Source organism: Raphanus sativus, chromosome 8 (genome assembly GCF_000801105.2).
Source record: "Raphanus sativus cultivar WK10039 chromosome 8, ASM80110v3, whole genome shotgun sequence".
NCBI lineage: Eukaryota > Viridiplantae > Streptophyta > Magnoliopsida > Brassicales > Brassicaceae > Raphanus > Raphanus sativus.
The window spans coordinates 2,007,030-2,139,724 of record NC_079518.1 but is presented as its reverse complement, the minus strand read 5'-3'; the positions used below and the strand labels follow the sequence as shown (position 1 = coordinate 2,139,724).

At 34.6% G+C, this 132,695-nt stretch overlaps 26 protein-coding genes, 1 long non-coding RNA gene and 1 other non-coding gene across 41 annotated transcripts; 13 read left to right on the top strand and 15 right to left on the bottom strand.

Annotated features, from left to right (window-relative positions):
* Positions 1-13,411: 13,411 nt before the first annotated feature.
* On the bottom strand, positions 13,412-14,175 carry LOC108821207 (14 kDa proline-rich protein DC2.15). Its single transcript, XM_018594253.2, has one exon. The coding sequence runs from the start codon at positions 14,015-14,017 to the stop codon at positions 13,619-13,621; it is 399 nt and encodes a 132-aa protein (XP_018449755.1). The 5' UTR covers positions 14,018-14,175; the 3' UTR covers positions 13,412-13,618.
* Positions 14,176-23,698: 9,523 nt separating this feature from the next.
* On the top strand, positions 23,699-24,462 carry LOC108818769 (14 kDa proline-rich protein DC2.15). The gene has a single exon (XM_018591704.2). The coding sequence runs from the start codon at positions 23,766-23,768 to the stop codon at positions 24,177-24,179; it is 414 nt and encodes a 137-aa protein (XP_018447206.1). The 5' UTR covers positions 23,699-23,765; the 3' UTR covers positions 24,180-24,462.
* An 8,923-nt stretch (positions 24,463-33,385) lies between these two features.
* On the bottom strand, positions 33,386-34,314 carry LOC108819026 (uncharacterized). Its single transcript, XM_018592010.2, has 2 exons — positions 34,157-34,314; positions 33,386-33,934 (listed from the first exon to the last, which is right to left on the bottom strand). The coding sequence occupies exons 1-2, from the start codon at positions 34,169-34,171 to the stop codon at positions 33,542-33,544; spliced, it is 408 nt and encodes a 135-aa protein (XP_018447512.1). The 5' UTR covers positions 34,172-34,314; the 3' UTR covers positions 33,386-33,541.
* Positions 34,315-34,420: 106 nt separating this feature from the next.
* Positions 34,421-38,592, top strand: LOC108821498 (rho GDP-dissociation inhibitor 1). Its single transcript, XM_018594522.2, has 3 exons — positions 34,421-37,683; positions 37,788-37,912; positions 38,285-38,592. Exons 1-3 carry the CDS (start codon positions 37,521-37,523, stop codon positions 38,354-38,356), a joined length of 360 nt encoding a protein of 119 aa, XP_018450024.1. The 5' UTR covers positions 34,421-37,520; the 3' UTR covers positions 38,357-38,592.
* A 2,908-nt stretch (positions 38,593-41,500) lies between these two features.
* On the bottom strand, positions 41,501-42,554 carry LOC108819416 (BAG family molecular chaperone regulator 5, mitochondrial). Its single transcript, XM_018592462.2, has one exon. It carries the CDS (start codon positions 42,398-42,400, stop codon positions 41,759-41,761), a length of 642 nt encoding a protein of 213 aa, XP_018447964.2. The 5' UTR covers positions 42,401-42,554; the 3' UTR covers positions 41,501-41,758.
* A 582-nt stretch (positions 42,555-43,136) lies between these two features.
* Positions 43,137-45,689, bottom strand: LOC108822895 (leucine-rich repeat extensin-like protein 1). Its single transcript, XM_018596096.2, has one exon. It carries the CDS (start codon positions 45,591-45,593, stop codon positions 43,260-43,262), a length of 2,334 nt encoding a protein of 777 aa, XP_018451598.2. The 5' UTR covers positions 45,594-45,689; the 3' UTR covers positions 43,137-43,259.
* A 2,732-nt stretch (positions 45,690-48,421) lies between these two features.
* LOC108822898 (uncharacterized) lies at positions 48,422-50,549 on the top strand. Its single transcript, XM_056992299.1, is given in 3 exon segments — positions 48,422-48,877; positions 48,880-48,988; positions 49,833-50,549. Coding segments are annotated over 3 exon segments (891 nt in total). The 5' UTR covers positions 48,422-48,601; the 3' UTR covers positions 50,339-50,549.
* Positions 50,550-50,877: 328 nt separating this feature from the next.
* Positions 50,878-51,920, top strand: LOC108820944 (uncharacterized). The gene has a single exon (XM_018593980.2). The coding sequence runs from the start codon at positions 51,039-51,041 to the stop codon at positions 51,708-51,710; it is 672 nt and encodes a 223-aa protein (XP_018449482.1). The 5' UTR covers positions 50,878-51,038; the 3' UTR covers positions 51,711-51,920.
* A 2,085-nt stretch (positions 51,921-54,005) lies between these two features.
* Positions 54,006-54,138, bottom strand: LOC130499300 (small nucleolar RNA snoR111). The gene has a single exon (XR_008938179.1). It is a non-coding gene; the product is annotated as a small nucleolar RNA snoR111 (small nucleolar RNA).
* Positions 54,139-56,983: 2,845 nt separating this feature from the next.
* Positions 56,984-61,062, top strand: LOC108821948 (lysine-specific demethylase JMJ26). Of its 4 annotated transcripts, XM_018594947.2 has the most exons (12): positions 56,984-57,049; positions 57,269-57,312; positions 57,556-58,037; positions 58,113-58,328; positions 58,422-58,554; positions 58,635-58,698; positions 58,769-59,795; positions 59,863-60,147; positions 60,296-60,368; positions 60,452-60,537; positions 60,622-60,741; positions 60,818-61,062. In XM_018594947.2, exons 3-12 carry the CDS (start codon positions 57,570-57,572, stop codon positions 60,890-60,892), a joined length of 2,547 nt encoding a protein of 848 aa, XP_018450449.1. In that variant the 5' UTR covers positions 56,984-57,049; positions 57,269-57,312; positions 57,556-57,569; the 3' UTR covers positions 60,893-61,062. The 4 variants fall into 4 exon arrangements, with proteins under 4 accessions (XP_018450449.1, XP_018450450.1, XP_018450448.1 ...); XM_018594948.2 differs by lacking the exon at positions 56,984-57,049 and having other exon boundaries at positions 57,141-57,312; positions 57,560-58,037; XM_018594946.2 differs by lacking the exon at positions 56,984-57,049 and having other exon boundaries at positions 57,141-57,312.
* Positions 61,063-64,548: 3,486 nt separating this feature from the next.
* Positions 64,549-67,281, top strand: LOC108819217 (glycosyltransferase BC10-like). The gene is made up of 10 exons (XM_056993313.1): positions 64,549-64,976; positions 65,078-65,194; positions 65,311-65,411; positions 65,720-65,791; positions 65,942-66,023; positions 66,159-66,239; positions 66,379-66,420; positions 66,540-66,596; positions 66,694-66,840; positions 66,937-67,281. The coding sequence occupies exons 1-10, from the start codon at positions 64,698-64,700 to the stop codon at positions 67,099-67,101; spliced, it is 1,143 nt and encodes a 380-aa protein (XP_056849293.1). The 5' UTR covers positions 64,549-64,697; the 3' UTR covers positions 67,102-67,281.
* On the bottom strand, positions 67,225-68,924 carry LOC108819219 (uncharacterized). The gene is made up of 7 exons (XM_018592217.2): positions 68,591-68,924; positions 68,435-68,501; positions 68,314-68,360; positions 67,978-68,065; positions 67,741-67,874; positions 67,556-67,654; positions 67,225-67,468 (listed from the first exon to the last, which is right to left on the bottom strand). The coding sequence occupies exons 1-7, from the start codon at positions 68,879-68,881 to the stop codon at positions 67,394-67,396; spliced, it is 801 nt and encodes a 266-aa protein (XP_018447719.1). The 5' UTR covers positions 68,882-68,924; the 3' UTR covers positions 67,225-67,393.
* A 247-nt stretch (positions 68,925-69,171) lies between these two features.
* LOC108821122 (wall-associated receptor kinase-like 15) lies at positions 69,172-70,791 on the bottom strand. Its single transcript, XM_056993314.1, has 3 exons — positions 69,877-70,791; positions 69,635-69,676; positions 69,172-69,550 (listed from the first exon to the last, which is right to left on the bottom strand). The coding sequence occupies exons 1-3, from the start codon at positions 70,694-70,696 to the stop codon at positions 69,420-69,422; spliced, it is 993 nt and encodes a 330-aa protein (XP_056849294.1). The 5' UTR covers positions 70,697-70,791; the 3' UTR covers positions 69,172-69,419.
* Positions 70,792-71,873: 1,082 nt separating this feature from the next.
* On the top strand, positions 71,874-75,967 carry LOC108822743 (aspartic proteinase A1-like). Its single transcript, XM_018595900.2, has 14 exons — positions 71,874-72,028; positions 72,816-73,171; positions 73,256-73,316; positions 73,572-73,666; positions 73,751-73,863; positions 73,946-74,114; positions 74,198-74,237; positions 74,363-74,427; positions 74,514-74,627; positions 74,741-74,805; positions 74,951-75,107; positions 75,224-75,343; positions 75,433-75,521; positions 75,618-75,967. The coding sequence occupies exons 2-14, from the start codon at positions 72,821-72,823 to the stop codon at positions 75,700-75,702; spliced, it is 1,524 nt and encodes a 507-aa protein (XP_018451402.2). The 5' UTR covers positions 71,874-72,028; positions 72,816-72,820; the 3' UTR covers positions 75,703-75,967.
* Positions 75,968-77,848: 1,881 nt separating this feature from the next.
* Positions 77,849-79,562, bottom strand: LOC108820634 (25.3 kDa vesicle transport protein SEC22-1-like). The gene is made up of 6 exons (XM_056992464.1): positions 79,404-79,562; positions 78,972-79,210; positions 78,696-78,856; positions 78,466-78,612; positions 78,256-78,332; positions 77,849-78,110 (listed from the first exon to the last, which is right to left on the bottom strand). The coding sequence occupies exons 2-6, from the start codon at positions 79,157-79,159 to the stop codon at positions 78,027-78,029; spliced, it is 657 nt and encodes a 218-aa protein (XP_056848444.1). The 5' UTR covers positions 79,160-79,210; positions 79,404-79,562; the 3' UTR covers positions 77,849-78,026.
* Positions 79,563-79,828: 266 nt separating this feature from the next.
* On the top strand, positions 79,829-83,837 carry LOC108820623 (uncharacterized). Of its 3 annotated transcripts, XM_018593603.2 has the most exons (9): positions 79,831-80,377; positions 80,449-80,554; positions 80,623-80,715; positions 80,823-81,018; positions 81,125-81,303; positions 81,401-81,633; positions 81,718-81,887; positions 82,016-82,056; positions 82,585-83,837. In XM_018593603.2, coding segments are annotated over exons 1-9 (1,383 nt in total). In that variant the 5' UTR covers positions 79,831-80,013; the 3' UTR covers positions 82,586-83,837. The 3 variants fall into 3 exon arrangements, with proteins under 3 accessions (XP_018449106.1, XP_018449105.1, XP_018449104.1); XM_018593602.2 differs by having other exon boundaries at positions 79,832-80,377; positions 82,016-83,837; XM_018593604.2 differs by lacking the exons at positions 82,016-82,056; positions 82,585-83,837 and having other exon boundaries at positions 79,829-80,377; positions 81,714-81,861.
* LOC108820625 (aminomethyltransferase, mitochondrial) lies at positions 83,736-85,844 on the bottom strand. Of its 3 annotated transcripts, none has more exons than XM_018593609.2 (4): positions 85,592-85,844; positions 84,731-85,315; positions 84,530-84,648; positions 83,736-84,436 (listed from the first exon to the last, which is right to left on the bottom strand). In XM_018593609.2, exons 2-4 carry the CDS (start codon positions 85,292-85,294, stop codon positions 83,890-83,892), a joined length of 1,230 nt encoding a protein of 409 aa, XP_018449111.1. In that variant the 5' UTR covers positions 85,295-85,315; positions 85,592-85,844; the 3' UTR covers positions 83,736-83,889. The 3 variants fall into 3 exon arrangements, with proteins under 3 accessions (XP_018449111.1, XP_056849199.1, XP_018449110.1); XM_056993219.1 differs by having other exon boundaries at positions 84,731-85,309; positions 85,681-85,844; XM_018593608.2 differs by having other exon boundaries at positions 85,681-85,841.
* Positions 85,845-86,164: 320 nt separating this feature from the next.
* On the bottom strand, positions 86,165-88,243 carry LOC108820629 (putative lactoylglutathione lyase). The gene is made up of 9 exons (XM_056993220.1): positions 88,192-88,243; positions 87,856-87,959; positions 87,634-87,758; positions 87,486-87,550; positions 87,173-87,385; positions 87,029-87,076; positions 86,829-86,936; positions 86,596-86,748; positions 86,165-86,456 (listed from the first exon to the last, which is right to left on the bottom strand). The coding sequence occupies exons 2-9, from the start codon at positions 87,951-87,953 to the stop codon at positions 86,415-86,417; spliced, it is 852 nt and encodes a 283-aa protein (XP_056849200.1). The 5' UTR covers positions 87,954-87,959; positions 88,192-88,243; the 3' UTR covers positions 86,165-86,414.
* A 1,517-nt stretch (positions 88,244-89,760) lies between these two features.
* On the top strand, positions 89,761-92,030 carry LOC108820621 (glucan endo-1,3-beta-glucosidase 1). Of its 2 annotated transcripts, none has more exons than XM_056992312.1 (4): positions 89,761-90,084; positions 90,178-91,482; positions 91,580-91,608; positions 91,700-92,030. In XM_056992312.1, exons 1-4 carry the CDS (start codon positions 90,000-90,002, stop codon positions 91,835-91,837), a joined length of 1,557 nt encoding a protein of 518 aa, XP_056848292.1. In that variant the 5' UTR covers positions 89,761-89,999; the 3' UTR covers positions 91,838-92,030. The 2 variants fall into 2 exon arrangements, with proteins under 2 accessions (XP_056848292.1, XP_018449102.2); XM_018593600.2 differs by having other exon boundaries at positions 89,762-90,084; positions 91,580-91,607; positions 91,696-92,030.
* A 335-nt stretch (positions 92,031-92,365) lies between these two features.
* On the bottom strand, positions 92,366-95,847 carry LOC108820626 (arogenate dehydratase/prephenate dehydratase 1, chloroplastic). The gene is made up of 10 exons (XM_018593610.2): positions 95,236-95,847; positions 94,110-94,177; positions 93,928-94,020; positions 93,659-93,859; positions 93,487-93,567; positions 93,309-93,404; positions 93,147-93,224; positions 92,913-93,070; positions 92,737-92,818; positions 92,366-92,648 (listed from the first exon to the last, which is right to left on the bottom strand). The coding sequence occupies exons 1-10, from the start codon at positions 95,477-95,479 to the stop codon at positions 92,592-92,594; spliced, it is 1,158 nt and encodes a 385-aa protein (XP_018449112.1). The 5' UTR covers positions 95,480-95,847; the 3' UTR covers positions 92,366-92,591.
* Positions 95,848-96,867: 1,020 nt separating this feature from the next.
* Positions 96,868-98,039, top strand: LOC108820635 (mediator of RNA polymerase II transcription subunit 32). Of its 2 annotated transcripts, none has more exons than XM_018593623.2 (2): positions 96,868-96,978; positions 97,334-98,039. In XM_018593623.2, exon 2 carries the CDS (start codon positions 97,363-97,365, stop codon positions 97,834-97,836), a length of 474 nt encoding a protein of 157 aa, XP_018449125.1. In that variant the 5' UTR covers positions 96,868-96,978; positions 97,334-97,362; the 3' UTR covers positions 97,837-98,039. The 2 variants fall into 2 exon arrangements, with proteins under 2 accessions (XP_018449125.1, XP_018449126.1); XM_018593624.2 differs by having other exon boundaries at positions 96,940-97,025.
* Positions 98,040-98,168: 129 nt separating this feature from the next.
* On the top strand, positions 98,169-100,255 carry LOC108820633 (uncharacterized). 3 transcript variants are annotated; one of them, XM_018593618.2, is made up of 8 exons: positions 98,169-98,321; positions 98,608-98,659; positions 98,857-99,127; positions 99,207-99,268; positions 99,355-99,562; positions 99,649-99,745; positions 99,861-99,943; positions 100,045-100,255. In XM_018593618.2, the coding sequence occupies exons 2-8, from the start codon at positions 98,612-98,614 to the stop codon at positions 100,050-100,052; spliced, it is 777 nt and encodes a 258-aa protein (XP_018449120.1). In that variant the 5' UTR covers positions 98,169-98,321; positions 98,608-98,611; the 3' UTR covers positions 100,053-100,255. The 3 variants fall into 3 exon arrangements, with proteins under 3 accessions (XP_018449120.1, XP_018449121.1, XP_056848494.1); XM_018593619.2 differs by having other exon boundaries at positions 98,309-98,448; XM_056992514.1 differs by lacking the exon at positions 98,169-98,321 and adding an exon at positions 98,389-98,487.
* On the bottom strand, positions 100,245-102,264 carry LOC108820630 (ATP-dependent Clp protease proteolytic subunit 6, chloroplastic). Its single transcript, XM_018593616.2, has 9 exons — positions 102,064-102,264; positions 101,876-101,937; positions 101,674-101,725; positions 101,258-101,459; positions 101,110-101,175; positions 100,881-101,021; positions 100,733-100,786; positions 100,546-100,638; positions 100,245-100,450 (listed from the first exon to the last, which is right to left on the bottom strand). The coding sequence occupies exons 1-9, from the start codon at positions 102,156-102,158 to the stop codon at positions 100,403-100,405; spliced, it is 813 nt and encodes a 270-aa protein (XP_018449118.1). The 5' UTR covers positions 102,159-102,264; the 3' UTR covers positions 100,245-100,402.
* Positions 102,265-104,719: 2,455 nt separating this feature from the next.
* On the top strand, positions 104,720-106,899 carry LOC108821575 (uncharacterized). Its single transcript, XM_018594577.2, has 2 exons — positions 104,720-106,022; positions 106,431-106,899. Exons 1-2 carry the CDS (start codon positions 104,772-104,774, stop codon positions 106,731-106,733), a joined length of 1,554 nt encoding a protein of 517 aa, XP_018450079.1. The 5' UTR covers positions 104,720-104,771; the 3' UTR covers positions 106,734-106,899.
* A 1,169-nt stretch (positions 106,900-108,068) lies between these two features.
* Positions 108,069-108,854, top strand: LOC108821202 (uncharacterized). Of its 3 annotated transcripts, none has more exons than XR_001944510.2 (2): positions 108,069-108,236; positions 108,340-108,854. It is a non-coding gene; the product is annotated as an uncharacterized LOC108821202 (long non-coding RNA). The 3 variants fall into 3 exon arrangements; XR_001944509.2 differs by having other exon boundaries at positions 108,332-108,854; XR_008937223.1 differs by having other exon boundaries at positions 108,069-108,241.
* A 708-nt stretch (positions 108,855-109,562) lies between these two features.
* LOC108822675 (starch synthase 3, chloroplastic/amyloplastic) lies at positions 109,563-114,806 on the bottom strand. The gene is made up of 16 exons (XM_018595815.2): positions 114,548-114,806; positions 113,960-114,023; positions 112,745-113,866; positions 112,445-112,659; positions 112,097-112,370; positions 111,851-112,026; positions 111,669-111,776; positions 111,465-111,574; positions 111,277-111,382; positions 111,037-111,207; positions 110,837-110,965; positions 110,561-110,743; positions 110,354-110,485; positions 110,171-110,282; positions 109,975-110,098; positions 109,563-109,875 (listed from the first exon to the last, which is right to left on the bottom strand). The coding sequence occupies exons 1-16, from the start codon at positions 114,659-114,661 to the stop codon at positions 109,746-109,748; spliced, it is 3,270 nt and encodes a 1,089-aa protein (XP_018451317.2). The 5' UTR covers positions 114,662-114,806; the 3' UTR covers positions 109,563-109,745.
* Positions 114,807-118,806: 4,000 nt separating this feature from the next.
* On the bottom strand, positions 118,807-119,538 carry LOC108819668 (uncharacterized). The gene has a single exon (XM_018592721.1). It carries the CDS (start codon positions 119,536-119,538, stop codon positions 118,807-118,809), a length of 732 nt encoding a protein of 243 aa, XP_018448223.1.
* A 940-nt stretch (positions 119,539-120,478) lies between these two features.
* Positions 120,479-122,899, bottom strand: LOC108818949 (sterol 14-demethylase-like). The gene is made up of 3 exons (XM_018591913.2): positions 122,740-122,899; positions 122,100-122,579; positions 120,479-121,660 (listed from the first exon to the last, which is right to left on the bottom strand). The coding sequence occupies exons 2-3, from the start codon at positions 122,577-122,579 to the stop codon at positions 120,668-120,670; spliced, it is 1,473 nt and encodes a 490-aa protein (XP_018447415.2). The 5' UTR covers positions 122,740-122,899; the 3' UTR covers positions 120,479-120,667.
* Positions 122,900-132,695: the final 9,796 nt, after the last annotated feature.

Below are 132,695 nucleotides of genomic sequence, written 5' to 3'. Positions count from 1 at the left end.
AAACTAACTTTTGCTTAACTTCTACTTAAATAAATTTATTTTGTTTTGTCAAAAGAAATTATTTTGTTACAGTTGATGATACAAAGTTATCTATGCAATGCAAAAAAATTTATATAATTAAAACTGAAGATTTGCAATTTAGAACAGTTGCATAATTGAGTCAGAATTCAGAAATAGGTGGAATGGTTGTTTTTTCAAAAAAAAAAGCATGAAAATGAACAACATCTGTCATCTATTAAAGCATAAATCATTATTCTTCATATATAAGACTCAAGTCTGGGAGAAAAAAACTCACCTTCCTGCCAAAAGAATCGTTATCAACAAAATGACTTCTTCAGCTGAATACATGATCTAATGTGATCAACATAATATTTACCAACACTTTTGTATGATTCTTACCCGCAAACTCAAGGCAAAGTCATAATATTTTCCAACACTTCAAAAAAAAAACGTCGAAGCAAAGTTAACCATGGTACTTACTTTGATTTAATTGTATTAAGTTTTTGTAAACTTAGTTTATTAAGTTGATAGATGATATTAAATAAAGATGTAGGGTCTAATGTATAACATTGACAAACCTAAGGATCTAATAATAACTATATGATATTTATATTCCAGCAGGTGACGGATGAAGAAAAAATACATATTCAATTTTTAAAGCGGATTGATTGAATCATGAAGAAGAAAAAGAGTATCAAATTAAATAATTGGGTATGAATCCTTCGGAGGATCCCAAAGGCCATGGTTGACCAAACAAAGGATTGACAACTTGTTCAATACTGTAAAAGAATGCTAAACAATATTCAATATTGTATATATATGTCTTCTGAAATTGCCTTCTTCCTATTATAAAGAGGATTATGTTAGAATTATCGGTTCGGGCGTTTTGATTTCATCATTATGAAATTAATTAACAACGTATTTAGGAGAAATACATGGCTAAGTTGGATGGTAATGAAGACATCCACTTGTCATAAAATGGTGAAACACTTACAATATTTTTCTGTGACGTAGTTTGGTTTAGTTAAATCATAAATTTTGTTTTTTCAATTACTCCAACACTAGAACGCGAGAATACGAATTAATCAAGCATTGGATAATGTGGTCACGGGTAGTAAATTTTTTAACATTATATATATATATATATATATATATATATATATATATATATATATATAAATGTATGATTTTGAAATTGAAACCAAATTAAACCTCCCTATTAATATATGCACTTGCATATACAAACACATTTCACAATAATTCGAGTGGCACTTTTTGAAAGTGATTCTAACCAGTATTTGCATAAGGTCTATAAGAGATTCTGCCACTACAAAAAAAGGTTAGTTTAAATCATTTATTTTATATATTTGTATTACTTATAAATGATGCAAAAACATTTTACATCACTTAAATAAATGACTTATCTTTTGGTGATGCAAATAATTTCTATCATTTTGTTGAAAACTGATGTAAAAGTAGCAAATATTTTCATCAATTATTTTAAGTGATGTAAATATGTATCAGTTATTGTAAATGATGTAAATGATGTATCAATTGTAAGAAAATGATATTAATATTTACATCATTTTTCTAAATGATGTTGGTTTGGTATCGTTTAAAATAACTGATTCCAATTATTAATATCATTAATTTTACTGATACAAATTTAATTTCAAATTAACTCATAATTATCTACTCAAATGATTATTTTAATTTTAATTACTTTTTGCGTTATATTAAATTTATGTCCTTTGATAAATGTATTAAAATACTTTTCAATAAAATATTCTTATTTTCGTTTCATTAACAATACAATCTGAATAAGAAAAAAAAATACAGGCATCGATGAAAAAGTTAGAAGAAGAAATATACAAATCCAGAAAATGGAAAGTAAAAAAATTAAAACGAATTCCTCTTCTTCTTCCTATTTCATCTTGATCTTCATTGTAAAAGAGGAACGTCGAATCAGTAGACTATCCATCAACCACTTTCTACAACCAATTTGCAAGAGATTCTTAGTATTTGCCACTGAAATAGAAAGAAAAAAATTACAATTTCCTATAAAGAGTGAACCTAGAAGATGATGAGCAAAAGGAAAATATATTACGTTTGCATCAGATTAGAAGACTTTAGATTCCTTTCAAATCATGCATAAAACTAATACAATCATGACTCATAAGAAAGATGATTGCTTTTTGTTGCGTTGCTTTTTTCTTTATACATCAAATTGCCCAGAATTTACTGTTTAAACTGATAAAAAGTTTTTTAAAAAAGAGTTGAAGAGGGATGAAAGAAAGAATGAGGATCGAAACTAATATGTTTTTAAAGATAAAATAGTTACAGAAGATCATGGGAACAATTAAATTTAAACCACAATAAAATAATCAAAGCCATGAAAATAGTAACTACATCCGTAACCGGTAGGTTGTTCCAAAAGAAAAAAAAAATAATAACTTTTTAAATGATGCAAGTTAAAATAGTATACCATCGCTTTTATTAAATAAGTGCTTAAAGAATATATAGTTACCTCATTTTTGTTAGTATCAGTTTATTAGTGATGTAAAATTTGAATCATTTTAATAAATGATGCTAATCAAAACTTAAATGTATCAATTCTTTTAATCGATATAAGTTTATACAATAACATCAATTATGTTAAAATGATACAAATTAATAGAAATTATATCACTTTACTTAACTGATGTTAAAATAAAATTACTATTAACATCAATTGTTACAAACGATTTGATTTTTTAAATATTTGTATCATTTATAAATAAGTAATTTAAAATAGTATCATTTATTTTTTTGATTCCATTTAAGTGATACAATTCAATCTTTTTTTTGTAGTGTGCGTTTCAAATATCTCTGCAAAATATAGCATGTTATAAGTTAAAAAAAAAAACTATTTACAAGCTATTAAACGAAAATTTCGGTCGGCCCTTGCAAACCACAAGTAAATTGACATCCGTTTGATGTAATTATTGGTTACCACTTTGAATTAGGATATTGGTGACCTATAATTATATTTTTATTTATAATTAGATTTATATTTGTATTTTTAAATGCAAACTTCAAAGCTTTGGCCCCTATAAAGTCGAGATAATTTTTCGATCAAGAAGAATTGACTTCTGTATAAAATATTAGAGCCATGATTCATAATCGAACTTAAATCTCTCAATAGTCAATATAACAATACATATCTTACTATAGTGTGATTAATCACATCTGAATTATCCAAATAACTCAACTGTGATTTTCAGATAACGAAAATAGGACCAGTTTCAAACTCATATTTAACATTAATAAAATGTTAAATGATACTCACCGTTAAGTTAACCGAAGTTGAGTTATTCAACAATTTAGGTATCCCTAGTCGAACTCAGTGTTTAAAACAACGAAAAAAAAAACAACGATAAATAAACAACTTTTTGTCGTAAAGAAACTATTAACTAGACAAATGAGATGACCGACGGGCGGCACAACCTCTCTCATATTTTTATCATATTTTTATTTATAAAAGTCAAAACTAAATAACGAAAATAAACATTGTTTTTGACTTGGGGGGGGGGGGCGGGGGCGAAACCATATTATTACGAGGACGTATATTTTTTGTTTACAGCATCTCCAATATAATACTCCATTTTTTCCTTCAAATTGGAGTAAAAATAAAAATGGAGTAAAAATACTCCAACCCTACTCCATTTTTCACTCCATTATGGAGTGATGAACAAACAAAAATTAAATTACTCTATTTATGGAGTAAACACTATTATAGAGTGAAATATAGAATTGGATTAGAGCAATTTCTATTTTATTTTCACTTTTACTCCATTTTAAAGGAAAAAATGGAGTGGATTGGAGATGCCCTTACTACATACATGTAGGCCTACATACATCCCATACAGCATATATCTATGAGAACTAGATACATTGATGAAAATATAAATACGAAAATAAGGTTATACCAACAAATCCGCTCCACATCGACGGTTGGACATAGAAGAAATGAATAGCACATCCATTCAAAATAAAAACCTGGATTTTATGAAGATAATTGGGTGATTTAATGAAATTTCATGCTTGGTAAATGTGTAACCATTGCTTAAGGTGTAAGAAGTGACGTAGGAATAAATTGTTTCTGAACCTTAGATAGACGATATATATGTTTGTTGTATTTCTTTCTACTACATATAATTTAATGAATCATATGGTATCCGCTTTCATGTTTTACATTCTAATACTGCAATGTTTGTTGAAACAGAGTTACAAAAAAAATGTTTGTTGAAACATAGTGAACACACATTTTTAGATGAAAACGATCATTTAAAACCGGCTCACTGCCGTCAAAAAAAAAACCGGCTCACTAAAATTATGTATATATATACATTTACGTAGTAATTTAAAAATGAATGAAGCATTATAAGATGAAGATATATTACGAATAGATAGTGCGAAGAGGGGAATCGAAAGTGAAAGATACCTTCAATCATTGCAAATGAAAAATGAAATTGTTAAGAATGAAATCATGTGGAATTAGTAATTTACGAGCATTCCAGACAAAGGTTACCAGTTAACTGGGAAATTTTTTTTTGGTTCCAACCATTCATGTGGGCTGAATGGAAAAAGTTGTGAATCACGTTAAAAACCATTCATAGTAAAGGAACGAAAAGGGATGCATATAATGAGGCCCTTTCTCAAAAAAAGGAATGCACATAATGAGATAATTTAAATATAATAAAAAAATACTCATAACATTCCTTTAATTCTTCAAATTGTCTCTACTCCATTTCATTCATTCCAATTCCATTTGTTCTATTCATTCCTCAAATGAATTACTCCCTCTGTTTCATAATAAGTGTCATTCTGAACTTATTTTCTTGTTACATAAAGAGTGTCACTTTACAATTTCAATGTAAATTATACTAACTTTCAGCTGAAAATTAATTGCAAACTGCATTGATTTTATAAATAATTTTCTTTATCTAAAATACTATTGGTCAAAAAGATATAATTAATTACAACTTACATATATTTCAACAACTTTCTTAATCTGTGTGAAAAATGTCACAACGACACTCTTTAAGAAACGGAGGGAGTACCAGTTACAACTTAAGTACGTTGTACTTTTTGGAAAGGAACCAAACATTTTAATAGCATGGTCTTTTTGATGTTTTCAAAAGACATATACTGATACTACTATTTAACTATATCTGATTTTAATTAGACAAAAGACAACTTCGCTAGGGTCGTTTATTTAATGGGAAAATTTTTTTTAACCAAAAAAAAATAATAACTATATCCTTTTAGTCTAATCTCTCTTATTTTATGTCATATTAGGCTAATTATTTTTTAAATGGCAATATTACCTTTAAATTTTAATTAAAAATGCGAAATCACAATTAAAAACTAATTTTGAATATTAAAATATTTTTTTACTAAATAGTTAAAAAATAAAAACTAAAAGTCTCAATTAATTTTTAACCCAGAAAAACAAATTTCTTTTTTTAGATTTTGTTATTTTTCAAAAATATATTTTTAAAAAATATTTTTTTACTAAAAGATTTTTTTTTACTAAAATATTTTTAAAAATTAAAAATCTCAATTATTTTTTTTAACCCAAAAACGAATTTCCTTTTTCTTAACATTTTCTTTTCTTATAGATTTTTTTGCCAAAAGATTTTTTTTTTGTAAAAAAAAGTTTTTAAAAAAAAAAAAAAAAATCTCAATTATTTTTAGGCAAAAAACAAATTTCGTTTTTTTAAATATTTTCTTTTTTTTTAAAGATTTTTTCTACTAAAAGATTTTTTCTTTCTTTAAATTTTTTTTAAATCGATTTTTATTAATAAATAAGAAAACATAATATTCCAAATATTCTCTTCTAATATTATCTTATCCGTAAAACATGCATTCTAAAATAGGTAGAATAGAGTAAACATGTTAGAAATCTATTTCTACTAGTTTTAGATTTATAGTAATATGTAGATCTGATTTCTACATGTTTTAGATTTATAGAAATGTGTAGATTTTGATTTCTACATATTTTAGAACTATAGGTTTAGCGTAAAATATGTTTTCCAAATATTTTTAGATTACTATTATTTACGTAGAACACGTATTCTAAACATAGTAGATTCAATGAAAAAAGTAGATTACATTTTCTACTAAATAAAATGTCAATTCTACATTTTTTAGAACAAAATATGAAATTATGATTTAAATATTTTTTGAACTGAAAAAATATATCAATAAGTTGATATAGTTATTTCATCAGTATTTACTATTTTTTTATTTTTTGTTTTTAAAATTATTTATTTAATTTATTTTAGAAAACAGTAAAGGGTATTAGAGAAAAAATGGTACAAAAGACAAATTAAACTAATAAGACATAATTGTTATTTTTTGGTCTAAAAAAATAATTTCCCCTTGTTTAAAAACGTTTCCAATGTCCTAAAATGAGAAAAACAAGTTCGTCATTTGTTTTTAGAAATTAAATATCTACCAATAATAGACATGCATACGTAATTAAAATATTAAATATATCAAATTAGGTAATATTTTGATATATTTAATATTAAATATATCAAAAAAAAAATTAGGAAGAAAGAAACAAAAACGATTCTAAATTCTACAAACATTCGTTGCATTTTTCAGTTATAAAAAATGTAATGGTATGCCCCATTTTCCTATTAGTGACTTACAGAATATAAACATATTTTCTATAATATCGTCGTTCGTAATCATGTGATAGTAGTAGAGGAAGTGTATTATATTTCATAATTGTCAATGATATTATCTGATTTATGGACGGACAAAATGCTAAATTTATGGGTTGCTTATATAAAAGGGTAAGAGGTAAAAGATTCTCTATATGTGTCCAGATATCACCAGGCAGGAAACACCTTAATATGTGCCCAACACATTCTGCCAAAAGAGATCCTTTAAACACTATTTAATTCTGAAAATTTGGATCTTACAGATTCTTACTCTCTTCAAACTTATCGCTATCTAGATTGTGAACTTGTGATATGCATTATTTTTTTTCAATATACGTTTATCCTGATAACATAAGCTTATAATTAGGCATAAAAGAGAAACGACAAACAAGGAAACAAGAAGCTGGAGAGACGACGTCCATCAGACCTTTTGGGAAAAGCCTGCTTGTGGTTGATGACCTCTTCTAAATGCAATTTTCTGAGTTTCAAAAATAAAAAGAGATTATTAGGCAAACTATTCGGTCCTCCTTAACTTACAGAACATTCCAAAAGAACACACTAGCATTAAGAATTACATACTGAAAAGCAGATGATATCTAAAAGGGAAATTTACAAGATTAAGAACAGACTATTTAGTTCTTTGTCAAATTATATAAATTGAATTTTATAATGTTCATAAGTTAGATGGAAGGTTAATTATGCTTTAAAGCATGCCGTTTATCTATATCAATCGACTATTGTACCACGTTATTATAACCTTGTAACTGCACGAATCACCCAACCAAAGTGTGTCCACATAAACCAACTAATATTATTTAATTAGTGGTTGAGAAGCTACTATTTTGATCAAAGGTCACGATATTTAGCTACTGTTATTTTTATATGTTGGTTGTTACAGATATTTAGTTTTACGGTTTGCCCAATTTATACTTATTAAATTGACACGATTTTCAGCAAATTTTGTAAGTAGTTTCAATTTCGACCTAACTTGTTTTTCTTATCATAAAATTAGCTGTGTGAACTGTTATATCTTAAAATATTGAGATTGATAGTGTGTTGATCAAAATATGTATGTTAGATGTAGCCTAGAGCCAACATAAACAAAGGAGATATAAATGATAACCTATATAGCTGGATTTCATGTGGACTAGCTAAAGCTTGCAATGAAGCTTCCACGTCTTATATACTAATCAAAATTTATGAATTGTTTTTATTCTAAATGTTGCTAAAATATAACTCTTTCCCTTTTATCTTAAGTGTTGTTTTGCACACAGAATAATAAATTATTTAATTTTGCATATTTTTATATAAAACATTGTTATCCATATATTTATTCATATTTCAACCAATATAAAAATAAAATAGAAAATTAAATTAATAAATTCTATATTGACATGCTAAAACGACACTTATTTTGCAACGGAAATATTTTTATACAACAACATTTAATATGAAATAGAAGGAGTACATGATTTGATCGGTCATACATATTGTATCTCGTCTTGGTTATCCCCTCGACTATATTTGAGAAGTGATTTTGCCACATGTCTTCTCTACAATTATTCTCACAAAAAAAATATGACATGGCTACTAAAATTGATGACATGTCTTATAGATTAATATGACATGGACAATTATATTTGATGTTAATTTATATTTTTGGTAAACTTTTAAAAATATGGTAATAACTCATATATTACATTTATTTCCGATTTATATTTTTGGACTTTTTTAAAAATATGGTAATAACTCATAAATCATCATTAAAATAAATATATTGAATTATGGCATTTCAAATTTCGAAATATCATTTAAATTAAAAATATTCCAAATATATACATATTTTTAGAAAATTATAAAAATTAAATCATAAAATCAAATTAAATCGTGGGGGTGGGGCAACCTAAGCCTGATAAAATCATTAGTTTCTTATATATATCTACAGATTTTATAAATATTTTTTTAATTTTAAATTTTAACAATTATGAAATTTTACATCCCCTAGATTATATTTGAGAAATGATTTTGCCACATGTCTTCTCTACAATCATTTTCACAAAAATAATATGAAATGGCTACTAAAATTGATGACATGTCTTATAGATTAATATGACATGGAAAATTATATTTAATGTTAATTTATATTTTTGGTAATTTTTTTAAAAATATGGTAAAACTCATATATTACATTTTTATTGTCGATTTATACTTTTGGACTTTTTTACAATATGGTAATAACTCATAAATCATCATTAAAATAAATATATTCAATTATGGCATTTCAAATTTCGAAATATCATTAAATTAAAAATATTTCAAAAATATATACATATTTTTAGAAAATTATAAAAATTAAATCATAAAATAAAATAAAATCGTAAAATCATTAGTTTCTTATATATATCTAAGATTTTATAAATATTGTTTAATTTTAATTTTTGACAATTATGCAATTTTACATATTTATTTAATATATTTAATTAAAATAAATAGATAGAAAAATATACCTAAGATTATAATTTTAAATATATACATGCACATTTTTAAATATAATTTAAAATAAAAAAATTGTTTTTATCTTAATTTTAGTGTTCAGTTAAATCAAATTTATATTAAAGTATTGATAAGAAAAAGAAAATTTATAATTTTAATAAAAATTTAAATATAATTTATATTTATCTGTTAAAACATATTTTAAAATTTTTTTACTGCACTTGGTGCAGGAAAACAAGTAGTTGTATATATATATACACACAATTAAACATTCACATGCTTATATAAATGAAAGCTATAAAATAAAATAAAAATCCACCAATGACAAATCACTCACGTCTATTCTTGCAAATGGAAATTGGAAGATACCCGTTTGTGAGAAAATCAATAGAAACTAAAAAGTATGAAAATATGAACTAACCAATAAAAGTAGAGCAGATTTGTTCAATCCGAAAACATAGGAAGTTTTAGTTAAAAAAAAGAAAACCAAGAAAGACACCTAAATAACAAATCTTTTCATGGAATCAAATTGTCCGTCCAAATATAAATATATGTATAGTTAGCTCAATATCAAAATTGTGGGTGGTAATTGCAGAAATGTGCAAATTTTTTAATAATTGGCGAACCATGTCATTTAATGCACATCTTCTCGATTATGTCCTTGACAACACACGTGACTGAAAATTATATGTAACCTCCAACCGGAATTTTTGACGTTGTATCAAGTTTTTTTTGGCTATTGAGAAGGTAAACATGCTTTCAAAACCGGTTATTTTCGAGATGTCAAATGAAGAGAAGAAAAGAAGATAAAATATTTTAGAAGAGAAGAAGATATTTTGAGTGGGATAAGATATTTTTAAAAAAAGAGTTGAGAAGATTTGTTGCAATGGTGGTGAAAAAAAAGGATGGAGGAGATGGTGAGGAGCCACGGCGAGCTTGCAAAGGATTGGCGGAACTTGGCGCCGGAGCATCGTCGGTATCTGATCGAAATCCAAAACGACGGCGGAGGAGGAGGGATGGAGGAGATGGCGGTGGTGATGGTGGTGAAAAAAAGGGATGAAAGAAATGGTGGTGAAAAAAAAGGGATGGAGGAGATGATGAGGAGTCACGGTGAGCTTGCGAAGGATTCGCGGAGTTTAGTGCTGGAGCGTCGTCGGTATCTGACTCGATTCGTTACTCAACCACCGTATCGTCTTTCTCCATCTCCATGATTATAAGCTAAAGCTTTCGAATCAAGATCTGTGTGGGAGGTGCAAAAAAAGAAATTGTTTTGTATGAGATTCAAAATAACCGGTTTTGTAGGGTATTACTGCCAGTTTTTGTGGTCAACCGACAGTTGTAAGAGAAAACAGATTTTGCAGAAACGTATAAGAACGAAACTGGAGAAAACAGATTTTGTAGAAATTAATAAGACCTGAGATTTTGGTTTGAAAAACATATACATTAGAAATCCAAAGTTAAAAGGAAAAATCTTGGGGTTTTTGCGCTTTTAAACAAAAGAGATATATTCAACCGTTTGTGTTTTTACATAATAATTAAACTCTGCGTGTGCAACCGTCTCGACCTGTTGTGAAGTCACCTACTTGACACATCCTATGCTACAATTTTTTAACCAAAACAGAGACAGTTTTGGTATTATCACAAAAGATACAATCTTTTTAACACTTACCTAATATAATGTAGAAACTTTGCTATCTAGTGCAAATTCTCTACATAGTAACCAGGACTGAAATCTAATTGATAAACTTTATATTTTTGTTTTCCTTTTCTTTTTTTTTCATTTTCCTCTTACGTGCTTTTCTAAAAAAAAAAAGCAATTCCTCTTACGTGCAGAAACATTCATCTAGTAGCGTTGAAATAGTTCAAATTATGAGTAAAATTTTCATATAAATCCAAGTTTCCGCGTCGCGCATGGCGCATCCCCATTTGCGCTTCGAGGAGTTATCCAAGAGACATTAGCTAGAAACTCACATTACATAGACATTTCAACGTTATAGCATTATAAAAGTTTATACAATTACATAAACATTTCAATGCCGTTGAAACATCAGAATTTCCATTTCACAATGACGCTCAAGAAAATAAATGTCGTCAATGGAACATGAACTTGATATATTACATTAATACATATACGGATATGTAAATTAACGTTGGAGTTAATTAATATGTAAGATATTCTATTGCAGTTTTGTTATCTTTTAATGTTACAACTTACAACGTATATTCTTGATCGAGTTTTCGCATCTCAGATTTCATTTGCGGTCTTTAAATTGTAATTTGATAAAATTGACCGAACGGCGAACGCTCTTATTCATGGGCCATACAAATAAGTTGTTAATGGGCCAAATATTTTTCAATTGGCCGAATCTGTCTTAGCATTTTGTATCAAATTGAAATTTAATTATTTTAAATTTAATTACATCAAATTTATACTCGAAACCTAAAGTAGATTCTGAAGTCTGACGAAGAGTTTAATATCTTATATATTAAAACAAAAGTTACAACTTTAATTTATGTGTGAACTTAAAAAAAAATGAACTCTCATTAAAAGTCAGTTATCATATATGTATTATTAATAATATACCTTAATAATATATCATTCATAATATAACCATTGATTCCTACAAAATAGGACTGGTTAAAAAATCGATATTTAATTCTTTTTTAAATGTAATCTTATTATTCTAATTCTGAACATTTGATTTTTTTTTAGCTTACCATCAATCCAAATATTCAAAGCCTACATCAAGTTTCTATAATTTTTTACCAATTGTGATTTAATTTTATTTTTAAAGCTACAACAATAAAATTTAAAGGAATATTTTTTCCATGTATTTTAGATAAAAAAACCTAAAACTTTTTTTATAGGCTGTAAAAACTATAAAATAAAAAACTATCTATAATATCAAATAAATTAGAAAATAATAATTAAAAACATTTATAAATATTTAATTTAATTTTGGTTGTTTTAAGATTATTAAAATATTTTAAATAACATAATTATTATTTACATATGACATTTTAAATAACAGTAAACTTTCATAATTTATAAAAATATTAATATAATTTATTTAATTGATAAAAATTAATTATCTTATATATATACATTACATATTTTATTTTATTTTAAAATATCTATAACCTATAACTTACAGCTACAACAAATTTAAGTACAACAAAAATTTCTACAAAAAAATCTACACTAACAATTTTATAGTTACAAACAATTTACCTACAGTTAAACTTTTACAGCTAAAATTTTTAGAGTCACAGTTTAACCGATCATCTCCAACGTCATCATCCGTACGTGTAGTATTATACATTTATATACATGTATGATAGAGATTTTGAAAGTGAAAAAGGTTAGATTTATACGAATTTCGAATATGATTTAAAAAATAATAATGTGCAGATGTCAAAAAAAAAAGTGCAACTTTTATCATCGTTATTTTAGGTTATCAGAATTTCACTTATTACGCCATGCATGTACGTACCATTTACTTCATTATCATTTACTTATTTAGGTGGTGACAAACGCAGATGGGTCATATCACGGGTTCCCATTTCCTATTTTTAAACCGAGTTGCAAAAAATTTAAAATCTCCACTATACATATAGTTTGATTGTTGATGTAAGAAAGCATATATGGTCCATTCTGCTTTGGTAAAATAGATATAATTATACGCTGAAAGCCTGAAACTTAAGCTAATTCTAAAGCCTGCAAATACTTTTTTTTTGGCAAAACCTGCAAATACTATATATATAATTGCCGGATCAAGACTAATGAAAGTAATCGGTTCAGGTTCTTGACTAACATTAATGTTCATAGTTAAGCTAGTTTGTTCTGTACCAACTGGTGAAGAAGATTCTGAACCAATTGAAACATCTACGGTGGACGATTGAAATCGAAAATTTCGAATGTAATACAATCTGCAGTGGGTTCACATATTGTCACAATCTGAAACTAAAAGATATCGATTGGATTTGTGATGACATTACATTCAAAATTTTCGACTATTGGATTTGTGATGACATTACAGATAGCTAGAACTTCCGACATCTACGGTGGACGATTGAAATCGAAAATTTTGAATGGAATGCAATCTGTATCACATATTGTCACAATCTGATCTGAAACTAAAAACCCTATGCCATTGGTGACAATACGTGAACCGACTATACCAATAGTAGGAAATTCTAGCTATCTGTAAACCTACTTGCACGCACTTAACACATGTGAACTGATAGCATGAAACAGATCAAATATTACATCAACCAAAGTACGAAACTCTTAGAGATGACCAAAAGAAAAAGAAATTGCGGACTGAACTAGACGAGGACCGACCAAACAAACAGAAGCAAAAGAGTACAAACAAATCAAACTACTCGATCTGTCCGCTTTACACTCATCAGGCGCAAATAAAATCAGAGGGAAGCTCTTTGCCGCAAGTATTGATGAGTAAGCTCAAGGAGATGGGAATATCAATGTTAATCCCCAGAACGTTAGCTTTAATGGCGGTGCAAAGACAAACGGCAGCTTCAAAATCGACGAGGCCTTGAAGGAATGAGCAGCAAGGTGTGTCTGGTGGGTTTCCGATGACTGTTCCGACCGCACCGTCCAGTATTTTGGCGCAAACTCCGAGTTTTAGGGCGTCTCTTGGGCAGCTATGTTTTGTAGGATTGCTGATAGGGTTAGGGTTAGGGATTGGCTTAGGCGGCAAGCAAGTGTTGCAGCCACTTACATACGCAAAAAACATGAGATTAAGAGATAGGAAGAGGGCTGCGGAAAAAGATCTGTTGGATTCCATTGATCTCAAAGTTGATAAACCCCAATTGGCGTTGAATTAATTTGTGATTATATAGCTAATGATGTGATTATCTATGGGACTAAGTGTGACCGAGAGTTGTACTTATATAGGACAAGTGTAAGGACTCGGAAGTGAGCCACGAGACTCGCATATGTGAAGAAAATTGGTATATATGGAGGTGCTATTATTAATTTACCAAGTTGATACTTTTTGTAAGACCGTTTATAGATGCGCTTTTCGAGTAAGTAGGAGATGCTAATAGGCTTAATCTTATTAATTAATCTACATGTCTTAACTTATGTAAGAGCATTTCCAATGGTTGGCTTCATTTTTATCTTCAAATATGCACTTTCTTCAAAATGATGAAAAAAATGAAGCAACATTCACTCCAATAGTTTACTTCATTTCTTTCTTCTAAAAGGAATATTCCAAATATATTCTTTCTCCACTTTATCATTAATTATTAATAACATCTTCTAGTTTTTTACATTTACTAATTTTGCCCAACTATTTTATTTCAACATAATTCAACATGTTTAACATATCTTATAATAAAATTATTACACCAAACATAAATAAATAAACAAAAACATTAGATTTTATATGTTTAGTGTTAATAAACAAATGATTTACCAGATTATTAAGTTTTAGTTTATGTTGTATTGATAAGTTTAATATGTTTAGTTTTGTGTTATTAATTATGTATTTGACTTTTTATCTTAATTAAGTAAGTTTATTTTATTTATTAGTAAAAAAATTAAGTATATTTAATATTTTAAATTGATAAAATGAAAATAACAACTGAAATTAGAAATTAATTGGATTATATTAAAGCATATTGTTTATTTTGGCAAAAGATACAAATAAATAAAAGTTAAGGATCAGTTTGCAATGAAAAAGTTCATCTTAAAAAAAATGAAAATATGTACAGTAGATCTTCAAATTTGAAGTAACACTGTTCACGGCTTCATTTTGAAGCAAAATATGAAGTAGAGTTGGAGCAAAACTTTCTTCAAAATGAAGCAAAAAGTGAAAAATGAAGTGGGGTTGGAGATGGTCTAAGTTACGTCCCGTTATTTCTTATTAGTTACTAATAACGCATATATATACTTGAAACATGTTTGTCTTTAATTTGCGCATCTTAAACACATACAATGGAACAGACAATTGAAAAGTTCAAGCATTGTCAATGTAACTAGGCTTAGACAAGTAATGGGTTTAAATCATATTTTTGGTTTCAACAAGGAGGTTTGGTCAAAAATAAAATGAAAAGAGGCAGTTCACATAGCTGCAACCGATAGCTTCGTTGATGTGCTGATCAGATTCCGCTCGGTGATCTGTCTCTCACTTTCAGGAGTTACAAATACAATGGTCCCTTGGGTTTGCTGGTCTCTATGAAAAGACAGAAATCTTCTTATCTTTGAAGGAAAGTCTCTCCGATCCGAGGAAGTAGCAACAAGAAGCATTAATTTAGCAAAGGAATAGGGAAATACTCAAATCAAAGTACCAATTAATCAAATTTCTCACTGAAACTCGGAAGATGTGATTGTGAGGAGGTCAGAGCGAGGAAGCCCTCAAGTAACCACCATCAAATCGGACGCGGCCTGGAACGCAAATCGAAGCAGGACGGGTCTAGCGTGGATCGTATGAGATGGAAACGGCAGGAAGATACAGGAAGGGTCTGCGATACATGATCATGTCGCCTCTCCGTTGATAGCAGAAGCGCTTGCGGTGAGAGAGAGTCTTCGCATGGCAGTGAACCTAGAGATCGACAATCTCAGGTTATACTCTGATAACTTAACGTTCATTAGAGCAATCAATGACAAGAAGCAGAAGAAAGAACTACTGGGAATTGTCAAGGATATCCATCTTCTATCATCTGCATTTGTCTCAATTTCTTTTTCGCATATCAGTAGGAAGAACAATGAAGAAGCCGACGAGTCGGTAAAGGCTATTCTTAGTCTCTCTTTGATGTAATGGACCTATTTGGCTGGATTCTGTTTGGACCTCTTTTAATTATTAACTAGATTTTGACCCGCGCTTTTGAAGCGCGGGATATTTTACGATGAAAAATTTCACCAATAATTTAACAAATATTTTGGTTATTTTTAAAGAGTGTGTATTTAAAATATTTTTGCATTTAAATCAGTATTTTTAAATTCAACCCGATTGTGATTATACCGGTTAATCCGGAGATCTGACAATCCAATTTATGTTTTTAAAATATTCATATTAAAAATCACTAAAACCCGAGACTAACCGATTGAACTGATGGATGACCGATATGTAATCTAATTGGATTTAAATTGTAATAGTTTCATAATTTGTAATCTTATAATCGAAATTTTAAAGTTCACTATTTTGCAATTTATGAAATTATGACGTTTCTACAAAATTTTAAAGAGAAAATGATAGATCTAAAAAAACTAAGATTAATTATTGTATTATTTGGAAACATTGATAGTAGTATAAAAAATATATTGTTTAGAAACATTGATAGTAGTATAAAGAAATAAGTATATTGTTTGGAAACATGGATAGTAGTATAAAGAAAGGAACATTAGTGACTTAATGTATGTTTAACTATAAAGTATAAAGGTGTATTTAATTTAAAAACTTACAAAATAAATGTTAGGTCCAACATAATGTTTCTGTTTTAATAAGATAGATGAAGTATTTCAGTGACAAAAAAAAAAGGTTTCAACAAGACCTTGCAATACTATTTGTATATGAAAACTGTTTAACGCCTCAATTAGCAAATTTTGACCCAGTTTTCGTTGCTTGGGCATATATATCTTTGCATGATCATGTCTAATATTTAATCATATGTGTTCCTTATATTTTTTCTTTTCATAAAAAATAATAGTACTTAGTTCTTATCGAATACAATTGTAGATTATCAGATTCATTACTTTAAATTTAGTTCTTTTTCAGCTGCTACATATTCTTTCAGTTCTTAGTAGATCACACATCTGAAAATTGTTTCACAAAGCATGTCCTGTTATCTTCTTTTTCTGTCATATAGGACTGGTTCAAACGTTTTGGTGAGTTAAAAAGTTGAATTGTTGTACCTTTTTTTCAAAAATACTGGATCTATTATATTGCAAAAGTTTATAACTGCCGACAAGAAAATTTATTTAATAACCTATATTTTTCCTTATATAAAAACCAAAACAACAACTTTACAGATCTATTACCAGAATAAACATACTTTTATATCAATATTTTGTTGTTGTATGAATCACAGGACGAACTAATGGGAGATTCATAATTCTTATGCAATCCCGTGAAGTGCACAATAATAAGATCAGATTTAAATAGTAATACTTTGTTTTCTTATATATGTACAATAATTAAAATCATGTGCGTGGGCAGAAGATCAAGTTGCAATGTTTTAAAGTACAGTTTCCATTGATTTTTAATTTTGTCCGGCCAATAGATATATTGTAACTCATATGAAAAACCATTGGCCATGATAAAACTATGGTATTATATTCGCCTCCTCAAAACTAGTTTTAATTTTCGCCTCCTCAAAACTAGTTTTAAAACTTTAGCAAAAAAAAAACTAGTTGTAATTATGTTTCCTTATTAACAGTGAGAGTGTTTCATGCGGAAGATCGTGCGGTTCACAATTTTTTGGGGTTATAAGTTAGCGTCCAATAGATCTGGTCATTCTGGTGGCTACATAGCCCAAGAACAAAACTAAATTATAAAGCGAAGGCAGTCTTGATAAAATGGCTACTTTTAACTGAATTCCAATATATTTTTAGTTATTACAGTCATAGGCACTTAGAAAACCGTTCGTCTATTGAAAGCTACAGAAGGATATTTTTATACCTAGAATAATGTTGTTGTTTTTTTTGCTTAAAACCTAGAATTATGTTTCAGATTAATTTTAGCTCGGTACAAAAACTTCTGTATTTAAAACATTACTTTTGATTCTCCTTCAGATTTTATTTTCCAAATCATCTCTGCATAAGTTTAGTGAATCTTTGCTGATGACGAAGACCCCTCATGCTGGAGAAGATTATTCATCACCTCAATCATATAACCGTGATGTGTATGTATGTATTTACCCAACTTAGTGGACCTATGCTTGATTTAAGATTCTTTAGGGTTGCAGTTCTATCGTAGAATGTTTCACTAAAGTTTGGCCGCCTAATTTTATAAGTATTTTAAGCTATAAAAATGTCGGATAACATGCATATCAACTCTAAAATAGTAAAACTTATTAGCCTAGCCAAATGAACTTATGAGTATTTATAATGAACCTAATGCTATTGATCAGTAATCACTTGGATTACCAAATGAGTGCTTAGTAACTATGGTAAAGGCGGTTAGAATAAGTAACAATAAGACGTTGCAAGAAGCTTTGTCTCATCATTTGTGTTCATACTTTAGGAAAACATTTGCTAACATTATTGCATTGATCTGATTGTTACTCATGATCTATCGTTGATTGGTTTCCTATTTTATAAAACTGTACTTCTCATTAGTTCCGAAGTACTTGATTAACTTGTTTAATTTCTTCTTGGTTTAATATTCTGTTTATGATTTGTTAAAATAAATTCCAAATGGACAATCTAGTCTCAACTTAGGTCGATACTCTCGCATCGCTAACGCGTAAAGTCTGTTAATTTGGAATAAGATACCTAAATGCCTCCACCAGCACTTCACCGTGCACTTAAGAAAATAATGATATATCTTTTTTACATTTTTTCGAAACACCTCTTTTGATACTTCTAATATATATCTTATTTGTTTTTTTTGGGGACTAAGATATATATCTTATTGTTAGCATGCCCTTCTCTGATTGATTGTCTCTTAATTAAAGTCCTATTTTGTAAAAGCAAAACAATCCTACTACTCTACACAGTTAAATTTATGTTTTTAACCTTGGCCAAAAAACCCCAAAAACAAAGATGATTGATTTTCATATCAAGTAATCTGTATATACAACATATTAGTATAAAAATGGGAATCATTTAGCGACAGCTAGGTGATTGTAGATGATGTCTTTGGTATATGTATATCCAGTAAGGCGCCTCGTTGTATACTCATGATCAAGTATTATCTTGTTTTACTTGTTTGTGAAGGGCACGAGAACCAGCATTGTCACTATCACATGGTTTCTATGGCAACCATTCATACTTGGAATTTGAAGGGTAAAGGAATTTCAAATTAATGGGAACTTAGGGAAAATTTTTGCGATCAATTAGCATGGAAATTTTCTTAAGCAAAACATTAAGAACTTATGAAGCGATTATTGTAGCTCCTTCTTCTCTTCACTATCACAGAATAATATCACTATCAACTATTTCATGTATTTCAGAAAATTATGAAACTATTTTTTTAAATCTTAGCTTAAGTTTATTAGGAAAAGGTCCTTAAATATACTTATTTCAAAAAACATCCACAAAAGACAATTTTTGCAACTAGATGAAAAAGTATACTTCATGAATGTATCTAAAAACTTAGAATAAATTAATTACACTGGCCGCAACTTGCGGCAGAAGTAAGTATATCCAGCTAATTTTTAACATTAAAATCTCTCAATTAATTTTGTTTCCATAAAATCCATAAACTAAGTATTTAACAATAAAACTTCAAACTAATTTTATTTAATAAATTAAACTCTGTGTTTACAGTACTAGACAAAATATTCGGTATGATCGATAAATCTTTAATTTAGGAATTTTTACACTAATTAAACATAGTTAAGGGATTTTAAAAATAAAATATAATAAAATTATCTAAAAAGTAACTTAATATTTTCAAAATTAGCATTTTACTCTTTTGTAAATAGATGACTTTGATTTTTTTTTAAAAAATCAACATTATATATGTATAATCTAAATTTTTAAATAATCAGAAACTAAAATTTTAAATAACCAGAAAATATAATAAAAATATCGAAACAGAAAATTATAGCCAAAACAAATTTTAAAACAAACCAAACTCATTTTTTGTCATCAATGAACTCATCTATTTGCATAAGTTTTTTAAATGCTAATTTTGAAAATTTAAGTTACTAGATAATGTTACTATATTTTATATTTCCACATTTTTTATTTTTTTATTTTATTTTTTATGATAAAACCTATCAACTATGTTTTGTTAATGTAAAGCCCCTAAACTAACGATTTATAAGTAGTAGTAGTACTAGTACTGTACACAGAAGGTTTAATTCATTAAGCAGAGTTATTTTAGAAGTTTTTTTCTTAAATACTTAGTTTAGAGCATTTTACCCGAAATAAATTTAATTAAGAGGTTTTCACGTTTAAAATCCATATCCAGCTAAACGAAAGAACAAATAAATTATTACATCCAAAACATTCCAGATTCTTGACGCAAAATACTAATCAAAATCACAAGTGGTACTTATAATCTTCTATACATTATTTGAAAAGTGATTGGTCACATTTCATCACCACAACAATGTGAAAGAAAAATGATGGCAGATCATACTAGCAATGATGACATGGTTAAATTTAACTATTACATATATATTTACATTTGATGTTGATTTGTATTTTTGATAATTTTTTAAAAATATGGTAATAACTCATAAATCATCATTAATATAATAATCAATGATATAATAGTAGAAACATAAATATAATATTATTTTAAAATTTTCAAATCTTATTTAATTTTACTTTATAATTATATAATTCTTATTACTAAAACAATTATTAAAAAATTTATGCAGTTTTTTTTAAAAAATGTAATTTTCTAATCCTAATATCATTACTTTATTTTTAATATTTACAAAATTTATTTATTTTTAACCTTTTGATAGTTATATGCCTAAAAAAAATTTCTCCTAATTTTATAATTTTATTTAAAATAATTAACCAAAGAAATAGATAAAAGAATTTCAAAAATAGTAATTTATATTTAAATTAAATTAAAATTATTTATTTTATCTTAATTTTTACATATATTTAAATTAAAAATTAAACTAAATATTGTAATCAAATAATAAAATCTAAAAATGAACAAAATTTTATTTCTAAATATAATTTCAATTGTAAGTTTTTATTTCTGCAACACATGGTGCAGAAAACACCTAGTAAATCTCATCTTCTTATATAATAAAGTTGGCTTTTTTCTCCTTGGGGGTTTAAATGCCATGTGGCACACTCTTTTTAATTTTTTTTTTTAATTTATATTTAATAGGTTTTAATGTTAATTATGAAAGACACATTGGATTTTTAAAATTTTCCTCATAAAAACCCAAGCATTTATAACAGTGTTTTGAACCCGAACCAGAGCTACTGTTGAATCGGTAAACTATCCGACCCAATATAAATCGGATTTGAGTTTTGTGAAAAAGCCAAAATTTAAAACCCAAATTAAAACCTCCAAAAACTCACAGAAACCCAAAAACCGATACCAGTTGCACCACTGGTTGAACCAATATATAATTTTATTTTTTTAGTTTTAGTTATATTTTAAATTCTGTTTTATATTCTAAATTTCCAATTATCTTATATAATAAAGTTGAGTTTTTTTCCTCCCTAGGAGAAAACCCAATGTCATTTGAAACACTTTTTTAATAATTAAAATATTTTCTTAAATTATATTTAATAGGTTTTAATGTTAATTATGAGAGAAATTGTGTGTTTTAAACTTTTCCTCATAAAAGCCCAAACGTTTATAACAGTGTTTTTAATCCAAACCGGAACCACTGTTAAACCGGTAAACTCCGCGACCCAATATAAATCTTGTTTGAGTTTTGTGAAAAAACCCAAAATTTAAAATCCCAATTTAAAACCTCAAAAAACTCACTAAACCCAAAATTCAATACCGGTTACACCACTGGTTGAATCAATAGATAATTTTTATTTTTTAATTTTTAGTTATGTTTTAAATTATGTTTTATATTATAAATTTCCAATTAAAAAGTTAGATTTTTTTTTCAGTTTTATTACCGTCTTCCTATTCTTCTACATTACAATTTACATTTACAAGGAAGGTGAGTAAGCGTGATCGTGCTCGACCTGCAACATCCGTAAAACAAACTCAAAGACGATCAAGCTTATTATTACTCTACATTACAATTTACGTTTGCAAGAAAAATGAATAAGTTATTTTTTATTTAACTTAGTTTATAACAAGTCATTACATTTTTAATTTACAGATCAAAAAGAATAAGATCATATGATCATGTGGATTACAAAACATGTTTTGAATTGTTGAAGAACAAGAACATGGCGAGCTGTTGGTAAGTTTTAAAATTTAGAGAAAATAAAAATTAGTTGATGTGATTTGGTGTTAATTTATTTTTGTTATTGACAATTTACTAATATGATGTTTTAATTTTGGTTTATTTTGCATTGGAAGTTTAATTTATTATTCACATTCGACATAAATATTTGTGAATTGTATGTCTTGATTTTTTTTAGATGTCATAACTCTTATATTACAAACTTTTTAAATAGTCTAAACTATTTCTTAATATTTTGTATGTCAAATGAAGTTAAAAATATAGAAACCAAGGTTAAGTATTTTCTAAATGTTTTAAGCATAAAATAGATAAATATCCAAACTATTATTTTATGTTTAGAAAACATTTCAAAATATTAACTATTATATAAAATTTTCATAGCTAATATATTATTATATAATAAAATTAATTCATTTATTAGCATGCGGTTCATCAACGGTTGGTCCAATAACTCATTGATCCGGTCAATTCAGCGGCCTGGTCAATCGTCAGATTCAGTGTCTAGGTTGGGTTTCAAAATCACAGTTTATAGGTTTTCTTTATATTTGATTTGACTATGGAGAATAGAGCCTCTATGATTCTCTATAGTCGACGATCTGTATCACTTTCATAAATTCGACCCACATGATCCGTATGACCAAAAATCTTAAACCCGCATCCACCCTGCCAAAACCTGTGGATAAACCGTCTTACTCGCGGATAATAATAATTATATTAAAAACTAATTATTTTAATTATATATTAATATTTTAATTATATATAAATATTTTAATTATATATTAATTATTTTAATTATATATTAATTATTAAAATAATATTAAAATAATACATTATAACTAAAATTATATAAATATTTTATATGTTTATATATTTTTACGAAAAATAAAATAAATTTTTTTTTTTAATTTACCGGTCGGCGGGTACCCGCGACTCATATATGGCTGACCCGCACCCGTCCCGCTTAAACTAATCTTAACCCACACCTGCACTCGCAGTTCGAAAATTTTAAACCGATCGACCCACAACCGCTCCACGGCGGGTCAGACGGGGCGGAGCCCCCGGAATTTGAATTAAATTCTCAGCTCCACTAAACACTATCAAAAAGATCAGAAAATATCATTTTTATACATATTTTCATTTCATATTTTTAGAATATTTTATTTACTAAAATTATATAATGAATTATAAATTCATGTAAAAATACAACATATGAACCCGGCGCGTAGCGCCGGAATACGAATAATATATTCATACTTCAGAAGTTGAAAATGGAACTACGTTCAACTTCCTTTTACGTTTAACTCATTCAAATTTTATTTAATTGTAATTTCCTTTAATTTTTAAACATTTTAATAATCAATCATTCACTTTCTACTTTAAAAATATTCCCATAATATATGTTATGGTCGCTCTTGTGCTTCCTTGAAACCATTATAAAACCTCAATATATCCCTTGGTTTTCTCCACACTCAATTCACCCACAACATAGCTAGTGGAACAGTGTATTCTAAAAAAATGGCTTCAAGCTCCATAGCCCTTTTCTTGGCTCTCAACCTCATGTTCTTCACAACAATCTCCGCATGCGGTAGCTGCACTCCTTGCGGAGGAGGTTGCCCCTCTCCCAAGCCCAAGCCAACTCCTAAACCAACCCCAAGCCCTAGCTCTGGCAAGGGAAAGTGCCCTAAAGATACCCTCAAGCTTGGTGTCTGCGCCAATGTACTCAATGGCCTCCTCGACTTGACCCTCGGCAAGCCACCGGTCAAGCCATGCTGTAGCCTCATCCAAGGACTCGCTGATGTTGAAGCAGCCGTTTGCCTCTGCACCGCTCTTAAGGCTAACGTTCTTGGAATCAACTTGAACCTCCCAATCTCTCTAAGTCTTCTCCTCAATGTTTGCAGCAAACAAGTTCCTCCTGGCTTCCAGTGCTAAGCAATCGTACCATATGTAATTTCAGTACACGAATGTGTATATTTATCTTCTTGTTTTGGACAGACAAGGTGATTCTGTTTACTCTTATTATTGTGTCCCTCTATATTTGTGTTCTTATTACAATCTTCTTGTTGTGGGGTTCATTGGAGCCAAATTGTGTCTCTATCCGGATGATCCTTACGATTCTTGAAGTTAACAGTTCCATTATTTCCCGTTACTCTTTATATTGGGGTAATTGTTGTACTATGATCCTATGAAAATAAATCAATTATATTTTATGCTATACGTTTTCTACGATTTCAAATTTGTATACAAGTACTACAAAAATATTCTTTTGGTTTGTCTTCTACCGATTGATCCTCAAAAGGATCTGATCTTCTCAAAACTGTTTGTTGTTTCCAGTCGTGGCATAAAAGGGGGAAAATTGTAAGTTCTTACCATCATTAATTCAATTTAACTTTTGAAAGGAAGTTCAATATAATTTTTCATAGAAGTCGCAAATTTCAATGAGTTTCTTATGGTCTATATGTACACTTTATCATTACATGCACTTGATCCTTTTATTAACTGTTACAACAAATTAATGTCATATGACTGGTATTTTAAACTAGATGTAATTTAATACGAGGAAAGATATAGTAGATTAATATCTGAATTTGTGGCAATTACGCATAAGTAATCCAAGAATATATATACCCATTCTATGTAAAACAGAAAGCTGATTACTAAACCATGATAATGCCAACAAGTTATGGGTGGTTACTTACTGCAAGAAATGGTACATCATGAAAATCTTAATTTTGAAACCTGGCCAATGAATAATACACACTAAAGACGATAAAAATTTATGCACATAATCAGTTGTCGGATATATCTTGTCGGATCCTAATTTGATATAAGCCTCAATAAAATAAGGTTTATTCTTAGTGCATGGATCTTTCAGAAGAAGAAAAACAGTCACGGTACATCATGGAGATAACATACCTAAAGATACAGGAGTCATCTCAGAAAACAATCAATTACTAAATACAAAACTTACAGAACTGAAGATTAGATACTTCTTTTTAAGTATCAATGACATAAATCATAAAGGAACAGAAAATTAGGATATCACTCTGGGAGAATCAAATCCTATAAAACTTTGCAGTTTTGAAACAGCGAAAAAGCATTTCAATTTATTAAATTTACCCTTTTCGACAGAAAATACTTTGTTTATAGTTAAAGGCCAGTTTATTTTGCGCCACGAGTACAAGAAAAAATCTTAGAACTAGAAGACACACTGTCTCAAACTGTGGTCGCGCGGGCCTGATGATGTTTCGATCAGTCTTTAAAATGTTGCGTCCTTATTATCATTGTCTTCATGCTAAGGCATTCAGAGCCTAAATTACAAAAAAAAAAAAAAATGCTAAGGCATTCAGTGCACCTTTTTGGGCAAAGGTATTAAGTGCATTGAATACCTTATTTACAAAATTACAGATGAAATACATTTAGTAATATTCTGCAGATACCAATACATGTAATATACTATCTCCATTTTAGAAAGATAATTTCATATTTTCACACATTTGTTAAATTTGTATCATAAAAGTATTATAATTAATGTTCACTTTAGTAATTTAATAAACTTAAATAATTTATTGAAATCTATTATTTATTATTATTAAAAATAAAAAGTTTATAGAAAACACAAGTTTTATCTTTGTAAAAAAAATTGCTCAAAACATCTATTTTTGTGGAATAGAGGGAGTAAATAAAAACATCGTCGCATCAGTATAACAGCAAATGTATTAAGACGTCCTGCTATGTACGTATGGCTAAAACTCATAACTCATCCGACTATTTATTCGTGAAATCCTGGAAGCTCTTTGGAAAACAAACTGAAAATATTTAATGTTTATATATATATATATATATATATATATATATATATATATATATTAAACAACAGTTTGATTACAAAGTATACATAAAACTAATTTATATAACTGGAAACTGTAATTTTGCAAATGGAAATATGACATCAAGTTCTCCGGGACTTTAATCTACTAAAATTGAAAATAATGAAAAAAGAGAATGAGGTAAGTTTTCATTTGAAAAAAAATTTAGACACATGTGTTTACTATCAAATGTTTATGAGAATGTTCCTGCAAATTATGACCTTTGCCATCTTAGTAATTAACTCTGCTTTCTTTCTGGACTCTATTTTCTTTTTATTTTAAAAATTAAATAACCAAACTAAAATACATAAACAATATTAATATATATATATGGATGAGATAATTAGAAGAATGTTTTACAAATGAACACATGGTTTGATATGTAGTCTTATGAAAATTGGAAATAAAGCTACCAACTGTGAAAAAATGACAAGCTCTCTAATGTAGTTACGCCAAGGAGTACATATATGATATGGCGTTTAATCATGTACAGTATTTTGAAGCGAAAAGGTGATTCCTGCAATAATGAACACATGCATAATATTCCATATGACGATCAAATGTAAGATCTGAGCGATCGACAGTACAAATACTATTCTTTCCAATGAATGAAGAATCTAGTGAAGGAGAGAAATTTTCTTTTTGGGTCAGTGTGAAGGAGAGAATTAAGAGCAAGTTATAAGATATCTTTCGGTCGTCACATGGGACTAGGAGGGAAGGGAGTGGACACAAAAAGGTGGTATTTTGTTTTGTTTGGTTTTTCGGGAGAGTAGTCACACATTCAATAAAGTTGAAAGATTCCAAACCACGTATGGTCTCAAACCACATGCATTCGAAAGAGAAAATCATAATTTATCATTATAATTATTATTATAATATATATATATATAGATGTGTGTGTGTGTGTGTGTGTGTGATTGGTTACAAAGTGATTAGTATATATTATATAACACTAAAAATAAAAGCCCTTTCTCAAAAAAAAACACTTAAAAATAAAGTTGGATTGAGATACGCGCGAGTCTTGCTCATGTGTATAAATCAATACGTAGATAATTTGTAGATTCATATACTTTAACCAACTGTGAATATATATACATATTTGGTTTATTGTAAAAATAATGTTAAGAATGTTTGAGGTTCCAGTTTCAGCATTCGGTTGGCCTTCATTACAATTTGTCATCATAGATTTCAGTCACGGTGCATAGCGTGTCAATTCAGAGTTGGGTGGTCCTTTAGGAGCAATTATAAATTATATGGATGCATTATGCATATTGCATATATTGATCCCGTGAACACTCTTTGTTTTCTTTCGTTCAATAAAAATCTTATATATATATATATATATATATATATATATATATATATTACATATAGACTAGTGTCATAGTGTGTGTATCTATTAAATAAGAAAGAGTGTAAACAAACTCCATCTGTTACAATCCAACAGTTGGAGTGAGTCTAATCAATTTTACTTTGTAGATAGATGAGTAACTTTTACTTTTTTCATTATGTAATGTTTTACGAATTTTTAGATTTTTTTGCATTTTAGCCTTTTTTACATTAAAAATTCAACACTTACTACATATGAGAATCAACAATAATAATACAATTTTAGGATTTAGTGTTTATTATATTAAAACCTCAGGCTCCATTCACAGATTTCTCGACCTGCTATGGTAATTCGAGACCTTTTTCTTCTTCTGCGCGCAAAGCTTTATGCTCTAGACAAGGAAAACAATCATTCACCGGCCTTGACATCTGCAAATCAAACGTCTAGACCATTATACCTCTCAATTTGGTTTGACAAAGTCCAGGGATAAATCATTCAAGAATGGCTCGACACTATTTGCTTCACATGAGTTTCATATTTATTTCCATCTACCATTGTAATTTTCATATGCCGATCTTGTAAAGCATTCAAATTTTAATTTAGAAAAGGTATCTTTAAGTTAAAAAAATTTGTATTTGCTACAAGTATATGATACCGCTATAGTGTAATTAGGGCTGGCTTTGGCCCGTAAAGCAAAGACTGCGCCAGAATTGTGATATATTTTTGAAATGCCAAAATATATTATGTAGTTCACTTTAGCTTAGTGGTTTGTTCGCATTTCCTCTAATTCAACAGATAATGTGTTCGATTCTTCTTCCCTTTTTCTACTTTTTTCTTTTTGTTTTTGTTGTAAAATAATTGTAATTGAAAACTTTCACTCTTTAAAGATATAAATGATTTTACTTACATTTTCTAAGGCCATCTCCATTAGGGGTTCAAAGCCCAAACTCTTAGCTTTTCACACAAAAAAAAATATTAAAATAATTATGAGTTCTACTTAAAATTAAAACCAGTCTCGCGAAACCTCTTCTGTATGAACCTGTCTCTTAACTCTTTGGCGGGCCCCACGTGATGTGGCCGCCCGCAATTAATCGATTATTTTTTTTCTTTTTTTAAACCAAAAACCGAAAAAAATATTTAAAATTTTTTTTTTTGTCTTGGAATTCGAACCACCTAAATCTTACTGATGGAGATGCTCTAACAAATTTGGTCTTTTTATCATAAATATTATTAAATAATATACAAAATAAACCATTTACTTAAGGATGCATTAGTTATTTTTTTAAGTTACGTTCTTCTTACCACATTTATTTTCTGTTTTCTTTTATAAAAAATATTAAATAGATGTGCAAACAAGAGATACTATAACAATGACTTAAATTATCAATTGCTCATATTTTATCTTTCATTTTTATCCGATCTTCACCGAAATTAATACGATTTTCAATATCCCTTGTTTTATTCAGTTTTCTGTAAGTTTTTTTTCATTTTTTAGAAATTTTTGAAATCTGAAAAAACAAATTATCATAAATTATGCTGTGACACATTTAAAAAAAAGGATCATGATGTTGATGTTAACATAGATGTATCATATACAATTTATGTTCTTTTATAAAATGCTACATAATATAGGATTAGTAATCAATCAAATGGACTGTCAATGATATTTGAACCAAGCTGGCTTGCAAAATTTAGATATTGGAAGTTAATAAGTTTTTTCTTGTAACACTGGAAGTTAATAAGTAAAAACAATATTTTTCAAAAATAATATGATTTTTTATCTTTATAATTTATTTTAAAATATATCGCATTATTTATTTTCATAAATAAAATACAGTAAAATTTTTAATTATAACTAAAGAAGGGCATTAATTTTTTTGTGCAATTTAGGCGCCGCATAAATGTGGACCGGGACTGAATATAATCATGGCGACCAGAAATTTAAAGCAATCTTTTGTTTAAAATAATTCGAAACAGTCTCCTAGAGTTTTGAACTAATTCGAAATCATTTTAAATTTAGAGAAATTGCACTGCATATACAAAGATAATCTCATAATTTGCAAGGATGGAATTTGGTCTTTCTCGCTGATGTGTATTTTTTTAATGTCAATATTGTCCATATTCACCACACGATAGAACCTAAAAGCCTAATTGTTACACAAACCCTTATATATATATATATATATATATATATATATATATATATATATATAAGAGTTATTTCTCTTTTCACTACAAATGATACACTTTTCAAAATCGACCATTTCATCTCTCATTTTCCCTCACTCTCATTGTTAACTCCGCTGGAGCCAATTCTTCAAAATAAGCGAAGTTTCGCCGTCACGCTATTTCGTTGTCACATCGTCACGCCATCATACCATTATATCTGCTCAAGCTCGTCATCACAGTTACCTCACCTCTGTTCAAGCCCATCGTCACGCCGTCGCTTCACGTTGCTACAGCTTGTCGTCCCCTCACCTTTGCTATAACTTGCCTTCATTTCAGTCAATGAAAAGGAAGAAGAAGAAGAAGAAGAAGAAGAAGAAGAAGAAAGAAGAAGAAGAAGAAGAAGAAGAAGATGACAGAAGAATGGTCCGTCTGTTTACTGAAGAAGAAGAAAAAGAGGTTTCCGGAGACGACGAAGATGACAGAAGAATGGTCCGTCTGTTTACTGATGGCATCATGCATTACTATGTGCATGAGCTAGTCTCAACCGCCACAGGATCATAGTTGGTGAGTCTCAATATGTTATATGTGTCTGACTGATACATCAACTCCACCTAACACATATGTATACTATTAAAGATTCCATCATGTTAGCCTTTCATTTTTTTGCTATTGGTGATGAATCCGTGTACTAGATTTTACATGACCCTTTTGTTACAGTTAGCCGGTTACAAAGCCGAACACATACAATACAATTCAAGTTACAATATTTGTAAAAGGATAAATAACTTGTTATGAATTGTTCCAAACCAACTAACAATAGAAATAACCATCATTCGATCCAATAGCCTGTAATTTTAAATATCAGTTAACATGGAAAGTATCCGGATAATTCAAAATATGCATAGTCAGATAACTATCGTGTTCACCGACTATTTATTAACCGGATAACTATAATCGAGTAAACATGCGTAGTCTGACAACTATAGTGTTAACCGGCCATTCATTAAAAATTCTAACTAAGAATAATGATATCTAGGTAATTAGTATATACTACTGGATAATTATAATCGAGAAAACATGCGCAGTTAGATAACTATAGTGTTAACCAACCATTTATTGAAAATACTAACTAATAATAACAATATCTAGATAATTAGTATAATAAACCGGCTAACCAGTAAATATTGTCTCATATGTTATAGTCTATCAGAATATATGGTATTTCAAATCTAGATATCAGCTAACATACAAAATATCCATATTAATCATAATATACCCAGCTAATTTACTAATTGACCTAGACCCTGTTATATGCAAATGTCGAGATAATTAATATATATTACCGGCTATTTCACAAATTTCATCATTAATTAGTATATATTACCGGCTAACTATAATGTCGAGATAATTAGTCTACTTACCAGCTAACTATAAAAAAAAAGTCAAGTAAAATCTTAACCGGCTAAACAACTATTTAATCATATGTATTCTGATTTGTTAATGAATTAGTTTTATGTTTAGCCGAACATGTAAATCTAATAATATGTTTTGTGATTTATTAGAGTGTTAATTTTTTTATTATCCGATTCGATACAAATTAACAACCATCAACTGATCAAATAGCCGGTAAATATACAATAAATACCAGCTAAAATTGTAAAATATCTAGCATTATTCAAAATAAAATCAAGAAAAATAAATACAAAACATATATCATTTTAGCCAGATAAACATACATATATCTCTATTTTTCTAAACAAGAATCATCAAATGGAATGAACTATAAGACATGGATTTCTTTCGTTCTTTTTACGAGCACACAAGCTCAACTTGCTTCACTCTTTCGTTGAGTAGTGTCTTTCTGGTTCGAAAAAAAATTCTTCACTCCAATCACACACACAACACCGTATCAGAAGACCTAGTTTCAAAATCCATAAAAGAAAATGAAGATGAGAACCTTGCAGACTTCACTCGCTCCAATCTAGCTCGTCTTAATCTATTCTTTGGTCACCGTTCGCCGCCGTCCCAGTAACTCAATTACTCCACGCGAATATCACGGCCGCTAACTCTGGTTTTTTAAACCTTGCAAAGTTGACCACCAGCAGCATAATGTCCGTAATCCACTGGTGGTGTTGTAAGGAAGAATTCATTTTTTTTATTACTTTCCTCGCGCCGCCGCTGCGCCAAAACTCTATCTTCTATTCATCACCCCTACCATGAATGATAGCTTGTATCTCTCGGCTCGAATCGGAACTCCAAACGAATCCTTTAACTAGATATCTATTAATCAAAGTTTTCTCTTTTATCTCTCCATCATTTTCATCTCTCTCAACACATATAAAATTCAAGGTAAAGAGTAAGATAGGAGAAGAAAAGCATCGACCATTATTTCTTATCTCTCTCTCTTTTAAAGACTTATAGGGCTATTGATGTCTTTTTGATCTATTTCTCTCTCCACTTTTTGCTGTTTTCCATATTTGCAAATTACCAACTTATTTAGTAATTTCTGTGCAAATGCCTCTTAAATTTATACAGAAATAAATGTGTAATATTAATGGCATATGTATAGTTGATTTCATTTTCTCCATCCAAAATTTTACGGCATTCCATGAGAATTGCAATGTGGGCTTTTGGTGACATTGTTTAGCCTAGTGTAAAATCTACTGGTCTCTCACAAACTGACTAAATTAGGCCCAAAAGCCCACACCCTAGCTAAAAAAAAAGAGTTTCGCCTACGTGAATTTTATGGACTAGGCCGAACATGACTATAACACTATTCAGCCTATGTGGCATCAAGTATTGGCAAAAACACTCGGTTACATTGAATAGTGTCAGCTCCAGGAATGGAGCTGAGTTCATATGAAGCAGTGGAATGTCACGTAGCTGATTTGGTATATGATATACTGGAGAGAGATATGTTACGCAGGCGGTTTGATGTGTCATATACCGGTTTAATTCAAGTTGGATAAGAATGACGTGTTGTTGAGAGAAGCTTGGGAAATAAGCTTCACGAAGATTTGATAACAACAAGATCGTAATTTGAAGATAAGTCCTGAAAGATCTTCTGGTATAAGATATGAGGGAGATGAGATTGCATCTCAGATATATAAGGCAGTGAGAGGCAGACGGCCTCCTTACGAGTTTTAGAGATTAGAAAGCAAGTGTTTGAGAGTGTTCAGCATTGTGCATAGGATCATTGTGACAGGGGGAGAGTAGCTCGACCTGTCCTTTGGTAAATTAAGAATTAGTTCGTGTCAAGTCCAGTTGGATGTTGTGTAATTCGAATTAGCCAAGTCAAGTGTGATTGTCTAAGAAATTCTTAATAAAACAAGCTGTGTTTTGAGTATTGATCGAGTTTTTTAAGATATACGTGTCCTCGTGTTTTTACAAATAGATACTTAGGTGACATTGTGTTGCGTTTGCGGTGAATTATTATTGGCAAATTATCTCGGTTATTGTAAAAGTAAACGGCTAACGCTCTGCCACTACGTAAAGATATTGGTATGAAAAACTTATAATGTTGCTTAAATGAAATTAAATAACATAGTTTTCTTTTTATTTTTTTTGGTCAAAAAAAATAACATAGTTTTCTTTTTAATATAGCAAACGCAAACTGAAAAACGATTTTAGTAATCCATGTTTTTTTTTTTTTTTTGCTAAAATTTGTATAATCCATGTTAGTAATCCATGTTCTTAGTTTGTACTCTTCTTGGGGTTAAATTTTGGTTTGTACTTTGTAGCTAAAACCAAGCATGTAAACAATGTAGCAATTAACAACCATCAGAACTCCCAAATATATCATTTCATCATAACCAAATATCATTTCATCATAACACACGATAGACAATACTTATGAAATTTTGCGAAGTAATCTTTTTAAAACAACGAAATGAGACCAAAGAAGGTCACATATTGTTTCTTCATCTTTACTCCTCGGCCTTCTCGGCGGCGACTTCCCCAGCAGCGACAACTTCCTCTGACTCAGTCTTCTCCTCCTCCACAACAGCCGGAGTTTCAGTCACCTCCTCCTTCTTTTCTATCTTCGCCTCCTCCTCAGCCACCGGAGCTTCCGTCTTCTCTTCTTCCTGTGGCTCTTTTATTTCTTCATCTTTTTTATCTGCCTCTTCAACAACCACTTCTTTGCTCGTTTCTACGACTGGTGATTCAGATTCTTGTTCAGTTACGGCGGCTGGAGCAGCAGCAGATTCTGTCGTGGCGGCCACGACTTCTTCCGGCTGTTTGGTCTCCACATCTGGATCCACCACTGCCTTTGCTGCCACCTCAACGTTCTCTGCTGCTGGAGCAATCACTTGTTCAACCTGGAAGCAAAGGTACACACTTAGTAAAGAAAAACTGTCTCCCGTTTTTATCCTATTAAACAGCAAGTAGGCGGTTGCATTTGGCCTGCAGCAGGTGCAGCCGGTTGATGCTTTTATTGCTGATCGTTTGTATATTCAGTAAGCAGGCTAGTGGTTTGTAATAAATAGTTATCTAACTAACATCAACATAGAAAAATTAATTATATAAACTTAATATCAGACCTCAACGGTGGCCATTTCCAAACGACAAGCTAAAGATGATAGATATAAAGAGAAATAGAAGAGAAGTAAAATGTATTTGATGCTTTGGTGAGTGAAGAGCTTTGATCAAGAGAAGATCTATTTATAGTAGAAGCAAATGCTTTATGATAATATTTTTAAAACAAAATATATGTGAAGATACATTTTTAGTTGTCAACATTGTCATTAAAGAAACACGATGATGAATATTGCACATGAAAGCTTCTTTCTCCTATATAAAATAACTTATGTCTATTTTACACCTCATGCCACATAGATATACATATATAGAACTTCATCACTTAACCATTACTCGTGTTCCAAAAAAAAGCATTACTCCTCAAGTTGTATTTTTTTCTAAAACAAAAAAAATTCTTATATATCTATTTCTCAACTAATATTGGATTTATTTATATTAATTATATGTAATATAATATTTTGAAAAGTGTTTGCTTTCTTCTTATGTGACTTTAGTGAACGTTACAAACAAACCTTCCATATTATCAATGCTAATCTTATTAAACTGAACGTTACAAGGTTAATGTTAAACAAACTCTTTTAGGTAGCAGTCAAACTTGCATTGATTAACGCCTGCGAAAGCATCTTTATTCTATTGATTGGCCAAACGATCACTGCTGTATTCACTAGGTGTGACGTTTGAACTCAATAATATACGAACCTTTGTTGTAAACTATAGACTCTCTAACCTCTTGTATGTCTAATTTTTGTCGAGTCGCTGTGGTGTAGATTATATTGTTCTTTGAAATTTATTTGTGCTCATTTTAAACGAAGCATTGATATTTAAGATACAATAGTTTATAAGTTATGTTTGGATGGTTACTAATCCTTTAATCTTTCTACCAACAGAATGTCAGAATATCTAACTTTGTAGATTAAAGCTTATAGAATTCACAAAAAAAGAGGGAGTTATTAATTTATAGATTATGTTTAGGTTTTAGAATGTACAATATATATTTAGGTTGTAGTTTTGCATATATATCGAGCAAATTGCGATTAAGATCATAGTTTTTTTCATTTCCCCCACTAAAAGAAAAGAAAAAATATACAAGAATCAGGCCACATACTCGCATGATCTGTAAAGATGGCCAGCAGAAAAGCTGGTAAAAAAAGGGTTGGACGGCTACGATGACCCATTAGTGGGTCCCATTTATTGTATAATTTTGTTTGATAATGAACATAACTAGTAACGCACCCACCAATAATGCAGAAGGGATGATGTTACGAGATCGGAAATTTTAGGTAGCGAGGAAAAACAGTACAAGATTAACACAATAATAATGCATTCATAACTATATTTCGAAGTTCCAGAAATGTAAATTTCATCACATATGATAAACAAATAGCAATCCATCACGTCGTCTGTCCATATCTTTATCTAAATATAATTGCGTCATTGCTAGTAACTTTTTTTTTTGACATATAATTTTTTTAACCTGGTTGAATCTAAGGGAGTCGCAAGCTCGCGATTGATTCATTCTCCGGGACATTCAAATGGGTCTTAAAACACGGATTCATATCCACGTTAGGTGAACAGAACAATGTGACTTAGTTTCGCATAGAAGGAGGATCGAACCTGAAATGTGTTAGCGTCCTAAGCATGTCCACTACCATTTAATCATAATTGCGTCATTGCTAGTAACTTAAATGCATACATCTACTTCATAATAATCTATAGAGATATGGTATACTTTGTAGTTTTAAATTTTTGATCTATAACCTTTTTCTGGTATTGGAACCAACCTGCATTGATAATACCACATTTAGAAAAGATGATAAAGCATTTTTCGGAGAGAGAGAATATGAAAACTCTAGCATCTATAGTGTGGATTCAAATTCAGATCTCTTAAAAATCTACATAACGTTTTAACCATCCGACCATAGACGTGTGGTTTAATCTATACTATTAAAGTACAAGCACATTTGGATTTTTACTCTGTTTACCCCTATTAAAGAGGTTTTCTTTTGTATTCATTAATGACATTTTGGACATTTTGTATTGGTTTCTTTTTTAATTGTTTTTGGTTTGTCATTAACCACCGGTTTCCTAATTCAATTTTGGTATGTGATTATTCCGTGTTTGATACTGCATCATTTTAATATTTTTCCAACCGGACATGTTTGAAACTGCATCGTTTTTTCTCAAACTATTTAATGGTTTGGTTTTAAACCGCTTTTTCCTAAATATAATCCCAACTATCTAACAAAAATTATATAAAAAATAAAAATTGTTTATTGGTTCAACCAGTGGTTCAACCGGTAACTGGATTTCGATTTTAGTAGTTTTTATTGGATTTTTAATTTTTTTTTTTCAAACCCGAACTGAATTTATCTTTGATCAACCGGTAATCCGTTCAACCGCAGGTCTCAATCGAATTTCAAAACACCGATCAAAACTATAAAACTGTTATATTGATTTACATTTAAAATATCTAATTCAAAATTAAAAACCTAAAAATACATGTATAATATAGTTTTACCGAACATAAATCTAAATATAAAATACATATATGAGACGGATTATATAAATATATATACAAGACGGATTATATAAATGTGATTATATAAAATTTTCACCAAACATAAACCCGCGCTTTGAAAGCGCGGATCAAAATCTAGTACCACATTTATTTAATATGTAGGTGACCATCTTCAAGTAAAATTGAAAAACTGACCTTCCATGAGAACTTTCAAATATCACTAGATCATCATCACAATATCATGTCTTTAAAAGCTAGAGATGTATTGAAAAATAAAGGGGAACTTTTTGACGTGATTGATAAATATTTGTAATGTAAATCTAAAAACGTTGTAAATAAGAATTCACTTTTGGTGTCGCAATTATGATAAAAGTCCCATGTCTTGAACATGTGTAATGCTTCTTTTTTTTTATCAAAGAACATGTGTAATGCTAAAGTCGAACAAACTGAAGCAAAAATGTCTCCAGAAATATATATACAGTGAAATCTCTATAAATTAATAATGTTGGGACTACACTAAAACTATATTTTATTATTAATTTATAGAAATTATTAATTTATCGAGGTACTAATTGAACCAAAAACTCAATTTAGAATTATAAAATTATATTAGTTTATAGAGATATTAATCTATCGATTATTAATTTAAAGAGGTTCTACTGTATATATGTTTAATTCTAGGCCGTTGATTTAGGAGTAGACTATAATCTGACGGTAGAGGACTCATATTATAGGGTTGGTTTCGAAAGAAGAAAATCTCTTAATAAAATTTTAAAAGGGAAGGAAATCTTTTTTATTGCCAATTTCTTTTGCTTGGCACTTGGAGCTTGACGGCAGTGCCAGCTAACATGGTACTGACGATACCTGAAAACGGAAGACCGACATCGAAAGGACCATGGTTTACTCTTAAAGAAGGCTCTAAGTACACTCTGGTGTTTCCTTTCCGTGTGGCCAATAACATTGTGTCCGGTCTCCGGTACAGCAATACGATTTGGAAAACCGGAATCAAGGGTATTTTCATATTTCCACTCACTCATGTATATTACAATATTAGTTACAATAAAATTTTGAAGCCTTTTCTCTGATTTTTGTTTTTACTCTTTTACTGAGAACAGTGTATAGTAGAAAGCAGATGTTAGGAACGTTTAGTCCACAGGCTGAACCGTATAACCATGTCATGTTTGAAGAATCAATACCGTCTGGTATGCTTGTGAGGGACTCCTACTCCGTTAAATCTAAGGTACCAAAAATCAAATAGTTTAGCCCTTTTTAGTATGCATAAATATTTTTTCAAAACTTTGAAATGACGTATATATATTGATGCCACAGAAAGAGCCTTCTCATCATAGTCTTAGTCAAGTATACATAAATACCACTTACCTGAAAAATTAGAATTCTCTCTTTAATACTCCCAATTGCATGCTTTGATTGGCAAATAAAACATTATAAAGTACATTGGATAATTACCGCGTTTTTTATTCTTGATAGTTTTTTTGTTTGCTAAAAGGTTACTGGTAACATCTCAATATTACATTGGAAAACGATTGCATTTTTATAGTTTTTTCTCTCTCTTGATAGTTACAACTCTTTTTGTCTTGTCAATGTATTGCAGTTCGTAGATGACGATAATAACTGCTACTTGGAGAACAACTATACCTTTGACATTCGCAAGAATTGGCTGTGATCTATCACATAATTTACCCGAAGAAGAGAAACATATTATATTATTCATTAAAATGTTTCTATTTGCTCTTAAATCTAAACTTGTTCTTAAATAATGTATGTTCATATATATGGTTCAAAGATTAAATTAAAAAAAAAAGCTCAAGAAAATTCATTATTTTACTAAACATTTCTATGAGGTCCTTAAAGAAAACCTTGTATTCTGCGGAATGTTTATTAAAAATAAACTAAATTCCTTTTGACACATACAATTTTACCCAAACTCAGTCGTCCTCAGCGGAATATTTATCTACAATTTGTATATGTTACCGGGTAATACTCTTTATGTTTTTCTTCTTTTTTTTTGAAACTTTACTATGAGGTTGATTGGTTGTTGCTGTAGTTTTAAATTTTTTGCTTTAGAAAATAGACTGTAAGATTTTTGCTTTGATTTTAATTTTTTTGGCTTTGAATATTTTTCAAAGCACTTGTTAAAAACTGTAAAAAATTTAATTTCTAAAACCAATATATTTCATTTTAAAAATTTTGGACTGTACCTTTAAATTTTATTAATAAAGCTTGATTGCTTTAGTTTTATTGCTTTAGAAAGATTTATGACTGTCTGGAACACTCACAGCCATCACCAATCATCCCCTATATGTTTTCCTTGTCAACCTGAAACTTTTAGCTATGTAGACTGATGTAATAAAAAGACAGAAGAAAGAGCTTGTTGAATAAAAAGGATAGAAGAGAGCATTTAAGGAAATTGTACACTTCAAGAATAATGAATGCTTTAAATGCATATTGGAGCACTGGACTATCAATTCAACTTACTCTTGTGAAAGTCACTAGATAGATACCAACCTAGTCAACAGAAATATTTTCTATATCATGACAAAACCTCTATAACATTCTCAAAGATATCAAACTAATTCCAACTTTCTCCCAAACCAAAACAAAACTGAATTTCAACATGAAGAAGACCTAGGCCCTGTTCGTTTCGTGAACTGGATGAAAATCCCAGATGCGGCATCTTCACGCAGTAATTGGATGCAGCAATCAGATGTCGTTCGTTCGCAATTCTGAAAATTTTGGATTATGCGTTTGGAAACTGTATCTAGATGCAGTTATGTTCGTTTTGTATTTTGTAATTTTGTATCTCGATGAGTTTTATGTCAAATGACCAAAAACTCCTTATCTTTTCTTTTAATCTAAACATATATATAACTATATCTAAAAGTGAAACTAACTTGTAAAAAAAATGTTTAACTACAAATAAAATAGAGATAAATAAAAATGAACATTAAATTCAATTTTTCATTTTTTATAAAAAATGAAATTAAATTTTCATGTTTTAACTTTTCATAGAGATAAATATGTTTTCATGAAATTAAATGAATATGGATAAAGGTATACCCATGGGTACCTAAATTACTATTTTATTTGTTCTAAAAAGATCATGTAAAATATTAATATCATTACTTGTTTTAGCAGAAAAACCTATTTGCGGTCGGAAAATTTTGTTTTTAATTTTGGCGGAAAACTAGGTTTCCGATTTTGACTAGGAAAATTTGATTTTCGGGTTTTGGCCGGAAAAACTCGATTTTCGAGTTTTGGCCGGAAAACTCAGTTTTCTAGTTTTGGCCGGAAAACTCGGTTTTCTAGTTTTGGCCGGAAAAACTCAGTTTTCGGATTTTGGCGGAAAAACTCGGTTTTCAGGTTGGAAAACCCGATTTTTCGGTTTTGGTGGGAAAATTCGGGTTTCCGGTTTTGGCGGAAAAAACTCGTTTTTTTTTGTTTTGGCGGGAAAACTCGGTTTTCGGATTTTGGCGGGAAAACTTGGTTTTTGGGTTTTGGCGGGAAAATTCGGTTTTCGGATTTTGGCCGGAAAATTCGATTTTTGGGTTTTGGTCGGAAAACTCGGTTTCGGGTTTTGGCGGAAAAATTCGATTTTTGGATTTTGGAGGGAAAATTTGATTTTCCGGTTTGGGCGAGAAAACTCAGTTTTCCGGTTTTAGCCGAAAAACTTTATTTTCCGGTTTTGGCGGGAAAACTCGGTTTTCATATTTTGGCCGGAAAACTCAGTTTTTGTGTTTTAGCGGAAAAACTCGGTTTTCGAGTTTTGGTGGGAAAACTCGGTTTTCCGGTTTTGGGGGGAAATTTTGATTTTCCGGTTTTGGGGAGAAAATTTGGTTTCCAGTTTTGGGGGAAAAATTTGGTTTCATGTAAAACTCTGTAATTCTTAGGATAAATTAAGGGTATTATCGACTTTTAACAGTTTTGGATGAGTTTACTGTTTCTAGAAACACTTAAAAATCTCATCGAGAAATCCTGAAAAATCTGGATGAGTTATGAAAAATATCTGGATATTGCATCCAACTTAACCTCTTATTTTGCATCAAACGAACATCGGTCCGCGTCTGCGTCTGGATGCTGCGTCCAGATCACGTCTTCCTCATATTCCTCTTAACACTATTGTTGATTTCAAGAACCAACGCCGTCAGCTCCGCTGGTGGCTGCCGGCATCCGCCATCACAAAACAGCTGCAAGACATGCGTGGTGGAGCAGATGAACTTCAACTGTCCTAAGTGCGTGCCGGTGCTCGGATGCATGGCTCGTTGCCTCTGGGGCGGTGTGTCTCAGAGGAAATGCACCACCACATGCGGCGTCAACACCGTAGCCAGGCCGTCCCTGATGGAGTGCAAACGCTGTGTTTCTAGGTGTAAGTGTAGCTGTGCGACTTAGGAACTAATCGACTTAGTACTCTCTCTTTGATGTTGAATAACGTCTTAAATGTTGGATCTTTGTCTTTTATGCTATATAAGCTGAATGTTACCTATATAGTTCATATATAATCACATATCTAAGAGAGTAAGAGGCATACTCAGTGTTAGTAACTCAGCTATCTTTCTTTTTTGTCAGCGTGTTAGTGTGTCTGTACTAGAAACATTAATGCAACTTAACACTGAAAAACTGTCTTGTAAGAAACTCCATTGCAACTTTTTTTCTGAAAAAAACAAGAAACCATCATCAATATTTTGTGTAAATATGTATATAGATTTGGATAAATTACTATTTTTTTATTTGACAGCAATCACTATTCAAAACCAACGATAACATATTTGTTACATTAATATAGATCCATATTTTGCGTCCGAACTTTGGAGATTGTTAATCAGGACCGTATTTTATTCATTGTCAAGGTTCATCAGTCCCTTGGTATACAAAACACTACGTGACGTTTTCATACGGGCATGACGACACGTAGTCTGTTTACATACTCACAAAACGACGTTAGTAAATTTAACAGAACATAGACTACTTTAAAGTAGGAAAAAAAAACAAAGAAAAAGAGATAAATATGTCGTACGAAGTTGTCGGAAAAAGACATAAAATCTACCGTACGCCGGATAATTTACCGCCGTCATTCTCTGAGAAATCTCTGGAAACATCTGAAACCCAAATACTGAGCACAGAATCTCTCCATCTCATCGCCGCCTCTCTCTCTACACATCTCTTCCTCCACCGCTTCTTCCCAGTACATAGGCCACGCGCCGCCGCCTTGTACGTCGTCATCGTAGTTAGACCACAACCACTGACTCTCGTCTTTAGCCTCCGATATCGCGTCGAGTACCTCCTGCATCCCCACGATCTGACGGCTCACCTTCCTCCGAGCTTCTCTGATCGTCGGATCCAAACCAGGAACAGAGTCGAGTCTCAGAAGCAGAGACATCAGAGTCTCGTTCATCCTCAGCCGTTCCTTCTCGTCGCTTCTGATGGCGTCCACCGTCTCCTGACGCTGGATCACGCTCTGTGCGCGGTTGGCTTCTCGATGGACGGATGAGATCGTTCTATAGAGGCCTCGGATCTTGTGAGAGCGGTAGCCAGACTGGATTCGTGCTGCGGCTGTGTCGGCGGAGGCGGTGGTCACGACGGTGGATTTCGCAGGAGGAGGTGGGGTTTCGATCGGGATCTCTCTGGTTGCTGGAGGGGCAGTATGGTCATTATAGAAAGTGTGGATAACGGTGGTTGTTGCCGACGATGAGAACTTCCTTGAACGTTTCATTTTTTTCTTTGTGAATGTTTTTTTTTCTGACGGTGGTGTTAATGACTCATATATAGTAATTAGTAACTTGTAATAATTTTTTTCACACGCGGTTAATTTGTAAAAGACCAGTGATTGAAAAGTTTTTGTCTAAGCGACCGACCGTTGCTGCTGGACCCATTCACACTCGATGATAAGCTTTTATATAGAAAGCGTTATCTTCTTTATCAAAGATTCAATATATAGTATGATCTTTCTTTACACAATTTTTTCCCTGCAAATAAGTGAAAAATAAATTAATAATTGATGGAAGTGGATTTCTAAATGTACATTCAAAGATTACCGGCGAAACATCAAAAGCAGTGAAGGTATAATTTTTGGAGTTTCCCAAGCTGAGAGGTGCAGTTATTTCGGCGATACAGAGATTTAACGACGATGTATGTATGGATCATTCTTTTTATGCCGCCGTTTTCCGGATGATGACTGAGAGGCTGACGTCATTATTCCCATTTACGAAATTACAGTTTCAATTTTGAACAATTTAATTTTGTTAAAGATGTGTATATTTTATTGTTATTATTTATACATATGATTTTAATAACATATGAACTGAAACAATAAATGTCTATATTTTATTGTTAAATATGTGTATATTTTATTGTTATATATATACTCCATTGCTGCTAATGCAGCTCGCTCTGTGTTAGGGAAAAAAAAAACAAGATATCCAAAAGAAAAATATGGAAATACAAAATAACTGGAATGTTTTTTATATATAAATAAACCAAACACACAAATTAAAGTCTCGCAGCCAAAAGAATAAAATTGTGAGTAGTCGTTATATAATCATAAGGCAATGCATTTTTTTGATTATTTGAAACTAGTAGTAAGACGGAGGAGGAGGAGGAGACGAATCATACGAGACACTTGGGATCGGTGGAAGAGACGTGTCGGAGTAGGAAGGAAGCGGTGGTGGCGACGATGTGTATGAATATTCAGGTGTTGGTTCGTAAGTCGGAGGTGCTTGTGGTTGTGGAGGATGGCTTTCCGTACATCCCTTTGCTGGTGGTGGAGACTGGCTTGGTGAATAGTAATATTCAGTTGGTGGTGGAGGACTTGGTGTTTCCCATGGATAGTAAACCGGTGCTGGTGGTGGAGGACTTTGTGTTTCGGATGGATAGTAAACTGGTGATGGTGGTGGAGGACTTGGTGTTTCTGATGGATAGTAAACCGGTGATGGTGGTGGAGGACTTGGTGTTTCCGATGGATAGTAAACCGGTGATGGTGGTGGTGGACTTTGTGTTTCAGATGGATAGTATACCGGTGACGGTGGTGGTGGACTTGGTGTTACCGGTGGATAGTATACTGGTGTTGGCGGTGGAGGGCTTTGTATTTCCGGTGCATAGTATACTGGTGTTGGCGGTGGTGGGCTTTGTGTTTCCGGTGCATAGTATACCGGTGATGGTGGTGGCGGGCTTTGTGTAACCGGTGCATAGTATACAACGGGCGGTGGTGGAGATGATTCAGGACATGGCGGTGGTGGACTTGGTGGAGGCGGAGGTGGAGATGAGTACACGTAAGGCGGTGGTGGACTTGGAGGAGGCGGAGGTGGAGATGAATATACATAAGGTGGTGGTGGACTTGGAGGAGGCGGAGGTGGGGATGAGTATACGTACGGTGGAGGTGGAGGAGATGAGTATATATATGGCGGAGGTGGAGGAGATGAGTACACGTAAGGTGGTGGAGGAGGAGATGAGTATACGTAGGGTGGTGGAGGAGGAGATGAGTATATGTAAGGCGGTGGTGGAGGAGATGAGTATACATAAGGCGGTGGAGGAGATGGTGATGGTGGTAGTGGTGGAGGATAAGCTCGAACAGTAGGCGACATCTTGGACTCTGGTGGTGGAGGTGGAGAGTATGCTCTCACGGTAGGCGACATCTTAGACTCTGGTGGTGGCGGCGGAGAGTAAGCTCTGACGGTGGGAGACATCTTAGACGACGGTGGTGGAGGCGAACGGTAAACATAAACCGGCGGAGGGAGTGTCCTGAAAACAGGTGACATCTTGAACGCCGGTGGCGGTGGAGAGAAAATATTATGACATCCAAACTTACTACAATCAACAGGACGAGCCAACAGAGACAAACACTCCTTAACCGATCTCTGACGAGCCATACCGGTTAAACAGTTCATGGAGCCGTTCACCATAGCGTCGGCCACCGAATCAGCTGCGCATATAGGAGCACGACCGGTGAAGAAGTTGGAAGAGTAAGTGAAGTTCTCAAGGTTAGGAAGCTGGCAGATACTCGGAGGAATGATTCCTGTGAAGCCGTTGTTAGCCACGTGAAGCTCTTCTAAGCTCTTCATGTTACCGACGCTAGCCGGTAACGGACCACGTAGACGGTTTGAACTGATGTCGAAAACCGTCACTTTCTTGAGGTTACCTATCTGAGGAGGTAAACAACCGGTTAAGTTATCGTTAGAGAGGATGATCTCGTTGAGTGTCTTCCCCATTTGACCGATACTTCCCGGTATGCATCCACCAAGATCGTTGTCCGCAAGAACCAGAGCAGAGACCGGAGAGTTCCCCATGTTGTCGGGGATCCCAAACCGGAACCTGTTATGGTTCAAGAATATAGCGTCGAGATTTTTATCGAAGAGCTTCCACGGGATCTTGCCTTCGAACTCGTTGTAGCGAAGATCCAAGAACTTGAGGGAAGGCAAAGAGAGGACAACCTTAGGGAACTTACCGACGAATCGGTTGTTGCTAAGATCAAGCTCGTAGAGGAGCTTCATGCGGTTAAAGGTAAGAGGGACTTCACCGCAGAAACGGTTTGAGTTAAGGTGGAAGAGAGCGAGGTCACAAAGGAGACCAAGCTCGGCTGGTAAGTAACCAGCCATGTCAGCGTGGTTAAGGTCAATGCCTGCAACGACTCTTGTTTTGTTGTATGAGCCAGGAAGAGGAGCACAGTAGATTCCACTGTAGGAGCAAACATCTGAGCCGTTCCAGTTGGCTGTGAAGTTGAAAGGGTCAGAGAAGATTGCTAGTTTCCATGATTGGAGAGCAATGTAGGCTTGACGTAGATTCGGGTTCTCGAACTTGAGTTTCGGGTCTACTTTGATATGACCACCCAAGCCACTTTCAGCAGCTTTGATCTGTAGTAAACAAAGGGAAGAAACAAAAAGGAAAAGGAAGATGCGAAGAGGATGTAACATTATTTCTTATGGGTCGAGAAACCCACTTTTTTACATATTATGAGCATCTATTATCTCTATGTGCTCCATCTTTATAAAACAGTTTAGAAACTCTAGAGTCGTAACCTTTTCTATCTCTCTAGTTGTCCTTATTTTTTACTGAATTTGTCAAATTAGTGACATGGTTACACGTCGAGGAAAACGTAGAGGAGACTAAAAAGAGCTGACCTTTGCGCAGAGATGAAACCATCGTCACTCACAAACTTGTATGCACGTTCTGATGCTTGAAGAGTAAAATAATTAGCCGTCAACGATTAAGCATATAAAATAAGATTAAAACTCAAAATGACACTAGTGCACGATCTATGAAAGTAGAAACGGTCAAGGAAAGACAAACATGCTCGCACGACCAAATGGGAACAGAATGTAGACGCATGTCTGTCACAAAACGTGTATATCTATCATCATTTCCCTAGATCATTCTACATACATATATACCAAGTTTATTCCTATGTTTCTGAGTTGTTCAGTTGATAAGTTCTCCAAATGTGAGCAACAAGCATACATTCAATTCTATATCTTCTTCCAGTTTGTTGAATAATCCGAAAAACGTGATCCTAACCTCTATGTTTTCGTTATTTATAGTGTTTGCAAAGCGACATAGATCTTTAACATAAGAACAAAAAATCTCACAGAGAAAGTCGGAAAAAGTGACTGCCTCGTACAAGCTGCTGGTAAAAAAGTTCAGCTAGCTGACACAACATCAAGCATGGAATATAAAATCATAGAATAAGTTGTGCGTTCGTCTGATCAAACCAATTATACAGTGCACAAAGTGAGTTCTTCCCAGGAATAGCGCGATAGGGCATCAGAAAATCAAAAGTTGATTTATCTTCACATAAAATGAGGTATCACATTAAAGCAGTGCCGTCTCCATGTATGTACAAGGTGAACATTTACACGGTCCAGAAAAAAATGTAAATTTTCTTATAGCAATCAGAGAAAAATTTCAAAAATTTAGGATCTATTAGCAAAACTGCTTTATTTGTTCTCATAAACTAAAATTTACACAAGATCCATATATGAGATTGACGGTTAGAACGTTTCATAGCTAGAAACCTTAAGGGCAGTCCTAGGGGCTAGGCACAACGCAATGAAACATTTTTTTTTCTTCAAATTTTAAATAGCTATTATGCATACTGCATAGTCTTATGTCTCCAAACTGCATAAATCTTCCTTTTTATTAAAATTCATCTTAAAATGCTAATGGTTTTATAAAAACTTTGAGCTGACTATGGTTATTGGTCACCTTACTTCCAAATAATGTAGCAGGGATAGTTAAGCAAAGCGAAGTACATGTTTTTACGTCTTTTGCCTGTTCCGGAGATTGATCCAAGGTCCAAAAAATAGAGCGAACAGTGTCCAACATCGATCAAGTAAAGACGAAACCAGAGAAAATGATAATACGGACAGCAACCATGGGACCATAGTTTACGGTACAAGATTATCATGGTCTTTTGTCATTGACCTTAGTCAAAGAAGGCTAGGCCAGAGCCTTAAGCCAATTGAGCAATATAGGTTTTAGAATTTGCAAAGGGAGATAATTGATTTGTGGCTTTGAAGCTCAGCCCAAATTGTACTAACCGATCGATGTAGGCCCACAAAAAAACGTGTTTCTACAATCTCGAAACGTGATGAAACTATCTTTTGATGATTGGTACTAATAATTTGAGATTATTGTAAGAATAAATCAGAACCAAAGACTAGTGCCATCACGTGTAATGGATAAGCCTATAATCCGCATCAAGCATTGCCGTTGATAATTTAATATATTCACGTACTAATTGCATGACCAGCTTGAAAATAGAAAAAAGAAACAAATGAACAGTGATAACCTTGGATACGTTGAACCTAGTCAACTTCTCAGATTCATTGAATGTAGACGTATTTGTGGTTTACTCTACTTCTAGTTTCCGCGTCAGAAGAAGATAATCCAGGGAACAAATCTACTGAAGTGATTAGGTGATATAAGTGGAAGATGAAATATCTAACCACAGTTTAACTTGCTTCAGGTACACATGTGGTAGATAAAACTTTGTGTTTTAACATATTAAAACATCATTATTATCATTAGTCAAAAAAAGCATTGTTACTTTTATTGCTTAAAACCATCATTATTGTTAAGAACTCTTTCAGTACCTAATTTATACTTCCTCCGTTTCATATTAAGTGTCATTTTAGAGAATTTTTTTCGTTGCAAAATAAGTGTCATTTTAGAGTTTCAATGCAAAATTTATTAACTTTATTCTCCATTCTATTTTTCTATTGTTTGAATTGTATCGGTAATGATGTTTTTATATTGAAAATATGCAAAATTAAATACTTTCTTAATCCGTGTGCACAAGACTAAAATGACACTTATAATGAAACAGAGGGAGTATAAGATTAATATAAAGTGGATGCAGGAAATATTTTTTTAAAAATGGAAAGTTTTTCAAAAAGAATAATTTCTCATGATTTTTCTTTTTCTTTCTCATTATTATTATTTTGATGATGAGTGATTTGCAAAGTTTAAGAAATGTTTTAACTTTGAGACCTGAATCTGAAAATGTATGAAGACTTAAATTAAGAGACTTCATAACCGTGCCTTTTTTTAAAACTGGAACAGTTCATTATGATATTTATCGATTAGTTTATGTTTCATTATTCTGATTTGATAAAAGTTATTCGCTTTGAAGTGAATGTATTTGGACGCTATGGCTGTAACAATTAAGGTTCTAAAAATTAACTGTATCAACTCAAAAGGCCATCTATGGTTTCTCCTTTACACAAAACGCAGTTAATCCTTATTCACCATAATTTCACCACCATGTTGTCATTTTAACCATTTTGTCGTCTACTCCGTCAAAAAGGTCAAAAGGCTTTGTCAACACAATGAAAACATCACTAAATTAAAATAGTAAATATAATACTCGTGTGTATATATATAACAATTCGCCGAAGAGGAGAAACCAGGAAAAGGGCATAAAATGGTAGAGATTCCGAGAAGAGTCAACAAATTAGCTGCGGCTTTTTACTTCGAGGCGGCGCGTGCACGTCCGCCATGCGATAGCAGTAGCGGGAGCGATCACTTTCCTGATGAGACAGCCGATCTTTGGGATCTGGTCGAATCTTATATGGACGGTGAAGTGAAAGCTTTACCCGAGGATGTTCTTGGGGAAGAAAACGATGATAAATCTGACGTTGATGATGATGATGACTATGAAGATGTGAAGGAGAGGTTACGGAGATTCGTAAGAATCTCGGTGGCGGCAGAGAGCGGCGGAGAATAATTGAGGAGGTAGTCAATGCAAGTGAGTTCGTTGGAGAGAAACGACTCTTGATGGCTTATCTACGTAACAAAGGTTTCGATGCAGGTACTAACACGTGCTCTCTTTACTAGGAAATTTACATTTTGTATGTGTTTTGGGTTTGAGGGGAATTGGTTAAGTTTTAAACCTCAAAGCTACTCGTTCACAAACTTATTATTTGTTAATGGTTGATCCATATTGATTAAGCCTTGCGAAGGAATGGTTGGTTTAGAGGCATGATTACAAAAAAAATGATCCGAGAATTAAGTTGGTCTTGTGATTGGAAAATTATTTTGTCAAGAAGATAACACATTTGAGCTTCAAGATTGATTAGTCATTTTATTACTATAGAGATTTCTTGGCATACATCACACGTATAAGTAGCTTCACATTAAGATAGAGGTATGATGTTGTATAACATATCTCTCAACCTTAGTAGTATTTGAAACTGAGTCATATTGTTGGACTTTTTTTTTTGCTAAAACATATTGTTGGATTTTGTAGCATATCTTTAATTATTAATAAGTTTGCTTTAGGAAAATTTAATAGGCCGGTGGATCTCGTTTGCAATATATAAAAGATGTGTATGTCTATATGTGTTAATACCACAGTGGATTTTGGTATTTAAATGTACTGTACAAACACTGAAATGAGAAGATGATCCATATGTACTAGGTAAACCTACACGAAAGTAGTAAGTAGGGTTACAAACAAAGTAGGTTGGATCCTTAAAACCATATAAAAGTGAGTCAAGTGACTACGTTAGATGATCGTATTTTCTTTTATTTTTTGAAAGTTTTTGTACTTGTATGTATAAATGTATGATACCATACCAGTGATTACTTTTTGTGACTTGTGATTCACATGAGAATATACTAAGATGAAAGATGAATATATATATGTCACACAGGTCTTTGCAAGTCGAAGTGGGAGAGATTTGGTAAGAACACGGCCGGAAAGTACGAGTACGTTGACGTTAATAGAGGAGATCATAAGAGCCGCTTCATCGTCGAGACAAATCTTGCCGGAGAATTTGAGATTGCTAAGCCTACAACAAGATACCTTTCTCTCTTAGCTGAACTGCCAAGTGTCTTTGTGGGAACACCTGAAGAGCTGAAAAAGTTAGTGAGAATCATGTGCTTTGAGATAAGACGGTCGATGAAAGGAGCGGAGATTCACGTGCCGCCGTGGAGGAGGAACGCTTACATGCAAGCCAAGTGGTTTGGTCACTATAAACGAACCTCAAATGAAGTGGTTACTAGGGTTAAGAGCTGTGGCTGTGGACCACGTGTTGGGTTTGAGGAATTGGTTAAACCGGCGACGTTTAATGGTTATAAGGACGTGGAGAGGAAGAGGCAGGGTTTAAAAGTTGGCCAGCTCACGGTGGCTTTCAACGGCAGTGCGGTGAGGCTGTAATAGTCAAAGAACAAAGCATAGGGCTCTGAGAGTTTATAATTGTGAGTTTTGAATATTTTTGTAGATATAGGGTGTCAAAGAAGCAACACATCTATAAAGTTGTAGATTGGCTCTCTAGCAGTGTCTGCTAAATTTGTTTAGTGCAATAGTTTTTAGTTGGGCCTTTTAAGTTTCGGCCCGTTTTTTATTGGCCCGGTTCAGTGAATTATTCAATATACAAGTGTTAGATATAAACAAATGATACCACTTTAATTACAACTTTACAAGTGTTGGACGATAATGATATCATGAAACTTTGAATTATAGTAGTCAACAACTTTCAAGAAACTTTCGAAAACAAAAGAATACATCCAAATCCCAAGGAGGACCTTTGTGACACATTGAAAAGCAATAAACTCATACAAAACTAAATACTATTTAATTAAAAATTTGTAAACATTAAATTGTTTATTAGGCTTTAGTAAACAAAATTGATGTATTTATTAAGCACATTAAACTTTATAACTCAGACCATACAATGATGCTGTCGAGTATTATTTGCATGTAGCCTAATTTCATAGTAGTATAGTACTAAACTAAAATAACAAAACAATAAAAAAGGAATGAAAACAAACAGAAACCTAATAACTTTCGGTATTTAAAAGTCTCAGTAACATCTTCTTTAATAATGTCTGGTCTCTGTTTCTCTCTCTCTTAAGCAATGAAGAAGCTCTACCGCAAAGGAACCGTACACCCTTCGCCGCAGATAAAATCCGACGACCACCTTCTCTCTCTTCTTCCCGTTGCTATCTTCTCACTAGCGGCGGTTCTTTCACCGAAAGACCGCGAAGTCTTGGCTTACCTCTTATCAACCGCCTCTTACTCCGGCGACCGAAACTATGCATCTCGCCTGAATAAGACCAAACTCCACGAGAAGTCCCGTTCAGACAATCACTCCCCTCTTTTTCATTGTGACTGTTTCAGCTGCTACACGTGTTACTGGGTCAGATGGGACTCTTCACCAAGCCGCAAGCTGATTCACGAAATCATCGACGCTTACGAAGAAAGCTTGGAGAATAAGAAACAAACCAAGAAGAAGAAAGATCGGAGAAAGCGTTCAGGGAAAGCTCCAGCTCTCGCTAGTCCTAGCTTTGGTACGGCTGATTCAGAGAGTCCAAGTCAACTTACTGATTCGATTTCGAGTTCTCGTGCATGTTCTAGTTCGAATCATGAATTGGTTGGTAGTACTGGTGGTTGCAACGGCGGTTTGAAATCCACGGAGGAGTTCCTTGCCGGAGACGTTGGCGAAGAGACGGCTGAGGAGCAGGAGAAGGGATCCGTTAGAAGATTTGTGAGTTTCATTGGTGAGAAAGTTTTTGGTGTTTGGGGATAAGAAAATTTACAAGAAATAATAAGGTAGAAATGTTTCTTTTTTTTTTGGTAAAAAGCTAAAAAATGTTTTTTCAAAGGTTTAATTACTTTGGATCTTTGTAGGCCAAAATGTTTGATTACCAAATGTTTTCATGTATAAGGATTTAACTGTATTGCGGCCAAAAACATCATTGTATTATAACATCTTGATCATATCAGAAAGTTGGTACTATTGCATGTATTTAATACGTTTATATGTTCAACAACATAACATGCTCAAGGTTGCATAAACTATTTTTTCTTACCGCCAGAATTGAATTATGGAGTATATTATTCAGCAGAATACAAAGTAAAATCGTTACGTCCAGCTTGAACATATTTAATTGACTATCTGTAGTGATATAGACTTTTACTGTAAAAATGTATTTTAATAAAAAGGTATTGACTATAATACTATTTGAGGTCCAACAATATCTTTTGTGCTGCCCACCGCCACAGCCAATTCTAATGCTTCCCATGAACTGTTGTTTTCATATTATTTGTCTGTACATTATTGCCCTTTGCGAGTCACCCAATCTGATCCCTTTCATCAAAGCGTAAAGTCTAGAGAATAAACTCCAAAGTTCGATTCGTAGCTGATAGTGGAGTATAAAATGAGTAATCATTTCAGAACCTTTTTTGGCATAGACATGTCAGTTGAGTACAATTTCCTCGCTTCTCCATTATCAAATCTTATTAAAAACATGCAGTGAATATGTTTGTTCTGTAGCTATGATATAACCTTTCGCAGAAACAAAAATATAATGCAGTAAGTTTTTTTTTTTTTTTTTTTTTTTGCTAAAATTTGGTATAATGCAGTAAGTTTGGTATAATGCAGTAAGTTTAAAGCTCGAAACTACCTAAAGTAATCAGAATTGTTCGAATCATCCATCATTCTCTGTCTCTTGGGTATGGTTTAAAACCACGATAGATTGAATAAATCAATCTTTCTTGTACAGACAAAACGAGGGAACTAAATCCTAGAGATGCGGGATATTCGTACATAGGGCTTCACAAGTAAATAGAAAAAGTGGAGACACGATGGCTCTGGTCTCGGTGTGACACTTTTTACCCAACACACTTCCCCGCACAAGAAAAAAATATTTTTGTTTGAACTGAAATGTCAGATGAAAGATTGATATTAGTCATATTGATGTAGCTTTGGTACTTTTTTATTAAAATAAAATGTCAGAGGAAAAGATGTCATCAGTCGTCACGACTGAGAAGGTCTGTTTGAAATGTAGAATCTCAGTCATCAATAGTTGCACTAAAAAGTCAAGGCAACGTCTTTTACTCGTTTTGTGTGTCTAAACTGTGCGCAGAGTTAAAACCTAAAACCAGTTAAGCGAGTATCCTTTTACTACTACTCTTTCTTCGTTCACACTTTTTGTTTTCACTTTCATCAAACCAACCTGATCAGACCTTTCGTATTTTACAACAACAACCAAACTGAATTGGGTATTAATTACTATTGATACGAACCTGAGGTCCACTGACATGGTTTGTGTTATGTTTTTCTTTTCTTACTGAAATGGGTATAATTACTATTGATACGAACCTGAGGTCCACTGAAATGGTTTGTGTTGTGTTTTTCTTTTCTTACTTTCAGTTTCAAAGACGATGACTCCTTATTGGGCCATAATGGATTGTGAAGACAATTACACATAATCCTGACATCAACCCAGCAAAGTGAACAGTTAGACATCTGCTATGTGAAACCAGCATCACACAAAACTGAACTCTGCCTAATGGGATCGGTTCAAAGTTCTACCACTTACTTGTCCCCACTCGTCGACTCGGTTCAATGATTTCACTGGACATCTATTAACACCAAATGTTTCAATTTTATGTAGTTATCAATTTTATGTAATATGTAATAATTGCAGATTAGTCTCAACTTGATCAATACCTAAGTACTGTGAAAATTTCTGAAAAATTGATCAAATATTTTTGGAATTGCAGATTAGTCTCAACATACATCAGTTATAACCAGTTTACTTTTCTTTTCACTGTGCTGATATTAATTTGTTGATTAGTTTAGCAAATTTTAGTTTCTAAAACCTCTTAATCAAAGTACCACACATTGTTAAGTTGTAATAAAACCTTTTAAAGCTTTTAAGAAAAGTGAATGCGTCAGTAATCAGAATATTGTCCACAAGGATAACTAATTATCCAGTCGGATCAAAGTGAAGAAATAATTAAATTATACTCATCATTCGCATTTTCCATTTCTATGAACTTTAAAGAGACAAAAACATTTTAGGAAAGAGAAAAAAAAGTGTGGACGAGCAACAATCAGATCGCCAACCAGAAAAAGGACGACTGAAACGATATATCACGGCCAAATCTATTTCCCCTCGCCAGATTCATTCAAGGACTCAGAGACACCGGACTCTCTCTTGCCCGATTCGAAGAACCACGAGGGTTTGTTATAATAACAAAACTAAATCGTAACCAAAACAAAAATATCTATATTTCAGAAACCAAAAACAGTACTAAAACCTATAACGAAAGTGAAAAAAAAAAAACGAGACCCCAAATACTCAAATAGTATTGTCGCCGATGCCGAATGGTATAGCACTCTCGTTTCGATGGGTATTTATATTACGATGCAGAGTGACGCCCTAGAAACGCCCCAATAGAAGAAAAAAAAAACATTATTGGGTTTTGAAATTATAAAAGCCCAACTAGTTATTAACCCTCGAGCTGATCACAATCGTTTGACGCAACTATTTTTATCAACCACTAAACCTCAAAGGTCTAAATGATTCGGCCATTAAAAATCGGGCCTTTTAATTTTATTTATACACATGATAAACTTCAAATAGAACTACCGTTTGCCTTTGGATAGGTCTAAACTAATAATCCTTTTGGTCAGACTAGTCTCGATTAATCAGTCTCCTTTCATTCTCTCGGCTGTTTGCTTTCCTTGGAATTTCACATTTGATCTTTCTTTCTTATCTTGGAAAACCTTCAAACTCTACATCTTACGGTCAGTGCCGTGCGAAGGTCTACAGGGGCTTGAGGCAAGTATAAAAATGGGGTTTTTAACCAAAATTTTTTTTGACTAAAATATAACTATAGTTAAAATAGCATAAAGAAAAACTAAAACAATAATATAAAACTACGACATAATCTTTCTCCTCTCCTTTTCAATAAACTCTTTCACCAAATTTTCATAATCTAGATTCCTTACTAGTGTGAAATGTTAACTTAATTAAAAAAAAACTAAAAGCACTAGAAAAAATGATATCGATGCGGTCTATACGGAAAGAAACATATATTTTGATACAATAAGAAATGGTGATGGTGATTAGTTTCAAAAAAAAAAAAAATGGTGATGATTAAATAAAAAGAGACACTTGTTGATAGAAGGCTAGAAGCACAGAAGGAACAATGAAGAAAAATGCTAGGATACTGCGTGAGAAATAAGATGTACAACATGAAAATATAGATAGATCATGTATAAAGTAGTTGAGATATTTATGTCTTTTCTATTTAGGAATTTTGGAGATCACTAAAGAGATTTTCTTTTTCTGATTTTGGGAAGTTGACAATATAACAGAAATAACTTTTTCTGATAAAAGAATTGAAAAGCAACAATGGGGGAATCGAACATAGGATGACATTATAGTGTGTTCACTAAAACCACTATGCTACACCAGATTTTTGGAGAATTTTGGGGTCCTAAAATTTGTATATATTTTGGGGGTCTGAGGCAAAAGCCTTTTTGATTACACATGAGGCACGCCTCTGCTTACGGTTAAGCTTTCATCGCACTAAATGTTATCTCCCCCCCGTGTCCTTTTACATGTGGACGACATTGTCTAAAATATAAAGTTTAAATAATCTCTATCTCCCCGCTCTTTTATTTACGACAATTTCTTTCATCGTATAGTTTAGTCTCTCTCTCTCCCCCCCCCCCCCCCCCGTTTATCTATTCAGAAAGGACCAAGAAAGGAGGGGAAATGTGTTGGTTGATCATGGAACATGAGAGACCCGACACCCGAGTCACGTGACACATCGGTAATTTTTGAGTTTAGCCATTTTGTATAAACTATAAACATCTATCTTATTAAAACAGAAACATTTTGTTGGACCTAATATTTATTTTGTAAGTTTTTAAATTAAATACACCTTTATACTTTATAGTTAAACCTACATTAAATCACTAATGTTCCTTTCTTTATACTACTATCCATGTTTCCAAACAATATACTTATTTCTTTATACTACTATCAATGTTTCCAAACAATATATTTTTATACTACTATCAATGTTTCCAAACAATACAATAATTAATCTTAGTTATTTTATATATATCATTTTCTCTTTAAAATTTTGTAGAAACGTTATAATTTCATAAATTACAAAATAATAAACTTTAAAATTTGGATTATAAGATTACAAATTATGAAACTATTACAATTTAAATCCAATTAGATTACATATCAGTCATCCATCAGTTCAATCGGTTAGTCTCGGGTTTTAGTGATTTTTTTTAATATGTATATTTTAAAAACCTAAATTGAATTGTCAGATCTCCGGATTAACCGGTATAATCACAATCGGGTTGAATTTATAAACACTGATTTAAATGCAAAAATATTTTAAATACACATTCTTTAAAAATTACCAAAATATTTGTTAAATTATTAGTGAAATTTTTCATCGTAAAATATTCCGCGCTTCCAAAGCGCGGATCAAAATCTAGTACTAATTGTTAAAGAAAAAAAAATAGACGGAAGCACTTGCATTATTTTTAAAGAAACACTACAGTTTTTGGCAATTTTTATTGACTGTCTCCATAAAAGCTAACAAATCAAAAAACTTTCTGACCAAACTCAAAAGACTACCAGTAAATATCATAAATGTAGAAATTAAAGGAAGATAATTTTTTGCAAGATTTAGATACATTGTAACGTAGTTTCTTTCCACCTAATTTTATAGAAAAGAACTCATCCTTTTTTACTGACAAAAAAGGGAAACAATGAAAACATTTCAATATAATCTGTCTGACCAAAAATAACCATATATAACTATAAAAACATGCATCCATGCGTAGGATTAGAATTAATCCGCCTCTTTGTATTCCGGCAAAGAATATCTCTCTACTTTATTCTGTAGGACGAGTGAAGCGTGTGACTCTCACGCGCAATCATCATCCCTTTTGGCGTGTACGTGACTCGGTAAGTATTTAAACAACATTTTCACTCAAAGAATCATAATAGCTTTGGTAGATGTGTCCGACGCCGAATCGGAGCTTCGGTTCTGTGCGCTCCAATTAGAAACAGCCACGTCGCTAATCAATTCACATCAAACGTACGGTACAGTGACACTCGTTTCGTAACGAGTCAGTCGCGGTATTCATTAGAAGCGGCGATTTAATAGTTACTTTTTTGACTGTTTTTTAAAGATTGATTGATTCTGTAACCTTCCTTACCATTAAAACTCTTTCTTCTTTGAATGGAAAAAAATCTTTTTTTTTATATTGGTTCTTCATCAATGTTTCGTTGAAATCATGTCTGTTAAATTGTGTAGCTGAGTCCAGGGTCCTTTGAGCTGTTTTTCTAATATCAGAAAAGGTGATCCTACTCTCTCCCTCTCTCTCTCTCTCTCTCTCTCACCTGTTTTGTTCTTTTATATGTTCATGCCTCGAGTTACTCCTCTGTTTGGTATGTTTCTCTGATATTAGGGTTTTTAATAAACTGTATATTGATCCAACAACCTGTGGAACCATACTCGTTTTGATATAATTTAAGATTGCAGAAACATCAAAAATATTGATTTTTTTTTGAAGCTTTTGGTTATTGAAATTGGATTTTTAGGCAGGTGGAGTTTGATGAAAATGGAAGCTGTTGTTGCTGATCATAAACGCAATGGTCGAATGGAGACTAAACCGGAGAAGGAGAAACCGGTTAAGCCAACAAGTCCGAGCAGTGGTTCAGACGTAGAAGAAGAAGAAGAAGAAGAGAGGAGCGTGGGATCTCTTAAGCGAGTGTCTAACAAGAAACGGAAACGGTCTATTGCTGATGAAGGTAGAGCGGCTAAGACCAAACCTTCTAGAGAGAAGAGAGATACAAAGAAACGCAAAGAAAAAGGAAATGGTGATGATGAGGAGAAGAAACCGAAGCAGAGAAGCTCTGTGAAAAGAAGAGCTAAAACGAAGAAAGAAGACAAGGAACGTGAACAAGAACTGAAACTAGTTCCTTTCATCGAGCCAACGGGTTCATGTTCACATTCTGAGTCAGATTCTCATGTGAAAAACGATAAATTCAATGACTGTAGAAGCATGACAAGGAGTTTAAGGGTAACAACATTGTTCTTACATCATGTGATTCTTGTCTGAAACTCACTGTTTTTTTTTGTTTCTCCCTTTACTCAGGCGGATTTGGGAGAGCTAGCGATATGCCATCAATGCTTTAAAGGAGAAAAAAGATTTCTTTTCATCTGCATTTTCTGCGAAGAGAAAATTTATTGTTTCCCATGTATCAAGAAATGGTATCCTCACTTGTCACATGATGATGTCATAGAGAAATGTCCTTTTTGCCGTGGAACTTGCAACTGTGACGTATGTTTGCAGTCAAGTGGTTTAATCGAGGTATAATGATTGCATTATAAACATAATACATGTTCTTTTCCTCCATACTATAAAGATTCTAAAGATTGATATGTATCTTCTTTTGTCTTTAAGACATCAAAGAGGAAGCTCGGTGACCACGAAAGATTTCATCATCTCCAGTACTTGATTGGATCAATGCTTCCTTTCCTGAAAAATCTATGCAAAGCGCAAGAAGAAGAGATTGAAACCGAGGCAAAGATTCAAGGTATATATGTGAATCTCCTGCTACTATATGCTAAAACATCATCTTGGTATAAGATTAACATGTTTGATATGTTCTAATAGGGTTAATGACTTCCCAAGTTTATGTATCCGAGACTCTATGCTCGAATGAAGAGAGAGTCTTTTGGTAAGAGTCACGTAACAATCTATTTATATGCTGTTATCTTATAATTACTGAAGTATCATTTGTGATGCAGTAACCACTGTGCAACCTCAATCGTTGACTTGCATCGAAGCTGTCCAAAATGCTCTTACGAACTCTGTCTCAGCTGTTGCCAAGAGATCCGTGGAGGTTTGTTTTCAGAACGTCCGGAAATGAAACTAGATTTTGTTTATAGAGGCAGCAGATATATACATGGAGAAGATGCAGAACCTAGCTCTTCCTCTGTTCTTGAAGACGAAGCTGATGATAAACCGTCCATCAAGTGGACTGCTGATGAAAATGGAAGCATAGCGTGTGCTTCAAAAGAGCTTGGCGGTTGCGGTGACTGTGTTCTGGAGCTGAAACGTATCCTACCGTTGACTTGGATGTCAGATTTGGAGAAAAGGGCAGAGACGTTCTTAACATCATGTACCATCAATTCTCTGACAGTCTCAAACTGCAGATGTTCTTCTGATCTGGAGATGAATACGATGAGGAAAGCAGCTTCCAGGAACGACGGCTCCAACGACAACAACCTCTACTGTCCTGATTCTTTCGACGTCCTTAACCAAGAGGAGCTTCTCCATTTCCAAGACCACTGGCGCAAAGGCGAGCCGGTGATCGTCAGAAACGCTCTAAGCAACACAGCGGGTTTGAGCTGGGAGCCAAAGGTGATGTGGAGAGCTTTATGCGAGGACGACGATGCCAAGACGTCTGACGTCAAAGCTATCGACTCTTTAGCCAACTGCGAGGTGAAGATCAAGACTCGAGACTTCTTCCAAGGATACATCAAAGGGAGATCGTACGGCAACCTGTGGCCCGAGATGCTGAAGCTGAAAGACTGGCCTCCTTCGGACAAGTTCGACAACCTTTTGCCACGTCACTGCGACGAGTTCATCTCTGCGTTGCCTTTCCAAGAGTACAGTGATCCTAGATCAGGAGTTCTCAACATCGCCACTAAGCTTCCCGAAGGTGTTCTTAAACCTGATCTTGGTCCTAAGACTTACATTGCGTATGGGAATGGAGATGAGCTTGGAAGAGGCGATTCGGTCACTAAGCTTCATTGTGATATGTCAGATGCGGTGAGATGCCTGAACTGTTCACAACATGTGGTCTTGTTCTTAACGTTTTTTTGTTTTTGTTTTGTAGGTTAATATTCTGATGCATACGGCTGAAGTAACACTAACCGAGGATCAGCTCTCTGCGATAGAAGCTCTGAAGAAGAAACACAAGCAACAAGATGAAAAGGAGCTTCAAGATCATAATGATGTAGGCAGAGGAGAGATTGTTGATGATGAGAATGGGTTTCTTCATGATGAAACAGGGAGTGCGCTTTGGGACATATTTAGAAGAGAAGATGTTCCAAAGCTTGAAGAGTATTTAAGAAAGCATTGCAGAGAGTTCAGGCATACTTATTGTTCTCCTGTGACTAAGGTAATAATAATAATAATAATAATAATAATAATAATAATAATAATATAATAATAATAATAATAATAATAATAATAAACGTTTTTTCTTTTTTTTTTCTTCAAGAGTGTTGAGTTTATTTATTGGACTGATGAGGAATGTTTTTGTTTAGGTTTATCATCCGATTCATGACCAAACGTTATTCTTAACCGTGGAGCATAAGAGAAAACTCAAGGCCGAGTTTGGTATGATGTTTGTTACTGTAATAAACTAAGCACTTGTAGGTTGTGATGGACATTTTATTCATATGTTTTGTTTGTGTTTTAAGGGATTGAGCCATGGACATTTATGCAAAAGCTAGGAGAAGCTGTGTTTATTCCTGCTGGTTGTCCCCATCAAGTTCGGAATCTCAAGGTTGTTTCTGTTTTAGTAACTGCATTTTTATTCTCATTATTTTACTAATAAAACTGACTGTTGTTGTTGTGGGTAATGGAACAGTCTTGCACAAAGGTAGCTGTTGATTTTGTATCACCAGAGAACATTCATGAGTGTCTACGTTTGACTGAAGAGTTTAGACAACTCCCTAAGAACCATAAAGCCAGAGAAGATAAACTTGAGGTGAATATTAACAATGTTCTTACTTCTGTTGACTGGTGTTTTAACTCTTTTTGTTATTTTGTGTCATGTGAAACAGATAAAGAAGATGGTGATCTACGCCGTGGAACAATCCTTGAAGGAAGTGGAGATGTTATTGCCAGATCTAAGCTAAAGCTAAAAGAAACTTAATCTTTTGTTGTGACATTGTCCTAAAACTCGGAATATCAGGTCTTGTAGATTGTACAGCCTTGCATGGCCTCCTTTTTTGGGTGTAACTTTTTGGAACATGGAAGCCATTCTTTTTCGGTATATGAAAATGAAAAGTTACTAATGTGCTTTGCATTGTTTAGTGGTAAACACACCACACCAATCTTCTGAGATTATATACGTGAACATCATAATAGCTAGGCCGGTCTAGAGCGGGAAACCATCCAAACCATCAACTATTATATTCAGATTAAAGAGATATATTTTTGAATTTTTTATTAATAATTATAATTATACAGATTTTTTTATAATTATTGGGACATAATCTATACTCTTAGAGATCAATGCAACTAATGCTTCATTAATTTGTTTATTTTTTAATTATATGTGTAACATATTTATTAATAAAACTATATAAAAACTAATGTTTTTACAAATATTATTATTATTACTAAAATAAATATAAGTTATGATTACATATAAAATACAAGTAAAAATTAATAAAACATAAGTAAGAACTATATAAAATTTAAGTAAAATATTTATTTTTTTACATGTGAATTTGTTTTATTAACAATTGATTTTAGTAAATTATGATTGATTATGGTGAAAACATTGGTGACAATAAAAAAAAATATTGCTATACAATTAATTTTATAATATCTTAATAACTATTAATGTAGTTGAATTAATTAAAAAATTAATATGATATTTTACATTATATATTTGTACTAGGTGATAACATGCGCCTTGCGCAGGGTGAGTGACCAAATTTTTTTTTAATTTTTAACTTATATATATTAGAAATTTTAAAGTTATAAACACACATATTAGATCTAATGGTAGCTATCTTCGAAATGGTGCGTATTTATATAATTTAAGATTAATGGTTTTTAAGAAAAGGCTTTTGTAATTGCTTATGTGTCAGATTTATTTTATTAAAATGAAATAAATAATAGTATGCAATATCTTTAGTCCATTTATTATGGATTTAAGACAAATCAAAACATATGAAATAAAATTATTATTTTTCATAATAAAATTTATAGTTATAATATTATAAGAAACATTGGTAATAAAAAAAAATACGCAAGAAATAAATTATAAAGAAACAAAATAAACTGATAAAGCAAAAAAGTCAGAGAAAGTCTTCAGAACTCCTTATTTGCAATCATATAAATAGAAATAACTAAGGATTAGTTTATCAAAATAAATCTAGCGGCAGCAATTGTGCACATAACAATACAGTTTTATGATCTCATATGTTTTAAATAAAGTACTAAAAAATAATAATAAGGTCAGGAAAAAAATAAATGGTACTCTATCCTGACGATATTCACCTTAACCTTTCACATTGTCTTGAAAGGTTTCAAATCGGACACGTTTGTAAATCCAGCCATGAATTTTTTTTTCCAGCCATGAATTTGCTTGAGAGAGAACTTTGATAAATAGTGATTCGGGAAGAAGATTGTGGTGAGTCTCTTGAATTGTAGAAATATATTTATATTAAGACGTCAAACCCATGTAGGGTTGAACGAAACCTTGATACAATGAAACCGTAATTAAAGTATAATATTCCACATTTAATAGAAAATAACGTGGTCACCAATCACATGAGCTAAGCTCGTCCTTAATTTGGTATTCAACGTAATAATGGAATTTCTTTTTATATGACAAAATTAAAGGAAACAACATCAAGGTCGATACATAATTGATTCAATAATTTGAAATAATAATTTATACTTCCTTATATACAACAATCAAATAATATTAAAAGAGTGTGACCCTAATCGAGTTCCTATTATTACCAAAAAAAAATCAAGGAATCAAATACCATCGTTGCATTATTGACCCATAATTATGGTTCTCGAAATAAGTAAACGTTTCCAAAATCGTAAATCTAATAATATCAAAGTTATTAGAAGTTTTCTTTCAACAATGAAGTGCCCTGTTGATCATTGAGCGAATAACGTTTTTGTATTTAATGTCACCTTGATTTCAATTTGTATTTTTAAATTGATTACAATAAATTTGAATATAGGGTCCTGGTTTTACGTATATGTCTGATGGACTTTAAGATGACACTATTGTTATTGTTATCATATTTAAAGTACAATAATAGTTTGGGTTGATTTATATGTATCAAAACTATCGTGAAAAATGATTTATATGTATCAAACTATCATGATAAAATGATTTATATGTATCAAAACCTTCGAGATAAAATGATTAGATTGCGTTTATAAAATGATTAGATATATACGATAATTATATATTTATAATACATACGATAATTATATATTTATAATATGTATGATAATTATATATATATATAACAGTATATGATGAAGACTTGTAAAAACATCAAAACTATCATGATAAAATAATTTATATGTATCAAAAGTCTATGATAAAATGATTAGATTGCGTTGATAAAATGATTAGATGGCGTTGAGAATTATATATAAAATGTTATATGATGAAGACTTGTAGAAACTAAGAGAAGACTCAGATTTTGTTGTCTCTTCGATTTAAATATATAAAGTAAAATTTATAAAGACCATGCCTGGGATGAAGATTGTGAAGATAGTACATACAATAGGGCATTTGTATTTTAGTTTGTATTTTGATTTCAATCTGGTAAGACTGAGACAAAATATCGTATGAAACCATATTTCAGTCCATGGTAACAAATAATGCGAGAACCATGTAAAGAATAATCGAATGCATCAAACATATAATCCGTGATTCAGAATATGATAAATAATAATGCAAGAACATGAATCGTAGACATGATTTATTTGGTTAGTCAATAAGTAAGAACTTAGATTATATTAGTTAAGTAACAATCTAATGACTAATGGCAATTATTGTAATTAGTCTAGTTAATTAAAGGTTCTTGAAATTAAGTTGTGAGAGAGCTTGTGGTGATGACACATAATAAATGACACTCTTGTAAATCACACATGAATTAAAGGTTACTTATTTCTAATGCTCCTGTTTTAATATATAAGGGATATGATTATTAGGGAAAATCTAAAAATATGTTGTTAAAAATTTGCTTAGAACATCTAAACATGTTAGACAGACACTGATAATAGTTGTTGATGACATCTTTGAGTTGAAAAAGTTGGTTTCAAGATTTAGGAAGTTATTGTTTTGGGGCTTTTGGTTGGAGTGTAGTAAAAGTTTTTGATTGTAAATTATCATTTGAAAATTTAAACATCTTAGTGTAATTTTTTCTTGGATTTTGATGGTTAAACAATATAGATTTTTGTTTTATATATTTGCATTATTAATTTGGTGATGACTTTTTAAAATTTTTTCTTTGGTGTTAAAAGGAAACCATTACTTTTGTATAGTATTTAGAAGTTGACTAGAGAATAGTCAAACTTTTAAAAGGAAACCATTTTTGACATTGTTCACAGTTGATTTTTTTTGAGAAAACAAGTATGTTGAATAATAACTTGTCATTAATATTAGACTTGTAATTATATTGGGGTCCCACAGAACTTTTAAACGTGAACGTGGACTACTACATACGACGACGTATAAAACAATAATCTACGTCTAACCATCATCGTCATCTGCTGTCTTCTTCTCATCTCTTAATTCCAAAAAAATGTATTAATGCCAAATTTCTTCAGTTTCGATTTGTCCTAAAAAAAAAAAAACCAAATTTGACTTCAAAAAACCCCTAAAACGATGCTGATCGCTCGACGGTGACTGACTGATCGCCAAAAAATCTTCCTCCGTGAGGTTTTAACAAAATGACGAGGAAATCGGTGTCGTCGCGCCGCGGCGTCGCGTGGCTCGGGTGGAAGCTCGTTATCGCTTTCTCCGTCTCCCTGTGCCTTCTCGCTCTCCTCAGGATCCAAATGCAGTACCGTTCCTCCGTCACGACGGCACTCTCCGTCGCGGCGGGATCTCATGATGATATCACGCTCCGTGATTACTCCTCCGGCGACCGTCGTCGTCCGAAGGTCGCTTTCCTTTTCTTAGCTCGGCGTGATCTCCCGCTTGACTTTCTCTGGGATAGTTTCTTCAAGGTTTGGTTTGGATTCTAAGAACTGAATATTTTGATTATAGCTAATGTCACTGTCATATTCTAAATTTGGAAAGAACAAAAAGTAATTGCTGTTTCTGGCAGGGAGTTGATGAGGCGAATTACTCTGTTTATGTACATTCAGTACCTGGTTTCGTGTTTAATGAGGAAACCACCAGATCCAAGTTTTTCTATTATCGTCAGTTGAACAATAGCATCAAGGTGAGTGTTTTTCTTTAGCAGCAGAGAGGAAAAGCCTTTGGGACATTTATTAAACTCTTATTAGGAATTGTTATGTTGGATGAATCTCTAAAACTAAGGGTGTCACTGTTATATAGGTAAAATGGGGAGAATCCAGCATGATTGCAGCTGAGAGATTGTTGTTTGCTTCTGCTTTAGAGGATCACTCAAATCAAAGATTTGTTCTTCTCTCTGACAGGTCCGCTTCTCTGACAACTATTATTACTCATCTAATGATTTCCCCTTGCTGGATACACATTTGGTATTCCATTCCAATGGCCTGTTTACTCTATTTTTGCATATGATTAGTCGGTAGTACATACATGGTTAGTCAATTACAGTATCTCTTGGTTTTAGATGTGAACTTGCTAATGCAGAACACACACACATATACTCATTTGTGTTCTCACACTCTTAGTATTTTTGTTTGTACCTTTAGTGCATTTGACTTTCAGCATATATATATATATATTTTCTTCACATTGCTTATACTTTCTGTTTTTGCAGATGTGCTCCGTTATATGACTTTGGCTATATATACAGATATATTATCTCGTCACCCAGGAGTTTTGTGGATAGGTAGATTGCAAGTCTTAATTTTTCTTTTTTAGTTTTCTCTGTACTAGTAAATATGTTAATGGAACAATTTGACTTTATGGCCTGATTAGCTGGTGTATAAGTAAGTGGAGTTTTCTAGATGTTAATAACTGTGTTTCTCTCTGTTTACAGTTTTCTTCATACTAAAGAGACACGGTACAGTGTGAATATGTCTTCTGTCATACCTGAAGAGAAATGGCGAAAAGGTTCCCAGGTATCTTCATCATCTTGCTTTTGATACGAACATTAGAGAATTGATATCTCACTAAGATTTTTTAAGCCGGAGTTTCTTGGTTCCTTTGCAGTTCATGAATATTTTTTTATCTCATCCTTGTTTTATCTATTGCAGTGGATATCTGTGATCAGAAATCATGCAGAGGTCATTGTTAATGATGATATCGTGTTCCCAGTTTTTAAGAAATTTTGCAAGGTAAAAGATCAGGCTTTATGTGGATTCAGTTTCGTTACTGCTTGTAATCACACGATTAAGCGAAATTTTAATGTCAATCTTGATTCCTTTTTGCTGAAGAAACAACAAATGATTTGGTGATTTCTCTTTCGATTTTCAGAGAGCTCCACCTTTAGGATCCGAAGAGGCATGGTTGTTTTATGTAAGTGATACTTCCACATTGGCATTTTTCATTTGATAGTATGTATTGAAGTCTATGACACTTCTCTTTCTCAATTGAACGGCTGTTGTTTAAACCTGTGGCGTTTGATGTGAACTCAGAGACAGAACCGGCGAAACTGCATCCCTGATGAACACTATGTGCAAACATTGCTTACTGTAATCATATCTTAGAAACATCTCTTTCAGTTTGTTGTTTCTTTTCTCCATCTAAAAAGTTTCGTATTAATTACGTTATACCATTTTTTATTTCCAGATGCGTGGACTAGAGAGTGAAATGGAACGAAGAACACTGACATATACTGTATGGAACGTTTCGGGTTCAAAATATGAAACCCAAACTTGGCATCCTGTTACTTTCACATTTAAAAACTCTGGCCCTGGCCAAATAAAAGAAATAAAGGTACATTATACAGTATCTTGTTTGTGACAACCATCACAACCATAAGATCTATACTTTGAGTAATCATTAATTCTTTTTTTTTTGTTATTGGAACAGAAAATAGACCATGTCTATTACGAGACTGAATCACGAACAGAATGGTGCAAGGCAGACTCAAACCCCGTCCCATGCTTTCTCTTTGCAAGGAAATTCACTGAAGGAGCCGCAATGCGCCTTGTGAGGGAAGGACTAATAGGATCGTCTAAAAACATAACTTTATAAGCGATAAGCAACCGTGTAAGCAAAGTGTTTTAGGTTACAAACTGAGGAAAAGGGTACTTATCTTTTAGGACAAGCAACAGAGAGTTCACATAGATTAGGGAATAGCATTGATAACATCACTCATGAGGTCAAGCAGTAACATTTTCTATTAATATGCCTCAAGAAACGGGCTTTGATTAATATCGTGTTATACAACATATCATCATTCAACCAACAATAAAACAACAGTTTATTTATTCTTCCTCGAAGCTGGTTTTGCAGTTTAAATCACAGTTTAGACTTTTGCAGAAGTTCACTTTTTCTTAGGATACTCTCTCGCCCCGAAGATGGTCGATCCGATTCTCACGTTTGTGCTTCCCAGTTCAATCTGCAAATCACAAAAGTTCAAAAAACAAAGAAAACCTTTAACATTCTGAGCAGAACTCAGAGTTGGTGTTGATCAGAAGACACTTACGGCTAACTCAAAGTCGCCGGACATCCCCATCGATAGCTCGCACTGCTCCTCCGGTATTCCAAGCTCCTCACACACTTCACTTCTGCATTTCGCAAGCATCTAAACGTACAATAAGGAGCAAAAGAGAGCCTCGGTTTAGTGTTCCCATAATATTTACCAAACGTTTCAGTTCAGATTATATAAACCTTGAAGTTTTCTGGGGTTGAAGTGTAATCAGCCATCCCTATGGTCATCAAACCAGAAAACTCAAGATTAGAGCAGGCTTCCTTAACGTGCTTTGCTAGTCCTACGCATCCCGAGGGTTCCACGCCGAATTTCGCTGCAAAGTATCAATGAGATGACCGTGTAAAGAAAATGTGGAAATGGAAAACATACGAGTTGGATGCAAAGAAAAAGTTTTGGGAGATTCTCAGATTCTTAACACTCTTCGCCACTGGTATTCACTTGGACCAAGACCTTCAGAGGCTTTCTTCCCATGTTTCCAACCACACGATCAAGCATATTCGCAATCTACAAAGCAAAAACGTAATAAAAGAAAACCAATTACTCTCACATCCACAGAAAAAGATTCAACAAACATTTGACATCATTCAACAGATTCCACTATCCACAGTAATTTTTTTTTTCACTATCTACGGTAATTGTTACCCAAAGATCCTGGATTCTGTATATACCCTTTAACACCTCGAAAGAAGGCTACAACAGTTACCAACTAATAAACTCTAGTCCTACTATACACAAAAAAAAAGAATAATTACCTTCTCATCGTCCACACTTTCCACCATAACAAGATTAGGCACTCCAGCTGATCAGACAAGCAAACAATTAAGAACAGAACATAGCAAAGACATAACTAATGAACCAACGACAAACACTTACTTAGCAAAGGCTTCACTTTGTTGCTCTGCAAGTTCCCAATGAAATGCCACTCTATATCTTCAGGAAGCTACAAATTTTCAAATCGCAAAACAATACAAAAAGATCAGACCTTTTTTTCAATCAAAGATTCAAACTTTCAAAAACTAATTCGAGAACCTGAGGGGACTTCTCGATGATCTCTTGCACATAGTTCTCTCCGAACGACCTGTGCCCAGCGTCGTACACTTGACGGATCAGAGAAACCGGTTTCGTCTTGCTAACCGCTACGACCCGTATCCGATCCGACGCGCGACCCGCTTTCTCCGCCGCCTGGTTCACCCGCTGGAACACAGATCGTAAAGCCGCCACACCATCCATCGCTGCTGCCGCTGCTGACATAGCCGGTTCCGCCACGTGTCCTGACTGATCGTTCGTGGGCTTCTTCTCTTCGTTTTCGAGATCGTTCATCTGAAGCTAATGCTTTTTTTTAATCACACTCTCTGGTCACAGTTTTGTGGAAGAGAATGAAAGAGACGCACTATACGCTGCGTTTCGATGTGTGAAAATATTTCGCTGCAAATGTAATCGAACCCGGGACGCTATTAGAAGCCATGCTCTACAGTAATTTTACTTTTTTGATCAAGCCATGCTCTACAGTAATTTTATTTTTTTGATCAAGACATGCTCTACAGTGTAATTTTCTTTTGTTGTCAAATTTTCAACACCAATCATGTTTAAATATTTTTTTTTTGTTTTGAAAAAGTGTTTAAATAATTAAGTTCTCTTGATTGGTAAATGATAACTACCAAAAGATCTACTATATATTTCAAAGAAAAAACTACGAAAAGAAAAAACATAACAAAAATACAAAATTCTTTATCCCAAGCTTGTAATCTACACAAACTTAAGGATAAAAAGAAAAAGAAAACAAAAGGAATGCAAAGAAGAAAAGAAAAGAAGAGTGTGATATCATGCTTTGCCTTAAAAAAAACATGTTTGAATGCTTTTAGAAGATTCTGTTCTCATTGCTTTCAACTCCACAAGTGACTGGAGCTTTGGCTCTCACTTTCCTCAAGTACCAAAAGATTCCACCCACAACGCCAATAGCTCCGGCCGATGAAACCGCCGTCACCGTTCCTAATTACGACAACAACTCACAAGTTGTAATAAGATGAGTAGAAAAATATCATATGGTACTAATAGTAATCTTGCTTAATTTACCTGCGACTGCTCCAATGCGTTTATGCTTTTCGAAGTTAGGATCTGCAAATTATCACAAAAAGATTCAATACATGTAGCAGTAGAATAATACAACGTAGGTTTTGGAAACTGAAATTCTAGTGTTAGTTACATATATTTCAACACCATTACATATTGTTAATATGAGATTAGTATTAATCGAAAATAAATACAAACGAGGAATGTTTAAAGAGACAAAAAAATTACGAAAAGATAAAAATTACCTTTACAATAAGTAGTGACATTGCCTTGTTTGCAAAGACACAAGAACTCATGCGTCTTCGTATCAAATCCACAAACTCCACCACCTTTAGTCGTTTCTTGGCAAAGAAGGCACTTCATAGTAACCGGAAACTCGAAATCAACCCTAATCCCATACTCCGCAACCTGATCGTACGGCCCATTCCCCGCACCATTACTCCTCCAATATACACTCGTATACGTCGCACAGTTCTGTAGCATCAGCCTAAGAGACTGAGTCGCTTTCGGGTAATATGAGCAACAAGAAACCCTAGACCCTAACACCGATCCACCACACTCAGGCAAATGCCTGCACAGATAGCTCGAGCTATCGCACGACGAGTCGCATCTATCGGGAAACCTCTCGCAGTAGAGCGGTTTAGGCTCGACGATGACTTTCTCTGGATCACAGTTGAAGAACAAGTAGTCGTTTTGAAGGGAGACAGTGAAGTGTGTGCTTGAGTCGATGCTGAAAGATCTCGTTGGTCGAAAGTTGTCTCGATCTTGACAGCTCCACATGTATGGGTCCGAGAGAAGAAGGTGAGGATCAGAGTAGCTTATGGATTTAACAGGGTATTTACCGGATGGCGTTCTGAGTTGGAGTTTGGTGTTGTTGTCGGAGCAGATGAGCATGTGACGGTAATAAGGGCTTCCACAACCGTCGTCGATGGCCAAAGGGTAGTTTATTGGAATGTTGCCGCAAGAAGATCTGCAGAGATGTGATTGGGATGATGTTGGTGATGATTGAAGAAGGATGATTATGAGAATGGAGAAGAACATTGAGTAGGACTGAAGTGGAGACATTATTTAGAATTTGTTTTATTTTTGGTTTAGGGCAGATCTTTAATCAAGAGACTATAGTTTAATGGTGTGAAGTGTTGAGTAAGCTTGGAATGTCTTGTTATGGAGGTTAAGCATAAATTTTATCATGTGTCAGTACTTATTTATTTTATTTTAGGTTTCTCTGATATTCAAATTAGCTCTGGGCAAAAAAAAACGGATCCGAAAGACCGAACCAAAACCGAACCAAAATACCCAAAACTGAAACCGGACCCAAATCTCAAAATATCCGAATGGTTTCTATATTTTTATATTCGAAAAATCGGAACCGAACTGAAACCGAATCGAGAATCGAATGGATATCTAAATATCCAAAAAATTAAGTTTAACCTCTCAGCTATAAAGTAAAATGTCATCAATACCATTCAAACCTGAATTAGATAGGAATGGTGAGAACATTACTACCACAAGACTACATTATCTTTCATCTACTCTCTTATACTATAAATATATATGGTATTTTTATATTAAAATATAGTAAATACTTATAAAATTGACATCTTAGAAACTCGAAATTTGTTTGGATTGACGATTATGCAAGTATGTAACCAGTAGACCACTTATATTAACATGTTAACTGAAATATTTTATCTATATATATTTGATTCACGTATTAAATCGATATCCGAAACCGATCCGAAACTGGAGTAGAACCGAACCGAAATCTCATAACTCATAAGTACCGATTGGGTATAGTAATGATATATCCAATATATCCAAAACCGAATGGTGTCTACCCGAAACCGAACCGAACACCCGCCCATGGCTAATTCAAATGTATAATTTGGATCAGTAACTGGGATTTCAAAAGGCCCAATATAAACATAACATTTTCCTATTTTAGTTGGGCTTTAGAGCAGAATACAGTTAGAAAACCCTTCGAGCCGACACGTTACATCTCAATCAACGGCTAAGATTCTGGAAGAACAGGTAGTCCACCCTAAATTCGTAAGCACGTGATCATTTCGCTAATTTTAATACTTGCCGGTTGCTAAGTTATGCCTTCCTATCCATCCGTCAACGGTAAAATCTGATCGTTCATTATATCTTAATCCAACGGCTAATATCGAAAACTGATTCTTCAAGAAATATCTCCTTCTTTTTGTTCTGACGCGATTATATCAGTGGGCCCCTCTGTCATTGTTTATTCAGGGCACAGCCTTGTTAATTTAGCATGCTCCCCTCGTCACAGTCATCTTTCTTCTTCAATAAATGCAACCAACCCCTCCTCGTTTTCTTCTTCATCGTAATATACATTTCCCCTCAATTTCCTGAGATTCTCGTGCGATAGCTTCGGTGAGTTCTCCTTGGAAACTGATCGATTCTCTTGTATTATAGTGATCTTCGTTATCGCATCTCTTCGATTCGTATATAGCTACTAGTAGTAGCTATATACGAATCTACCTGCGTTTTTTTTGAGCGGTTAGGTGTGAGTTTTAGCGATGCGAATCTGAAAAGTATTATTATTCTATGATCTGATTAGTTTAGTTATCAAAGGTTTCAGTAGTGATCGTGCTCGATCGGTGTGAGTTTTGGTTTAGGAGCGTTTGATGAGTTTGATACTGTAGCTCTTATCGTCGTCTAATCGGTTGTTATCATCTCAAGTTTCTTGTGAATCATTCAGTTATAATGCAATCGAGATTGTTTCCTTTCTATAATTCTTTGTAAGATTGAAGAATCGTTCCTATTTTGGGATGCTAGTGTTTCCAAGTGTTATTGTAGTCGTCAGAATAATAATTTTCTGTATAGCGTACAACATAAAAAGATGACTTCAGCATCGAACTATTTTTTCCTAATTAGAAGGGAAACGTCTCTATCATTTGGAAAGTCAATAAAGTTATTTTAATTTTATTTATTTCTTCCACGCTATTGTTGTTGCTTGGTTGCTATTTGAGGGAGACAAAGTAAGATGACAGTTAGAGCATTTTTAATGCGTGTTACCTTGTCAATCTTTATCTGTTTGAGGCGGACCAAGTAAAAGTCTATCCATTCAATATAAATATTATTTTTTACATAGATTCTTCTTGACTTTTATGGTATGCCTTATTCTATATTTCTAACCTAATTTGTTATCAATGAATAGGTGAAATGGGAATATACTCTAGAGCGGTTGCTGTGTCTCTCGTGGTGTCCTTCCTGCTGTTTCTTTCTGCCTCTGCTGAGCGCAACGATGGGACCTTCAGAGTTGGCCTGAAGAAACTCAAGTTGGATCCCAAAAGCGGTCTTGCTGCACGTGCGTTTGGTTCCCACCAAGAAAAGCCCCTGAGAGCTTACAACCTTGGAGACTCGGGGGATGCTGACATTGTCACGCTGAAGAATTACTTGGACGCTCAGTACTACGGTGAGATCGCTATTGGTACTCCACCGCAGAAGTTCACCGTGGTGTTTGATACCGGAAGCTCTAACCTCTGGGTGCCATCATCAAAATGCTATTTCTCGGTGAGTAACGTTTAGTCTGAACTTCCTAGCCGTGCTCGATATTCGTTTGAGAAGAAAATTAACTGTGTTCTGTCCGTTGTGTAGCTTGCATGTCTTTTGCATCCCAAGTACAAGTCTTCGCGTTCAAGCACATATGAGAAGAATGGTGTGTTCTCTCTCTATTCCTAATTTAGTTATGCAGTCTTAATGAGGCTTCTGTAATCGAAAATTGTGTGATTTGTTTCTAATGGTATCTGTTACCAGTTGAACTTCCTAGTGGTAGATAGTATAATGGCAATCCATTTTTAGCCACTTAAATTCGACTTTATGTGCAGTGTGTTTCTCACCTTTGTTATAAGATGCAACATCGCTACTGATGTGAGCTGTAAAGTTATAACTAAGTTGCTCCCCTTTAATGCAGGAAAATCCGCCGCAATTCATTACGGAACTGGGGCTATTGCTGGTTTCTTTAGTAATGATGCCGTCACCGTCGGCGATTTAGTTGTCAAGGATCAGGTAAACTATCTATCCTACCGTACTCAAAGCTCTTACCACTATTTATTCTACATCGCTGATCTTCCTCATTCTCTATCATATCAGGAGTTTATCGAGGCAACCAAGGAGCCTGGTTTGACATTTGTTGTAGCTAAGTTTGATGGTATCCTTGGTCTTGGGTTCCAAGAGATCTCTGTTGGAAATGCTGCTCCTGTTTGGTATGCTTTCTTCTCTTTACTGGGTTGAGTTTACTACATTCTTGTAGTATCAATCTCATGCTGTAATGTCTTGTTTTTACAGGTACAACATGCTCAAGCAAGGCCTCATCAAGGAGCCAGTGTTTTCATTTTGGCTTAACCGTAACGCTGCGGATGAAGAAGGTGGTGAACTTGTGTTTGGAGGTGTTGATCCAAAACATTTCAAGGGACAACATACTTATGTCCCTGTGACACAAAAGGGTTACTGGCAGGTTTGTATTTATATTACCTTCCTTTTCTTGGTTTTCTCGCAAAAGTATTCCAAGTTTCTAACTCGAGCCTTTTTGTGTAATAGTTTGATATGGGTGATGTTCTCATTGACGGTGCACCCACTGGTATGTTAACATTACTATGCTTTTTCTGTATATTATATATAGCTATTCCTAACAAATTTGAAAATGTTTTACTGTTTATGTTTACTGGCATGGACTGGATCTAAAGTTCAGTTTTTGTTATACAGGATACTGCGAAAGTGGCTGCTCTGCTATAGCAGATTCTGGAACATCTTTGCTTGCGGGTCCAACAGTAAGCATGAATTTGAAGGGGTTCTAGTGTTTTCTCAAGTATAGTATTGGTAGTAATACACTCTTATTTTTGTTTTCTTTGTGTAGACTATAATCACCATGATAAACCATGCTATTGGAGCAGCTGGAATTGCTAGCCAGCAGTGCAAGACTGTCGTAGATCAGTACGGGCAGACCATCTTGGATCTGCTTTTGTCTGAAGTAAGTATGCTTATTGGACTAGCTTTAAAATCTAGTGTGACAAATAATATGTTGTATATGCAACTCTTGTTATGTAAATGAAATTGACTTACGGTTCCCGTTTCGGATTGCAGACCCAGCCGAAGAAAATCTGTTCGCAGATTGGTCTGTGCACTTTCGATGGTAAACGTGGTGTCAGGTAAATTTCCAGTGGGTTCGTTTATGATATAGAGAAGCTATATTCTATGGGGAGATTGCAATTAAGTCCAAGATCTTCTTCATCTTATTTTTTGTTTCTTATTGATCGGCTGTTTTTTTACTTTATGTTTCCTTTTATTGTTTAGTATGGGCATTGAGTCGGTGGTGGACAAGGAAAACGCCAAATTGTCGAATGGTGTAGGAGATGCCGCGTGTTCTGCATGCGAGATGGCAGTTGTTTGGATTCAGAGCCAGTTGAGGCAGAACATGACCCAGGAACGCATATTGGAATACGTCAACGAGGTACAAGAACAAACTTCTATTACAGCAGTTTTGATCAAAAATATTTTGAAGCATTGTTGTTCTGATCCTGTTCATTTGCTACTGTTGCTGTTTTTCTCTTCTTCTTTTCTGAACAGCTATGCGAGCGTATTCCCAGCCCAATGGGAGAGTCTGCAGTGGACTGTGCACAACTCTCGACCATGCCAACTGTTTCGCTCACCATCGGAGGCAAAGTCTTTGATCTTGCTCCAGAGGAGGTATGATCGAGAACATGATTCATATCTCGTTGTGGACACGTGAATATTATACCCATTCTAATATCTTGGTGATGTTGTTGTGTGGACAGTATGTTCTGAAGGTTGGTGAGGGCGCTGCAGCACAGTGCATCAGTGGCTTTATTGCACTCGACGTTGCTCCACCCCGTGGACCTCTCTGGTAAATAATTGGTTCAACACGGCAGCACAAGTTCTTATATTTCTTTCTTTCATTCTTTTTCTAATCAGAAGCATGGTGGTAAAAAAAATGTGACAGGATCTTGGGAGATGTGTTCATGGGCAAATACCACACCGTGTTTGACTTTGGGAAAGCGCAGGTTGGATTTGCAGAAGCAGCCTAAACATACAGTTGGGCTGGTTTTTAGTTGGGTTTATTATGTGAACAATATGTGTCTCGTTTGTAAGTTTCTGGAAGGGTTTGTGTTAAAAACTGAGTCGTGGTAGAAATGGTGGCGCAGCTACTTTTATCTTTTCAGTGGTTTCCTAACGACATAAAAAAAAAAAGAAGGCCTTTGTAGTTTTGAAGGCATTGGCTTTGTAAATATTTCTGCTACTCAAGTGCGATGGTGAAAACTTTTAAAAATAAAAATTCTACCTTCGGAGCCACCTTTGTTTTATTATGGTTTGTGATTATTTGTCTTTAGCAGAGGATGGAGTAACCTTGTAAAAACGTCTCACCATATCCTCTTGGCCTTTTGGGTTTCGATGCAGAAAAGACCCGTTACGACTTGTTGAAATAATACATTGATTCTAGTCTAAGCTAACAAGTAACAACACTCAGATCATGAAGCATCAGAATCTTTAAAGCAGAAGATCCACATACCAAATGGACAAAGGAAAGCAAACTGAAACTTTGAGAGCCAATTTCGGATAATAAAAACCCGTATGCACGGACTATATATACTTCCATAGCCAATTTGGATGTAGTAACTAAACCGGTAAACAATCACACTAGCAACTAAGGTTTGATCAAAGCAGAAGGCATAGCCAATCTGATTTAAGTAGGTTGAATCAGAGGATGGGAAAGAGCTAGCAAACAAACAGAAGAGACATAGTTCCAAGGCTTGAACTGACACTGGAGAATGCGTTTTCAAATAACAAAACCTTAAGACATATATGAATCCCCTCCGCATCTAGTTTAGTCCTTGAAATTTAAGACGGCTTACAAAATAGCTCAGTATCTAAACTATTAAATCAGAAGTACAAAATAGAATATACCCTTAAAGTTGCACAAATATTACATTCCTATGCCACTACTATTTAAACTATGTCGTTTTGCTTCTTTTAAAAGAAAAAAATCGTTGCCATTAGGATCTTTGGGCTTACAAATGGGTAATGACCAACATTTTCAATTCATTGCTTTTTCTATTCGTATTTAACGAATTCAACTATGGAAACGTGTTATGGAAATGTTGGTATAAGTTAATTCATATTCACGTTTTCTGTAACATATATGCATGATATAATATTTAATTACATGCACATACCAGAACTAATACACTATAAGTAATCATTCTCAACCAAAATTGAATCTCAGTATCATGTGTCTACGAATCATTTTGTTACAACCAAACATATACCAACATTTTATAAAAGTATCATTTTATGGTTTAGATTTTGGTTTGCAAAGTCAAATATTTATTTTTGTTTATCAATTTGTTTTTTTTTGTATATCGGAATTTAACATGCTCCTAAAATATCGAATTAGCTAAGATTTTGAATATAAAATCGTACCTAATTAATCTATAAGATTGATATATGATAAGAAATATGGGTGATACAATTGACGGTTCAAAAAATAAAACAAAAATTAATATGTTTAAATGTTATACTATAAATTTATTTAATAGTGTAAATTTCAAAAATACACACCATCATTTAAAATAGATAAATATTTATTTACAAAAATTCTAAACTACATATGCACAGTGCAGGGATCAAGCCCTAGATAATTCGGGTTGTCTAATTAATATTAATATCTACAATATTAAAATAAATTATTCATTTTTACTAAGAAATATAACACCCGGGCGGGCGCCCGGGTCCAACTCTAGTTTATTTATTAATATTATACACCATTGTAGCTCAAAAAGTTTAGTTTCATAAAAATCAAACTTGGAAATGTCACTCGAGCTCTGTGTGAGGTAGATATTTGAGGAAGATGAGGACGTGGTCGATCGTCAAGAGAATGAAAGAGCGAGAGATCTACCATCTGTTTACATCTACAGAGCATTAATCGATTGTCCGAGGAAGTCAGGATAGTTTCTGAGGGCATTGCAGCTTTCAGATGAGTTGAAGAACACTTAAACGTTAGATTTGGCAGGTCAACAAGATTTCAAACTACACTTGAGATCACATAGACGCTAGACACACTCTAACTTGAGCAGATGTGTATTTCATTTCGGTGTAGGGATATGTAATGAGATCAAAACAAAGTTGGGTGTTATATAGTTTGAGTTTGGTTTTGATTTGAAGAACCTTGTGAAATGAAAATCAAAGGTTTAAAAAGTGTATTGATGGGATGATTCATATGACTAGTCTCATAAAGTTTGCATTACTACAAAATGTGTGTCAATGTCTCACTTTCAAAAAAAAAAAAAACAAGATATTTTTTGGTGCCGGTCGATATATGTCTGGAGAAGTCTAGCCTCAGGTTCCTCCTTTCTTACCAAAGCTTGTTCTTGACCCAGAAAAGAAGGAACACGACTCCAAGCACGATGGCAACTGGTGCCCACTTCCTGATCAAAGCCTGGTTTACCAAAACCAAAATGATTGAGAACCATATGGTAACAAACTTGAGCTATAAACTAAACCTGAGAGCATCGCATCTCATTACGTGTGACCAATGTTGAATTGTGTAATGTAAGGAATCATATATACAATCATATACTCACCTGACGGTTCAAATCTTTAGCCTTGTCAGCATATATACGAGATTCAGATGTTAGTCGGCTCGACATCTCGCTCACCTCTGCATTACAAAAAAAAAAACAAGAAGAAGTAGATGGTACATGATTAGCATATCACTCTCCTGATTACAACACATGTATGTACACAACTACTAACTGATCACAGGATAAAAAACAATAGATGTGTCTGCTTACGGTCCAGCTTTTCACCAACACCTAGGACTTCCTGCACATTCCTCGTCATTATCTGATGAACCTCATAGAGTTCATCGTTCAGCTTAGAGATATTCCGTTGCGTACGAGTGTCTTGGTACAGTTTCTTCGTTTTCTGTATGAAAGTATCTACAAAAACAAAAAGAGAGTGAGAAACCAAGGAAGCTGATGAATAATACAGAAAATAATCTACAGTACACACACACACATACCAAACTTAATAAAGGCATAAGGTCGAGCAGCTGTCTCAATGTTAGGCCCATTAACACGTTCAAACTCGTTCCTGAGGTCTTCCAGGTACTGGAAAGCCAGTTTCTTAGGGTAAGAGCGGTCACACATCGTCAAGTAGCAAACACGTCCTTCTATGATGTAACTAAAAAGTTCTCTCATCAAGGAAATAGCATACATGTATTGTTCTTACTCTTAAACATTAAGATAAAACCAAATCAAATCAAATCAATAAGTAAGAGATGTTGTTAAAAGGATACTGGAAAACATAGGGACCAGTCTCAACGGACATTCTCGAAGCTTCGTTGTGACCTCTGGAGAGATTCTTAAACAAGGCCTTGACCTGTTGCTTGTACATGTCGGAATCTGGTAAGTCACGTCCATCGTCAAGACCTTCGGCTAGAGGCAAGCCGTCGGTAACACGAGCTATCAATGTCATCTTCACCATCTTGATTAGACCTTACTCCCTTCCCTTCTTCTCCAATAACAACAAAACTCACTGCAATTATCAATCTAAATGTAAGGAAGGCAATCATCAACAGAGAGAGAGAGAGAGATCGAATTCGAAAGATCTGATATATAAAAATCCAAACTTTCGATCCGAAACGGAAGCAAATCATTGTAAAAATCGCAAATAAACTCTACATGAGATGTATACATCTATAACGAGAAAGCACAGAGTTGGAACTAACCTGAATGGTTCTTCTCGATTTGAGGATCTGAGAACCAGGACGATGATCCAAGGAAGGAAAAGATAAATTAAAAAAGAAAATTAATAAAGGGTTTATCAAGGGGGATGATTTATTATTATTTTTTTGTTGTTTGAAATGTTAATTTATGACGACGATCTACGTTCTGCGTTTCGGTGACATGTGATTGGGGCTTATGACGCGTTTTATTGACATGTCTTCGATGACGTGGCGCGTTTGATCTATAGCTTCACAAACGCTACGTTTGTGTTTAGTCGACGCTCGCATAACGTTTTACGCGTTTGTAATAAAACTTTATTTGGTCCAAAAGATATTTTTAAACTGGACCGGATCGATTGGTGTAAACCGGGCGGTTCTTGAAACCTCTTTCTCGGTTAGAGGGTTTGAAACTGACTCCAAATTCGTTATTCTTCTCCGTCGTCTGTTTCTTCTCCTCTGCTCAAAATCACAAATCGTCAAGCTTCCTTTTTTATCTACATTCCTTTTAAGTTTATTCAGTTCGATTCGTCTTCAATGTCTACTGGATCTCCATTACTGTCGGAGTATCACTAAAAGTCAATTCATTTACGAAGGAGGAGGCTTTGCGTCTGCAATGTCCAAAGCCATGGAACCAAACTCGAAATCGAGGAAAGAAAGCATCTTGATCAAATACGCAACCTTCTCGCGACTTCTCGTCCTCTTCTTAACCCTTATGTGGCGGAGCTTCCTCCAACCCTACGATACATCCGCGGCGCTCAACCCTCCCTGCCTTCATCACAGAGACGAAGTCGTCGCGGAAGATTCTCCTCCTCCGTTGCTACTAGCTAACTCCTCAGTATCGAGGACGCTTGAGAACAGCGTCGTCTGGGACAGCGTGTACTTCCTCAGGATCACGGAGTGTGGTGGGTACGAGTATGAGCAGACCTACGCCTTCTTGCCTCTCCTTCCCTTCTTCATCTCCCTTCTCTCTCGCACAGGTTAACGTTCCCCCTGGTTTCTGATTCTCTGAGTTCTCTCTCGCTAATGAGCATCTTTGTGGGATTCACAGTTTTTGCGCCTTTGGTTCCGTTGATTGGTCTTCGAGCTGTAATGGTGTTGTCTGGTTACGTTGTCACCAACGTGGCCTTCGTATTTGCTGCTCTCTATCTCTTCAGGTACCTTCTTTGGCAATCAATCAAATAGTTTTTGAGTTCCTCTGTCTTACATCAGTGCTTGCTAACAGGGTTTCAGTTATTATCTTGAAGGACACTGAAGCTTCATTCAGAGCTTCACTTATCTTCTGTTTCAATCCGGCCTCCATATTCTATTCATCAATGTAAGTGTGTGTATTCAATCAATGATCTCTTTAGTTTATTTATTTATTTATTTAAGGATAGTCAAAGAGATGTTCTCTTATGAGACTGTTTCCATTTTAACTTTCAGATATTCAGAAAGTCTGTATGCTCTGTTTTCTATTGGAGGCGTGTACCACTTGTTATCCGGCACCAGCAATGTGGCTGTTCTCTGGTTTGCTCTTTCTGGCTGTGCAAGGTCCAATGGGATTCTCAATGCTGGTTATATCTGTTTCCAGACTATGCATCGAGCATACGAAGCTTTTTCTCTTAAAAGGCGCCTTTGTGTGAGTTACACATAAACTATGAATGATTTACAGCTTAGCTTTTTTTACTTTGGTGTTAGCTCTTTTGAGTTCTCTGGTACCGTTAGTGATTTGTTTCTCTGGCCAGTTATCTGTGCAGGTTTTCGTTACTGGATTTATTCGATGCGTGTGCATTTGTCTTCCTTTTGTCGCATTTCAAGCATACGGATACTATAACATATGTCATGGACATAAGCTAGATGAATTGAGGCCTTGGTGCAAAGGAAAAGTACCTTTGCTCTATAACTTCATTCAAAGTCATTACTGGTAAGTTTGAACAATAAACCATGTTCTTGTTCTTGCAAGTTTTTTTTTTTTATGTATTTGATTTTTGAGCCTTCTTGGTGACATGGAATTGTAACAGGGGAGTAGGCTTCCTTAGATACTTTCAGTTCAAACAGCTTCCCAACTTTCTGCTTGCATCCCCAATTCTGTCTCTAGCTTTGTGTTCTATTGTAAGTTACGTGAAGACTCGGCCTGAGCTCTTTCTTTCTCTGGGCTTTCAAGCTACTGAGAAAGAAAAGAGATCTTCTGCGAGGCTTTATTCTCTCAAGGATGTGCTTGAGCCAGATGTTATTATAACTTCATCAAATGAAGGTATTATTTTGTTTCTATATGTAATTTTATAGTTTCGAAACTGAACTCTTTGATGGATGGATCCTCTCTATTTTCTTGAGTAAGGGAACCGTGACATTAGGCAGCGAAAACTGAGCCGGAAGAAGGATGTGACTGTCACCGATACAGCTGCCGAATCCAACTCGTCATCAGGATACTTTTCAGCTGATGTCTTCCCATTTGTCGTACACTTGGGTCTAATGGCAGCTACTGCGTTCTTCATCATGCATGTTCAGGTACTTACAATCCTCAAGAATCATAAAACATAAACGTGTACACAAGTTAATATGACATCGAGGTAGTTAGTTGTTCACTGTCCTCATGTGTGTGTGTGTGTGTGTGTTGTGATTTATTATTATTGCAGGTTGCAACACGGTTCTTGTCAGCGAGCCCTCCTCTTTACTGGTTTGCATCTCATTTGATTGCATCTCCTAAACATAATAGTAAATGGGGATACTTGATATGGTCATATTGTGCTGCCTATATCCTTCTTGGATCTCTTCTCTTCTCAAACTTTTATCCATTCACTTGATTTAAAGAGTCTCAGCATGTAAAAGTAGAGAACCAACCGGTTAGTTTTTTTTATTTGCTCTGCTATGTGCTCACTGTTTCCCATGTGGCTATAGACAAAGATATGAAGATATTATTTATTGATGAAGTTTTGTGTAATCAAAATCATCAAATATTATGAAATGAATATAAGAACACAACAAAATAAAACATGTACAGCAATAAGCTTTTGAAGCATAAGTAGAATTGAGAGTGAGACACACCATTAGTATTTTGAAATATAATAAGGTAAAGAGGAAGAGAAAGGTGTTCTACAACACTTCCGGTTAGTGTCAATCATGACAATGGCAAACTCGTGCTCTCTCAACATATAGACGCTGTTTATGACTCTGATTTTGACTCTGCCATTTGAATTTGATTTAGATGGAATACAAATAGCTTCAGACTTGGAGAGGAAAATGCAGAGATGTCCAATGTCTTTGGTGTAAACAGCGTTCCCTTCCTTGTCTATCTTCAACACAAGGAAATGATCCCATAATTTCAAAGTATCGGCGGCGGCAATGGGACAGCTCTCTCTGTACCACTTCACCATAAAAGTCTCATCAGTGTGTAAAGACTCCACTAAGTAGTGTTGCTTTGTACAACAAGACTCTAATCTCTGCCACTCGTCCTCTGTCATTTCCGGAAATGAATCTCCATCGGGAAGCCGCAGCATCTGCACCTTTGGTTCCTTTATGTGTCTCCCAAGATCCCATGATCCAGTGTAGTGGCCTCTAGATGCAGGCATGGAGAACATCTCATCTCTCTTAGAGTACATTACAAGGGAGGAGAAGAAGCTGGGGTCTGTGATTCTGATGTTGCTCCACTTGCAATCTTTCTGAGCAGGCCTGCACAAGCTTAGCTGAGGTCCTAAGAACTTGACGGCCACAATACAGTCTTCATCCTCGTCAGGAGAAGAAGAGGACATGGCTACGTTGGTCACGATTTGGGTTTGGCAATGAGGCAGAGTTACAAAAGGAGGAAGAGGGATGCGTTTCGGGTCTGTATCAGGGAGATGTATGCCATCTTGAAGACAAACCACTCCGTTTTTCAAAGTTGCTACCCAGCCATGGGATGCTCCTATGACTCCTATCTCCTTCAGTGACTCCATAGGCACCTTAAGAGAAGGAATCGAGATAGTTTCGCTAGATACTGGTTCCCATGATTCAGCACCCCTGACGTAATAGATTGGGGGAGACGAGAAGCACCGAGAAGAGGTGGTGAGGTTTCTCTGCGTAATGATTAGTTTGTAATTAAACCAAACATACGAAAGCAACAAAAAATAAAAAAATAAAAAGGAGAGCAGCCATGTGACTAGACAAAGAGAAGATGGAGGTAGCTTGCTTACTCGGAGGAGGGATAGCTTGAGCCGCCTGAGAAGATGAGACATGGCTGCAGAAGATTAAATCTTTCTACCGGATAAAAAATATATAAACCCTTGGCAACCAAGTCTTATTTTCCTATTATTACTACGTACTCTAATAAGTGAATATTCCCGAACTTGTAATTGTTCAACTATGTGAGCATGGTTATAATTTGGTGTTAAAAGATTTATTTCAATAACAGTGGAATAAGCATATATGCCCTCTTGGCAAAAGAACGTACTCTTTCAGACCAAATCAGAACTGAAGTCATTTTAAGAAAAGAAAGAGAAACAGGTCAAAGAAGAAGAAGAAGAAGACACACATATTATGATGGCTTGTAGTATTTGGTGGCCACAAACGGCATCTTGGTGATGTTGCCTTCATAAGGTTTCCCACGGACCAAGATCTTCACTTTGGTCCCGTTCTTGTGCTGACCTGACTTCACGTACCCCATGGCTACGTTCTTCTTCAAGTTGGGGCTAAACCCACCACTCGTGATCTCTCCAATCTTGTCCCCATTCTCATCGTGCACCTCGCTATGCGACCTCGCCGGCGGTCCAGAAGAGAAGAATCCAACCCTCCTGATAGTAGGTCCGTCTTGAAGCTGTTTGAGGATCACATCAGCGCCAAGAAACCCTCCTTCTGCTCTTCTGCGTTTCCCTATGGCCCATGTGAGTCCAGCTTCGACGGGAGTAATATGTTGCTCCATGTCGTTACCGTATAGACATAGCCCTGCTTCTAGCCTGAGACTGTCTCTTGCTCCTAGACCAGTAAGCCTTACCTTCCCCTCGGACTTCTCCAAGATTGCTTTGGCTAAATCAACTGCATGCTCTGATGGAACAGAGATCTCAAACCCGTCTTCTCCAGTATACCTGTAAACCACACACAACAGACAGATTCATTAACTGTATTGTCTACTTGGAGAAAGAAACAAGAGAAGAGAGTGAAACATGATATAACATTACCCGGTCCTGGTAAGGAAGCAGGTGGAACCATTAATGTCCAGGATCTGGAACTGTCCAAAGTAAAGCTTGCTCAAGTCTTCTTTAGTCAAGTGTTGAAGCACCGGAGCAGCCAAAGGACCCTAACACATTGCAAAAAGGTTCAAGAACCACACAAAAAAAAGAAACAATCATTAGCTTTCAAATCAATAAAAGCCACAAAACCTGAAGGGCGAGAAGAGATCTCTCATCATGGATATGCCAAGAGACATCACCTCCTTTAGACTTAAAAGCCTTCATATGCTCCTCAATATGAGCCAAATCCTTATCCCTACAACCAGCGTTCACCACCAGATAGATATGCTCATCAGTCACTTTAGTAATCACCGAGTCATCAATGGCCCCTCCTTTCTCATTCGTGAACACTGTCAAGCTCCCCGTTCCAGGAGCCAGACCAGCCACGTCAGCAACCACGAGGGTCTCGAGGAAAGGCACACAGTCTTTGCCCTTGAGGCTTAAGCCACACATGTGCGCAACGTCGAACAAACTCCCGTTGACCCTGCAGTTAACAGTTGAGTCGATGATGGAGTCTTTGTACTGAATCGGCATGCTCCAACCGGCGAAAGGAACCATCTTTCCTCCGTGTGCGACGTGGAAGTCGTAAAGGGCGGTTTTTTTAAGGTCAGCAGCGCCAGAGGCGAAGCAGCGGCGTGAGACGGCTTTCTTGTCGGTTTGAGCAAGACGACGGGTTATGGATTGGCCTAGCTGCCATAGACTCCCACCTCTCATCTTCTCCTCCTCCTCCTTAACCTATATACACAGTTTCGATCCAAGTATAATCAAAACCACATGAATGAATGCATTTCATCCAGAGAGAGAGAGAGATGAATGAATGCATTTCATCCAAAGGAGAACACTTTGAATCTCATAGACAAAAAAGGTGAACACTTTGAATCCATAAAGTCTTTTAACAATAAGATTTAGATTTGTTAAATAACATCTGAAAGAACAATCTGGGAGCTCAGTAATTGTAATGAGATCAAACTTCCATGTTCATACAAAAAAAGAAGGAAACAGAGAACATACATCAACAAATGTTGTAGCAATCAATAATCTGTGAATGAAAACATAAACGCGAGAAGAAGAAATGAAAAGGGGTCGCGAAGATATCTTACAAAGATTGAGACTTTGTGTTGTTTGCCTCTGGAGAGATTCCTGAATCCTACTACTACCTTTGTAGTGTTGGTACAATTAACTGATGGTTCGGTAGTAAACAAAATAAAAAATAAGAGGGGCTTTTATATATTTTTAGGGATTAAAAAGTTGGAAAATTTAATTAAAGTAGAGATGTGGGGAAAATATATGGGAGAGAAAAAGAAAGGGCTGGTGGTGGTGTGGAGGCAAACATCATCCAAAAAAGCAACCACATCCTCATTGAGTGGTAAGTGTATGTTCTATTATCTTCTTCTTCCTTTATAGTTTTGTAAAATCAAAATAAACATATGCTATAGTTTTGCAAAACATAAAAGAAATGTTTGATCTTTGTGCCATTTTGTGATACAACTTTCTTGTGAGTTGTAGACATTCTATCCATTACAACCGGTCTTCAATCGAGTTACCAATTTGGTACAGAAATTTTGAATTCTACTAGACCATTCATAACCGGTAAACACCAAAACCAGATGGTGGGTATATTTTATTCAGGAACGTAACAGAGTTTTTAGCTCAAAAGTTAAAAAAGAACAAGCACATAGCACACGACACACAAAAAGTGAAGTACTGAACCACCAACATCTTATTTAGATCAAATACTAAGTCTTTTCTCTACTTCAAAAGATCACATATTTTATTATTATGGTAACGTTTTTAGCTGTGATCTATTCTTGACCATCATCATCCCTCTCTCTCCTCATTCCAGTTCCTTCAGAAAATCTTCGTTGTCTACCAGAACCTGATCATTTTAACCACCAAACAAACCTTTTTAGGAAAACCAAAGGCTGAATCTAGGTAGAATCTTCAATACAATAGCTTAATATGGTTTCGGACAACTGGAACAGACTCATCTATTTCTCAAATGTGCAGTTACTTACAGTTTTCCAGCCATCAGGATCGAGGAACGAGACAATCTTGGTGCCGAGTCCAGGAAGAGGTCCGGCTTCTCTAGTGATCTTTCCTCCTAGCTCTTGGTTCATTATCTTCACAACTTCACCGCTTTTGTACACGTCATCCGTGCCTATTGCAATCTGTTCATTACATTTAGACCAAAAGAGTTAACGATCAAAGTAAAAGAACGCAAACAGTAGCAAGAGTCTAAGTCTGACACCTGTGCATATGCATTGCCCTTTGTGTACTCAGTCACGCCGTAGTTGTAAGTCAGCTCCAAAACTATCGACTCATGTTCCTCAGCATATCCCATCATGCCTATGGTGTACTGTTTCATCCGACCAAACAAATAATCGTTAAGTCACAACGTAGCTCAAGAAAGTAAATTACTTGTCTACATAGCACCACTGATTAGTTCACCTTGTATTCAGGTCTCTCAATCCTCCTCAAGAGTCTCATCCCTAGGGCCTGCAGGGTTTTTCAAAAGTGAGATATAAAAGCTTTCTAGAAAACAGCAATGTTCAAAAACATAAAGACAGCCATTTACAACTGCTGTGCACTTACCTTCTCATAGAACTGGATGGCACGGTCAAGATCACCAACACGAAGCATGACTTGACAGAGTGGTTCAGGAGTAGGACCTCTCTGGATGAGCTCAAAAGTGTAACCATCAGGGTCCTTCACAAAGGCAATGACACTGCTTCCACCTTTGACTGGACCAGGCTCCCTGGTGACATTTCCGCCCTTGGCACGGACAGTCTCAACCATCTTGGCAACCTGAAAAAAACAAAACTCTCCATGATCAGGGGACCCCACATGCATTATACTGAATTCTTTGAAATCTACAAAAAAATCAAAGTAGGAGGGAAGAGTTTACATCTTGAGTGGAAATGGCGAAATGCCCAAATCCAGTCCCAATGTCATAGGAGCTAACACCATAATCTGTAATAAAACATAAAAAAAAACATGTTAAAGACTCTCATAAGAACAAGTAATAACAAGAGAGATAGGGTAGGAGCATATACTGTATGTGAGCTCGACGACAAAGTTGGAGGTCTCAGGACCAAAACCAAGGAAAGCATTAGAGTACTTCTCCTCAGGGACATCTCTTTTCCTCAACACCTTCATGCCAAAGCACTCAGTGTAAAACCTAGTAAATAGTAAATAAATTTTAACTCCTGTTCATTCCATAGAATGAAATAACAACAAATAGTTTGTATGAATGAAACAGAGAGAAAGAGAGATACTGGATAGTGCGATCAAGATCACCAACGCGGTAGACAACATGGAGAAAACGACGCTTATCCTTCTTTGGCCACTCCAACAACTCTGCCTTCTCTGCCATTTTTTCTACAATAATAAAAATAAAAATCCAAACTTTAAACATATTTCTCAATCAACATTGAGATCGCATGAAACCCAGAGTAACGATACAAAATTTAACCTAGATTCAATTATAAAAATATGATTCTGAGAATGAGAATCAAACCCTAGAATGTTTTTCAAATGAGATCTAGAGTGCGATCAACGAGAGTACAATCATCGAAATGTAAGAAAATAGATCATCTGCGACAGTTACTCACCTGATCGAAGATGAAGCAGATACACAGACACCTAGGACAGACACCACTGGACACGGATAATTTTCACAATGTCCGTCACTGTACCTATAAAAAAGACTCAAGTGAGAGACAACTTCTCGGCTACTGGCTGTGATGTAATGTTTCCATCACGGACGCTTTACGACCGATAGATTAATTATTTGGGGAACGATTGTGAAGTAAACCTAACACCCATGGGAAACACATGGTCGTACAGAAACGATCTTTTTTTTGTCGGCAGAAAGTTACGATAATGAGCGTATAAAAAGCCCAAGGCGCATGAGTTTGAGCCCAAACATATGAATCGAGAGACAGGTGAAAGAAGAAAAGCCCACTACATGAAGTATTATGAATGTTTGCGTTTAATGCGATTTTTTTATTTGATTAGTTTTGTTTTGAATTTACATTGTTTTTATTACACGCATGATGCATGTAATAAAAATAGAAATACTGTATAGTTTTTTCATCTCTCGACTATAGTATTGTTTGGTGGCATATGCCAATGTGCAGAGGACATATGGTCAGAATCTTATAACAAATGTTTTGAATTCAAGTTCTCTAGAAAGCTGGACCTCTTCTTCTGTTTGATTGCCTCTATATATCAAAAGAGTTGCCAGTGTTACAAAAAAAGGAGAAAAATCAAAAGAGTCGCCAGATGTACCTCTCTGATATATTGATAAACAAATTTTGTCGGGTTGCTGTTTTATAAATTTTTTTCTTTCTAGTGCAGCACTATGTTCCTTAGACTATGACATACATGTAGAACGTTACATTTGTTACTTACTTACAACTTGTCGCAATACTGCGTGTTTTGGTTTTGTAAAAGCTGCATTTATTAAGTTTATTGGTTGAGAGGAGGAAATATCTTCACCAACAAAATAAATAAAATTTCTTATTTACTTACAACTTGTCGCAATATTGGTTGTTTTGGTTTTATAAAAGCATTTATTAAGTTAGTTTATTGGTTGAGAGGAGGAAATGTGTTATCTCATCAACAAAATAAATAAAATGGGCTACTTCTACTCAATGTATTTTTTGCTACTCAACAAAACAAAAGGCATGGAGTTGTTGTATTCTCTCTTTATTTCCCTCAACTCGTATTTCAACGTTTTTGATGAACATTTTCAATAATAACTGAATAAGAGAGAAAACTCATACGGTCATACCTAATAGTAAAATTTCACTAAAGGGCGTTATAATCTTCTTTTATTTTCCCACTTTTTTAATCACATGCGGTCAACACCAACATTTCAAGGCAATACTAGAAAGTTAGAAACTAATTATTAATAACCAAAAATACAAATGAACTTTTTGATATATGTAAAGTAATAAAAGCACTTTTATGGAAAGTTTTTCAATTTTGAAATGTTGTCACTTAAATACTATAATACGGTACGAAAATTTTCATTATTTTGAATAATACTTTTAAAATTTTATTATTTTTGAATAATACTTTAGTGTACTCGAAATATAGTGATGTCCAGCTGGCACTTTCTATCACTACTGAAGGGCATTACCGTTATTTACCTCTGTCTGAAATTCAACGAGCTTGTGTGGGGGAGAGGAGCGAGCAGAGTGTATTCACGTGAAGCACAGATAGTCAGATAGAGAGACATAAATCTTTTAAGCACTAAACCCCTTAACTAACATTATGTCTAAATCTCTCTTCTCTTATCTCAAACCAAACAGTAACGAAATCTACTGAAAGATAATGCAAGGATCTATAGCCGAGTCTGAATCCGAATCAGAAGAGTTGCAGAATCAGTTCAACAAGCTCAATCTCCTCTTCAATGCCAGTCACTAGCATGTCTTCCACCACCGTCCCTCCTCTCCTCTCCTTCTTCTTCATTGTAATCTTCACTCTTTCTATTTCCGGTAAGTTCCCGACATGTTACCTAGTTCAGTTTCCGACAAAGCTTTTGCAATAATTTTTTTGCCAAAGTTTCGATTTTTCTTTCTTTTTCGCAGCAAAGTCGTGGCCTTTATCGCAAGACAACAAGATACAGGAACAAGACAGAGACCCATTCGTCGGATTCAACATCGGCACCGACCTCTCCTCCCTCCTCCCTCCTCCGGACCTCGTCAAGTTCCTCCAGACCCAGAAAATAAACCACATCCGCCTATACGACGCCGATCCAGACCTCCTCAAAGCCCTCTCCAAAACCAAGATACGCGTCATCATCAGCGTCCCAAACAACCAGCTCCTCGCCATCGGATCCTCCAACGCCACCGCCGCGTCGTGGATCGGCCGCAACGTCGTCGCTTACTACCCGGAAACCTTAATCACGGCGATCTCCGTCGGAGACGAGGTCTTGACCACCGTACCTTCTTCAGCTCCTCTCCTGTTGCCCGCCATCGAGTCTCTCTACAACGCTCTCGTCGCTTCGAACCTCCACACTCTGATCAAAGTCTCCACCCCTCACGCCGCGTCCATCATGATGGACACGTTCCCTCCTTCTCAGGCTTACTTTAACCAGACTTGGCTCTCGGTTATAACCCCCTTGCTTCGGTTCTTGTCCAAGACGGGCTCTCCGCTGATGATGAATCTCTATCCTTACTACGTCTATATGCAGAACAAAGGCGTGGTGCCGTTAGATAACTGCTTGTTCGAGCCGTTGACTCCTGCTAAAGAGATGGTTGACCCCAACACTCTGCTGCATTACACCAACGTCCTCGACGCTATGGTGGACGCTGCTTACGTATCTATGAAGAATCTTAACGTGTCTGACGTGGTCGTGCTTGTAACCGAGACGGGTTGGCCTTCGAGCGGGGATAAACAAGAGCCGCACGCTACTATAGATAACGCTGATACGTACAACTCCAACTTGATCAAGCACGTGTTCGATAGAACGGGAACTCCTCTGCACCCTGAGATGACGCCGAGTGTTTATATTTACGAGCTGTTTAACGAGGATAAGAGGGCGCCTCCGGTTAGCGAAGCTAGCTGGGGGCTGTTCTATGGGAACACTACCCCAATTTATCTGCTTCATGTCTCTGGAAGCGGGACGTTCTTGGCGAATGATACTACGAACAAGACGTACTGCGTTGCTATGGATGGGGTTGATGGGAAGACGCTTCAGGCGGCGTTGGATTGGGCTTGTGGGCCGGGGAGAGCGAACTGCAGCGAGATTCAGCCTGGGGAGAGTTGTTACCAGCCGAATAATGTGAAGGGGCATGCTTCTTTTGCTTTTAATAGTTATTACCAGAAGGAAGGGAGAGCTTCTGGTTCTTGTGACTTCAAAGGTGTTGCAATGATCACTACTACAGACCCAAGTAAAAGCTCTTTTCTTCTTTGTTTGTAATGTTTCTTTTGTTGTTAGAGAGGAGAGTGATTGGTTTACTTATCAAGAGAATGTGTATGTTTTTTCAGGTCATGGAAGCTGCATTTTCCCAGGAAGGTAAGAAAGTTTGTGATATTAAAAATTCTTATTACTTCTGTCTTTTGTGTGTTTATTTATTCACTTGATGTTGGCTCATTTGGTGCAGCAAGAAGGTTGGGAACAAGACACAGACGGTGGTGAATTCGACTCAAGTTGCAGCTGGTGAAACCTCCTCAAGGAGTTTCTCAAGAGGCTTCTGTGCCAGTGTTATGATTCTTGTAACTTGTGTTTTGTTACCATTCTGGTGATTTTTCATTTTTTTTTTACCACGGTTGCGTTACCATTCTAGGTTTCATAAACAAATTGTATTTTTTATCAAAATTTTGTGATTCGTTGTTTTGTTTGTAGTGTCCATTTTAGTAGAGTCTCTTGTGACTTTGTTGGGGCAATGTTTTGTGTAAAACCTGTGTTCCTAAATGTTATTGTTACATGCTGTGATGATGTGTTACCCCAACATGTAATCGTTAGAAGAAATTGGCAATCCATGTCTCACATTTGAGATATATACTTGGTCAAATTCTACTTAATATGAGATTTTTTTTGAAAAGAAACTTTTCTATGAACAAATAAACAGTGAAGGTTTAGCACCAAAGTGGACGATACCAAATTAAAGAAGGAATTAGATAACTTGTGACGGACATCTGGTTCTTGTTAAACATCTGATCTCCAATATGGGCATTATTTCTGGCTCTAGTAGTGTCCATCACAAGTTCACAACAATGTGATGAATATTATGAGACTAAATCAGAGTTAAACGATGACTAAAACATGAGAAATGTCAAAAGTATCCACTGAACTTAAGAATTTAAATGTACAAAATCATGTTCTTAACAATAAGCTAGATTAATAACTGTTTGTCTCAGCAATGAAGAGTTTGAAGATGAGAGAATGGTGAAAAGAAAAGAGTCTTGCGGTATAATAACCAAAGCCATAAAACTGGTTCCTCTGTTTGTTTATATTCACATGGTTCTTCTGCACAGTATGGCCACATGCAAGTCTCGGTTATCTGACTAAATCCATGGGATAACACCCGAGTACACGGATGAAACTTGTGAATTCCTGTAAGAACCAAAAGACAAGATCATTAGAATCGGGTAGAGACATGAGACTGGCGATAAAAGCTCTGTGGTTTGCTGAGGACTGATACCTGTAGATGGCCAAGGGCGTGCTGAGCGCGTATTTCAGCCATGGAAGCTTCAAAATCAATGTAGAACAAGTAATCAAAGGACCTGTTCACAAAAACAACAGTCAACTAATTTTCTCATTAAAAAAAAATGTGATCATGATGTTGTGCGTTAGAAGAACTAAACAAACTATACTTACTTGGCGCTTCCATTGTTAGAACCATCAACTACTCTTAGCGGTCTTCTTCTTTGCGGACGACTTTCTATCTTGGATAAGTTAATGCTTCTTAATGCAAAAACAGCCAAGGCCTTGAACAGCACACCAGGACCTTCTTCCAGCGAGAACACAATACTTGTCTGACACACAAAGCAGTAGCATTACTGTTACTAGTACTAGGACTAATTAAAAGTTTCAGCTGATTTGGAATATTACCTTATATGGTCGATCTGTTCTTGGAATCATAGGCTCTCTCGCAAGTATCAGAAAACGAGTCATATTGTTAGCATCATCCTGAGAACATCAAACGTAAAAGATTGCAGATAATCAAAATATGTTTCATCGATCTTCTAAGTCATGAACCATTCAACTTGTTACCTGTATGTTCTCGGCAAGAATATCTAGACCATATATGTTTGCAGCTCGTACACTCGCTATTGCTCCTATGTCCTTCTTCCCGCTTGAAGCAACAGTCTGAAGAAAACACTTAACGTTCTCCATTATCTGTAATCTGAACTTAAAAAAAAAAAAAGACTCATAATCTCAAAGCTGTTACCTGAGCAGCAGTAGCAGTGTCTTTTGCAGAGATTCTCTGTATGCCTAAATCGTTAAGTGAATTCACACATTGATCAAGCGCCTGGGGAGAAAGAAGAAAGCAAAAGTACTCAAACATCAGTGAACTTAGAAGAGTTTCGAGGCAATGGGTGAAGAAGAAGAAGAAGATGAACCTGAGGATGGCTTAGAACGCGTTTAATCTGTTCCTTTGTAACACCAGGCACGCCTAAGAGACAATGATTCACATGCAGATGGACTTCTTGGACAATGTGAAGCCTATGACGAAGAAGGAGATCATAATTACGGTGGATACTACCACCTACTGAGTTCTCAATCGGTAGCACTGCTTTATCCACCAACCAAAGCTCAACAGCCTGAAAAAAAATCAAATGAAAACATAATAAAGCAACCATACTTTACTCTATCTAAAGGAATAATAAACCTGGAACGCAGTTTCAAAGTGTTCACAAGGCACAGTTTCACAATTTGGATATGCTTTTAGCGCTGCTGTCTCGCTATATGCACCTGGTATGCCCTGCAATTGGAGGAGAGTTGCATGTAAACACACAAGCAAATGAATGAAACAGACATATTTGCAGTTAGGTGAGTAAAGTAAGACTTCACCTGAAAAGAAATTCGCACTTTTGAATCATCTCCAGCAGAAGAGTACAGGCTGTTTGCACTTAGCGGTTCTGTAATGAACTCATAAGTGTTAGGGATTGAAATGGGGAGAGAGATAAGAAAAAAAGTAAGAAGATCAATAATAATGAGGCCATGAGACAGAGACAATGCATTTGAGTTTTATAATACTTCTGGGAGAAGTACGTTACTATGTATTAACAACATTTGTTGTCTCACTAAAAATGGATAGGATAACACATGCAGCAAAGCCCTAAATAATCAATGGTCCATGAGACTTACACGACAAGAAAGATTGAATCTGAAAACATTCAGTGCAGCTACTAATATGGAAGAAATTAAGATTTTGGTGTTGAACAAAACCGATACATGTGTAACAAGCCCTAAGCAGCAGCTGACGCAAATGACAATGATTGATATATTTATGAGACTACACGACAAGGAAGACTGAATCTGAAACACCAAATCAAATGCAGCTTGCTAATATGGAAGAAATTAAAAGAATCGATAAATGTGTGTAGCAAAGCAAGCCTTATGTTGCTATGCAAAATGGCAATGATTGATGCATTTACGAGACTAGAGGACACCAAAGAAAGATCAAATCTGAAACACATCAAATGCAGCTACGAATATAGTAAAAAAAAAAAGAAGGAATCTTATGTCAAAAGACATATACCATTCTTAGAATCAAAACATACATAAACCTCATTTCAGAACATCTGAAAAAAAACTCTTAAATACATAAATCTAGAGGAAAATAATTCCAAATACAATTGTGTTCAAAGTTTTAATGTAAACAACCTAAGCAAGGACATGATCATTGTTAGCTCTTCTGACAAATATCTAGGCTAGTGGTAGAAAATGTGAAAACAAAGATTCCTAAATGATCCACCACAACAGCATCTCTACCAGCAATGATCTCTCATCTGCCTGCCTAAAACAAAGGATCCCACAAATCTAAAATCCATCCAAACAGTCTCCCCCTAACAATCACAATCTCAGATTGCATGATCACATAAACACAAACAACCAATCAACACTATCAATGTGAAGACCATTTAAAAACCACGTGTCAATGAAACTAAGAGATAAAATGAACGAGTCGACTCACTAGGAAGCATGCTCAAGTCTCTGTGAAAAGCAACCGACTTTGCCTCCTGAACCAGACCCATTTCATCAGAAGGCTTCTTGAAGAGCTCACGGCCGTCGCCTTCAACGGCAGTGACGGCTCCCTGGGAAGCAGCAGAGGAGGAGCATTCCAAGAGGGAGACGACGCGACGGCGGTGGAGACCCGCAAGAGGGTAACGGTGAGGCGTTTGGGGACAAACCCAGATGGGTAAACACCTCAGAGCCATAGATTTTTTTGGTTGTTGTTTGGAGAGACAGACGAAATCGAGCAATGCGGAGGGGAGGAGTTAGGTCAAGAAAAGTGTCAATGGAGAGATGTGTTTGGTGAGAAAGTATTAGAGAAAGAGACAACAAAAAAAAGTGTGGATTTTTATTAGCTCTTCTGGAAGGTCTTTCAGACACGAGTAAACTCGGAAACTCAGACGAAAGGAAAGGTCCACACTTTCAAGACGTTACGTACATTACTTACACACACATATATTTATTTATTATTATTCTGTTTTTGGACATTTATTATTTTTTCAGGAGTCAATCTAAGAATAGAAAATGTTATCAATTCTTTTCCAATGACCATAAATTTTTTTCCTTTTTAAAGTTGAAAATTAAGTGGAAGTATCCAAAGCCCAATAGTTTGACTAATAGTTTATTGATGAGTCTCTTCAAAACTTGATCTCGACTTTGTAGTTCCGTTCCGTTTAGATATATGAATCGTATTTGTTTGCCAAAAAAAAAAGTTTATTGATGAGTCAACACCAACAAAATAAGGTGTAAACTCCATAAAATGCAGTTGTGTATACTATGGAAAAGAAAATAAAAGAGGCTTTAAGTTGGTATAAGCCATAACTCATTTTCCTTTTTAAAGTTGAAAATTAAATGGAAGTATTATTAATCCAACATTTAAATATAAGAGTTTATTAATGCATTCACATCAAGGAAATATGAAGTTCAAATTCTATAATATGCAAATTACATATATTACGGAAAAAGTTAAAATAGATAACAATACAATATGCTCTAAAGAATATGGTAAAAAGTAAATTTCATATGGCTAATCAAAATAGTATAGTCAAATGTATTTTTTTAATAAATAGATAAAATTACCGTTTACAAAATCGTCTATGTAATATTTTTAAATAATAGTAAATATCATAATTAACCGTACATATGTTAAAAAGTTGAAATTTTTTAAAATAATTAAAATCATTTAGTTTAGATTATTGACAACTATAATTTTAAGACTTGCATCATGCAAAGTTAGCATCTGATCAACTTTTAAAAGTACTAAAATAATCAATCCCTGTATTTTAGTAGAAGAAAACATGTTTTGATATTATATTTTCAAAAATTTAGTAGTTTGAGTCACAAAAATTGGGTTGTGAGATTTGATAATGTTAATAATTTTTTTTTGAAATGATACTCTGTCAATAAAGAAAATCTCTCAAGAAAAGTATTTGTAGACATATGGATTTTGGTATTTAACTTTTATCTTGAATAAAGTTTAACATTTATTCAATAAAAAGGTAGCAAGAGAAAAAAAAGTAGAAGTATGTAATATATTTTTGGATAAGCTAATGAAATGGGTTGACAAAAAAAAATAATGCACCTATCTGGTTTATCCCGGTTAGGTTTGTATCAAACCCGGTCTTGTTGTAACAATAAGCCTAACCATATATACAAAGAGCGAGAGAAAGAGAGAAACAATCATCGTCTCTCCGTTTCAGCTCCGGTAAGTTTCAGAAGCAATCGAACATGTGAAGTTCTTGTAACAAAGATGTAATCTTTTAGCTTCCCGTTGCTACGGCGTTGCAGTTTTTTCTTCCTAGGATTTTGATTTCTCTCATTCTATCCAATTCAGAGTTTTTTTGTTTGTTTTTGTTTAGGGTTCTTGTTTCAATGCCTAAAGTTTTAGACTTTTACTAAGCATAGATAGAACCAATTCAGAGTTTTTTGTGTGTGATTAGTGTTCTTGTTTCTAAAGTTTTAGACTTTACTGGGGGCTCTTGCTTGTTGATTCTGTAGAGAAATCGATTGTTTTAGAGGTTTTGAAATCTCATACTTGATTGGTAACTTGATGTGAGCAGATTTCGAAGTGGTAGGAGGAGAAGGTAAAATGGATAACATTGTGGACTCGTTGAACAAGGCTTACGAGAAGTTCGTTATCGCTTCAGCTGATGTTCTGGAGTCCAAGGAGAGTGCAGGCGGGGTAAAAGCTTCTCTCACCGATGCTGCGTTGGAGAATTTCAAGGAGAAGTGGGAGCTGTTCCGTGTGGCTTGCGATCAAGCTGAGGAGTTTGTGGAGTCAGTGAAGCAGAGGATTGGATCCGAGTGTTTGGTTGATGAGGCTACTGGTTTAACAACAACAACAACAACAGGTAATAATAATAATAACTCAGGAGGCCAAACAACAGCGACTGTTGGTGCTGCGACTAGTCTCCCTCCAATTAGTGCAGTGAGGCTGGAACAGATGAGTAGAGCGGTTCGATGGCTTGTGCTTGAGCTGCAACGTGGGTCTGGTGGTACAGCTGCTGGTTCTGTGCATTCTTCAGGGTTTGATCCTAGGTTCCCTGAAGACTCGACTCAATAGAGTGTGTGTGTGCCTAGTGCCTACTACTCACCTTTTCAATTAGTTAACACATACTTTGTAAGCTACTCTCTTGAGTGTGTTATCATGGATGATGCCTTCTCTTCTTTTGGCCTAATGAGTCTTTATATTCTGACCAAGCAAGAGATTGTTGATCGGTTTTATCTTGTTGTAATTCTTCATAATATTATGTTTATGTTGGGTTAGTCTGGTTTTATGTTTTTTGTATTAAATCATTGATAAAAGGCAACAAAAGAAAATGTGATTCACGTTGAAGAAAAAAGGTGATTCACAAAGTCACAACAAAACCATGACAAGTAAAGAGTTAGAGACGACACTTAAACTTGTTAAAAGAGTTTGAACCACAGAAGACGCTCAGATAGAGAGAGTTAATTTCGCAACACACTTAATTTGCCCAAGGTTTAAGCGAACTAACCACCCAAAGTTTGGATTCTGGGTCTGATCCAGAGGCTAACAGACCCTCGAAAGTGTGTTCCTTTCCTCTCCTCACCTCCCAAAGTTCTTTCTTTCTTTCTTTCTTTCTTTCCCCGAATTAGTTTTTAGGATATAGCTCGATTGGTTTATTTGTTGTTTACCGAGACAGACACTTCTCGTGTGCGTCTATGTTTCTCTTCGATCTGTCCTTTATTTTTTGTGTGTTAATTCTGCTTTATATGCCTATTAACAGATGTTTTTTGTTTGTCCTTCATATGCTTGCTGCAAACCAATCTTATTTGTTCTGGTTCTGTTTGTGTGTTTGTCTGTAATTTTCAGAAATATGGATTTCAATGACCTGATGCCGCTCCTGAGTTTCTGGATTGGTCAAGTGAGTTCTCTCCTTAATTGTTATATATTCTTTTTGGGACTTTTTAGTTTACTAGTAGTAACTTTAAGGCTTGGCTTATAAAACTAAGTGATCAAGAACAGTTTGGTGTTGCCTCAGACGTGCTTAGATCATGTGAAATTAGTTATTTGTAATTCATCTGGTTGTGTCTGAAATTGTTTTGTATATCCCACACACAGATTGGTGATCTTGGTCTTGATTTGCTATGGCGTTTCATACACATAGTTGTGAGCTTATGGCACATCGTCTCTGGCATCTTTGAGGCAATCCTAAGCAATGCCATCTCGTTAGGATTGATTCAAAAGTACAGTGCCATCGACATTGAGAAACTCCGGTGTCTAGCTGTTGTTGTGGATATCGAAGTAGCTCGAGATGTTTCCAAGGTTATTGATCTTTTACAGTGGCTAAAAACCATTGGAGTGAAACAAGTTGGTCTATTTGACTCCCAAGGTAAAGATACCATTATCAAATCATCTCTAATTCTTCCTTCATTAATACATATGATGTCTGAAAGTTTGCTTCTTCTTAGGTTTATTGAAGAAGTCCAAGGATATGATCCTTGAAATGGTCCCGGGTTCAATGTTATTACAGGTATGATGATGATCACAAATGGAGCTATTTAGATTGCTACTTTACCTACCTGCACAATGTCTGTTTTCTTTTTTTTTTTTTAATAGGAGACTGGTGAAAAGGACATCTCTCCTGACCGGAAGGGCATTATTGATATAGAGTTCATTTCATCATCTGACAATAAAGAAGCTGTTGTGAAGGCAGCCAACATACTACTTGAGAAACACTTGAAATCCAACAACCATCCTGAGAAGGATGAAGAAGGGGACAACGTTTTCACAGAGTCCCATTTGAACGAAGCATTAAGAGTTGTTGGTCTGTGTTGTGTTGATTCTCTCTCGTTTTAAAACTCAAAATAACTGTTGAAACGAAAGTGATGAATCTAAAAAACTCTGGCACAGGTGAGAACGTACGCGTGCCTGATCTGATGCTGGTTTATGGACCTGTGAGGAGCCACCTTGGTTTCCCTGCTTGGAGACTTCGATACACTGAGATCGTGTACGTGCTTTTCTACTCTTTTATTCTATGAAATCTTTAGTCATCATTACCTCTTTATATCTTGAGAGCTGAATCTCATTCGGTTGGCATTTTCTTGTTTGTTTGTTGATAAAAGACATATGGGATCCTTGAAGTATATGAGATATGGTTCCCTTCTCAAGGCAATCCATAAATTTACAGGAGTGCGCCAAAACTATGGCAAGTCTCTTCTCCTTTGACCTGGATTTTGTTACTTTGGATTGAGTCAGCCATTGGTTACCTTCTGCTAATGGGAAGAAACTGGATTTTTTTCTTGACAGGCGTTTGATGATATGATTGTCAAGGTGCAGATGGTTATAGAGAGCAGAGCCTCAGAGATTAGTTTTTGGTTTGTGGAGAGTACACATATATATGTCGTTCATAAGAAGACATTTTAGGAGCTACTAATTCAACCATCATTATTGCAAATTTGTTCACATTTTGTTCTGACAAAAACAGTAATAATGTTAAAAAGAATTGCTATCCAAACAACATAGACGCATTGGCCATTGCATTTGCATATGATTTGATTACATATAACTGAATATATAGTAAACAAGTAATGTTCATATTCAATTGAAATGGAAAGGGTTTGAACATGCAATGAAGCTGCATCTATGCATTGTCTTGCACGTTGCTTTAGTATTCTGTTTCCAGTAGACCATCGATAAGGCCGAACTCAAGCGCCTGCATTAGAAAATAACCAGAAAATATCAATCTGCAAAATCCAACAATGGTACAAAATGATGAGCTGTATTAGATTTGGTTGGTATCATCGTTACCTCAGAAGCCGATAAGAAACGATCTCTTTCGGTGTACTGCTGCACTGTCTCAAGAGGCTGTCCAGTGAAAGCTGCATACATCCTGTCAATTTTCTGCAAGCACGAGACAACAACCAAAGAGATCTCAATCAGATGTTTTATAGCTCCAAAGAACTTGACCTTCCATATTCTTAAAACCAAGACTTACTTGTCGTGCTTCAATGGCTTCATTCACCTGTCTCCTCACGTCCTCCACATGTCCCTGCGAAATTTAAGTGAAACAAAATCAGTTTTTAAGTTCATTTGCATATACGCTTCCAAGTACTAACAAGGAGAAGTTAAAAGAGGCATCATACTCCGCATCCAGTTTGAGGTTGATGTATCATGACACGAGTGTTTGGCATTGCATAGCGCATCCCTTTCTCACCTCCAGCAAGAAGAAGTGCTCCTTGACTCGCTGCTACTCCAAACGCTACTGTTCCAACTTTAGGCTTTATCTAAAAACATAGCGAATCTCAACAGGTTAATAATATACTTAAAGAGTTTCTGTGTGAACATAATATCATCATGGGGAAAGGAACTTACCCAAGACATACAGTCATAGATTGCTAAGACGGAGTAGGTGCTGCCTCCCGGACAATTCAAGTATATCTAAAGCAGACAACACTTATCAGTACTTTAAAAAAAAAAAGGCAGGTGAGATGAAATATATAAGTTAATTGAGGAAGCTAACCAAGATGTCGGATTTATCATCAATAGAAGCGAGGGTAACAAGCTGAGATATGACACGCTGAGCAACCTGTGCGTTGATTGGTTGTCCGATGAAGATTATGCGGTTGCGGAATAGCACAGAAGAAAGGTCCAAAGGTCCTCCAGGTGTCATCACTGATGGCATTACAGGCGGGTTTCCTTTTTTCGCCTCTATCACTCCAAATCTATTTACATTACAACAATACATAAAATAAACTCAGTTAGACACATTGATAAAGGTTGAGCTACACATCAACCGTATTTTGCAACCGTATATAGCCTCTGGTAGGCATGTGAAACACAACAATGTGTGTCGGTTGAAATTAGTTATGACAAATAAATCTAGAAAAACACAGGACAGTGAGATACATATACAGCGAGAGTAGAAACAGAGATGACCTTGGATCAATGCTACGAGGATCCTTGTTGCCGGAGACATTACTGGAAAGTCCTGAAAAGCATCATCAAACACAACCCAAATCTCTCAGACACACACATCAACTCAAAACAAATTACTTCTCCAGCATCAAAAAATCAAACTCAGTTCTAACTTCTCCTAAAACCCAAACAACAAATAATCAAAAGAGGCTTTAAAAGTTACCAGCTTTCAATGAATCACCATAAGGACTCGGAAGAGCAGAAACTATACGCCTTGTAAGATTTCTTCACACAAATCAAATCAAATAAAACAAAGAAAAGACAGAAACTTTAGGGTCATAAAAGTAGAACTTACAATGGAACGAGTGCACAATTAAAGCGATGTAAATCGTGTGATTGCGATAAGAGTACCTTTGATTGTGAGATAGATACGAAGTGGGTTTAGCGTTTCTTGTTCGAGAAGAGAAGGTGAGACTGAGAGGAGGTGAAATTGCCAATCCCGCCATTACTAACCAGAGCTCTAAGCTTTTCTCTGTGTCGGAATTTTTTCAGGTTCGGGCGTGGATAGACACAGAGGGCAACACTCCAAGGTTAATGTTTGGACACGAACCCAAACTGAACCCAACAGCAACAAAGACAGGTCTAAAAGTCTCTGTGTCAACCAGAAGGTTCAGAAACAATCCACAACTAGATTCTGACCCGCCCTTAAAGGGCGGGTATATTTTTTGTTTTGATTTAATTTTCATATTTGTGATTTTTTGTGATTATATTTGTATTTTTAATCACATTTATGTATAAATCTTAATCAAAATATATTTCATTAAATAATAGCAATTTAAAAAATTGATCCGGTAGGATTGGGTTGCTGGTCAAACCCGTCAATTCGCGAGTTTCAATTTTGTTTTGGTCAAAAAATATGATCCGCACAACCCGCAAACAAATAATTTATACCGGCACCTGCCCCATTTAATTTTGCAATTTTCCGGGGGTTATAAACTTTTTTAAAATAATTATTTTTATTTTATTATCATAAAAATATAAAAATATATTTATAATAAAAACCATATATTTTAATTTTTTTTTTAAATTAACATACTTTTAGAAAAGTGTTTACTTTACTTTTTATTTTTATTTTCTAAAATACTTTTCGGGTCGGCAGGTACTCACAACTCAAAATCTACCAACTCGCACTCACCCCGAATAAAATACTCATAACACGCATCCATAAATCGATTTTTTCAAAAATTTGAACCAAAATTGTGATATGCCCTTAAAAGGACGGATATATTTTTTTATATTTTTAAGAAATATAATTTTTATAAAATCTAGGCCGTAACCAATTATATTTCTTGATATTTAATGTTAGGCGGATTCGGACTGCGGGCTTTGACCCTAATTGACATGTCTAATAGTTGTCAAAAAATTTCCTTTCAAAGACGGGTATATTTTTGTTTTACTTTGTAAAAATTTATTTTTTATATATGTATGTTACTTTGTAATGATATTTGTGTTTTCTTTATAATCATATTTGTGTTAAGTTTTTTAATTTTTTTTTGGCATAAAGTTTTTTAATTATTATTAGTAAGAGGTATTGATAATTTGATTGAATTTGTGATGTTGCATTACAACTATGCACATGTGCTATAGTCATTTAACACATTCATTTTTTAATTTATTCGTAAAGAATTATTAATGAATCAATATTATTAATGCATGATCTACTTTAAAAAAATTGATTATTTTATAACTATTGTAGTTTGATCAAACACTAACCATGTCCTCTTTATATACTCCTTACAGCAGTTACCATAACCTCTTTATATATTTTGACAATATTTCCTAAAAAAAAAACAACACAGTTTAAACCTTGCGTTTTTCTCCGGAGTATATAAATAGTGTTTTAAGTGGATCCAATTATTATCAATAAGGTATATTCCTATTTTAATAGTATTGATTTGATTCTGACATGCCTTTTAAAAATGTGGGTATATTTTTTGTTTTGATTTTTATAAATGTTTAACTTTTATATTTGTGTTTTCATTGTAATCAAAATTATGTTTTTATTTGTAATCATGTGAGTATAATATTTTTAAAGATTATTAGTAATAAATTTTGATAATTGTATTAAATTTGTGATATTGCATAATTATACGTTTGTACTATAGTCATTTCACACATTAATTTTATTATTTATACTTTATTCTTAAACATTTACTTTTAGATTTTTAGTAATCAAATAGTAATTAAATAGATATAATTATATTTTAAAAAAAAATCATGATTTGATTTCATGTATAGTGATTTATATAACTTTAGTATTATACATAATAATCTGCCATGAAAATAAAAATGGATTTTGTAAATTTTGATCCAATGTAAATGAAAGGATCCACTTTAATTGTTAAAATTAGTTTTTCTTTTTATTAAAAAGATCCTGACTCATGGCTCAATTTTGTCTTTCACGTAAATAAAGATAGGAAGGTAGTTGCCAATGTGACCTAATATGTAGGAAAAGATAACTGATTATATTAAAGTGGTTAGAGTCATCACATATATAGATACAGTTATAGAATATTTGATTTATTTTTTAAGTAAGTTACATGGATAAAAAATAGTTGGACCCAACTAATATCAATTGGTCATGTTGAAGAATTAATAGAATAGATTATTAATTGTAATTTTTGTTTTTTTCTTATTTTTATTTTATTTTCATCAGACATCTACACCCAATATACTTAACCTCAAAAGATTTATTTTTTATAAATAAACAAAACGCTTTATATGTCATAATGATTCATTACTTGATATTTGACCAGAACATGTTAATTTGGTATTATAGTAAACTAGACAAGCCATAATTTTAATTGGCTTGTTTTGAATTGACTAATTGTTTTGGTTAAAAAAAATTCTCACATAGATCTCATTGTTTTAATTTGGATTAAAAATCCATGATTTTAAAAACTGTGTAGTCAAAAAGATAATCTAGTAATGAAGTTCACTTAGCTAAATAGTTAAGGATTTAATTGTTTTTTTTGCGTTGAATGTTGACTAGATAAACACGAAACATACTTATATTTGTTTAAAGAGTTTGTTCTAACTTCTTCGGTACCGGAACTAATATGGCAAAGCCTTCGCCTGTGAACATACCAACCACAACTCTAGAGGACTACGCTCACAGTCCATTCCACTACGCCGTCGTTTTAGGAGACCACGCCGGTCTGATCCGTCTCGTCTCGTCCTTGCCCAAGCTAACCGACCCGGACCAAATCCAAACCGAGTCCGACTCACTGAGCCAAGAGCGAGTCGCCGAGATAATCTCCGCCGTCATCGACCGCCGCGACGTTCCGTTCGGAGAAACGCCTCTCCATCTCGCGGTTCGCCTCGGCGACGTCCTCGCCGCAAAGACGCTTTCCTCCGCCGGCGCCGACGCCGCGCTCCGGAACGTCGCCGGATGGACCGCTTCGCACGAGGCGGTTCGCCGCGGGAACGCCGAGATCGCGGAGATGATTCTCCGTCATCAGCGGCGTTCCGCTTGGTGCAGGTGGAGACGGAGGCTGCCGCGTCTGATCGCGGTTCTCGGCCGGACGAGAGACTTCTACGTGGAGATTACCATCAGCTTCGAGAGCTCGGTGATCCCGTTCTTCGGGAAGATAGCTCCTTCGGATACGTACAGGATATGGAAGCGAGGAGGAGACTTACGTGCGGATATTTCGTTAACCGGGTTCGACCGGTTTAAAATTCGCCGCGCGAAACAGAGGTTTCTCTTTTTAAGTGAAGGAGTGGAGCTTCTTGATGACGTGTCTACTCCCGGTACGCTGCTTGTGTTGAACAGAGACGATAAAACGATATCAAACGCGTTCGAAAACGCGGGTAACGAGAGAGAGATGGATGTGACGAAAGCAGAGCTCGTTGAGATGAAGAGCTGGCGAGGGAAAGAGAAGGTCGAGACCGTTGGGAAATGGAGAGCCAAAGGTTACGAAGTCAAGAACGTGAGAATGGTCGGAGAGACAGAGCAGAACTCGCCTTCGGACAGTCAGAATGGTCGGAGTTTCTCGAAACCGTTGACGAGGCAGCTCAGTTGCTCTAACGTCGAGGAGAAAGAAGTTCAGTCGTCGTCGTCGCTGGGGAGGAGTAGAAAGTCCGTTTCTTTACCGGCGGCGGAGGTTCCGGTGGCGGCTTCTGCACCGAGGGTCAAAGAGAAGGAGACTGCGAAGAGCTTGAGTCCTTCGGTTTGGTTGACGAATGATTTTCCTTTGAAGACGGAGGAGCTGCTTCCTCTGCTTGATATTTTAGCGATTAATGTTGAAGCCGTTCGGAGAATGAGGGAGCTGCTCACCGTTAAGTTTCCGGCGGGAAGTTTCCCGGTTAAGGTATAAAAATGGCATTTTTATAATCCGAATTGCATCAATAACGGTTTATCATACGTGTCGTAAGTTTATTGGTTGGATTAGAATTAGCACTGATGTGGCATGCCGGTTTCGGTTTGGTCTTGTAATTTATTTGGTTTGATTCGTTATGGTACAGTTTTAATTACGTTTTGATGGTAGTTCTTAATTAAGTGCATATAACCTCTAGGCATATAACGTACCATTTGATAAAAATTTAAGAAATTCAGTTTTTAATCTGTTAAGTGTTTTCCTTTCAGCTTAATCGTTCTAAATTACAATTTATTGGGGAACAAATAATTCAAATTTTTATTTGTTTTCAATCTTGGTATAACGGGTAAACCAATATTAGACAGTACTGATTAGTTATATTTTGTTTTTGGTGGGAACCAGTTGTCGATACCGGTGATCCCAACGGTGAAGGCAGTCATGACATTCAGCAAGTTCGTGGCTCTCCCGCCGATGGATCAGTTCTACACACCAGTGTCAAGCCCAAGACACATCTCAGCTGGAGTCGAAGACGGAGAATCTGATACAAGAACCTCAACTTCACGGCGATCATTTTCAACGCCCTCTTGGCTGAAACTGAAGGCTACCAAGAAAAGCTCACAGCGACGGTTGAAGAAGGAGCAGGCACAAATGGTGGATCCATTTGCCATACCAGCAGGGTATAAGTGGACGAGCAACTCAGACTAATCAGGTAAACAAACTGTTTTGGGCTTGGGTGTTTCGGCCAATGGTTTATGCATTATAGATGATTAATATACACCTATGTGTTTCATTTTGTTGTTGTTGTTGTAAACTTGCCAACCATGAAGAATTGATTGAGCCAAGTCAAAGGAAGATGATTACAATGTTTATAATGCTCTTTGTCACGTAGTCTTAATTTTTCATCCATGATAATAATAAGTGGAGTCGCAATGATAAATATATAACCAAAGCATAGAGTAAAATAACGGATCTGAGCGCAAAAGTTACATGAGTTTTTGGTCTAAAAGTTCACATTAAAATTTAGGGTTTTACGTTAATGTTTGCATTTTCTTTGTATACAGCATTAATGTTTACATGTGAAAGCATAAAACACATGTTTTTTTTTAATTTCCAGGGGATAGTTCAGGTCTTAACTATTTCTAAATTAACTTTCTTTAAAGAAAATTTTAATGTTAATTGAACTCATAATCTCTAGATCCTTACCAGATAATGTAAGAGTTTAATTTAGTCCGTAATTAAATCACATGTTGACACTTTAAACGGCTGATCACTTCGGTGAACTTTGAAGAGGATGATGCATTTGTTTCTTTTCCTTTCATACGTACATAAAACAAAAATATTTCAACATTCTTAAGGAAATACTAAATAAATGATAGGAACTTAACAAAAAAAGAAATAAATAGCGGGGGAGAATATTTGGAAAGATGAGCCATATTAACTTCGAAATTCAAATGTATATTGGGAGTGACATAACCCCACCAACATGCCTTGCTTTCTCTTACAAACCTCATAAATACTAAATTGAAAGCTCGTGGGAACATTGTTCCTTTAATTAAGCGTTATCTAGTTATGAACTTATTACTGAACACCAGTAAAATACGGAATGAAAACTTCGGATATTAGTTAACGCTTATTTTATCGGGGTTACAAATGGATTAGTTCAGTTGATGTAATAAGAAACCAATCAATTCTTGTTTTCTGTGATAAAATAACTAAATGCATATTTAATGGAAAAACATATTATAATAATTTAAATAGAAGAGTTTGAGGTGGTTAGACCACATATTTAGATGTTTTCAGAGACCAATTTGTTAGGCCACTGCGACAACGAATTTCTTGGAATTTTTCATATGAAATTATTTTGATAATTGATAGCATCGGTTGTAAAACATATATATTTATACATACTAGTATAAACAATTCAAATTTAACAAGAACACATACTAATACTTATATTCAAAAAAAAAGTATTCTATAGAAACAGTTCAAATTTAATAATCAACCTCCTTTTTGGTATGGGGTTGTTGGTCTAATTTAATGCTAGTCTCTTCTTCATCTTCATATTTATATCTTCTTCGTCACTTTGCAGTCCCATAGACTTTGTAAAATAGCCACATTCTTCTTCTTTTCTCCTTTGATTCTTCTGCTTATAGTACTTGTATTTTGACGTTGCCTAAGAGTTTCGTGAGGATCCAATGACCTTCTCCGGTAAAGTAACATTTTTTTGTGCCGACAATCATTTATATACACAATTTGATTTGATGTATAATTGATGCTATTTTTTTGTTCTTGATTTTCTGGAGCTGGCTAGTGATGATAATCAGGGGTGAGACTGGTGTTGATGTAAAGGTAACGCGAGATATTAGTGCGGTTCAATCAAATAGTCGTACTCTTAGCTATTAGAGATCGGTTTTGTTCGATTGAGCCGTGCCAATATCACGCATAAAACCAACATGTCGAAGACGAGTTATTAACCTCAAAAGTATATTGTCAATCTTTTCAAAATTATTGTTTACTATTCTGAATGATTTTCAGTTCGATACTTTCTTTCTTCCAAGGTACCGTACATGATGTTAACAAGTAACACAAACCCCAAAATCCAAGTACAAGGCGGAAAACACTTCTATTTCTAGAAAGTATCAAAGGAATTTCAAGCAAAGAATATATATATAGTGACATGCCAAGGGAGTAGAAGTACTAGCTAGATTGTAAATGTTGTCATGGTTTACAATAGTGATTAGTGAGGATGTTGCAACAATACTAAAAGTTATATAGTTTATATTTGTAATTATTTGCACTTGTGTCTATAATTTAATTGTGGAAAGATATGTCTTGTTTTATATAGTATTTATTTAATAAGTGTATGGTTTCAAAGCTTTTTCGTTAATCATACGACAATTAGGAAGTCTGTTTCTGGACTCAGTCTCAGTAGGCAATAGCCAGTAGGGTTTAAATCTATTAGATTTCATCAAGTCGTTCAGGATTTCCTGGAAACATGTTTGTGACAAAAATGTAAACATTCTCCGGAAGTATGTTAGGAATATTATAATTTAGTTGAGAAGAAACATTTTCTTTTACTGTAGTACTGTTCCCAGACGATGTCCAACGACTTGATCAGCTATTGAATAACAAAAATCAAACATGAGTCGTCCAGAAAATTAATTTGATACAAACTCAATAGTCAATACAGTAGTAAAGTCCAAGAAAATAGGTCATAGAGAAACAAGAAGTGGCGCTAATGAGATTTAATGAGAAGCAGAAAAGGAGGACATGTGACAACAAGGACTCTATTGTCTGTCATAGGACAAACCAAATGTGACCAAAACATTACTTCCTTGTCTCTCATTAAACTACTTCACTAACTATTTTTTGCATACATTTATTAATTTTCTCACCCAAAACCCCACTAGAAGCAAAATAATAATAATACTAATTGCTCTCTCTTTTCTTCTCTAGAAAAGTACCAAGTCATTTCAGTTAGAAATAAACTTACAAATATAACCGTGGTAAAATATATATATATATATATATATATATATAAACTTTGCTTAGCTTTATTTTTTTTTCAAAATTACAAAGGCATAATAATCCATATGATCTTTGAATGCTTTGGGAACGTTACAAAGAGAAGAAAGGACCAAACTTGCTATAGCTTATTTCTGTACATACAAAGAGAATTGATCTTACAACTTTCATGTTTCTTTGTTCATCTTCTTCTCACTTGCGTGCAGAGTGATAGAGCTCAATGTACTCAAGTGCAGGACGATTCCATGACCAGTCTTGCTCCATCACCGTCTTACACAGCGAGTTAAACCACTCTCTCCCATCGTACCAAGCCGATATCGCCCTTCAAGAAGAAGAATGAAAAAAAAAAACAAGACACACCAAGTTAACAGTAATGCACCAATCAACTAGAGAGTTAGTTTAGAGAGTTTGGTTGTCTTACCTATTGAGAGCATAGTCCACACCAGGAGCATCAGCTCCATCAAAACTGAAGCCATTAGGTTCTAGAACTTGAGCTTGTGCTCTTTCTTTATCATGGTCCACATCAAACACCGTGTCATAGAGTCCTATATTGAACACAAAGATGACAAACCTTAAAGCCAGCTCGGTCTTTAAAGGGAATCAGGTAAAACCGTTACCTCCAGTTTTTCTTACGACAGGAACAGCACCGTATCTCATGGCAATGAGCTGTGTCAGTCCACACGGCTCAAATATTGACGGTACAAGAATAAAGTCAGCCCCAGCATAGATCTAAAGAGTAAAACACACAAAAAGAGTTAAGAGCAAAGCAGTGAAACAACGGTTCTGTAAATTTTTAATACCAAGTGGGAAAGAGGCTCGTCGTAGGTTAGAACAAGCCTAGCTCGATCACCGTGAGTAGAATGTAACTGATTTGCCAAGTTCACGAAATCATTTTGGATCCTAGGATCAGGAGCTGAACCTAGCAATACAACCTGCTTTTCAAGAAAACTGGTTAAGGACTGTGAAGAAGTTCATGACAAGACATTTTAAAGGTTTTGAGTAAGGACCTGTCCATTGCGTTCCAAGGTACGCCAAATAGCGTGTTTGATCAAATGTATTCCTTTCTGGTGAGTTAAGCGTGTGATGATTCCTACTAAAGGAAGATCAGCGCTCTTTAGTCCAAGCCTGTTTTGCAGTTCTTCCTTGGCTGCTCTTTTGCCTTCTAATACGTTCTCTGAAGTATAAGGCACCTAAGCCACCGCACAAAAGTAGTTCAAACATCACAAAGATGTAGCAACTAGCAAAGCAATATGAAAGGAGAATACAATGAAGTGAAGCTTTACCGGAATGAAGTTATCGTTGTATGGATCCCATATGTCTGGATCGATTCCATTTACTATTCCGTGGAACTTGTATAAGTGTGGAGAGATTACAGAGTTTCCAGCAACTTCCTTGGCATATGTTCGTGAAACCTGATGATGATAAGAGGCATAAATAGTCATTTTCAATATCTTTGTAAACAGATATGTTTACAGGAACTTACCGTTGTAGCTTTGTCTGCAAACGTCATGGCTTTACCAATGGCACTTGCTCCAAATTCCAAGTTATGGATTGTGAAGACGACGCGTGTTTTAATCAAACCGTAATGCGTGTATTGATCCTTGAACAGCCACGAAACTGGAGCGCTGGACCAGTCGTGACAGTGAAGAATGTCCTGTACATGTTGAGACCACAAGTTAAGTAAAAAATGTTAAAAGACTTTCTATATGAGGAGTAGACTCACTGGATGAAAACCTCCTTGAAGAAGGAACTCAAGAGCCGCGTGACAGAAGAAACCAAATCTTCCTGCATCATCTGCGCAACCGTAAACACATCCTCTCTGGAACAGTCTGCAACAGTCAAGCAACAACAACATCAGTTCTTCATGAATGGGACTGGAAATAGCTTAAGGAGAAATGCACAAAGCTAAACCCATTCTGCGGATCTAAAAAGTAAACCGAAACGCCTTCCACTTTTCCATGCCAAACTTTTATCTCAGTTTCTCCCCAGTGATAGCTTCTGTTGAACTGCAAGTCCTTCACCTATTCATCAAAAAAGTTTAAGTACAAAGAGAGATGCACAACACAAAGGGGAAGTGAAAGTGGGGGAAGGTATGCGAAAAGGTATTGATCTTACAAAGTTGTACTTTATGCAATCATACTTTGGGAAGATGATATCAACATTATGGTTTAATTCTTGAACAGCACGAGATAGACTAGTGACAACATCGCCTAAGCCTCCAACCTGCAAGCAACAAAACATACACATAAACCAATGTTTTTTTTTATGGTTTAAAAACCTCACGGTCTTACGGTTACCTTTGCAATGGGTGCCATTTCAACAGCAATATGAACAACGTGTAGTGGTGGTTCCTTGGCAATACCTCCCACTACAGGTAAGTGGTAATCCAAGCCATATCTGTTATCAAATACTCCACCATCTTCTTTCTCGGAGAAAACAAAGTCCATCATGTAAGCATCTAATGGAACCTTAGCTGGAAAAAAGAGAAACATTAGTCACATTAGCCTCTAGAATGGTTATCTTTTTACAAACTGGAGTCTTACCTGAAGTCATCACGTGCGAGCTTCCATCATCAGCTGCTTCCATTTTCTGAGGTGGCAAAGGACCCAAACGATGAGTCCAACGATTAAAAGAGCCTCTAAACCAAACCTCAGGCTTTCCATTCAAAACCGTGTTTGAAGGATTGTAGAAAACTGTCACAGGTCTCCCCGCTTGAATCTCTAGAGGCTCCGTGTAAACCACGTCTTTCTGAGAAAGCAGAAACTTTTTGAGTGTTCTTTCCTTAGTTTCTGCTTTCAAGCGAGCTGTTTTCTCCATCTGCCAAAAAAAAAAGATGAAGATATGTAAATACAGTTAGATGTATGGTTAAAGAGGATAAGCTGGTCACTAACCTTGACACGCATAGCTTCCTCTTTCAACCGCCTCTCCTCCTGAAGTTTCCTAAACATCAAGCTCTCTTCCTCTGACCAGTAAAGCTCTTTTGAAGTTCTTAGAGGAACAAGTGCGTGAAAATCTTGGTGACTATTATTGTCATACAGAAACGCTCCTTCAGGCGGTCCATCAGCAAAGACCCAGTCAATGACTAAAGCACTCACGGGAACTATGACTACATATCAAAAATGAAAAGGAACAATAAAACAACAGGAGAAACCTTAACCTCAAGAAGATAAAAGAAAACTTCATATAAATACCTTCAGCGACACACCAATCTTCCTTCTTTGAATCAGCCTTTAGCTCAGCATCATCAACAAGCTTTTCAACCATAGATAATCCATCAACCCAGTTATTAAACCCTCCATGTATCCAGATCTCTTTGGCATAACCTAGAGGACCAGAGCTTTTATTGTAATATATCTTCACTTTATCACCAGCTTTGAAATCACTCGGTTCAATGTACCAAACATTCTCATCTGAGATAACAGCTTTCTGAAGAGCAGGTTGTAGCATCTCACGCCTCTTCTGGGTCTCCACCTTTGCTTGCTCTCTATCAGTTTCAATGGCAGCCTTTCTCGCTTCGATTCTTCTCTTCTCTTCCTCTTGCCGCTCTCTCTCGGCTTCTTCCTTAGCTAGCTTCTCTTGCTCTCTCCATTTCTCTTCAAGAAGAAAATTCTCAAACTCGACTCTGTCCATCCCACCTTTGATCTCTACACTGAAGTCTTTTGAGTAATTGTTGTCATAAACGCTTTGGCCGTTGAAAAACACAAAGTCCATCTTATAAGCTTCTTTGGGGATGTGTAGGAGACATGACAGCCAATCTCCATGGAGCTCTGTCTTTTCCAGTCTCCTTGAGAAAGATTTCCATCTCCAGTCGTTAAACGCCCCCATGATCAAAACATCAGGTTCGTTGCTCAGAGACGACAGAGTCCTGTTGAGAAACACTTCTATGTCTTCATCAGGTTTGGCCACAAGAGGATACACAAACATTCTATCACCTCTTGCCAATGTTTCCTCTGCAAGCGCTTCTATCTCCTTCCTACGAAGATTCTCTCTTTCAGCTTTTAGCTTTTGTTCTAACAAAACATCCTCATCCTCGGTTGGTTTCTTGTCCACCTGATCACTTCCATCTAACACATTGCTCTCATCCAAAACAGAAGAACCTTGTTTCTGTACAACAGCTTCAGCTTCGGGCAACTTACTGACTCCTATACCCTCATTAGTTACTGTGGAAGTTGTTGCATTGCTGTCTTTTTCATCGTTCTTCTTCGGAGTTCTTTTCTGAGCACTTCCTACTGTTGTTCTTCTCCCAAAACCTCTGGGAGATGAACTTTTAGGCCCTGAAGCTGACATTCTTTCTTGCTTCTTCCTTGAGAAATCTGTGTAAACAAGAAAAAATAAAAAGACTGAATCAGGAATCAACAATGAGAAGTTACATTAAAAGTCTGTGAACAGATTCTTGAATGTTAAACCTGCACTTGCTGTGATCTGATGCAGAAACCCATTTGAGTTGTATTGACTTTCCAACGAAGCAAGCTGAGAACCAAACATGTTGATGGTTAGAAGCCAGAAAAAAAAAATAGACAAAAAAAGAACACATGAACTAATCAATCATACAAGAAGTAAACTAGCTGAATCATATAATCAAAACTATACAAAGATGTCACATTTTCATTCCTCCAATGCTGTGAATCTTCAGCTCAGGCTCTAACTTAAAGTTTAGTAATCAACAAAGTTTTCACCCTTCAACTTTGTTTTTCAAAGTTGAGATTCTAAATGCAGTGAGGATTGATATTTTCTAAAGAAATGAACTCACTTCCTATAAACAGTCAATTCGAGATGGGGCTTAAAACTTGAGGTTCATTCCCAATCCAGAGACCCTACCAAAGTTGAATCTCCTAAAAGATACTTTCTATCAAATTTCAATCCAACTAATCATTTCCTAATCAAAAAGACGATCACACTGGCAAAATAGTAGAACACTTTGCACTTCAATTCCCAGAAAAAAAAGTAGAATCCAAAGAGCATCGAACAACGGTAGAAATGTAAAGGAGACTTACACTAGAAATGGGGCGATGAAGAAACCCAATAAAAGTATTGATCTTGAGCCGACCCTTTTGCTGTAAACCGGGTCTGAGACTCGTCGGTGTCTGTATCTGCCAACACACTTCCATGGCTGCCCACAGAGAAAGAGAAAGGAAGAAAGTGTTTGTGTACTTGTTCTTCTTCAGGTAGAAGTATATGCTGAGAAGAGAGAGAATGTTTGTTACTGAAGCATCCCCTCCACTGCTTCTTCACTGAAACTAATCTCTATAAATTTATATTTTATTCCTCTTAATTAAGGGAGAGAGACATAGGCCATGTGTTTGGTTAAATATTATTTATATGCTCAACACGACTTTACTTCATGTAATGAAAAATGTTTTAGACCTTATCACGTGCTTAGTACAATGTGATTAGCTAGGCTCGTGACAAAGATATCTCGCTTGGCCGGTGCATAGGCGTCACGTGTTAACCAATATCTGATTTTACAAGTCCACCACCACGTCAAGCCTTAAGCGGATCCTCTTTTCCAAACACTAACCGTTGATTAGAATCGTCAAAGTGTCCGTCCACGTGTACGAACAGTACGAAGTTTTTACTCCACTTGCTCTCGAAAAGACCCTCCGTTTGGTTAAGGGAAAAAAACAAAATTAAATAGTTTTGGTTTATAAAAAATAATCATGCTCTCGAAAAGACCTTCCGTTTGGTTAAAGGAAAAAAAACAAAATTAAATAGTTTTTGGTTTATAAAAAAAATCATAATTTGAATAATTACCAATACCGGTTTGAAAGGAGACCGGGTCGTTACAGCGATCGTGATATAATGTGTTCCAGAAGTGATAGAGCCTGTTTAGAATGAATGGTAGAATACAGAAGAAATGGCAGAACATGCATGTATTATAGTAAAGTATGGATCATAGATTCATAGAAAAAGTGATAAATTTTCGGAAGACATGTTTTACATAACAATAGGAGTAGAAAATGAATCCTAAAAGTTGTAGAACACATAAAAAGTAGTTTAAAAAAACAAATTTAAAACCAATAACGTAAACTCTTTTTCTATTTTTATATATTTTTCTCATTTTTAAAAATTATAAAAAATTAGTTTATACTATTTTAATACTCCTAATTAGTTAAGCATATTATTGATTAAAACTGGAAAAAAATTAAAGAAGGTATAATATTAGGACAATATATGAGTTTTTGGGTCCTCTTTAGCCAAATTTCCCATCATTATATCCACTAAAGTCTAAGTTAGAAAACCCAAACCATATGTGGATGTATTAATTTTTGCATGAGAGTATATATACTAACTTAAATTCTTTAGGTACAAAAAAAAATTATTTGAATTATATCAATATTAGATGAACATATTCCCACTGAATATAAGTTCATAACTGGTGTCTCTATAATGTTTTCACTGAAATCGAATTTTGTAATGGTTCACCAAACTTAGATTTTGTATGATATGTTAGTACAATGACAAGCCACATGATTTTTTTGTAAAGCGTTTACTAAAAGCAATTAGAGAAAAGAGTGTGAGTGGAGTTTTAGCTAGTCTATTTGAATTTGGAAAAGAGATGGATAATGTTGGCGAGATAACTAAGTACCGTTCATTTAAGCCCCTAAGCCAAGCCTCTTCTCACAGTTTTGAATACTCATGTAAAGTATTCATTTAAGCCCCCTTCCCCAAGCCACTGCGTAAGTATACAAAAAGTATGTAGTATGGGAGGGATAAACGGTGGGCTCTAAGGTCGGTAGAAGCCCAAAAGACCAAGCCCAAAGTATGTCATCACCAACGACCATCAACCTCGATCTCTTCGTCTGTAATAGACAAGAAATCCGTATCGGGCTGCAAAAAACAAAGAGAAGATCTGTCTAATAATACTGCATAACGGATACATGATTCGCTCTTATCATTGAGGGCAACCTAGATGACTAACACGTATAAGGGGATCCTCACTTCTTGCACTAGGATCCGGAAAGTTTTCCTGTGTATAAAGGGACTACGCAGCTCAATTTTGGGAGTCCACATTTTATAGTCTCAGTAAATTAAAAAAGAAACGAGAGTCGAGTCAAGGGAACATACATCTACTCCATTTGACCGGTGAATGCAAACACTGAACATGAAGATTTAGTGATTTTTTTACTTTAAAATCCTTTTATATGTTGATTGTTGGATGTTTTGCATTTGATTGCATGAAGTTTACATTTGAAATGAGAATTGGAGTTTATTTCACTACAGAACCATATTGTCTTGTGTGATTAACATGTTTTCACCTACCCGACTCCAAATATAGAAATGTCAAGTGTGTCTTATCATTTCCAACAACTTTTTCTTCAACTAGAACAAATCCTAGAGGTACATCAACAATCATAGATAAGATAATAGTAGAAGGCTGTAACACCACATTAGTTGGTACAACAATTGCACTTGTTGGAGCATGTGGGAAATGAGTGAGATGAGTAACTTTTCTAGCTCCATTCCATCAGAATTTCAAATACTACTTCACCTACTTTTCATGCTAAGAAGAAAAATCACATGTATGGATAGAAGATGCAAGAAGAAAAAAGCATGTAAGAATTTGATTGATTTTCTTAATCTAGGTAGATACCTAGATTGCTTGTTAGCCGAGTTAGACATTTATAAACTAAAACAATATATTAAATATATGTAATCTCTTATATTAGATAACATTATTCACAAACTATAAAATTTATATTGTTTTCTTTTCATAAAGTTATATATTATAATATTAATTACTACAATTTAAGAATAATAAAATTTATATATTTATCATTATGATTATCAAAGCGGAATCAGGAGGAACCACTCCTGTTGAATCTCTGCACTTTGGCTTGGCTTGAAGATGAAACTAGAGACCAGCAAATAACGTAGGAAATATAGACTGAGAATTGATAATAATGGAAAGAAGAATCGAATTGACACAACAAGAAACAACCTAAAAGAAACGAAGGCATTGAACGAGAAAAAGTGGTGAAAAATACCTCTAAAAGTTGAGATCAGGAGGAAGTACTCCTCGTGAATCTCTGTCTGGCTTGAAGATGAACCTCCGAAACTGCTCTTGTTACTTTGCGGGGTTTATGAAATTCAATTTGCAATATAAACCTCTGGCATAAAAATTTAATAACAAGAACGTATCTACATAGATTCGAACTCATCACCTATCTTAAACGGTAAAAGATTTAAAAGAGTGGCTTACACCACTTGGGTCTGCTCTTTCCCCGTATATTTCTCCCTTTTGTATATTCTTCGATCTTGTCAGGTGAAGTCATATTAGTTGTTGTATCAAGCTTCAATCTTTTTTTAAAAACATTTTGTGTATAACTTGGTAAAACAAACAAATATTTTCATCAAAAAAAAACAACAAATATTACTTTGTATAATTGGTATAAATAAGACAGTAAGCATAATTATAATGATTGATTTATTCCGTAATTTATTTACCATCTAAAATGTGGTTATCTATACTATTATTTGCGAATTGATTTTTCGCATTCGAGCTTTCACATTAAAAGTTAGACTGGCTAAATACAATGTTACGTTAATGACTAATTGAATATGTTAATATAGCTATAATAATCAATCAAGTAACCCTAAAAAGAGTGAATTTGCTCAAAATCCTAAAAAGAAGTTGGATATTAGGGATTTGCCATAGGAAGAGGAGGGGGGGGGGGAAGGGTAGTGATGTTGTTTTCATAATGCATGTATCACTAATTTAAAATAATTATTATTATTATTATATCATAGTACCTATTTTCTTTAATTTTAAAGGATATGGAATAGTAAAACAAGTATGTCACAAAATATCACTATTCCACTTTATTTTTTAGATTTTTCTTTTAAATTAATATATTTTGATTTATGTTTCATTTGTTTTACTTTTATTTTGATTTTTTGTTTTTGTCAATTTTAGATAGTTTCATGCATATAGTAAGTTTAAAGAGGTAAAAAATGGTTAAAAAGAAGGTTTATCTCTATATTTTATTTATGTACGTGTATTTGACATATGGTTATGTTCTCATAGTTTAAAAAGATGAGGATAAAACAAAATCTGATAAAAAGAGTAAACAAAATTAAGTGATTAAAAAACATAAAAATGACTTATGATTGTGGTCTTTAAACTTATGGTGAAAGATATCTAATAAATATTAAAGATATACTCTTCTGGTTTGTGTATAGCTCGTGACAAAGATATCGTGGGCCACAGCGCATAATCGCCACTGAAAGCCGATTTAGAACATTGGTTAGACAATTAATTATCATCATCAGACACAATCTTAAATTTCTCAAAATCTATATCATTAATTGCATCTTCCAAAGATCTTGCACTCTTGATCAAACGTTCACCTCTCCTCAACCTCATCATCAACTCATCTCCTCCTACTTCTCTAGCCATCTCCAAACACTTCTCTAACTCATCCACAAACCAATTCATCTCTTCGTACTTTTCTTGCAATGAAAGTTTCGCATCCGTCAACTTAACCCTAACCCTTTCCTCCCTCCACATCTCGGCCATTTGCAACATCTGCTTCTCCTCCTCTGTTTCATACCATATCCTCCTTATTTCCGCCTTCAGGTCATCGATCCTCGTCACCAGCTCCTCACACACCTTCTCTAGTGTGTCTCTTTCTCTCCTCAACCGGTTCACTGTTGATTCCATCTCCAACATCTTCTTCTTTAACCTAGAATTCTCAGCATTAGCACTTTTCCTTTCTTCTCTTTCTTCGCTTAACTTCTCCTTCAAGTAATCAACAAGTGAATCAGTGTTTTCTTCCCAGCTTATTCTTCGGTTTCGTTTAACATTTTCCTTTGATCCAAACTTCTCTGTTTCGAGCTCTTTGATTCTAGATTGAGCCTTCCATAACTCGTCTTCAAGACGAGGAACAAGGTTACCATCTACATACTCTTCTTGAAACTTCTCACAAGGTTCAACGGAGTAATACGTTCTGAATGATCCCAAGTCCCACTTAGTTACGCCCTCCATCTGCAAACATTGTAACTGGACTCAGTATCATTTACCTAAATAGATTACATACCAATTGTAGGCAAAGAAAATCAAGATCTCAGAAACCAAACCATATGATCACAAACCTGATAGTTAAAACGTTCTGCCAAGGAACCGTCGTCTTTAGGAGGAAGCGTCTGAAGCCTTGACGCAAGCTTCCTAGCAGAGACTTTGAATCCTTTTGATTTCTTGTGGTGACTGGAACGTTCGACGGAAGAGATGTATACTTTCCGTCGAGGAAGAGAGAGTGACTCGTCCCCGGTGTTCATAAGGGATACAAATACAATGTCACAATTAGGAGTTGACGACCGTTCAGGGACAAAATGTATAGAATTATATACACATGTGTATCTAGATTTACATTGAATCATAATGCAGAATATTAAGAAACAAATCGAAAACGTTTGCGAAACTGATTTGGTATCACATTTGGTCTCTTTACTTCTATATATGCTTCTATTTTTATTTTTTTGAACGACTACTTCTATATATGCAGGTTTCGAAATATATACACATAAGGAGAAAATAAAATAAGTCAATGCCTATGATATAGTCTAAGCAAACAATAAGTATTGAAACTAAATCAAATATTTTCTTCCAAAAAATGTACCAATTTCGATATTTTATTTTTCTTATAATTGTAGCTGGATATATGTTTTAGTTTACCTTTTATTCTTTCTTTTTTTTTTGATCAAATACCTTTTATTCTTTCTTATTATTTTGAAAGTTCAAACTGTTCGTTCGTTGATTATTTGATGAACAAGTTTTCACTCTTTCTTGCCAATATATTTTTCACTTTCTAATAAGTATTTTTTCACTATGTCAGGTTATAAAGAAACACGACTTCAGGAATAGCTACCATGCATTATATATTTACATGGTTAGATTGGCTACACTATTGTTAATAGTGACTGATCACAAACCAAATCAAATCTCCATTTGAATTAGCACATTTGCAGAACCAACAAACAAACTTCGAAAGCTAAAGTGTCAATTAAAGAGCTAGAATAATGAAAGAAACAGAAAAAAGAAACAATCCAACAACAAAAGTAAAACCAGAGGGGGACAAGAAACCGCAAGTTGGCAATAGCATCTTAAATCTGTCTTTTCAAGACAGTTGGCGCCGCTTGTAACGCACCATCACATTGCCTTTAACACCAACCACCATAGCGTTCCAGTCGATCTCAGGGAAGGGTGAAACCAACTCAAGCTCAAAGTTCCTCAACAGATGACTCCATATGGCTTTGATCTGCAGGTAAGCAAAGGGCTCTCCAAGACACCCGTGCCTACCTCCACCGAACGAAATGTACGAGAACGCTCCCGCGGTTTTGTCCTCTTCTCTTCCCACGGAGAATCTGTCAGGGTCGTATGTGTCAGGGTTCTTGAAGATATGCGGCAACCGGTTGGCAAACGCAGGCGAGGTTGCAACGATATGACCCTTTGGGATGTCATACGTTTTACCATCCCTTGTCGTGACGTTAAAGTCACTGTGTGAGGCTCTCATGAGCATGATCAACGGAGGGTGAAGCCTCAACGCTTCCTTAATGCAGCGGTAGAGAACATCCATCTCTGACAAGACGTCGTGATCGATCTTGTCTCCGTGTTTCTCCATCAGCTTCTTCTGCTCATCCAAAGCAGCCGAGAAGTGTTCTTTGTATTTCATCAGATAAGCACCGGTCCACGTGGAAGTGATGGAGCTAGTATGCTGTCCTGCAAACAGAGCGGCGATGAGCAGACCCGTTACCTCGGATTCGGTCGTCTGCCTACCGTCTTTGTACTTTGACTCGATGAAACACTGCAACATGTCGTTCTCTGATTTGCCAGAGCGTTTTCTCGACCCTATGATCTTTGAGAAGATCTCGGAGAGCTTTTGTCTGGCGCGGTCGCGACGACGGTGAGCTGGAAGTGGGAGGTATGGGAAGAGAACACTGATGGGAAGCATTCCGTTGTCAAGGTCATGGAACAGAGCAGAGACGTCATCGAAAAGCTGGTCACGGACTTCTCGACCTAGTAGACATCTGCTTGCGGTCAAGATGATGAGACGCTCTAGCTCATCTTTAAGATCAACTTCACCACTCTCTCCCCATTTTGAAAAGTAATCCTACCAATGAAACAAAGACAAGCTATACTCATATACTCACGAGCAATATTTTTAAAACCGGACTAAAATCTGAACCGAATATTTATTTGGATCGCAGTTCGATATGGTTCAACCAACGTTTAATAATCTGGTTTAGCTTTTTTTTAGATATAAAAGTTTATAAATAAAGTTAGTAAATATGATATATAATTAAATATAAATAAATATCAGATACAAAACATTATAAATATAAACTATTTTTTCTGTGATTAGTTTATAGATTTTTTTTATAATTTTAATGTTTTATAAGGTTTAGTATATTCAATCCAACTATTTAACCGGTTCATTCAATCTAGCTACAAACCAGTTTATGGTTGAACCGGTCTAATCACCGCATCAGTCCGGTTTTCTAAACACTGCTCACAAGTGAAAGCACAAAGATGAGAAATGTTATAGATACCTCAGCTTCTGTAACCATCATGTCCACATAACCTTTCAACTTATTGACTCTGAGTGCCTCAGTGAAGAACCTGAACTGTTCCTGACGAACCGAGTAGTCAACATCGAAAACAACTCCAGGGCCAAAGGTAGGCACATTGAACTGGTACACTTCCTGCTGGCTGAGATCAGACTCTGGAGCTTTGAAGAAATGGGCAGAGACTTCAGGACCGATGAGAAATGTCATCTTTTTGTGGAGAAGGTTCACTGTGAAGACGCTTCCGAGGTTAGGGTACTCGTCTCTCAGCATAACGATGGGGCCTTTCAGGAAACGGAGGAGGCTTCCGATGAGCGGAGGCCAGGCTTGAAGAGTGGGAGGGAGACGCTTCTTCTTGGAGGAGGAGGAAGTGAAGAAGGTGAAGATGAGTTTGGCTACAACGAGTGTTGCTGTTATGACCAGACCTGTCTTTAACAGAGTGTTGTTGTCTGAATCTAGTTCCATCTATCAAAAAGAAAGTCAGAGACGAGAGTGGATCAGAGACTGATTGAGATTGATTCGTGACTGATCTAATCAATAAAGTTAAGACTTTAAATATAATTGAGCTAGTGAAGACTGACACTCAGAGATTAGAAAATAGAATGAGAGAATGTGGAAAGCTTACATTGGAGGCGGCGCGTGAGGAAGGAAGAGGAAGAAAGGTTTAGGCTTTGAGATTTGGTCTGACGATGTGGATGAGATATCGTCGCTTTCGAGCGCTGACTCTGCTGCTGCTTTCTCTCACCGGTTTAAGGTTACTCTTTTCCGATTTATTGTTTTTTTTTTTCTCTTTCTGAAAATTAAATTCAGCTGTTATACACGTGGCATTTTTAACGGTTTTTGTTGATTGGATGGTATTCAAATATTCGACAGATTGTTGAAAACCAACGGCTGGTTTTATTTTGTATTTTTTTTTCTTGTTGCTTTATCGATTTCAAAATCATTTATGTTCTAAAATAAATGTTTAATAAAAACAATTTATGTCATTTTATTAGATAATAGTATTGAATTGTAAACTTCAAAAATGATAAATTGATTTTATTAAATTTCTATTGGCTAAAGTTTTTAGAAAATAGTAAATCACAAAAAACTATACATTTATAACTAAAATTTAATATGTGTGTAAAATATAAAACATAGATTATTTTGAAAGGAATGTATGTATATATTATTAAGGTTTAAAATATCATAGTTTTATTATTCGTGTTTTGTTTTTTTCTGTCCATCAAAGATTAATAGATCATTAGGATATTGTCTAATGACACTATTCTTGCCAAAGTTTAAGCATGTCAAACATGAGATTTGAGTCTTTATAGTTTTTTATTATTAGTTTTAGTAGATAAATTTTGAGAATATTGTCAAATTAATTAAGGACAATCAAAACCCATTTGATTTACTAATTCTTATAGATTCTGAACATGCAAAATATTAGAGTTTGTGGAACGGATTTGGGTTGGATCGATGAATGTTAGATAAATTGACACACATCTACGGAAGGCCCTCCGTCCAATTCTAACATGATGAAACCTAAAGTCACACTGTGTGACTTTACATAAGTAAAACAGAGAGATACTCTTTGAGTAATAGACTCGAACCGTGTGGACCAAGTAAAATCGATGGATAAGATTTGTGTAATGTGCATTGACGGAGAAAACAACTCATCAAGTATATTTTTAACTATTAGAAAAAAACAAAGCGATCCAGTCGTAGTTAGCTCGTGGTCAGAACACATGCGAGAGATTGATCTCTGAGCACACTTGATTAGTATTAGATATCCCTTCTTTGTGCTAGTGCAAGTTGTGATAAGCTAAATTAACTGTGTATGTCGAGGAGCCTGCACCTCGTGATCTGTCTACATTACGCACACAGAATTTTTAGGTTAAATATTCAAAACCTCGTGATCAAAAAAAAAAATATATATATATATCTCACAATTCTGAGATACCTATTCAGTTTTTAGGTTAGATATTAAAAACTAAGAATCCCTCCAATGGAGATGGTCCATAAGATAGAGGGTCGACGAGCTGTTGCCATACTCTCTTTTGCCGGTTTTGCCAAGGAGTTTTTGATTTTGTCATCCTGGGCTTACCTTTAATCTGAAGGCCCACGTACTAAATTGGGCCTAGTTGCGTTTATAATTCGTAATATTAAAACCCTTCGGACGCATGAAGATATTAGGATATATCAGTATATCACCAGATCAGGGATTGTGGCCCCGAACAAATGGTATAACAACGAAGAAAGCCAGCTCGTTCGTTGTACCGGTTCGTAACCAGATACAGCCATTCTCCCAGCATGGTTATACCAAGATCGGTTTACTAATCAATTAGTTATTTTCTTTGGTCGCTCCGGTACGGTGAACTACGAAAGTCGTACGTTGAATAGACCGCCGAAATTAGGTAGGTTTTTGTCGTCAAGTAGGTAGGTTTCACATTAATTAATTATTCTTGAAAATCTTTCATTGTGCCAAAAAAATCTTCATATGGAAGCATATCATAGGTTCAATTGTCAAAGATGTGTGGTTTTCTTTTAAATAATACTTTCATGCCTACTGCAGGGCTTATAGTAATAGCATGCATGCATATATTATATTTTGGTTCGCGTATATACTAAAAACAATTTTTAAGATCAGAAGACTTAAAATGTCAAAAGATATGGCAATGGCTAAGGATAAGATTATTCGATAAGGGCAATCACATGGGCTATCTTTTCATTGATTCATTTAAGTGGATGATTAACTAAGAACAATATTGCATTTGCATGTATTGATTGCGATTACTATCCTAATGTTAACAACCGGATATATATATATATAGGGAATTAACAAGAGTACTTGAAATTTATTAGAAGATATGTTAAATATGTAGCTGTTAGAAGATATGTTAAATATCACTTTAACTAGTTAATGTAGTATAACAATAAGACTAACTAATATTAAACTCTTTTTTTTTTAAAACGAGTATAAACTCAAACTATTATTCTCTTTTTTTACTATTGATATCAAACTATTATTCGTATGCTTTGTTCGAGTTCAAGAAAGATTTACAAAGAATTTTTAATGATAAAGTTCCGGTTACGTTACGATAAATTTACAGTAGAGTAGCGTATGGAAATATATTAAAAAGATCGCAAATCTCAAGTGTGCTCAGAGATCAATCTCTCAGAATATGCATTCCTTAATCGAACATCTAGTGTTTTTATAGACTATAATATCCAATAAAGAAACTGGATTAGTATTGAAATCAAGTACTAGTCTGAATCTCGATACTTTGGTTAAAAAGGTGGAAATTAAGAAATTATAAATATTTTATTCTACATTAAATAAATTGTTAACCAATCAAAATATTATAGGTTTTGGAAAAAATACAGAGTATTAATTAGTAGTCAGATATATTTAATAAATATACATTTATATTGGATTCTGAAAAAAATATGTACATCATAAAAAGCTAAAACATCTTACATAATAGAACATAAATATTGTTTAATATTATTTCTCAATTATATATATTAACGTGAATGTTGATATCTGGTTTTTCATTATACTTATAGGGGTACGAATAAAAATACCCTTTTAGTGTATATTTTTAAAATCTAAAAAATATAATAATGATTCCGCAGTCTACTAGTACTGCAAGCTTTCCACTACTCAAAAGAAATCAATTATTATTTTATTTTATTTAAAGAGTATAGCTTACTTTATTTTTATAATCCTATTCTACTATTCATTTTCCGTTTTCTGAAACTTTTTTATCCTTTTAAAACAGCAATATACATAAAATTTCAAATAAGTTTCCAAAACAAAATAAAAACAAAATAATTATACAATAAATATAAATATAAATAAAAATTATGATTAATTTATAATTTTTTAATAAAAGTGAATACTCTTAAAATAATGATAAATTTTCTTGGTTTACTCAATAAACATATACATAAGCTTTTCTTCTGATTTTAGCAAGGTGGACCGAAAATAACTTCAATTTAGTTTCATTATCTTAAACGTAAATATGAAAAACTAAATTCAAATCCAAAACGCTTCCAAGAGTGGGCACATATAACATATCTGACGATTCTGTACAGTGTGCAGACGATTAAAAGCTTTTGAGTTGTAGTTTCTAAATTAATAAAAACAAAATCATATTTCTTACCAACGATAGCATTTATTTAAAAGTAAATAATATATCATTGTTGACAAAAAAATAATAATAATATATCATTAGAACTACGATATGACACGGATCACGTGATTCTCGAGTTGTATAATTATTTCTTACCCCAATTTTTTTGTCAGCCTTGTTTCTTACCCTAATATCCCGCAAGAATCTAAACACGTATGCATCACACGTGTTCACATGTATAACACAAGATCATACATGTTCACATCTATAAAATTAGTGACCGGTTGTTGGAGAGCTAGTAGAGATATATGATTATATGTATACTTATTTTGATTGAAGGGTATTACAATGATTATATATTTTCGTCAGAATAAAGTAAATCTAGTTCAAAAGTTTGTTGACCAAAAAGAGCGAGTTTGTACTGATTTAGTTGTCCAAAAAAGGAGAGTTCATACCCTATGAAGACAATTCGAGTAATCAAAAAGCTCAAGTCGTGATGGAATCAGATGCTTTGAACAAGTAAACGCCAGATTCAAATACAAGCTCTCGTTCACTACGTAATACCATCGCTAGCTTTACTAAAACGACATATCAGAATTATATGTGACCTAATCATGAACGTCTTGATTATGTTGCTTCACATCACCTGGTTAAATGTAGACAATAGATCACACCATCCGCAATTCTTGTCATTGTTGTCGTGCGATAGATCTGATTCTATGTCGACCAGTGTCATTAGTTGTCTTTTCTTAGCTACAAAATTTTACATTTATTTAGTGCGTGATAAAAAGATAATATTGCATCTTTTTATCAAAGATTTGGATAAGATACTCAAAATTATTTACCCTATTATGAGAAAATTTATGCACCCCAATGTAATCCATAGTGTTTTTTTTTAACAATATGATTTATGCACGTAGCAAGTTCTTGTCAGGTTTATAGATCGTAAAATAAAATGTTAGTATATTTTAAATCATAACCATAAACGTTTCTTGGGACAAAGAGGTAAATCTTTTCTTTGTCGACCTTAGCTTGTTTCTTACTGTCATTTTTTTTCCTTAAAACCTCCGAGAGATACTATTTCCAAATAAGCCAAAACAGGCAGTGTTTACAAAAGTTAACAGCAAGATCGAAGATATTGCTCAATGGACTATTTAATTAACAATAAACAATCTTGACCCTAAATTTCTGCTCGTTGACTTTGATAACTTTTTTTATATTATTCTCGTTATGAAATAAATTTGTATTCCGATGGAGAAACAATTTACGTACACTTTCACATTTGATCAAAAATTAAATGTTAACAATAAGGTAAGCGTCATGATGAGAACTCTAACTTAACACCGATCGAAAAACAATCTAGCTGTAAAAAACCTAACAGTTATAAATATGTTAGCCACTATATTTATACAGTATATATAAAACAAACACCATGATAGACACTGCTCTCACAAACAAAATGTCAATGCCATTTTCATTTAAGACTTTCGAACAACCAAGGGAATTTCTGTTCATATTTTTTTTTTTTTTTTTTTTTGGTGAACATGTTAAAAATTTCTGTTCATATTAAAGAGCCTATAGCACTGCTAGTCGGCTCGTATAATAAATATGTGCGTATAGGATTTGAGTTTACACACATAAATCATATCTGATATGTTTGTTTTGATAAAAAAAATTAGAACGAAAAGCATGTACGTACACATTTACAGCTTAAGATTGCACCTACTCTATTGCGTTTACATTAATAATCCAACGTGTAGAAATTACAACTAAATAACTAATCTTTTATTTACTACTCTATATGTTTCATTGGTGGCTTCCAAAGATTATCATGTACAAAGTGTCCTGATTAATATATAATACTATACATACAATTCTAGAAGCAACATATATTCATCTTTAAACAACTATATTTTTATTTTATTCATTCAAAAAAAACTATATTTTAGAAGAATAAAAAGTTCAAGGAAAAGCACAGTGAGAGAGAGAGAAAGTAAATCTTAGATCGGTCCGGCGTACGGTCGGCGCGTGAGCATCCGTGCCGTCGCCGGATCCTTTTTCTTTCGGTCAAAAGTCTGTCCTCTGTTGTTTCTCCGCCGTCCGACACCGATCGCTTTGTCTGAGTTCTGATTTGGAGCCTACCCGGTGGTGGTCGCGTCGCTTGGAAGCAAGACGCGGTTTGGTGGAAGTCTACGGCGTGAGAAGACGAGCTCGCAAGTTCAAAGTTTGTTCCCGGGAGATGGAAGCTACTACAGTTCCGTCGACGCCGGCTCTTCTCTTGGAGGCGGGGGCTCCAGCAGCTCCGCCGACGCCGGCTCTTGTCTCCGGAGAGTGGAGGTTAATAAAGCTCCATGCTGCCGCTTTTGAAACCCGGTGTTTTATTGGGTTATAGTTTCGTTTAGTTTGGGTGCAGAGATGTGATGTGGTTCTGGTTGTCTGGTCGGTCGTTTTGGGTCTTGCGGAAGAGATATCGTTAGACGAGGAAGCTCTCCGACGGCGACGACGACAGACAGAAGAGGGAAGATAGCGGTTCTATTCTCGGCTGTCTAGGGTTATAGGAATTTTAATCGGAGGAGATCTCGTTTGTGCGATTGATCTCCCCGGCGTAGTAGACAGATCGGTGAAGAAGAGAGTGGTTATGTCGGAGGCTTATCGAGATCCGATGAAGCGTAGGTGTGGTTGGTGGTGCTCCGGCGTCGGTTCTCGGTGGAGATGGTCAAGTGGAGGCGTGGATGATGCGTGCTGTATGAACGTGGAGACCTCTCCACGTGTCTCCCCTCTCTCCACGCCGGACCGGTTTCGGGACTCGGGTCGAAAACGAGTTTCGACTGTCGGTGACCCGAGTTGGTTTATTGGGCCGTGGGCCTATTTCTTTGTTGTAACCCATGTGTGTGCGTGGGCTTTTGTATTTGGTTTTGTTGTATTTGGGCTTGTCCCTGGTTTGCCTTTTGGGCCTTTATAAATATTTCAATTTGAGAAAAAAAAAAAAAGAAGAATAAAAAGTACTCTCTAAAAAAACGCCGGCACTGTAACTTATAAATTTACGACACACCTGAAGCTCTATGCTCTAATTAATGAAAAGGTCTTAGAGAAGTAACATTGCTAGGAAAAAAACTTCTTTCAGCTTAAAATGGAAAAATATTACATGCAATCACGAAAAGTCGATTTAAAAGAAAAGTATCAATTGTGACAAAAAATTAAAAAGAAAAATATCAATTGATTCATAATTTCATATCGTTGGTCAAGTAATCACTACGATTATTCTTATTTCTTTGATATTTTAAAGCTTTTTTTTCTTGCTAACCAAAAAAAAACTTTTTTCTTCTTCTGAAATCGACTTGTCAAATACTCCACATAATAGTAATTTAATATCATTAATAAACAAAATTACAACAATGTACGAGTAGGAGCTTCGTGTAAACTGTCCGTGTGCTCAGCTGTCGAAGCTGCTGAAGACTCAGGGTATGACTGGTTTCCCTTTACCACCCGCAAACGTAGTTTTTACGGTTAGCAGCGGTTGTTAGCGTTTCGAAACAATCATAGAATATGTTATAAATCGATTCAAATCGCTCCGAACCTCTTAAAATCAAAAACTGGTTCGAGCTAGCGTTTGCGGAAGGATACATTTAAAAAAAAAAAATAATACTAAAAGTATCGAATAAAATTTTTAAATTGAAATAATATATATTGTAAAATGATACATATTATATTTTAATTTATATTATAAAATTTTCAAACCAAAATATTTTCTATAAATTTTTAAAATTTAATAATATGATTTTATAAATATAAATTTTATTTATTATATTTTTATATTTTTTATAATTATATAAAATGTAAATATTATTAATTTATTATTTAACAAATGTTGCGTTTGGTAGTTTACCAATCATAAGAGTTCCGCAAACGCAACAATTACTAACCGCTGTACCAGTCGTATAAATCTCTAGAAAACGCTTGAAACCGCAATCACTCGCATCCATAAACTCCCGCAACTGCAAACGCAATCGCTGCGGTTAAAACAGTGAGGCCCTCACTTGTCCGCGTTTGTGACTCAACTGTCAACGTAATTTGACCTTCCAATCAAAATCGTCTTCGCGGATTTTAAAAGCACGAGTTTGGCATGTCCAGCGTGGCACCTTTAGCACGTCACCTCTTTTACGTCTGCGTCACCACATTCATTAATTTTTTTTGTTTCCTCCGTGGTTATAAATTTTACGCGTCCCCCCCCCCCCCCCCTCTTCACTCGATTATTTAGTTATGGTTCATTCAAAGAATGTGTTTCATCGTAGATATATCGTATATATTTATATTAAAAAAAACAGAGCGTCAAATTCTGAATATGATGCTCGTTGCCCAAAAAAAGAATATGATGCTCCTTTAAGAGTTTTAGAAGGCTCGTCTTTGCACAAGTAATAGATAGACATCAAACTATACTATATGCTTGTAAACTGATTTATTGGATTTGCTGAAGGGTAAGATGTAAATTAGATATATTGATTTGGAGTTAGCAGTATTTGTGAAAGAATTAAATGCATATTATATGTTTAAATATATCACAAGTGTAGTATGATAAGAATTATATCCGAAAATACGAAGTAAACAAGTGGTATCTGTTGGAAGTTCGATCGCAGATGGGTTGCAGCTAACACATTTTCTTTGTCGGCAACCAATAAATCATACCCACACTATGCTTCTGCAGATCGGATTCATATATTGTAGATCTTGTTCCAACTTGGATATATATTTTCTTTGATATAAACTTGGATATTTATTTACTCATATAATACCTGGTTTTGAAAAATATATACGATATATAGTGATAATTACAGAAATTATTTGATTTTTTTGGAGATACAGAAAATAAGGTACTTGTAAAATTGTTTACAATAAATTAAGTGTATATATAAGTATTCTCCTAACTGATTTAAATTAATTATTATGTTTCCATTGGTTTCTTTCATGCTAAAAAGGTAAAAGCTTTCTCTCGACCGGCTAACATTATTTTTGCTTTACAACTTCAGCTGATTGTGACAGTTTGAAATCATAAGCATTTACTAATCATTATTGACTCGCTGGTCAAGTCCAGCATACAATAAGTATAACTCAATTTCGATCTGGTAGTTGTAGATTTGTAGTTGTTATTTCTTTTCTTTTTTAATAAATCATATAAGATGATCAAGATGGCAACAAAAAAATGCATTTAATGTTATAGAATATATTACTTTGAAGATATATTAAATTGTCTAATCTGAATTTGAAATATATCCTGATCATTGTTCGGAAACTCGCTAGGCATTACGCGTGCGGTGTACTAGGGTCTAGCGATTTATTGAAAAATCGGAAAAAAATTAGGAAGTACGCGGGCAGAATTTTTTGTACTTTTATACGTATATTATTTATATGTATAATACAAAATGTCTGTGTAAATATATGTTTATGTATAAAATACTCTTGGTACTAAAACTATAGATTTGCAAATACATACTAAATTAGTTCACAAAAAATAAATCACATATAGGAGATAAAAAAAAGTTGTTGGAACACATCCAAAAATAAAAATAATGGGGTCAAATATTAGCAATAACTACTTTATAGGGATCAATATGCAAATTTACATGAATAATAACACGTTCTTTCTAGCTGTGACCAAAGTTACTTCTTCTTTCTTTTCCCGATTATCAACCTTCTTCTTCTTCAATTCTTCTGTATTTTTAGTGATTTTTTTTACTGAATCTTATTTTTTCTGTTAAGAAACAAAACCTAGTCACAGACAAAGAAAAAGCTTTTGTTCCAGTCCGGTCCTCGGACTCCGTTAATCACAGTAGATAAAACGAAGATTTGCAGTGGAATCAACGATTTCTGACCAAGCGATTTTGTGCATTACGCTGCCGAGTTCTATAAATCTATTCAGTCCACGCTCATTACTCGGCTCACCGCGTAATGCAACCGAAATGGTCCAATTCGCCACGGAACTCAACCAAATCACGTTTACCCGGCCGATTAAACGTCTCCACGGCTGATTTTAGAACAGAGATCCGGATTAATGACAGAGATAAACCGATCATATATTATGTCCTACTATGTAAATCATTTAGGCCGTATTAGAGATATGATGGGCCGGAAGATGTATATCTTACGGACCAAGATTATGAAGCCTGTGAAACCCATGAAGATCATCAAGACTAAAAGGAAATACTTGGAGATCAAGTTAATCTCAAGATATTCTTAGAATATTTATATTAATAGTTTAGGAATGTTAGCTTTATCTATTCCTAACATTATGTTAATGTTAGCGATATATATATATATGCCTCTTGTATTCTCATATTGATCACAACACAATAATATTCATATTCTATTATACTTTACATGGTATCAGAGCAGTCGATCTTTGTGGATCATAACTAAAGCTTCTGCGTTGATAATGGTAATCATCGGTGGTGTTGACGATGATGAA

Excerpts from the sequence above, each read along its gene's own strand:
- LOC108821207 (XM_018594253.2), bottom strand. The coding sequence starts at position 14,017 with ATGGAATCCAACAGATCTTTTTCCGCAGCCCTCTTCCTATCTCTTAAT.
- LOC108818769 (XM_018591704.2), top strand. The coding sequence starts at position 23,766 with ATGGCTTCAAGCTCCATAGCCCTTTTCTTGGCTCTCAACCTCATGTTC.
- LOC108821498 (XM_018594522.2), top strand. The coding sequence starts at position 37,521 with ATGGTACTGACGATACCTGAAAACGGAAGACCGACATCGAAAGGACCA. Across the intron at positions 37,684-37,787 it reads TTGGAAAACCGGAATCAAGG|TGTATAGTAGAAAGCAGATG; the intron begins GTATTTTCATAT and ends TACTGAGAACAG. Across the intron at positions 37,913-38,284 it reads CCTACTCCGTTAAATCTAAG|TTCGTAGATGACGATAATAA; the intron begins GTACCAAAAATC and ends AATGTATTGCAG.
- LOC108819416 (XM_018592462.2), bottom strand. The coding sequence starts at position 42,400 with ATGAAACGTTCAAGGAAGTTCTCATCGTCGGCAACAACCACCGTTATC.
- LOC108822895 (XM_018596096.2), bottom strand. The coding sequence starts at position 45,593 with ATGTTACATCCTCTTCGCATCTTCCTTTTCCTTTTTGTTTCTTCCCTT.
- LOC108820944 (XM_018593980.2), top strand. The coding sequence starts at position 51,039 with ATGAAGAAGCTCTACCGCAAAGGAACCGTACACCCTTCGCCGCAGATA.
- LOC108821948 (XM_056991815.1), top strand. The coding sequence starts at position 57,372 with ATGTTCATGCCTCGAGTTACTCCTCTGTTTG. Across the intron at positions 57,403-57,555 it reads TCGAGTTACTCCTCTGTTTG|GCAGGTGGAGTTTGATGAAA; the intron begins GTATGTTTCTCT and ends TTGGATTTTTAG. Across the intron at positions 58,555-58,634 it reads AACCGAGGCAAAGATTCAAG|GGTTAATGACTTCCCAAGTT; the intron begins GTATATATGTGA and ends ATGTTCTAATAG.
- LOC108819217 (XM_056993313.1), top strand. The coding sequence starts at position 64,698 with ATGACGAGGAAATCGGTGTCGTCGCGCCGCGGCGTCGCGTGGCTCGGG. Across the intron at positions 64,977-65,077 it reads TCTGGGATAGTTTCTTCAAG|GGAGTTGATGAGGCGAATTA; the intron begins GTTTGGTTTGGA and ends TGTTTCTGGCAG. Across the intron at positions 65,412-65,719 it reads TTTGTTCTTCTCTCTGACAG|ATGTGCTCCGTTATATGACT; the intron begins GTCCGCTTCTCT and ends CTGTTTTTGCAG.
- LOC108819219 (XM_018592217.2), bottom strand. The coding sequence starts at position 68,881 with ATGAACGATCTCGAAAACGAAGAGAAGAAGCCCACGAACGATCAGTCA. Across the intron at positions 68,502-68,590 it reads TCATCGAGAAGTCCCCTCAG|CTTCCTGAAGATATAGAGTG; the intron begins GTTCTCGAATTA and ends GAAAATTTGTAG. Across the intron at positions 67,655-67,740 it reads CAACCCCAGAAAACTTCAAG|ATGCTTGCGAAATGCAGAAG; the intron begins GTTTATATAATC and ends TTGTACGTTTAG.
- LOC108821122 (XM_056993314.1), bottom strand. The coding sequence starts at position 70,696 with ATGTCTCCACTTCAGTCCTACTCAATGTTCTTCTCCATTCTCATAATC. Across the intron at positions 69,677-69,876 it reads TGTCACTACTTATTGTAAAG|ATCCTAACTTCGAAAAGCAT; the intron begins GTAATTTTTATC and ends GATAATTTGCAG. Across the intron at positions 69,551-69,634 it reads ACGCATTGGAGCAGTCGCAG|GAACGGTGACGGCGGTTTCA; the intron begins GTAAATTAAGCA and ends TGTCGTAATTAG.
- LOC108822743 (XM_018595900.2), top strand. The coding sequence starts at position 72,821 with ATGGGAATATACTCTAGAGCGGTTGCTGTGTCTCTCGTGGTGTCCTTC. Across the intron at positions 74,428-74,513 it reads CTTTGCTTGCGGGTCCAACA|ACTATAATCACCATGATAAA; the intron begins GTAAGCATGAAT and ends TTCTTTGTGTAG. Across the intron at positions 74,628-74,740 it reads TGGATCTGCTTTTGTCTGAA|ACCCAGCCGAAGAAAATCTG; the intron begins GTAAGTATGCTT and ends TTCGGATTGCAG.
- LOC108820634 (XM_056992464.1), bottom strand. The coding sequence starts at position 79,159 with ATGGTGAAGATGACATTGATAGCTCGTGTTACCGACGGCTTGCCTCTA. Across the intron at positions 78,613-78,695 it reads TTATGCCTTTATTAAGTTTG|ATACTTTCATACAGAAAACG; the intron begins GTATGTGTGTGT and ends TTGTTTTTGTAG. Across the intron at positions 78,111-78,255 it reads CTAAAGATTTGAACCGTCAG|GCTTTGATCAGGAAGTGGGC; the intron begins GTGAGTATATGA and ends TTGGTAAACCAG.
- LOC108820623 (XM_018593602.2), top strand. The coding sequence starts at position 80,014 with ATGTCCAAAGCCATGGAACCAAACTCGAAATCGAGGAAAGAAAGCATC. Across the intron at positions 80,555-80,622 it reads GCTGCTCTCTATCTCTTCAG|GGTTTCAGTTATTATCTTGA; the intron begins GTACCTTCTTTG and ends GCTTGCTAACAG. Across the intron at positions 81,304-81,400 it reads TTCATTCAAAGTCATTACTG|GGGAGTAGGCTTCCTTAGAT; the intron begins GTAAGTTTGAAC and ends GAATTGTAACAG.
- LOC108820625 (XM_018593609.2), bottom strand. The coding sequence starts at position 85,294 with ATGAGAGGTGGGAGTCTATGGCAGCTAGGCCAATCCATAACCCGTCGT. Across the intron at positions 84,649-84,730 it reads GATCTCTTCTCGCCCTTCAG|GGTCCTTTGGCTGCTCCGGT; the intron begins GTTTTGTGGCTT and ends GCAATGTGTTAG. Across the intron at positions 84,437-84,529 it reads TGCTTCCTTACCAGGACCGG|GTATACTGGAGAAGACGGGT; the intron begins GTAATGTTATAT and ends TGTGGTTTACAG.
- LOC108820629 (XM_056993220.1), bottom strand. The coding sequence starts at position 87,953 with ATGGCAGAGAAGGCAGAGTTGTTGGAGTGGCCAAAGAAGGATAAGCGT. Across the intron at positions 87,759-87,855 it reads GATCTTGATCGCACTATCCA|GTTTTACACTGAGTGCTTTG; the intron begins GTATCTCTCTTT and ends ACTATTTACTAG. Across the intron at positions 86,457-86,595 it reads ATCCTGATGGCTGGAAAACT|GTTCTGGTAGACAACGAAGA; the intron begins GTAAGTAACTGC and ends TAAAATGATCAG.
- LOC108820621 (XM_018593600.2), top strand. The coding sequence starts at position 90,000 with ATGCCAGTCACTAGCATGTCTTCCACCACCGTCCCTCCTCTCCTCTCC. Across the intron at positions 90,085-90,177 it reads CTTCACTCTTTCTATTTCCG|CAAAGTCGTGGCCTTTATCG; the intron begins GTAAGTTCCCGA and ends TCTTTTTCGCAG. Across the intron at positions 91,608-91,695 it reads AGCTGCATTTTCCCAGGAAG|CAAGAAGGTTGGGAACAAGA; the intron begins GTAAGAAAGTTT and ends CATTTGGTGCAG.
- LOC108820626 (XM_018593610.2), bottom strand. The coding sequence starts at position 95,479 with ATGGCTCTGAGGTGTTTACCCATCTGGGTTTGTCCCCAAACGCCTCAC. Across the intron at positions 93,225-93,308 it reads TTCTTGCCGAGAACATACAG|GATGATGCTAACAATATGAC; the intron begins GTAACAAGTTGA and ends TGATGTTCTCAG. Across the intron at positions 93,071-93,146 it reads GAACAGATCGACCATATAAG|ACAAGTATTGTGTTCTCGCT; the intron begins GTAATATTCCAA and ends TTTGTGTGTCAG.
- LOC108820635 (XM_018593623.2), top strand. The coding sequence starts at position 97,363 with ATGGATAACATTGTGGACTCGTTGAACAAGGCTTACGAGAAGTTCGTT.
- LOC108820633 (XM_018593618.2), top strand. The coding sequence starts at position 98,612 with ATGGATTTCAATGACCTGATGCCGCTCCTGAGTTTCTGGATTGGTCAA. Across the intron at positions 99,269-99,354 it reads CGGGTTCAATGTTATTACAG|GAGACTGGTGAAAAGGACAT; the intron begins GTATGATGATGA and ends TTTTTTTAATAG. Across the intron at positions 99,563-99,648 it reads CGAAGCATTAAGAGTTGTTG|GTGAGAACGTACGCGTGCCT; the intron begins GTCTGTGTTGTG and ends ACTCTGGCACAG.
- LOC108820630 (XM_018593616.2), bottom strand. The coding sequence starts at position 102,158 with ATGGCGGGATTGGCAATTTCACCTCCTCTCAGTCTCACCTTCTCTTCT. Across the intron at positions 101,726-101,875 it reads TGGTGATTCATTGAAAGCTG|GACTTTCCAGTAATGTCTCC; the intron begins GTAACTTTTAAA and ends GATGCTTTTCAG. Across the intron at positions 100,451-100,545 it reads GTTTCTTATCGGCTTCTGAG|GCGCTTGAGTTCGGCCTTAT; the intron begins GTAACGATGATA and ends TTTCTAATGCAG.
- LOC108821575 (XM_018594577.2), top strand. The coding sequence starts at position 104,772 with ATGGCAAAGCCTTCGCCTGTGAACATACCAACCACAACTCTAGAGGAC. Across the intron at positions 106,023-106,430 it reads CGGGAAGTTTCCCGGTTAAG|TTGTCGATACCGGTGATCCC; the intron begins GTATAAAAATGG and ends GGTGGGAACCAG.
- LOC108822675 (XM_018595815.2), bottom strand. The coding sequence starts at position 114,661 with ATGGAAGTGTGTTGGCAGATACAGACACCGACGAGTCTCAGACCCGGT. Across the intron at positions 114,024-114,547 it reads TTCATCGCCCCATTTCTAGT|CTTGCTTCGTTGGAAAGTCA; the intron begins GTAAGTCTCCTT and ends TTTGGTTCTCAG. Across the intron at positions 110,486-110,560 it reads CCTTGGAACGCAATGGACAG|GTTGTATTGCTAGGTTCAGC; the intron begins GTCCTTACTCAA and ends CTTGAAAAGCAG.
- LOC108819668 (XM_018592721.1), bottom strand. The coding sequence starts at position 119,538 with ATGGAGGGCGTAACTAAGTGGGACTTGGGATCATTCAGAACGTATTAC.
- LOC108818949 (XM_018591913.2), bottom strand. The coding sequence starts at position 122,579 with ATGGAACTAGATTCAGACAACAACACTCTGTTAAAGACAGGTCTGGTC. Across the intron at positions 121,661-122,099 it reads TGATGGTTACAGAAGCTGAG|GATTACTTTTCAAAATGGGG; the intron begins GTATCTATAACA and ends TTTCATTGGTAG.